This window comes from Furipterus horrens, unplaced genomic scaffold, assembly GCF_987537825.1.
Source record: "Furipterus horrens unplaced genomic scaffold, mFurHor1.1.pri manual_scaffold_8, whole genome shotgun sequence".
Classification (NCBI taxonomy): domain Eukaryota; kingdom Metazoa; phylum Chordata; class Mammalia; order Chiroptera; family Furipteridae; genus Furipterus; species Furipterus horrens.
Genome location: NW_028327178.1, coordinates 41,529,912 through 41,674,090, shown reverse-complemented (window position 1 = coordinate 41,674,090; position 144,179 = coordinate 41,529,912). Strand labels below are relative to the sequence as shown.

Genomic DNA, 144,179 nt, shown 5'->3' with positions numbered 1-144,179 from the left:
AGCTCCTTCTTCATACACTGCACAAATCTTTTTTTGTGTTTTAGTTGCACTTTTACCTTTCCTGAAATAATAAAGCATAATATGCTGAAAATGTGTATTTTTTCCATCTTCAATATTAAAATGGCTACACAAAAATTCATCAGTTTTGATGTGTTTTCTTTAATGCACACTGATATGTTTCAACTGAAGTTAAAGACAATTAAGCAGTACTAAAGCCATCGTATGGGCTGGAGAAGTATGATGAAGAAGAAGCACTGTAACAGCAGAAGAGCTTGACCTCTAAAGACAGATGACCCTGGGTGTGAATCTGCTACTCAGATTGTTATTAGCCTTTCTGAGTTTTAAGTTCCTCATGTAAAATGAGGATTAAAAACACCTACCTTACAAGGTTGTTCTAAGGATTAAATGAGATAATGTGTACAAACTATTACAATGTCTGGCACTTTGAAGGTACTCAGTTGATTTCAAACACACACACACACATATCCCTAAAAAGGAAACTGAAAAGAAATTTCTAGAGTGGAAAAAGAATTCTAGGAGAGTTGTGTCACCAAAGCCAGTTGAGGAGACAGTTAGAAGAAGAAGGTACCCAGACTAGTGTGGCTCAGTTGGTTGAGCATCATTCACAAAGCTGATGGTTGCCACTTTAATTCTTGGTCAGGGCACAAGTCTGGGTTGTGGGTTAGGTCCCAAGTCAGAGTGCATTTGAGAGGTAACCAATCAATGTTTCCCTCACATCGATGTTTCTATCCCTCTCTTTCTTCCTCCCTTCCTGTCTCTCTAAAATCAATGAACATTTCCTGGGGGGAGGATAAAAATAAATAAATAAAAGATGAAGGTAGTCAGTGTTATTAAATGCCACAAAGAGGTTTCTGGGTTGTTGTTTTGTCTTTTTTAGCTAAATTTAAAATTTTGACATCTAGCACAGTAATTAACATTTGACTTTCTGACCTTCATTAATGTGATGTCATTAGAGATATCAGGTTAGCCCTTTGAGATATGTAATTAGTAAAGAATGACCTCGGTACTGTTCAGGAAAGGAAATCCCAACATGAGGGGCTGGTTGTTCTGGCATCATTTTATTCAATAAGTAAGAGGGCCCTGAAAGGCATCCATTAAATCTGGTATCAGTAACTTTGAGGAGTACTTTCAGTAGCATGGTTGATATGCAAGCCTTACTGCTATCATTTGAGAAAGTATGAGATTTGGGAATGGAGATACAGAACATACCTACTCTGTTAGAGGATTGGCTCAGACCAGAAAAGGACAGACAAAATAGTAACTAAAGTGGAGAATAGGATCAAGTTTGCTTTTTTTGTTTAAAGATGCAAAACACACATGATTATATGCTTAGGAGGAAAGGTGGAAATACAGAAGAGAATGATAGTAGGTATATCAGGTAAAATGTTGTAAGATCCAGAACACAAGTGGAAGATGCACACTTGTTGCTGTGAAATGAGAAGGAAATACGAATGAGTATAAATGTCATAAACTATTAAGAATGGTAGTAGAAACTTAACCAAGAAGGTAAAAGATCTGTACTTAGAAAACTACAGAACACTGAAGAAAGAAATTAAGGAAGATACAAATAAATGGAGCATATACTGTGTTCATGGATGGGAAGAATTAACATCATTAAAATGTCCATACTACCCAAAGCAATTTACAGATTCAAAGCAATCCCTATTAAAATACCAATGGCATACTTCACAGACCTAAAACAAATACTTCAAAAATTAATATGGGAGACTTCCGGCCAAGATGGAGGCTTAGACGGACACGCTAGGTCTCCCTCTACAACTAGAGAGGAATACAACTACTTCAAAACAAAGGATAACTAGAAATTCCAGAAAATAAAACTACACGGAAGCCCAACATATTAAGTTATAAACCAGCGGTGCCATTTGGGCAGGTAAGAGTTAAAGAGGGCAGTGCTGTTTGCGGTCGCACCCGGAGCGGCGGGCGGCGAGGAATCCCGGCTGCCATCAAGCCCCTGGCGGTGCGCGACTCCAGCACTGGGGAGAGCGGCCGCCGCATCGTCTTGAACAGTGAGGCCCAGGGGGGCGGGAGGACGGATCCCGGTCTCCTAGCTGAATAACTGTGTGAATCCATCTTGGACCCCCGCCCCCAAAGAAAGCACCACAGGGCTGTGAAATAGGTCGCGGACAGGCAGGCGCCGGTCGCTGATTTATGACGCGTACAGAGGCACTGCCCCCGACAGCCGGCCCAAGAAAACAAAACGCATCTGTCAAAATGAGGCAGACAACTATAGAAATCCCGGTGACACAACTCACCAGGCAGCAGATAGAGAACCTGACAGATGAACAGATAAGAAACCTGTCAGAGGCTCAGTTCTGGGCCATTGTTATCAGGTGGCTTACAGAATTCACAAAAGAGCAGGAAAAAGATAAGAAAGAAGCGAAAAACTTTCATAACGAAAGGAACAAAACCGCATACGAGATAGATGGTGAGAAAAAAAAATCCAGAGTTCATTTCAACAAACTGGAATATGGAGAAGGAACAAGCAGTCAACCAATGCAGCGAGAGGAAATGGGAAGCAACAATGAGAGGATCAGAAACCTCTGGGACAGCTATAAAAGGCCCAACATAAGAATCATTGGTTTGCCAGAGAATGAGGAAGATGAACTAGAACTTGAAAAATTGAGTGAAAATATAATAAAGGAGAACTTCCCAGACTTGGGGAAGGGAATAGACTTGCAGGTCCAGGAAGCAAGGAGAGTTCCCAAGAGACTGGACCCAGGGAGAACCACTCCAAGACACATTATAATCAAAATGTCAAAAACTAAAGATAAAGAGAGAATCTTAAAAGCAGCAAGAGAGAAGAAAAGAATTATGTACAAAGGGGTCCCAATTAGACTATCAGCTGACTTCTCAAGGGAAACCCTACAGGCAAGAAGAGACTGGCAAGAAATATTCAAAGTAATGAAAATCCAAAACCTACAACCACGAATACTCTATCCAGCGAAATTGTCATTCAGAATAGAAGGACAGAGAAAGTGTTTCCAGGACAAAATAAAACTGAAAGAGTTCATTAGATCCAAACCACTGTTATATGAGATGTTAAAGGGACTAGTTTAAAAAAACAGAAGCTAGGGAGATGAAACAAAGGCAAACTAAATAGGCAACGAGAGTGGAAAAGGAACTGTGGGTACGGGAAGCATATTGGGGGGAGGTCAACAGGGAGGGGGAATGGGGAAAGGGAGGGAGATGATATAGGAATTGGGGATCAAGGTAGGAGGGAATGGAATAGACGGAGAGAGGTTGGGAGGAACTGTATGCACAACTAATGGACATAATCTAAAAGGGGGGACAACTGGAGGGAGGGGGGCCACCGGGTGGAGGGGAGCAGAGGGAAGGGAAATTGGCACAAATGTAATATTTTAATCAATAAAACACATTAAATCTGAAAATAAAAAAAAAGAAAAAAAAATTAATATGGAATCAAAAATGACCCCAAATAGGCTCAGCAATCTTGAGAAAGAAGAGCAAACTAGGAGGGATCACAATACCTGATATCAAACTATATCACAAGACTACTGTAATAAAAACAGTCTGGTACTGGTATAAGAACTCACATATAGATCAATGGAACAGAATAGAGAGCCCAGAAATAAACCCAGGTCTCTATGATCAATTAATATTTGACAAAGGAGGCAAGAATACACTGGAGCAAAAATAGCCTCTTCAAAAAGTGGTGTTGGGAGAACTGGAACGGTACATGCAAAAAAATGAAACTAGACCAACAACTTACACCACATATCAGAATAAACTTAAGATGGATAAAAGATTTAATTGTAAGCTGTGACACCATAAAAGTCTTAGAGAAAAACATAGGCAATAAAATTTCAGATATCCCATGCAGCAATATTTTTGCCGATACATTCTCTAGGGCAAGGGAAATAGAGGAAAGAATAAACAAATGGGACTATATCAAATTAAAAAGCTCCTTCTCAGTGAAAGAAAACACCATTAAGATAAAAAGGGAACCAACAGTATGGGGAAACATATTTGCCAATGATACATCAAATAAGAGTTTGATATCCAAAATATATAAAGAAGGATTTGATCTCCAAAATACATAAAGAACTCATATGACTCAACACCAGGAAGACAAACAATCCAATTAAAAAGTGGGCAAAAAGATTTCTCGCTAAGATGGAGGTGTAGACAGACACTCTACGTACGTCTCCCTCCACAACTGAGAAGGAATACAACTATCTCAAACTAGAAACAACCAGAAGTTCCAGAAAATCAAGCTGCATAGAAGTCCAAAAACAAAGATATAAAGAAGAAATACTCATCTAGACAGGTAGGAGGGGCGGAGCTGGGGTGGAGAACACGCGGTGTGGTGGTGACAGCAGTGGCAACAGCACTGGCGGTGGCAGCAGGCCGGCAGAAAGTGCAGTCACACATTTTAAAAAGTTGGGAGAGATACCGGAGGAGCATTCCCAGCTCCACACTGAACCTTGCAGCCCACAGTCCCAGCACCAGAGAAAATCAAGCCTCATTGCTTCTGACTGTGCAGACCAGTGGAGTTGGGGTGGAGACAGAAACTGCTGGTCTCAGCACAGTCCGCTTGTTTAAAGGGCCCCCATGGTCCTAGAACATCTGCAGACCCACCCACTCTGGAAACGATGGCCAGGGAAGCAGCTAAAGAGGCGCCAGTCTGGTGTGAAAGTGGGAGAGGTGCCTGGAAAAGGGGAGAGTGCTGGGCAGGTGGCATTGTTCCCTCTCAGACCCCTCCCCCACATACAGCGCCACAACATGGTGAAACAGGTCGCCTGTTACTGATGAATCCCTAAGGCTCCACTTCTTACAATGTAACAGGAGCGACATCTCTACCTGGGACGCAGAGGCAAACAAACACAGGAGCCTGTCAGAATGAGAAGACAGAGGAGTATGGCCCAAAAGGGGAAATGGATCAAGGTTCCAGTGGGAGAACTAAGCAACGAGGAGGTAGCCAACCTAACAGATGAAGAGATAGACAACCTAACAGATGCAGAATTCAAAGCACTGGTGATAAATATGCTCACAGGCTTGACATATATGCTTGAGTATGGTAAACGTGTAACAAGTATAGGCTATGCTGAGTGAAATGAAGGGAAATCCACACAAAACCAGTGGTGAAGGGAAGAAAACTGGGATTCAAATCAATGATTCGGAACATAAGGAAGAAAAATACAGTCAACCAGTGCAGAATGAGGAAGCAAGAATTGAAAAAAGTGAGAAAAATTTACCTAATTTTGTGAAGGAGATGGACTTACAGGTCTGGGAAGCACGAAGGGTCCCAGGTGAGCTGGACCCAGACAGGACCACACCAGGATGCATCATGATTGAGATGCCAAAGGTGAAAGATAGACAGAGTCCTGGGGGCAGCAAGAGAGAGGCAGAGAGTTGCCTACAAGGGGGTGCTATAGGACTATCAGCTGAATTCTCAGAGGACACTTTGCAGGCAGGAAGGGACTGGCAAGCAGTATTCAATGTGATGAAAAGCAGCCTACAACCAAGATTACTCTAACCAGCAAAGCTATCATTTGGAATGGAAGGGCAGATGAGGTGCTTTCCAGACAAGGTGAAGCTAAAGGAGCTCATCATCACCAAGCCATTATTATATGAAATGTCAAAGGGACTTACTTAAGAAAAAGAAGATCAAAACTATGAACACTAAAATGTCAACAAAATCACAACTATCAACAACTGAATCTAAAAAATAAAAACAAAATCCAACTAAGCAAAGCAGAATAGGAACAGAATCATAGGTATGGGGATCATTTGGAGAGTTATCAGCTGGGAGGGGAGAGGGGGAGAAATGGGGAAATGGTGCAGGGATTAAGAAGCATAATTGTTTGGTACAAAATAGACAGGGGGATGTTAAGAATAATATAGGAAAGGATGAAGCCAAAGAACTTATATGTACGACCCATGGACATGAAATAAGGGGGGTGGAATTGCTGGAGGGAAGGGACATACTGGGCAGAAGGGAGCAAAGGGGAAAGTAATGGAACTACTGTAACAACATAATCAATAAAATATACATACTTAAAAAAGAAAAAGCGGGCAAAGGACCTGGACAGACACTTTCCCAAGGAAGACACACAGAGGGCTCATAGACATATGAAAGGATGCTCAACATCACTAGCCACCAGAGAGACACAAATTAAAACCACAATGAGATACCACCTCACACCTGTCAGCATGGCCATTATTAACAAATCAAGAAACAAGTGTTGGTGAGGATGTGGAAGAAAGAGAACCCTAGTGCGCTATTGGTGGGAACACATATTGGTATGACCACTGTGGAAAACAGTATAGAATTTCCTCAAAAAGCTAAAATGGAACTTCCTTTTGATCCAGCAATTCCTACTGCTGGGATTATACCCTAAGAATCCTGAAACACCAATTCGAAACAACCTATGCGCCCCTATGTTCATAGCAGCATTATTTACAATAGCCAAGTGCTGGAAACAGACAATGTGCCCATCAGTAAATGAGTGGATAAAAAAACTGTGGTACATTTACATGATGCAATACTACAAAGCAGAAAGAAAGAAGCAACTCTTACCTTTTGCAACAGCATGAATAGAACTGGAGAGTTTTATGCTTAGTGAAATAACCTAGACAGCAAAAGACAAATGCCATATGGTCTCACCTATAAGAGGAACCTAGTGAACAAAACAAATAAGCAAAATAGAACCAGAGGCATGTAAACAAGGATCAGACTGAGAGTGACCAGAAGGGAAGAGGAAGGGGGCAGGGGGATAAGGAAGGAAAGAAGAGGAAGGGTCTAGTCAAGGAACATGTACAAATTACAAACTACCCAGGGACACGGACAACAGCGTGGGGATTGACTGTGGGAGTGGGGATTGGCAGGACAGGCGAGAGCAATGGGGCAAGGGGGATTGGAACAACTGTAAAAGAACAACAATTTAAAAAGGCAAGAAAAAAAAAGAATGAAAATAGTTTAAATTTCTCATGATGTACTGTATTATATATGCTCTGAGAAGTTACAGGTGAGATTGAGGGACAAGTTCAACAGAAGGAGTATAAGATTGACCTATAGCATTAGAAAAGCGGGTGATTGGTTTGATATCAGCTTATAATAAATTTCAGATACTATAGGTTTAAATCCACAAATCTCTTCATAGAGTAAATAAAATGACTAAATATGAAGAAGGAGCTCTTCTAAGCAATTTTTGACACTAGCTCTTTGTAGGGTAAAATTTTAGTCTGAAGCTTTGCTGGGGAAAAAAAAGGACAAGGGAATTTAACCTAGGGGAAGGGTATGTACAGGGAGGGGACAAAAAAATAAAATGATCTTCTGGAGGGCAGGACCCTTGTAGTGCAGGCCTTCCCCTGCTAGGTGAGTGTTCGAGGAACCCATCTGTATCAGTGTACCAGCTGGCCTTGTTGTGAGAGGCTATGTTTGGCTTCAGTGAATTTTTTGTTGAAGACACTTTCATCGTATTTGCCCATTTCATGTTGAGTGCCTATTTACAAGTGCACCTGCCCACACCGCGCTGAGTGTTGAGCAGTTTTTGACCAAAAATGCATGACCCCCATGCCCCACCCTCCCTATTCACTTGATCTTGCACTGAGTGACATTTTTTTGTTTTCCTGGATGAAAAAGGTCCTCAAAGGGAAACTTTTTGCCAACGTGGAAGCAGTGAAACAAACAAAAAAAAGGCAGAAGCACTAAAAGGCATCAAAATCGATGAGTTCAAAAACTGTTTTGGGCAGTGGAAAAAATGTTTCCATTGGTGTATTACACCAAATGGAGAGGACTTTGAAAGTGACTGAAGTTTAAAAATGTAAGAATAAATACACAATTTTTATATTTAAATAAATTCCATTTTTTGAAGAAAGTCCCTCCTTTTATAGTCCAAAACTGAAGTCATGGGTCTCATTCCTCAAGGGTTCAAGGATTAGCACAATGACAGAAAGACTCCCTCTGACTTCTGCTCTATTATCATTCTACAGTATTTATTTCCCAACAGCTTTGTTGCAGACTCCCTCTCTGCCCATGGGTAGGAAATTCATAATGCAAGGCCATCCCTGGAAGCTTTTATTCCAATAACCTTCTGAATTTACCTGGACCTCCAGTGTTACTAATCAGTCATTTAAAAAATACTTTAGGGACAAAGAAGCTGTTGTGTCTCATTGTAGAGTGACCCTGACTTAATTTTAGCTCAAGTACAGTGACATAAATAGCACACACACACAACAGTTTTACCACTGTGCTGGGAAACTCGTGAGATAGGCCTAAATATGAAGATGGAGTCATTTTCAAGGTCACTGTTTCAATAAATAAAAATTAAACTGAAGTAAGCAGATTCCAAGTAAGTTTTGGCTAATGTTATTGGCCTTCTCACTCCAACAGGCAGAGCATATCATGAAGTATTCATGTGTTGATGAGTTATTCTGGTTGCTGTTATGAGATGCTGGCTACTGCTCCATGTCTAGCTCATCCTCAATTTATTTTAACGAAAGAGCACTCTTACCCTGAATAGGGCTCCCTGTCCCTGGAGAGAGATTTTTCTGTATGTAAATTAAAGCCCACTTCAAAAATTGCCTGACTCCCTGGGTTTTCAGTATCCTGGAGCCTGTTGAGAGCATTATCCGTTTTTACCACAAGGTGGCGCATGGAACCCTCCAAAGACCCACCTCGGCTGTGCTACTGAATCCCAGAGAGCCGGAAGGAGGGGGGGCCGTTGGCGCAGAAATGATCATCTAGTGCTGCCCACTCCTTTCACAAATGAGAAAACTGAGACCCAAAGAAAGTAAGCGACCCAGCCCAAACCACACGGCTGCCTTGGCTACAACAGGATCAAAGTCCGTGTCTCTACATTGTCAATCCCAGATTCATTCCTCCAAAAGGCAGTGGTTTTCAAACCAAAGCAAATAAGCAGGCAAACGACAGAAACGCCCTTTTATTCCAATGAAATTTTACAAAGAACACATACTTCTTCAACCTCTCCAGAACCTTTTCCCCCAATCCTTCCTTGTGTGGACATATGAAAATGGAGTCTCTCTGATGGAAAGAATTGTCCATGAGGGATCTTTGAGGAACCACCAGGCTCCTCAGCAGTTTGAAAATGATTGATGGGGTGGAATCAACTTTGAAGCAGGAAGCCTAAAACATGATTGCCCTGTTGAATTTCTGTATTAACCCATAACTTTCTCTCCAGCTACATATCCACCTCCTTTATTGTAAGTAAACCTCTGGGACCTTCACTTTGCTGATTCCCTGCCTTTGCCTCTTCCTGCTGCTGAATTTCGCCAAGGAACTCAGTGACTGATCAGCAAGCACCTTTTCAGCTCCAGGTGGCTGGCATCTTTTCCCATTCTCCTCAGAGGCTCCCAGCCATGGAGCCCCATTCTTGCCTCTGTGGCTGTTAGCAAACCTGAGTCCTTACTGTGTGCCAGGTGCTGGCTGAAGAACATTACTGTACTAACTCCTTTTAACTGTCACAACAGCCCTACAGAGCAGAAAACAGTATTTAAAGACCCCCATTGACAGATGAGAAAACTGAAACATAAAGATTACAGAGCCAGGTAATGACAGAGTCAGAATCTAAGCCTCCCAATCTGGCCCCAGAGTTTATGTTCTTAATCCCCAAAGCTGTGGCCTCCCATGAGTGTGCTAGCAATTTTGCTCGGAAAATTGCAAATAGCAGGCATCTACCCTCTCCATTTGCATCCCTTCTATTTAATAATTTATCTGCATGTCCACTCATCCTTAAATCCTTCCCCTTTCTATCCATAATTTTGATCCCAATATCTCCAGTGTCCCAGAGGAATTACTCCACCAATTATTCTTCCTTATTCTTCTACTGAAACTGCTCCACCAAAGCCTCTGATGAAAACTTGTTTGGCAAACCTAGTGGCTGCTCTGCAGTCCTGTATCTCCTAACCTTCTCGAGAGGCACTTTTCCCAGTTGGCCATTCCCCTGGCCCTCAGCCTCGCCGCCATTGTCTTGGGACACGATCCTCCTCTGGTCTTCTCCTTCCACAGCACATGTCGCTCTTGGTATTTTAAATGCAGAAGTTTGACCCCCTATCAGACCACATGAGTCAGAATCTCTCATTCTGGGGCTCAGACATTTGGACTTTTTCAAAGCTCCTCTGGTGATTTGACTGCACAACCAGGATAAAAACCACTGCTCTTAATAAGCCAGACACGGTAGGTAAATATGCACAATCCACTCAGGTGAGGTATCCAAACAGTCAAATTCAGGGAGACAATAAGTAGAACAGAGGTTACCAGGGACCATGCAGGCTCCACGCCATCACTATTTCCTCCATCTGAACTGTCTTTTCCTGCCTTCCTGCCTTCCTGCCTGATGAATCCCTACTCCTACCTCGAGCTTAGCTCCAGGCTGGTGCTGGGCTAAGTGGGCATTGCATTCTCTCTCTCCCTTGGTAGTCTCATTCATTCCACAGCTGCAGCTCTTTCAGACATATTATTCATTCCCAATCCACCTCCAGCCCTGGCAGTGCTCCTGACTTCTGACTCCTGACTCAAATTCACATTTCCCACTGGCTGTCTTCCATGAGACACTGTCTCCACTGGCACCTCAAACCCAACATATTCAAAACTTGAGTTACCTTTTTCCTTCTTTTTACCCTGTTTTTTTCCTGTATTTTCTATTTCAAAAACTAGCATCATCATGTATTATGTGTATCAAATACTTAGAATGGTTCCTAGTAGTTATTGTTATTATGTGAAGGTTCATAACATTATTAGTGATAGAATTATAATAGAAAAATGAAAAATCTTTTAGAAACATGGTAAAACTGGTGATGATGTGCCTACCACTTCACAGCATCTCCATATTTAAAATAACTGATTAAAAAATCAGTCTTTTAGGATATCAAGGTAGAAAAGGGAAATCTTAGTAATGTAACTGGAGGTCCAAAACTAACTGATTATTCCCAGAGCATCACTAGGTACAGTGAAGAAAACTTCCTTTGAAAAGTGAAGCTTTGCTAAAAAGTGTAATGCAAAGTAGGAATAGGAAGATATATGAGGTATATAGACTAAGAGGACACAGACAATATGGGTTGAACACTTGATGTCTCTCAATAAAGATGTGCCATAGATTACAGAGGAATGGGAGTTAGTATTTGATGAATACAGAGTTTTAGTTCAGGATAAAAAAGTTTCAGACATGGACAATGGTGATGATTGTACAACAATGTGAATGTATTTAATGCCACTGAACTACATGCTTAAATATGGTTAAGGTGGGCCCTGGCTGGGTGGCTCAGTTGGCTGGAGCATCATCCCATACACCCGTTGTGGGTTTGTCCCCCGGTCACAGCACATACCTAGGATGCGGGTTTGATCCCCAGTCGGGGTGCATACAGGAGACAACCAATTGATGCTTCTCCCTTACATCAATGTTTGTCTCTCTCACTTCCTCTCTCTAAAATCAGTAAACATATCCTCAGGTTAGGATTTTTAAGAACTAATTAAAGTGATAAGTTTTATGTTATGTATATTTTACCACAATAAAAAAAAATCAAAATAAGATTCATTAAGCTTAATAATTAATGGACAACTATAAAGTTTCCTTAAGTATATACAGGGTGGGGCAGAACTAGGTTTACAGTTGTAAAAGATAGTCTATTATTGTATTATTATTTATTAATTATTGTATTGTTTTCCATAGGAACAATTGTAAACCTACTTTTGGCTCACCTGTATTTCCCTATTAATATATGTAATTTATAAATTTTCATTGAATATATGTAATATACTTCTCAAGGATGGAATGTCAGTAAGGAGAACAGTTTGGGTAACAGCTATCAAATATATCCAAATTAAAGTTAGAAAGCAATAATTAAAAATAAAACTATAACACATCTAAGGAATAGATACAGGGGAGGGAGATAGTTTTCTTAAACAACAGAGAAATAAGAGACGCTTTAATACAGAAGTCAATCAGAACAGAAATTCTGATATAAATATATGTCTCTACACTTCTGCCATTATACAAACGGGATATTTAATTTTTAGTGTCATACAGAAAAATGAAGAATTGTGAATATTAAAGTTCCTACCCTATTCTCTTTTTGATTGACCACCTTCTTACTGGAAAACTTTAAATCAAAAATATTTCCCAAAATAATTAAGCTAGAATGTCCAATATGGTCTTCCCCAGTCGTTCTCATAGAAGCTTTAGTAGAGGCAGCTTGTGTTCCCAGAACATCCATGTGCTTCTCTATGTTCTCAGGCACCCTTGCTTTTGGGGTGGAGCCGCATGACTAGTTCTGGCCAGTAGGAAACAGCAGGGTGACATGTGTTACTTCCTGGCTGAAACAGTTAAAAGTCAGTGTGCCTTATCTGTCTCTCTGTTTCCCTGTCCTGGTGACTTTGGCAGGTGAGAAGGTGATAGATAGAGATCACAAGATTGAGGAAGTCTAGATTCCCAAGAGGTTGCTTGTACAAAGACCCAGCCAGCCTGTACTGGACCCTCTGAGAAACAGTTTTGTTTTTTAATCCACTGGGATTGGGGGTTTATTTGTTACCATAACAGCCACACATACATACAACAGTTAGCCTTCAGATGATAAAGTGAGTATCATTATGAGTTTCCCTACTCATTGAAAGTCAGTTTTTCACTCCAAAGTAGCCTTCATTAAATAATAAAAACACTAAAGGGTACAATTGTGCTGTGAAAAGCCTTGGCCTATATTGTAAATGAAGCAAGGTATGGAATCTGTAAATCTATTAATGGAGTTTTGCCATGTGAAATCATTAAATTAAAAGAGAATTTACAATAGTTTAATTTTAACACAAAGCCAGTGAATTCCAAAAACACATCAAGCATGTATATACGTTTATAAATATGTAAAAACATAAGAAAACCAACAGGAATGTTTTCGATGCAAAAGTTTGTTTTCCATCTGTTTTTTTTTCTTTCTTTCTTTCTTTCTTCAGATAGGCCTGTCTACTGGCAATGACTGTTAGACCATGCAATCCACACATTTTCTAATCTGATCACTTGAGAAAGCTGAAGTTTCTAAGGTCTCATTATACAAGGTGACCAGATGTTTCAAACATCAAGCTGTGACAGGAAGCTCCCCACCCACTGCAAATGTCATGCTGAGTTTTGAGCAGACTTCCTTTTCCCGTTTCCTTTTTCCCCCCTCTCTAATTTTTTTCTTCAAAGTCTATTCAAAAGCTGCTGCCAAAACTGTCTTCCTCTATTGTTGTTCTGATGACATCATTCCCTTCCCCAGTTTGCCCTTGTCTCATGGTCAAAGTTTGCCTTCATTTCCTTGGACTGTCTCTGTGCCTGCCTGTCATTTTCTTCTTATGCCTGCTTCTTTTCACTGATTGCTACACAGAATTGCCATTTTTGATGTCTCAGTGTTGAGCTATCTGTTCATATGTACTTTGAACATAGAGAGTATTCCGGTTCCTCTATCCCAGACTTTCCCAGGTCTCTTTCAAACCAACTTCATGTGCAATTAATTCATTGCTCTAGAATGTATTAAGCACTATCTACAGGCATGGCATTGTTCTGAGTAGTGTAAGAGGAGGTATAAAAGAAGTGAAAGACATGGTCCTTGGACTCAAAATTACCAGGAAGCCATTCAGTTTGGGGCTTTGGGAAACCTACTGGAATTTACTTTTCTTTAGAGACTGAAGAAATAGGAAAAAATTATTCAATGATACCACCTTCCGAGTGGTAGACTTGGGGGTAATTCTAATTATTTCATCATCTTATCAAGATTATAACTTCAATAAAAACAACCTGAGTCAAATTGGTATGAACGATATAAATCCTACACCATCTTACAAAACCTGTTGTCTCCACTGCATACCACACTCCTTTAAAAATATTTTTTTTAGTGAATTTAAGACAATACAGTAAATAGTATCATATCAGTAAGATACCATAGAAAAATGCAGTTGTATCAAACCCAAGACTCTAACTTTAATTTGAGAAAAGCTGTCATCTAGAGTATATGATATTACTTAGTGAACCAAATTCAAGAGTATAAAATTAGTTACTGTGAGTATAATCTCTCAGTATTAATATGATATATACATGGTCTATTTTGCATTCTTATTAATGTAAAATCTAGAGATTTTTAACATGGGATAAATACTGCTTAATCATTACATTATTGAAAGAAAATCACTTCTTAATGAAAACCTGCTGATATTTTTTACTTAGGAGTTTGGAATTTAGTCTAATTAGATTTGGTGTATTAGAAAGTATACTAAGTTAAAAGTTTCTAGCTTAGTCATTAATTTGATGCTTGGTACTTGGCATACTAGTCTGAATCTCTCATTCCTCAGTTTGTTCACCTGTAAAATGGGGATAGTGACATCTATTTATACCCACTCTTTAAGATCATTGTGAGAATCATATGTGATAGTATAGTCAAGTAACTTGAAAAGTATAAAGTGTTATTCAATGTAAGGCATTATATCATTATATTTATGCCACTGCAATTTAAAGATGTGATGCAAAAAATTAATAATGATTGGATCAACTAAAAGTTCATGTCATCTTTAATTGTTTATGGAAACTGTTTTAGGTTTACAGACTTACAAGGCAACATAACTAACAAATATTAAGTTAATGAAATTATCTGTCTCTGCTATTATTACTTCTCCAAGTGTCTCATTTCAAATCAAGTTAATATTTGTACATAAGAAAAAAAGTTATTCTCAAAATTTATATATTGCTAGGGATACAGAATTCAAATACCCTAAGTTATATTTTTTCCTGACACAATAATTAAGTATTCTTAAAAGTCTTATTATGTGCTTACTATGTATCAGGCATTAAACTAGGAATTAAAAGGCAGAAATATAAATAAAATAAAAGACACCTGCTTTGCAAGAGTATTATTATTTTACTTGAGTGTTTAAAATTAAAAACATGACTTGATGTTTTAAATGAATACTTGTTTGACAGAAACAAAGAAATAGTATGGTATGCACATTTATTAAATTTTATTATTATGTATTATTAGATACAATAACCTAAAAATAACTGACAGTAAGAAGCAACAGAAATTTATTTGAGATCAAAAAATACAATGAAGAAAAAGAAGAAGAAAAGAGGAGTGGGGGCGGGGAGTAGAAGAAGAAAAGCTATTCAAAAAGCAGATTTAGGCAGAAACCCAAAAGTGTTTTGATTAGGAAACCAAGGCAAGGGGTGTTTATGGGAAAGGGAAGGGGAACAATTACATCAATAGAAGGAAGGCATTTCTATTGGTGCAGATAAGCAAACATAGTGACATTAATTGTAAACAGTGTTTTTAATCTTTAGTCCCATGTCATCAGTCCAGTAGTCATAATATCTGTTTTCCTGTTATCCTTGCAAGCAGTTCTTTGGGACATAACGTTGCTTTAGGCCCAGTCCAAAGTTTATTTTGGTCCAATTTAACATTCCAGAGGTTTGAGGCATAAGATGTGCATATCAGTTCTTCTAGAAGGCAGCTCGGGACTCCATTTTAAAGTGGCTCGATTTATTTATTTATTTACAAATAGTAGCCAATTTTTATTCCCAATATATAGATTAAAAAAACTGATACTAAAAGAAGTAACTTGTCAGGTTCATACAACTGGTGACTGGAATTTGAATCCAAGTAGAGGTGTTCTTCACCACCATGCTGCACTATCTCAACAAAAGAAATTTATATAAATACTTGCTTAGAATTATACAAGCTGTGATGTTTTCATGGAATAAATTTGGTCACATTAGTTGTGAATGGTAAAGCTTCGTAGTGGTTAATTTTATGTCAATTTACCTGGGCCATGGGTGAGTCTGTGAGGATGTTTCTGGGTGAGATTAACATTTAAATGAGTAGACTGAATAAAGCAGATTACCACCTTAATGTGGGTGGGCCTCATCCAGGCAGTTGAAGACCTGAATAGAGCACAAAACTTTACCCTCCCCCAAGTAAAAAAGAATCCCTCCTTCCTGATTGCTTTCAAACTGGGATATTGGCTTTCTTTGAACTAGAACTGAAACATCAGCTCTCCCTGGTTTTCAGGCCTCTGAACCCAGACAGCAACTACACCATTGGCTCTTCCTTCTCCAGTTCACTGACTCACCCTGCAGATCTTGTCAGCTTCCATAATTGCATGAGCCCATTCCTTATAATTCTCTCTCTCTCCTCCTCCTCCTCCTCTCTCTTCACACACACGCACATGCACACACATACATTCTGTTTCTCTGGAGAATCCTAATACAAACTTCTTAAGTTCCATCCAAAAAATAAGGAGAATGGAGAAATAATGATTCTGTAACATTTTAGAATTCATATCTGAATAGGGTAAAAATAATCATTTATTCCAGTCATAACTCTAATACTTACTAGCTGTTTGATCTTGAATAATTCACTTAATGAATGAATGAGACTCATTAATTCAATCATTCAACAAATATTTACAGTTGCCTTTTCTGTGCTAAGCCTGACAGTACTGATGTAGGTATTCCAGAGGTCTGGAAACCTGAAGGTCTGTGACCCACAGTGGTTCTTAGCTTTGCCCAGGAAATAATTTAAAATCTAGCCAGCATAGAGTTTCAAGTGAAAGGGAGTTTATTAATGAAGCAGTGAAACAGAGTGTAGCTACTACACAGACAGAGCAGCCTCTCCCTAGTGGGATTTACTCCTTTTACTGAGTTTCATTTAATTGAGGAGTAAAGCATTCAATAAAGGGGAGAAATATTCAGGATTTTTCCAAGAGACGGGTGGAGACCTCTCAGAAGAGCCCTGTTCGCCATGTTGCATCCTTATATGGGCTTTCTGTTTCCAATCATAGCAGCCTGTGGTATGTGGTTTACTATGTTACTGTATAGTAATGAGTGTATGATGAAGCTAGGGATTACCACAAGGTGAAATTAGATCGAGCTGGTCTTCCAAAAATTCTAAGCCATAAATGTGCTTAGGGTTGGTCTTACTATCTCCTTGATGATCTCTGTAACCCTTATTGATTACAGCCATTTGGGAACATACCCTATCTCAGTACTGTGTGAGGCACTGAAAATATCAGAGTAGATAAGACAAAGGTCCCACTCATAAAAGTTCAGCAGAATGAGAGCTGGCGGCATTTGATAGAAAAATTTATGTTTTTAAAAGTTGTAAATGTTAAACTATCAAGCACCTTTATCTCCTACTCTACCCCAGCACAAACCTTTTACTTCTGGCCTCATTTAGCACTCTATCTTTGGGGACATTTTGGGCTCTGAAATTGCCTAAGCCATCACTTTCCCTTTGGACAATGTTTTTATGAAATTGTCTTTCTTAATTATGTCCCACAAACTGTAACTGAGCAGCATGGGGTCTGGCTGCTTGTTGCTGTGTATACACATAACACTAAGATTTGTGTGGAAGGAAATAGGTTTTTATTAACAGGGTTTCCAATTTCTGGGGTGTGGGGAGCTGGGAGCATTCCTGTTCTGAACCTTCTCTTCTGCAAGACATAGAACTTCCTTTGCTCCCAAAAAGATTACAAAACAAAGCCACACATCAGAAGTTCCCAATATTTGTCCTTTTGGAGCTTAAGCTGGCTATGCAATATAGTCTCCATCTTCTCTAGGGTGTGTACCTGTGGGGTTTCAGAATCGCCATTATCTTAAAGTCTCTCTCTCTCTCCTCTCTCTCTCTCTCTCTCTCTCTCTCTCTCTCTCTCTCTCTCTCTCTCTCTCTCTCTCTCTCTCTCTCTCTCTCTCTCTCTCTCTCTTTCTCTCGTGTGCACTGCCAGATCACTCCACACACTTGTGCAGGGGAAGCTCTAGGAACTTTCCAGCTCATACCTTCTTGTGCTGCTGTCAGTCTCTATGAGCTGCTCTCAGGGTGAGGGAGAGGAAACACTCCAGGACCCATGTGCTATATAGCATCCCAAAGTCTGGAGCGTGGCATGAATCCCAGGGTGGGACTCTGCCTTCAGAGAGCTGGCTTCCAATCATGCAGGGCCTAAGTACCAGGTGGACCTGGCATCTGTCAGTCCCACAAGTGCTCCTGTTCATGGGGAGCTAAGCAAGAGCCCAAGAAACCAAGAAGCCAAGAGACCCAGAGCCCCCAAGCCAAGAGAGCGGCCTTCTCTCTGCCTTCTGTTTAGAAGTCTTCTCTCAGAATTCTGCATGTCTGGGAAGCCAGTAGGAGTGTGTCCAGCTTTTCAACCTATGAGGGCCAATGTCAACCATGTTTGCCTTGGCCCCTCTTCTGGATGCCATGTTGCATAAAGAGACAAAGTCTCCAGTCACACATGCTCTGTACAGGTGCCCTTTTGCCTAGTCAAGAGCTGTCCGGCTGCCTCAGGCAATTTCCCTGTCCTACGGGCCCCTTCTTTTGCAAGCTTCTAATCTTCAATTCTGCCTCAGGGTTTTCTCCCTGCCCCCTGCATTCTCCAGTGATTTTGCCTGACCACTCCATTACATAACTTTTCAACTGTTTAAACCTACTAAGATCTCCCACTAATCTAAATTCTCAAAGATTTTATTTTCTATGCTCTTTATTGGCATGTACCAAATATGAGCTCTTATTTATCTTTAAGTATAATATTCTATCTGTTAAGTTTTTAAAAGTAGGATATATTCTTACATTTATTTGTTTCACTCAGTACAGTAAGCATTACTTGAGTAACAGTATGATTTACTACAGTTAACTCAGTAAGAGAAACTGGGAAACCACTTCATTTTGCTGACTAAGAGTAAATGAATCAAGAGGCTTCCCTAGAATTAAATAATCAAGTTTTATTCAAGGTCTTAAGATTTGCAAATCTATTAACACTGCCAGGTAACACCCAGAGTGTTCAGAAGAAAAAAAATAGAGATTTCTTATAGTGAAAAATACATTCTTGGGAAAAATCAGTCCTGTATTCTTAGCTTCTAGAATGGTCTGAGATGGTGTTCTGCATATGTGAACTTTTTTTTTTCTAAGTTCTTCAGAGGGCTATCTGTAGGATTTATAAATATATCCAAGCATTAATGCACAATGGAAAAGTTCAAAATTTATGTCTTCAGGCTACTTAAAATAAAATAAAATCTATTCTTCACGTTTCAGGCCATTCTGATTTAAGTAATTTTGTTAGCTTGGCTATTGCACTTCCACTTTATTTCTTGTCTTTCCTCAACTCATTGTTCTGATTTTTTATAGCTTACACAATGAAGAAAATACTTCATAACAGAAATTTTGTGTAAAATATTTTTGGTTTCCAACTAGTAAACTAAGATGAAATAAGTTACAAATATATTGTTTATAATGTTATTATGAGGGAGATTGATATTATTTGTTTATAAGGCCTTTATTAAAAAATTAATCAACATCTATTATGAGATTAAATATTTTCTGTTCATGGGAAGTATGCAGCACTGGGCCACGTGGTTTGAAAGACTACGGTGGGACCCCACCAGTCCGCCATGATGTCTGATGGGAAGAAGGGCTCCCATCCACCATGAGAAGAAGTACCATTGTTAGGAATAAAGAAGCAATCCAGTGACTCTCAAACCAGTAAGAGATCATTAACAGATGAATCATGGAAAGAGGGCAAGGAAATGACATTTCACAGCTCCTCACACATATCTCTGGGATCAAAAGGAGGAAGATTGTTATCACCAAATACAGAGAAATGGGAAGATGTACCTAAATAACTTTGCAAACAAGTTAGAGATAGACCTATAACTAGATTACCCTTAGTTAATCACAACCTGAGTTAAGTAGTTAATTGCATTAGATTGTGAACCCGAATTAACCAGTAATGGGGAAATGGGGGAGAAGGAGAAGGGAGGGGAAGCTAATCGCATTAGGGAGGGGGAGCTAATTGTATTAGTATAAAACCAGTTTTCTTTGTCTACTTCATGTGCACATGCTCCTGGCTGGCAGTGCGCCTGACTCTGCAAACTTGCGAATAAACGCCTCACTTTGCTGCTCAAGTCCTGTGTCCTGGTGATTTATTGTGAGCGTTTCTCACACCATGAGAAGAAGCACAATGGAAGGAACAGGTTGGAGGAGCATGTTGTAGCAGCCATGTGAGAAGAAGTAACTATGCAGTTTGCAGTCGGGATCTGGCCATGCGGCCTAGGCTAGTAAGAAAGCAGGCGTACTGCTGCTTTGATTGTGCTCACTCCAGCTGACTCAAAGCCACTGAAGACTTTGCCTTACAGACCTGGACTCTATCTGGACTCTTGGAACTCAGGACATGCGAAGAAGACACTTTCTTAGGACTTGCGCCTTTCCTGGACTTCACCATGATCCAGTGTAATATGGCACATGTTTTTCTGTACTATTATACAGAGGCTGATGACATCATACCCCAGATCCTTAAGGAGAGAGCTGACAGATAAGGAGTGGGGAACTATTAGATTTGGGGTTGGCTTATGGCCTTTTGGGGAGCAAGGGAAGTGCTGGGTCTTAGGAGAAAACAGGACTCTTAGCCGAAGTGCTCACAACTCCCCCACCCCTCAGGTTGGAATATTGTAAATAAAGACCTGTTTTTCTAAAATTAAAAAAAAAAAAGAAAAGAGAAAAAGAAAAGTATGCAAAAGGATTCAATTATGCAATGTGGATGAAGAAGGGGCCACACACTAAATCTGACAAATTCAAAAAAGTCCTGCTTGATGAGCCTTACAAACTCAGAGACTGAAAGTAACCACCTAAGATGATCTAAGCAATAATTCCTAATTAAAAGTGAGCTGGGGCAGATGGTCATATCCCAGGCCTGTAGCTTCCTTGACAAAGCTAATCTTTACCAGAAGTGAGACTATTATCTTTTTGCATCTAAGATAACACACCTTTGAAATGTCAGAGTAATTGTCTTTCCCAGACACCTCAGGACACAATCAGAGCAAAAAACCACAGAACCCCTCATTGCTGTCTTCCCCATTCCCAGCACCATTCTATTTGCTGTTAATGTTAATTAGTAACTATCTTGTACCTACCAAGGTAAAAGAAGTATGTGTGACTCCATCTTACTTTTATCTAATCCCCAAAATTTATCTGCTTTGCTTTTTCCTGCCCCCTTAAATCTACCACCAATGGATTTCATGTAACCCTCTTTATGCCTCCTCCTTTGATTGTACTGTATAAAATAAACTGCAAAACTATTATTCTCCAGAGCATTTTCTCAATCCATTGAGATTTTGCTTCTCAGCAATTATCATCAGTTTGGCTCAAATAAAATTATAAAAATTCCTCTACAAGTTTAGAAGTTTCTTATGTCAGCAGGGAGGATTCTAATCTATAGTCAATAAATAAATTCTAACTTTGGAGATACACCTAAGCCATATACAATTTGCAGTTGAAATTTATTTCTATATGGTTGTGGAACTGAGCTATCTAAGAGCAGGGCTAGTTTCCAAACAGCAGCCAGAGGTCCAGCTGCTGCCATGGAACTCCAGCCTGCGTGTGGTCTTTACATCCTGACTGCCTGTCCTGTGGGTTTCAAGCTTGCTTAGTCTACCCTCACAATTGAGCAACTAATTTTTTGTTTAAAAAATCCATATATATATATATATATATATATATATATATATGTGTATATATATATATATTAAACTCAAACTTTTTTCTTTTACATATAGGTAGCCACCTAATATAATTATGCCTTGTGTGCTAGGCTTTCTTCTTATCTACCCTTGGAGGTAATAAAAATGGCCATAAAACAAACTACAATATATACGGTAACTTATTTAACTTTTATTACATGGTACTTATTATGTGACAGATACATAACACTGAGGAATCAAAAGGTAGATACCACATTGTCCCTGTCCCTTAGGGACTTGCTATCCAGCAGGAAGGATAAACACATATGTGTGATTGTTTTCCACAGTGTTACCTGTCAAAATCTAAGTAAGCCCAGGTACTACACTAGGGTGGCTTCTAAAAAAACAAAGATTAAAAGAAAAGAGCAGGGCTGGGAGAACCTTTTTAATTTGTGGAGGCAGAGGAGGAAAGTGATTATGAATGGGACTCAGATTAAAATCATCATGCCACCTTCTATAACTGCACAAACTTGGATACATTAGCCTTGCAAAGTCTCAATTTTCTTATCCTGAAAATTTATTAGAATTTTATTCTTTATCTTTTTATTTGGTATAAACCGAAAAGGATACTCATCACAAAAGACTATTTCTGACTTTCAGGAGATTCTAACTTCGTTAATACCTAAATTTATAGGCTTGTTGTGAGAGATTAAATGGGTTATGATGCTGTAAAATACTTAGTAATTGTGAAATAAATAGTACCTTAGAAATTAAATGTCCAGAAAGCTTGTAGGTGGCTAGTCACACTAAGTTCATCACACTGATTCTGCATTATTTCTACTTGGCTAAAGTTTCTGTTAAATGTACTTTTCATAAGCCTTTAAGGAGTTTATAATCTGATTTTCCAAAATAGATTTTATAGTTCAGAAATTTCATCTTTTACTTTTTGCTTCATACAAATGCTTTTTCTTGCCATCACTTATATTCTTAATGGAGTTCATTATCTCAAGCATTGCTCCAAGAATAGGATTATAGTTGTTAAAAAAGAAAAAAACAAAAAACCCAACCATGAGTCTATATTCTTATTTAAGTTCCATGATGAATTTGCAAAATTCTAGCTAAATAGCTACATTGTTCTTGACCCATTAGGCATTATCAGCAGAATTTAAATTCAACAATATATAGCACAGGGTTTGGAACATGGCAGACAATCTGGACCAAGAACAAACTGCCAACCATAGAAGAGTCCCTGGATCTCATCAAGATCAGCCTGGATGAGCAAATCTATGTGAAAACAAGAAATGACAAAGAGCTTCAAGGTAAATTGCATATTTAAATATGATATTTGGAGATATGGAAGAAATTGTGACTGTTATAAAAAAATTTTAAGAAACACATGAAAAGATATGTAAATCAACAAAGCAGAATATTCTGACGCTCTGTCTTTGAGGAGATGATATTTACTAGTTGCCCCTCCGCTGCGAGTTGGCCAAAATAAACAATTGATCTCTGTTAGGATACTGTCTGGTTGCGTCTATATATACAGAAGATATTTAAAAGAGAACCCTGTGTAAATTCTGATATTAAGAAATGACTAAGTATTCTTCCATTCCTGGAATGAGCTGATTTGGAGATAGCTCACAAATTCTGAAGTTGTGGCATTTTTATTTTCCTCCAACCCTTCCAATAAATGTGCTCACCAAGAAAAATAAAATAAATTTAATAATTCATAGTAAAGCATTAAAAATAAAATGTGAAATATTTATATGTGACTGTTAAATATAGAGAAAATAGTCAAGATTTGAAGTGAATCAAAGGTAAAAGGACAGTCCCCATAGTTAAACTACATCTTCTAAATGTTGTGTAATGGTGGAGAAACAAGATGGCGGAGGAGTAAGTGGAAGCTACACTAACTTCCTCCCAGAACTAGTCTGGATTTACAATGTAATTTTGGAGAAATCATCTGGAATAACCAACTGAACACCATCTGGAGAGAAGTCTAATAACCACGGAGAGACAGAAAAGGCTGCTACATCACAACGTGACCCGTAGGCAGTGTGGAGACGCGGAAGGGGCTGGCTGGCATCACACGGGTAGCAACTGAAGGGACTGAGAAACAGCTCAGCAGCCAGGGATTCCCCCTGAGAAGGTCAGGGTCTAAACCCCCAGCTGAGCTTCCCAGCCTACAGCAACAGAGTGGAAAGTAAAATAGTATCCAGCTGAGAAAAGCGAAAAGCCACAGGGTTTCTTGCTAGCCGGAGAGAAACAGCTGGAGAAAAAGAGCTCTTAAGCGGATCACATATGAAAATATTATGCCCCCACTTACCCTGGGCACAAGCAGAGGGAAGACAGAGAGGACTGGAAATGCTTGGGGAGAGTTTGGTGTGGTGGCTTTGAGGGGAGAGCTGGGGAAGCGGCCGGCCAGGTCCCAGTGCTGACTCATCCCCAGTGCTGCAGGCAGACCATTCCCGGCCAAGTGGCATCAGCCTGAGGGGAAGCAAAGGCCCTGCCTACAGGAATTAAGCGGCCACACCCATGGTCCTTAAGCCTGATGGCTACTCACAGATTGAATAGATTAACAACTAAAGAAGTCAGACAAAGGCAGTAGATCCCTGGAAGTCTCCAACAGGCTGCCTAGGCCCAGACTGGTACAGGATCTGACGCCACCAGGGGCAGATCCAGGAAGTGCAGATCATTCTAAGAAGCACCAACAAACAATAGGAGTCACAAAAATGGGGAGACAGAGAAACAACCCCCCATTGAAAGGAAAAGTAGAGTCCCCAGAAAGAGTGCTAAATGAAAGAGAGGGGAACAAACTATCAGATATGGAATTGAAAGCATGTATTATGGAGAAGCTCAATGAGCTCAGCGGAAACTACAAAGAACTCCAGAGAAACTACAGTGAACTCCAGAAGAACTATAAGGAACTTACTGAGAATTATACCAGCATCAAAAAGGACATGGAAGCTATCAATAAGAGCCAGGAGGAAATGAAGAATACGATCTCTGAATTGAAGAACACAGTAGAAGGAATTAAAAACAGGCTAGAGTAAGCAGAAGATTGGATCAGTGAGCTGGAGGACAATGTAGACAAAAATTCACAGACAGTGCAACGAAACGAAAAAAGACTGAACAAGACTGAAGAGGCTCTAAGACAGCTGCAGGACAACATGAAACGTAATAATATCCGTATCATAGGAATTGCAGAAGGAGAAGAAGAAGAGCAAGGAATAGAAAACCTCTTTGAAAAACTAATGACAGAAAACTTCCCTAACATGAAGAGAGAAAGAATCATGCAAGTCCAGGAAGTACAGAGAGTCCCAATGAAGATGAACCCCAACAGGCCCACTTCAAGACACATCATAATGAAAATGGCTACATTCAAAGACAAAGAGAGGATCCTAAAAGCAGCAAGAGAGAAACAACTAATAACATACAAGGGAGCTCCAATAAGGCTATCATCAGATTTCTCAGCAGAAACACTACAAACCAGAAGGGAATGGCAAAATATACTCCAAGTAATGAAAAACAAAGGCCTACAACCAAGAATACTCTACCCAGCAAGGCTCTCATTCAAAATGGAAGGTGAAATAAGGAGTTTCCAAGACAAAAGAAGGCTAAAAGAATACACCTCCACCACCAGCATTGCAAGAGATGCTAAACGGTCTGCTTTAAGAAGATGAAGAAACAGAGAGAGACAGAGAGGAACACGAGTACAAAGGGGGAAAATGACAATGAATAAGTACTGAAAGAAAGAAGGAACTGCTACCATTTGCAACAACATGATTGGAACTAGAGAGAATTATGCTTAGCGAAATAAGCCAGGCAACAAAAGAAAATTACCTTATGCTATCACCTGTTACAGGAAACTAATGAACAACACAAACAAATGAGCAAAATTGAACCAGAGGTATGTAAACAAGGAATAAACTAACAGTAACAAAGGGGGAGATGGGAGGGAGCGAAGTGGTAAGAAGGGGAAGGGTCTAGTCAAAGAACATGTATAAATGACCCATGGACATGGACAACTGGGTGGAGACTGAATGTGGAAGAAGTGGGGGCAGGGGGCAGGGAAGCAAGAGGGGGAAAAAAGTGAGACAACTGTAATGGAAAAACAAACAAACAGAAAAATTTTTAGTGGGGGGAAAAATAAAAATATAAAGAATAGAAATGCAAGTTCAGTGAATATTAGAAGGACAAGGATTTTCCTTCACACTGTATATATTTTCTCCCTATCTGATCCCGCCAGAATTTGGCATTCTAAAGAAGTAAGTAATGACCTAAGTTTCTTTGCATAAAACTAATAAGACCAGTTGTTAATGACGATTTTTTTGACTAAGACTTTGACTGGAATGTCATGCCTAAAGGAGACATGCTTGGGCTTTGGTTGTTACCAAAAAGCCCTGAGCAACTGGGACTGACTTTAAAAGGTAATAAAAGTCCACGAGATAAAAGGCCTGGTACCTTGGATGGATGAGCGGTCCATAGCAATCTTTCCAGGGAAGGAATGAAGGTTGTTTTCCTGAAAGATGGCTAGAAGGGACCTTAAGGCACAATGGAAAACCAGGAGGACCTGGAAAAGACAGGTGTTTACAGGCAAGGCTGAATGCCAGGCATGTGGCTCAGCTTCTGTGCCCTGAAGGGCAGACTGAAGGTCACCCTAAATGTTCCTTGCATAAGTTCCAGCAAAGCAGAACTAAAGATCATAAGTGATCATTTGCTGCTCTTGTTGTGTTTATGCAAATGAACAGGATAAATTAAAAATGAACTTAATGCAGTCCCTTTAATGACAAGGAGGGTAATCTTAGGGAGAAAAATCACGATTCAAGGAAGATCACAATACCCAGTGGTAGACTATAAAGTAGTGCAGCTAACCATCTTTAAAGTTTCTTTTCATTTAAAATTTGTTTTCACTTGAAAGTTAAACTATGTCTGTGGCATTATCAAAGATGTTTAATTTACAGGCAAGAAGAATGTCAAATGCCTTGCAACTGGATGTCTTTCCGATAAGACAGTCCTACAGACTTAGAGACTTGTATGTGGGTTATGTTACATAAATTAACATGTGTTTTCTGTTTTCAAAGGGCATAAGCCTACGATCTCATTACCTGAGTGATTGTCTGTATGTATAGGCCTCACTTAATCCTGTCTGCATTGCTGCCTCCTGAGACTCAATGGGTTGGCTGAACTAAGTGGCTGGGTTGGTGAAGAATGGGGTGGTCTGTGGGCTTCACTTTAAAACTGGTTTCTCTTTTCTATCCTAATGGCTTGGACAGAAAGAGCCCAGAGGCCTGAGATGGGGGAAACCTAAAATATTTCCCTCAGTCCGAACTAAGTATAATGGACAAAAGGGTTTTGGACAGGTAAGATGTACCTGGCATACCTTCCTCCAAAGAAGCCCTTCTTTTCCCTAATGTGGGACATTGAAAAATTAATACCTGTCTTTTGTCATCTAGTGGTTACGGATTGAATGATGTCCTTTAACCCTGTTGCCCCCAGAATACAACAAGGATGCCAGCCTGTTAAATCAAGCATGCCGTTGTCCGGGGACAGCCAACCAACCTGGAGTCTGCACGATCCTTCCCCTTGTGGGAAGGCCACCCTCCCCTCCACACCCCCCACTCTTATTAGGGATTTCTTGACCCAAGGGTAGGTAGGACAACGACCATGTCCAGCTTGAAGCAGCTAGAGGAGCTCGAGACCTTCGTCCATTGTCCTTTATAAGATTGTAAAGGGTCTTAAGTCTGAGAGGGAGGGATTGTTATTTTTTATTGTTAAAATATTTAACTAATTAATTAATTATTTTTTAAAAAAGAAGAATATATGAAAGGGTGAGGCAGGAGAGCTTGTGTGTACGACCCATGGGCATAGACTTGGGGAGGGGATTATTGGGGAAGTGGGGGTGCTGGGCGGAGGGGAGCAAAGGGGAAAAAATTGGAACTATTGTAACAATATAATCAATAAAATATACTTAAAAAAAATAAATGTTGTGTAATGGTAAAATATAGAAACCAGAACAGAAGGAGTTAAAGAATGGAAATGTATGGGTAGATATATTTTATTTATTTTAAATAATCGCAACACTGGAAAACAAACTAAATACATGTATATTGTGTATGGGGGTACTTTGGGGGAAAAACCAACACTTCACAGTTCTACAGTGAGAAAAACTACACTCGGTGCAGAGAAACTGGGGTTCAATTCAAGCTGGATCTTTTTTTTTTTAAATATATATTATTTTATTTTATTATTGTTCAATTACAGTTATCCCAATTTTCCCCCATTGCCCTTCCCTGTGCCACCCCCCACCCCAAAGCATTCCCACAATCCCCACCATGCTGTCCGTGTCTGTGGATCATTTATACACGTTCCTTGACTAGACCCGTCCCTTCTTTCCGCCCTTATCCTCCTCCCTCCTCCCCTCTGGTGGATGTCAGTTTGTTCCATATTTCCATGTCTCTGGTTCTATTTTGCTGGTTTATTTGTTTTGTTCATTAGTTTCCACTTATAAGTGAGATCATATGGTATTTGTCTTTCTCTGACTGGCTTATTTCACTTAGCATAACACTCTCCATTTCTCGATCTCTTAATACCGAATTATTTTAATTGAGTTTTAGTGTACTGACAGTAAAAAAGAAGAGGAGGCATAACCTCACAGATTGTGGTGAAAACTAATTTAAATTAATTAGCATATAAACCAGGGAAAGTACTCAGTAAAGAACAAAGACTCAAAAAAATGTTTGTTTGTTTTTTACTGTCAAGATATTGGAAGCTCCATGAGAAGCAGTGACCATGTCAAAATAATTTTTGTGTTTGTTGAATTAGTAGAATACTGGGTGTGTGTGTGCCATAGAATACAGCTATTATCAAAAGAAAAAAAGATAGGAATACAGAGATTTTGGCATTTTTGTTATACTTTCAATTGCATTGATTTTAGCCATTCATCTAAATTCTGTTTCTCATTATCTCATGCATCTTATCATTTGTCTTCACTGGAAACTAATTAAAACTATTCTGATATGATGAAAAACAATAGACATTTCTGTAGCCAAATTCAAATGAACTAAAGTTGAAGAAATCTTTACATTAATAGAATGGAACAAAGGAATTATAGGAGTTTAATTTTTTGTAAGGTAAGATTCTTTATTGCAAACTTTATTTATTTATTTATTATTTTTTAATGAACAGCTTCTGCTACTGGGCCAAAACCTTGAGATCTACAGAGGGCACTGGGAAGAAAGTTAATGGTCTGAGCTGATGTGTTGACTATCTCTCCCCCATTCTTTTGAATGCTTTCTCAAATGTGGTTTATTTACTATCAAGGAAATTCTTATTTTTTGAACCAGTATTCACCATCAAATACATGATTTTATGGTATTATAACTAGAGAAGGGCTATAAGATTGTAGGTTGATTTGAAACTTTTTAAAATGTATTGCCAGAAATCTAGAAAGAATGAAATAGTGGTTAAGAGTCATGGCTCTATCACTGGCTGGGTGGCTAGGTTGATTACAGTGTTGTCACATGCATGAAAAAGTTGCAAGTTTGATTCCTAGTCAGGGCTGTATGGGGAGAAAACTGATTCATGTTTCTCTCTCACATTGATGTCCTCTCTCTCTCTCTTCCTCTCCCTTCCTCTCTAAAATCAATGAATATATCCTCGGGTGAGAATATAAAAAAAAAAGGAAAAGAGTGATGGCTTTAAAATTAAACTACTTGAGTTCATTTTTCAGCTCCACCACATCTGGCTATATGTTTTGTCTTCGTTATTAACTTCTCTTTCCCTCATTTCCTTTGCCTATAAAATGGGGAGGATTATAATAGTTGTACTACTTCAGAGTTTGTGGTGAGGAATAAGTTAATACATAAAGAGTTCAGCCAAAATGAATAGTGTAAATTGACAAAATTTTATACAAGGAGGGACATTACAGATCAAGTAATGCAGTGGGTTTCAAACTTTTTTATTGTAACAAATAGTAAAAAAAAAGTTTTCCATCATGACTCAGACATACACATATATAAGGGAAACAAGAATTTGGCAAAATGATACTTATTATATGCAGTATGCTTTACTATTTCTTTGTTCCATTTCCTTAAAACTGTTGATTGACATCCATTACATTGATTTTGCCACTCACTAAGGAATTGCAACCCACAGTGTAAAAACACTAATCTAATAAAATCCCTTCACTTTAGAGCCGAAAACACTGAAGTTTTGAGAACTGGGAAACTACTTAAAATTACATAGCAAAAAAATGTGGTACATCGCTTTAATAGAATGAAGGATAAAGATTATATAATCCTCTCAATAGATGTACAAAAGCATTTGTCAAAATTCAATACCCTTTCATGATAAAAGTTATCAACAAGTTGAGTATATAAGTAACATACCTTAAAATAATAAAGACTATGTATGACCAACTCACAGCTAACATTATATTCAATGGTGTAAAATGGAAAGCTTTTCCTCTAAAACCAGGAACAAGAAAAGAGTGCCTTTCAAAATTCCTGTTCACATAGTACTGAAAGTCCCAGTCAGAGTAATTAGGGGAAAAAAAGGAAATAAAAGGCATCCAAGTCAGAAAAAAAGTAAAATTGTCTCTGTTTGCAGATGACACAATCTTTTACATAGAAGACCATCAAGACTGTATGAAAAAAACTGTTAAAACTTATAAATAAATTCAATAAAGCTGCAGAATACGAAAATCAACATAAAATTTACTTGCATTTCTATACACTCACAACAAAATATCTGAAAGAAATATAAAGAAAACAATACCATTTACAATAGAATAAAAAAACATAAAATATTTAGGAATAAATTTAACCAAGGAGGTAAAACTTCTATACATTGAAACTGATAAGGCATTGATGAAAGAAACTTAAGATACAAATAAATGAAAAAATATTTTATGTTCATAGATAAGAAGAATTAATATTGTTAGAAGGTTTACACTATTCAATGCCCTTTATAGATACAATGCAATCACTATCAAAATTTCAATGACAAATACCTAGGAATCATTCTAAGAAGCACCAACAAACAATAGGAGTCACAAAAATGGGGAGACAGAGAAACAACCTCCCATCAAAAAGAAAGGTAGAATCCTCAGAAAGAGTGCTATATGAAATAGAGGGGAGCGAACTATCAGATATGGAATTCAAAACATGGATTATGGAGAAGCTGAATGAGCTCAGCGGAAACTACAAAGAACTCCAGGAAAACTACAAGGAACTCCAGAAAAACTACAACGAACTCACTGAGAATTACGCGAGCATGAAAAAGGACATAGAAGCTATCAATAAGAGCCAGGAGGAAATGAAGAATACGATCTCTGAATTGAAGAACACAGTAGAAGGAATTAAAAGCAGGCTAGAGGAAGCAGAAGATCGGATCAGCGAGCTGGAGGACAACGTACACAAAAACTCCCAGACAATGCAACAAAATGAAGAAAGACTGAACAAGACTGAAGAGGTTCTAAGACAGCTGCAGGACAACATGAAACGTAATAATATCCATATCATAGGAATTCCAGAAGGAGAAGAAGAAGAGCAAGGGATAGAAAACCTCTTTGAAAAACTAATGACAGAAAACTTCCCTAACATGATGAGAGAAAGAGTCACGCAAGTCCAGGAAGCACAGAGGGTCCCAATGAAGATGAACCCCAACAGGCCCACTTCAAGACACATCATAATGAAAATGGCTACATTCAAAGACAAAGAGAGGATCCTAAAAGCAGCAAGAGAGAAACAACTAATAACATACAAGGGAGCTCCAATAAGGCTATCATCAGATTTCTCAGCAGAAACACTACAAGCCAGAAGGGAATGGCAAAAAATATTCCAAGCAATGAAAAACAAAGGCCTACAACCTAGAATACTATACCCAGCAAAGCTCTCATTCAAAATGGAGGGTGAAATAAGGAACTTCCAAGACAAAAGAAGGCTAAAAGAATACATTTCCACCAAACCAGCAATGCAAGAGATGCTAAAGGGTCTGCTCTAAGAAGATAAAGAATCAGAGAGAGACAGAGAAGAATACAAGTACAAAGGGGAAAAATGACAATGAATAAGTACTTAACGGTAATAACCTTAAATGTAAATGGATTAAACACTCCAATTAAAAGACATAGGGTAGCTGAATGGATTAGAAAGAATGACCCACATATATGCTGTCTACAAGAGACCCACCTTAGAACAAAAGATCTACACAGACTGAAAGTGAAGGGATGGAAAAAAGTATTTCAAGCAAATGGACATGAAAAAAAAGCCGGGGTAGCAATACTTATATCAGACAAAACAGATTTCACAGCAAAGTCCATAAAAAGAGACAAAGAAGGGCATTTCATAATACTTAAGGGAAAAATCCATCAAGAAGATATAACCCTTATAAATATATATGCACCCAACTTAGGAGCACCCAAATATATAAGGAAAATTTTGAAAGATTCCAAGAAAGATATAGACAGCAACACACTCATAGTAGGAGACTTGAACGCCCCATTGTCAACAATGGACAGATCTTCGAAGCAAAGAAACACCAAAGATATTGAGGCACTGAACAACACTCTAGATCAAATGGACTTAGTCAATATATATAGAACTTTTCACCCCAAAGAAGCTAAATATACATACTTCTCAAGTGCACATGGAACATTTTCAAAGATAGACCACATGATAGGACACAAAACAAGCCTTAACAAATTCAAGAAAATTGAAATTATATCAAGCATCTTCTCAGATCACAATGGCTTAAAATTGGAAATCAACCTCAAGGAAAAAACTCAAAAACATTCAAACTCATGGAGAATGAATAACATGCTATTAAATAATGAATGGGTTAACAATGACATCAAGGAAGAAATCAGAAAGTTTCCGGAAACTAATGATAATGAACACACAACAACCCCAAACCTATGGGATACAGCGAAAGCAGTCCTAAGAGGAAAGTTCATAGCAACACAGGCCTACCTAAAAAAGCCAGAAGAATATCTGATAAAAAATTTAACCCTACAGCTACAAGATCTAGAGGAAGAACAACAAGCAAAGCCCAGATCAAGTAGAAGGAAGGAAATCATCAAGATCAGAGCACAATTAAATGACATAGAGTCTAAACTAACAATTCAAAAGATCAACAAAAGTAGGAGCTGGTTCTTTGAAAAGATAAACAAAATTGACAAGTCTTTAACCAGGCTCATCAAGAAAAAAAGAGAGAGGACCCAAATAAATAAAATCAGAAACGAAAGAGGAGAAATCACAACTGATACCACAGAAATACAAAGGATTATAAGAAATTATTACGAACAACTGCTAGAAATTTGACAACCTAGAGGAAATGGACAAATTCCTGGAAACTTATAGTCTTCCCAAACTGAATCAAGAAGAAGCAGAAAGTCTGAATAGACCAATAACAGCTAGTGAAATTGAAGCAGTAATCAAAAAACTCCCAGCACACAAAAGCCCTGGACCGGATGGCTTCACAAGTGAATTCTACAAAACATTTAGGAAAGAACTAACTCCTATCCTCCTCAGACTATTCCAAAAGATACAAGAAGAGGGAAGACTGCCAAACTCATCCTATGAAGCCAGTATAACCCTAATTCCAAAACGAGGTCAAGACGCAACAAAGAAAGAAAACTACAGGCCAATATCGCTGATGAACATAGATGCTAAAATCCTCAACAAAATATTTGCAAACCGGATCCAGCAACACATTAGAAAGATCATACACCACGATCAAGTAGGATTCATCCCAGGGATGCAAGAATGGTTTAATATTCGCAAATCAATAAATGTAATACACCACATAAACAAAATGAAAGACTAAAACCACATGATCATAGCAATAGATGCAGAAAAAGCATTTGATAAAGTACAACACCCATTTATGATAAAAACTCTCAGCAAAATGGGAATAGAGGGAGCATACCTCAACATAATAAAGGCCATATATGAGAAACCTGAAGCCAACATCATACTCAATGGGCAAAAACTGAGAGCATTCCCCCTGAGATCAGGAACAAGACAAGGATGTCCGCTCTCTGCACTCCTATTCAACATAGTCTTGGAAGTTCTAGCCACCGCAATCAGACAAGAAAGAGAAATAAAAGACATCCAAATTGGAAAAGAGGAAGTAAAACTGTCATTATTTGCAGATGACATGATAGTGTACATAGAAAACCCTATAGACTCCACAAAAAAACTACTCAACCTAATAAGTAAATTTGGCAAAATAGCAGGATACAAAGTCAATATTAAGAAATCAAAGGCATTTTTATACACCAACAATGAAAACTCAGAGATAGAAACTGAAAGAAAAATTCAATTTACCATAGCAACAAGAAAAATAAAATACCTAGGAATAAACTTAACCAAGGAGGTAAAAGACCTGTACACAGAAAACTACATAACACTGAAGAAAGAAATTAAAGAAGATACAAATAAATGGAAGCATATACCATGCTCATGGATGGGAAGAATCAACATCATTAAAATGTCCATACTACCCAAAGCAATTTATAGATTCAATGCAATCCCTATTAAAATACCAGCAACATATTTACAGACCTAGAACAAATACTTCAAAAATTTATATGGAACCAAAAAAGAGCCCAAATAGCCACAGCAATTTTGAGGAAGAACACAGTAGGAGGAATCACAATACCTGATATCAAACTATACTACAAGGCCACGGTAATCAAAACAGTCTGGTACTGGCATAAAAACAGACATATAGATCAATGGAACAGAATAGAGAGCACAGAAATAAACCCAGGTTCATATGGTCAACTAATATTTGACAAAGGGGGAAAGAACATCAAATGGAGTGAAAAGAGCCTCTTCAACAAATGGTGTTGGGAGAACTGGACAGGGACATGCAAAAAAATGAAACTAGACCACAAACTTACACCATACACCAGAATAAACACAAAATGGATCAAAGACTTAAATGTAAGCCGTGATACCATAAAAGTCCTAGAGGAAAAAATAGTCAGGAAAATTTCAGATATCCCACATAGCAACATTTTCACTGATATATTTCCTAAGGCAAGGGAAATAAAGGAAAGAATAAACAAATGGGACTACATCAAACTAAAAAGTTTCTGCTCAGCTAAAGAAAACATCAGCAAGATGAAAAGGAAACCAACCATATGGGAAAATATATTCGCCAATGACATCTCAGACAAGGAATTGATCTCCAAAATATATAAAGAACTCATACGACTCAACACCAAGAAGACAGACAACCCAATTAAAAAATGGGCAAAGGACCTGAACAAACACTTCTCCAAAGAAGACATACAGAGGGCCCATAGACATATGAAAGTATACTCAACATCACTAGCCATCAGAGAGATGCAAATAAAAACCACAATGAGATACCACCTCAAAAAAAAAAAAAAAGAATTAATATTGTTAGAATGTTTACACTATTCAATGCCCTTTATAGATACAATGCAATCACTATCAAAATTTCAATGACAAATACCTAGGAATAAATTTAACCAAGGACATAAAAGACCTGTATGTACTCGGAAAACTATAGAACACTGAAGAAAGAAATTAAGGAAGATACAAATAAATGGAAGCATATACTGTGCTCATGAATGGGAAGAATTAACATCATTAAAATGTCCATACTATCCAAAGCAATCTGTAGATTCAATGCAATCCCTATTAAAATACCAATGACATATTTCACAGATCTAGAACAAATATTTAAAATTTTTTGAATCAAATAGGGAACCAAAAATGACCCCGAATAGCCTCAGCAATCTTGAGAAAGAAAAACAAAGTAGCAGGGAACACAATACCTGATATCAAACTATATTACAAGGCCACTGTAATCAAAAGAGTCTGGTACTGGAATAAGAGCAGAAACATACATCAATGGAAAAGAATAGAGAGCCCAGAAATAAACCCAGGTCTCCATGGTCAATTAACATTTGACAAAGGGGGCATGAGCATACCATGGAGTAAAAAGAGCCTCTTTAACAAATGGTGTTGGGAGAACTTGAATGGTACATGCAAAAAAATGAAACTAGACCATCAACTTACACCATACACCAGAATAAACTCAAAATGGATAAAAAGACTTAAAATAAGCTGTGACACTATAGAAGTCCTAGAGGAAAACATAAGCAGTAAAATTTCAGATATCCCACGTAGCAATATTTTTGCCGATATATCTTTCAGGGCAAGGGAAATAAAGAAAAGAACAAACAAATGTGACTACATCAAATTAAAAAGCTTCTGCATGGTTAAAGAAAACATCATCAAAATGAAAAGGGAACCAAACAGTATGGGAAAACATTTTTGCCAATGATACCTCAGACAAGAGTTTGATCTCTAAAATATATAAAGAACTCATATGACTCAACATCAGGAAGACAATTCCATTAAAAAGTGGGCAAAGGACCGGAAAAATCACTACTCCAAGCAGGACATACAGAGAGCCCATAGAAATATGAAAGGATGCTCAGCATCACTAGCCATCAGAGAGACACAAATTAAAACCACAATGAGATATTACTTCACATACGTCAGAATGGTCATCATTAACAAATAAACGAACCTCAAGTGCTGGCAAGGATGTGGAGAAAAGGGAACCCTAGTGCACCATTGGTGGGAATGCAGACTGGTACAGCCACTGTGGAACATAGTATAGCATTTCCTCAAAAACTAAAAATGGAACTGCCTTTTGATCCAGTGATTCTACTGCTGGGATTAAACCTGAAGAATCCTGAAACACCAATTCAAAAGAACCTATGAACCCCTATGTTCACAGCAGCATTATTTACAATAGCCAAGTGCCAGAAGCAGCCTAAGTGCCCGTCAGTGAATGAGTGCATCAAAAAACTGTGATACATTTACACAATAGAATACTACAAAAAGAAGAAGAAACTCCTACCTTTTGCAACAGCATGGTTGGAACTGGAGAGTATTATGCTAAGTGAAATAAGCCAGGCAGTGAAAGACAAATACCGTGATTGCACTTGTAAGAGAAATCTAATGAACAAAATAAACAAATGAGCAAAATAGAACCAGAGGCATGGAAACAAGGTACAGAACTGTCAGTGACCAGAGGGGAGGAGCAGGGGATTAGGGTGGAAAGAAAGAGAACAGTCTAGTTAAGGAGCATGTATAAATGACCCATAGACATAGACAACAGGGTGGGGATTGACTGTGGGATTGGGATGGGGGGAGGGGTTGGTGGAGCAGGGGAGAGCTACAAGGGAAAAATTGGGACAAGTGTAAAATACAACAATTAAAAAAGGCAAAAAATTTTGATGTTATTTTTCATAGAAATAGAAAAAAAATGCTAAAATTTGTATGGACCCATATAGCCAAAGCAATCTTGAGAAAGCACAAAGCTGAGGCATCATACTTCCTGATTTCAAATTATACTACAAAGTTACAATAATTTTAAAAGTATGTTATTGGCATAAAAACAGACACATAGATCAATGGATAGAATACAGATCTCAGAAATAAACTCATGCAAATAGTCTACTAACATTTAGGCCAAGAATACTCTATGGGGAAAGGAGAGTCTTTTCAATAAACGGTGTTGGGAATGCTGTTATTTACATGCAAAAGAATAAAATTGGACTCCTATCTTACACCACTCAAAAGTTAACTTGTAATGAATTAGAGACTTAAATGTAAGAGCTAAAACCATAAAACTCCTAGAAAAAACATAGGGAAATATCTCCTCCACACTAGTCTTGGCAATGATTTCCAAATATGACACCAAAATAAAGGCAACAAAAGCAAAAATAAACAAATGGGACTAAATCAAACTAAAAAGATTTGCACAACAAAACAAACAAATGAACCTAGGGGCTAGAAGAAAATATTTGCAAACCATATATCGTATAAGGGGTTAATATCCAAAATGTAAAAAGGACTCATAGAACTCAATAACAAAATAATAACTGTAACTATAATAATTTGATTTTAAAATGGGCAAAGGAAATGAAAATGTTTATTTCTGAAGAAGACATACAGGTACCTGATAAGATGCACAACCTCACTAATCATCAGATATGAAAATCAAAACTCCAATGAGATAATACCTCACATCTGTTAGAATAACTATCATCAGGAAGACAAGAGACACTGTTGGCAAGGATGTGAAGTAAAGGGAACACTTCTGCACTGTTACAGGAATGTAAATTTTTATAGCCGTTATGGAAAACAGTATGGAGGGTCCTCAAAAAATTAAAAATAGAGCTATTAGGCCCTAGCTGCATATCTCAGTTGGTTGGAGTGTCATCCTGATATGCTAAGGTTGATGATTTGATTCCCAGTCAAGGCACATACAAAAATCAACCAAGGAACACATAAATAAGTAGAACAACAAATCTCCTCTCTTCCTCTCTCTCTCTCCCCCGTCTTTCTCTTACTCTTTAAAAATAAATCATTAAGTAAAACATAGAGTTATCATATAATCCAGCAATATCACTGGATATATACCTGAAGGAAATGAAATCACTCTCTCAGAGAGGTATCTGTACCTTCATATTCATTGCATCATTATTCACAATAGCCAAAACATTGAAACAACCTAAGTGTTCATTGATGGATGGATGGGTTTTTTTTTTTTTAATGTGATGTGCATATATCTATATAAAATTATTCATCCACAACAATAAGGAAATCCTGTCATTTGTGACAATATGGATGGGACTTGAGAGCATTATGCTAAGTGAAATAAGTCAGGCAGAGAAATACAAATACTCTATGATCTCACTTATTATATGGAATCTAAAAAAAGAAAGAAAAAAGCTGAACTCAGAAACAGAGAATAGAATAGTGGTTGCCAGGGCCTGGAGAGTGGAAAAAAATAAGGAGATGTTGGTTGAAGGGTACAAAGTTCCATTTACAGGATGAATATGTTCTGAGGATCTAATATTTAGCATAGTTAATGATACTGTACTATATGCTTGAAAGTAGCCAAGAGAGATCTTAAATGTTCTCACTATACACACACACAAAATTATAATTATGTGAGGTAATGGGTAGGCTAACTAACTTTATTGTGGTAATCATTTCACAATATATGCATGTATCAAATCATCACTTTTAACTTCCACAATGTTACATGTCAATGATATCTCAATGAAGCTAGAAAGAAAAAGATTACATAGCTACATAAGGGCATAATATTGTGGGACCAGAATTTTCCTTTAATGGAGATATAATTTACATACCAAAAAATTCAACCTTTAACATGTACAATTCTGTGGTTTTTAGTATACTTACAAAATTATGCAACCATACCACTAATTAGAGAATCCTTTCACCACCCCAAAAAGAAATCCAATACCCATTAGCAGTAGGATCAGAACTAATACTATTAAGCCAAAGATCTTTCCCCTGTCATAATTTTATATGGATTTTCAATCTGACTATATCAAAGTAAATTAAGTTTACTAAGTGTTTATATGTCTAAATGATCAAATTTATCAAGTACTTGGTAGAACTTTGCAAGAACTTATACAAATATCTGTACTCTTTATTTTTGTTTTTTAACGTCTGCCAGAATCTTAAGGGTACATGGATGGTAAACACCCAGGAACAGACCTTAAGTTCTCGGGACAGACTCAGGAAATACTTTGTTCTTTGGCTGTATAGTTCATCATCTCAAAGGAAATGAGACTGGCAATTTTTACAGAGAATATGTGAGACTTTAGAGAAAAGTTTTAAAAGTTATTTATTTTGGAGACTTTACAAAAGGATTTTTTTTTCTATTTTGGGGTTTTCAAATAAAATTCACAACTAGACAATAGGTCCTTAAGACATGTAAGGAGAGACTAAATATTTTCCTGAAAATAAATTTTAAAAGTTCATCACCATAACATAAACCAAATTTTCCAGTCTGTGATTTTCAACATATCCATACCTTGGTCTCTAGCTTTGTTTTGATTTTAACTTGCTGCAATTAATTTTACATAAAATGAACATTTTTTATTTTATGCCAAAGTTACCAGGTCTCCAAAAGAAAAATCTCTAAGGTCAGTCACATTTGGATTACTTAAATAGAATCCTCTAAAATGTGAGTCATGTATACACTAGATTCTTCAATAAATGATTGTTGAAACATGGTTTCAAGTACTCATAAGAATATAAGTCTATGCAAATTAATGACCAGAACTCAGGGTTCAAATGGTTTAAAATGGTTATAGTCTAGCTAACCAATGAAATAAATGAAAATGATGGTAATGACAATAAAGCTGAAAGATAAGGTTTTGTTTTGTTTTGTTTTTTTAAGATTTTATTTATTTTTAGAGAAAGGGGAAAGGAGAGAGAAAGAGTGGGAGAGAAACATCAATCAGTGGTTGCCTCTGTGCAATCCCAACTGGGGACCTGGTCCACAATCCAGGCATGCTCCCTGACTGGGAATTGAATTGGCAACCCTTTGGCCCACATGATGGCACTCAACCCACTGAGCCACATCAGCCAGGGCTTTGCTTTTGTTTTTGTTTTTGTTTTTTAAGTGGCTAGTACTGAGCCCTGGCAAGGTGCTCAGCTGGTTGGAGCATTTCCCATACACCAAAATGTTGAGAGTCTGATTCCCGGTCAGGTACATATCTAGGTTGCAGGTTTGATCCTGGGTCAGGTGTGTACTGGAGGTAACCAATTGATGTTTTTCTCTCACATAGATATATCTCCCACTCTCTCTCTAAAACCAATGACGATATCCTTGAGTGAGGGTTGGGGGAAAAAGTGGCTACTTCTGTTAAGCAAAATAAAACAACAAAAACTAAATTAGGTATAAACTGTAAAAATTGATTATATTACTCTTTAATTAAAACATCCAAAAGAAAACTATATGAAGGTGGGACAAAAGTAGGTTTACAGTTGTTCATATGGAAAATAATACCATAATTAATACATAATAATACAAGAATAAACTCTGTGTTTCGCATACACTGTCAACCTGTGTTAGTCCACCTCTGCATTTTAATATTAATTTGGTAGGATATTAATTCCTTTACCACTGAAAAAAATCACAACATAACCTTTAAAAATCTACTAATATTTACATTCTTTAGATTTCAATACAGTGTCCCGCCATTAATTTCCAGTTCTTTAGTTAATAAAGTCATAAGATCTCTTTTAATACAATATAAACTAATATATACAGAATTTATCAGGAGATAGTCTACAAATGTTTTGTGAATGAATAAACAAGCTGATTTTTAAAATATTTAACAACTATCAGATGAACCCAGTGTGGCTAGCCAGTCACACAGTAGCTCAGTCTTTGGTCTAGGATTACCCACTTTGAAGTTTAATCTTCTTGAGGAGCTCATGGTCTTTTAACCATCCATCGCTATCAACACAGGAGTTAAAGAATTGAATCCTAGAAGCTGAGTCTCGGAGAAATATTGCTAAAAATGGATTTTGACCTCAGAACCTCATTACTATCTGAAACATGCAGGAATGACTGTGGGTCAGTAAAATGTGGACTTTAAACCTAGCCAAAAACCTGCTCTTGGAAAAAAAAGGGAGTGTCTCTGGGTTCCAGAACACTCAGCTCAGCTTATTTCAAAACAGCGATAACTCGTGGGCAGGTAGGACTGCAAAGACTATATAAGTCATTTTACTTGTGCCTGCAGCCAGAAAAACACAGCAAGAATGGAATTATTTTTCAAGTGGTCCTGGAAGAGTTTATGATCAATAGGCACTGCAGTGACAGGTCCCTATTGAGGGAGCAATGGGAATAAAGTGGCAGAAACCTGGAGACATTCATGGAGGACTTGAGTGATAATTGCATGAAGTCCCCTGGTTTAGTCCACACCCACATGCAGGGACAGAAAACCCTCTTCTATTTTCTCTCTTGGTATCTATTATTATTTTAAATTCTATTTTATTGATTATACTATTATAGCTATCCCAATTTTTCCCCCTTTGCTTCCCAGCACCACCCAGCACCACCCACTCTCTCAGGCAATCCCCACACCATTGTTCATGTCCATGGGTCGTTCATATAAGTTCTTTGGCTATTCCAGTTCCTGTACTGTATTTTACATCTCCATGATGTTCTATAACTACCTATATGTACTTCTTAATCCTCTCACCTCTTTACTCATTTCCCATCTGGTACACCCCTCCCATCTGGCAACCATCAAAACACTATCCATATCCTTGATTCTGTCTGTTCTTGTTTGCTTAGTTGTTTGTTTTTTATATTAAATTGTTGATAGATGTGTACTTACTGCCATTTTATTGCTCATAGTTTTGATCTTCTTTTTCTTAAATAAGTCCCTTTAACATTTCATATAATAATAGTTTGGTGATGATGAACTTCTTTGGCTTTTTCTTCCCTGGGAAGCTCTTTATCTGCCCTTAGATTCTAAATGATAGTTTTGCTGGATAGAGCAATCTTGGCTGTAGGTCCCTGCTTTTCATGACTTGAAATATTTCTCGCCGATCATTTTTAGCCTGCAAAGTTTTTTTTGAGAAATCAGCTGATAGTCTTATGGGAATTCCCCAATAGGTAACTAACTTATTTTCTCCTGCTGCTTTTAAGATTCTCTCTTTATCTTTAACCTTTGCACTTTAATTATGATGTGTCTTGGAGTAGGCCTCTTTGCATTCATCTTGTTTGGGACTCTGTGCTTTCTGGACTTGCATGTCTATTTCCTTCACCAAATTAGAGAAGGCTTCTTATATTATTTTTTCAAATAGATTTCCAATTTCTTGCTCTTTCTCTTCTCTTTCTAGGACCCCTGTGATGTGAATGTTGGAACACTTGAAGTTGTCCCAGAGGCTGATAACACTATCCTTGTTTTTTGATGATTCTTTTTTCTTCTTGTTATTCTGATTGTTTTGTGCTTCCTTATGTTCCAAATCAGTGATTTGATTCTTGGCTTTATTCAATCTACTGTTGTTTTCCTGTAAATTGATCTTAATTTTAATTAGTGTATCCTTTATTTCTGACTGAATCCTTTTTATGCTGCTGAAGTCCTCACTATTATAACCAGTGTTTTGAGCTCTGCATATGACAGATTGCTTATCTCCATTTAGTTTACTTTTTCTGTGTTTTTTCCTGGAGTTTTGATCCTTTCTTTCATTTGGGCCATGTTTCTTTATCTCCTCATTTTAGTTTGTTTCTATTTATTAGGTAGAGTTCTCTGACTCCCTGTCTTGGTAGTATGTCCTAATATAGTAGGTGTCCTGTAGGGTCCATTAGCAGAGCCTCCCCTATCACCCAAGCTGGGTACTTGAGGTGCACATTTTGTGTGGGCTGAGTACACCCTCCTCTTGCAGTTGAGTCTTTTTGTTTTTTTCTTTTTTTAATGTGTTTCATTGATTACAGTGTTACATTTGTTCCAATTTCCCTTCCCTCTGCTCCCCTCTACCTGGTGGCCCCCCTCCCTCCCCTTGTCCCCCCCTTTTAGTCCATGTCCATTGGTTGTGCATATAGTTCTTCTCAACCTCTCTGTCTATTCCATTCCCTCCTACAATGTTTCTTAATTCCTATACCATCTCCCTCCCTCTCCCCCTTACCCTTCCCTGCTGACCTCCCCCCAATATGCTCCCCATACCTATGGTTCTTTTTCCACTCTCATTGCCTATTTAGTTTGCCTTTGTTTCAATTCCCTAGCTTCTGTTGTTGTTTCTTGTGATGCAGTTTTCATTTTAGTGTTCATAGTTTTGATCCTCCTTTTCCTAAACCAGTCCTTTTAACATCTCATATAACAGTGGTTTGGATCTAATGAACTCTTTCAGTTTTATTTTGTCCTGGAAACACTTTCTCTGCCCTTCTATTCTGAATGACAACTTCGCTGGATAAAGTATTCATGGTTGTAGGTTTTGGATTTTCATTACTTTGAATATTTCTTGCCAGTTCCTTCTTGCCTGCAGGGTCTCCCTTGAGAAGTCAGCTGATAGTCTAATTGGGACCCCTTTGTACATGATTCTTTTCTTCTCTCTTGCTGCTTTTAAGATTCTCTCTTTATCTTTAACTTTTGACAATTTAATTATAATGTGTCTTGGAGTGGTTCTCCCTGGGTCCAGTTGTTTTGGAACTCTCTGTGCTTCCTGGACCTGTAAGTCTATTTCCTTCCCCAAGTTTGGGAAGTTCTGCTTTATTATATTTTCACTTAATTTTTCAATTTCTAGTTCTTTTTCTTCACCCTCTGGCAATCCGATCATCCATATATTGGATCTCTTATAGCTGTCCCAGAGGTTTCTGATCCTCTCATCATTTTCCTTGCTTCCCGTTTCCTCTCTCTGCACTGGTTGACTGTTTGTTCCTTCTCTATGTTCTGGTTTGTTGATTTGAACTCTGGATTTTATTTCCTCACCATCTGTCTCATATGTGGTTTTGTTCCTTTCAGTGTGTTTTTCAATTCTTTCTCATCTTTTTCCAGATCTTTTGTTAATTCTGTAAGCCACCTGATACCAAAGGATGAACTGAGCCTCTGACGGGTTTCTTATTTGTTCATTTGTCAGGTTCTTCATCTGTTGCCTGGTGAGCTGCACCACCGGGATTTCTATAGTTGTCTGCCTCATTTTGACAGATGGGTTTTGTTTCTGCAGTTGAGTCTTGATTGCTTTTGGCAGGTCAATGGGAAGGATTTACCTAGGCTAATTATCTACAAAGACTGGCCATAACCACTGACAACCAACCTCCAACCTCCAACCTCCACGGTGTGTCAGCTGTGTGGGGCAGGGTGGTGGTGCTCCAATGTAGTCTGTAGCTGTCCAAAGGGTTCATATGCTTTGGGGTTTCCTGAGTCGTGCATGCCAAGGTCAGCCCCTACCTGTGTTCTTCCCCGGGGCCATCCTGCTTGAGCTATACAGCAATCTGAGATGGCTGCTACTTGTGCTGGGCTTAGAGACTCCCAGGCAAAGCCAAGCTGTGAATCTAGGCTGACTGGTGCTAGCATCAGGCCTTGGGCCACTTAGGTTCAGGGGCTGGAGGCTCACGGAGGCTGGATTTTGCTTGCTTGCTTCACAACTTTAAGAAGTTGTGAAGCATGAGCCAAGACCAGCCATTCATATGGAAAAGCCATTGTTAACAGTTTGTGGGGGAGTTCATAACTGTGGTGGGACAGAGTCTCAGAGAATATTCAGGGCAGGGCATACAGTGTTAGCTGGACTGATGGAATCTCAGATATAGCACCTGCCTGCTGGCTCTGTGGCCCTGTGAAGGGAGGGCTCAGAAAAGGAACAATGGCCTCTGCTCACCTTTCTTTCTGGGAGAAAGCTATCACCCAGCCTCTGCCTTGATGCCAGACACTTTAGTTCCTCCCTGTATGCCACTGGTGCCTTTCAAGATGCTACTCTGGTACTGGAGCCTCAGAAGGAGTGAGTCTGAGTAAGTCCATGTGTAGGTTCTTTAAGGGGAACTGCTTAGGACTCCAGAGGTTTCTTTCATTGACTAATTCTTGCTGGTTTTTGCAGCCAGAGGTTATGGGGACTTATCTTTCTGGCACTGGAACCCTGGGTTGTAGGGTCTGGTGTGAGGCCTGGGCTCCTCATTCCTGAGATACCTCTCCCAAATTTTTATCTACAACAGGTGGATGTGGGACCAGCCCAATCGACATCTCCACCCCTCCTACCAGTCTCAATGGATGTGGTTTCTTTAATTCCATAGTTGTCAGACTTCCATTCAACACAATTTCTGACAGTTTTGAGTGATAGTTTTCTATATTTTAGTTATAATACTGATGTCTTATGCAAGGAGGCATGCTGTGTTTACCTGTGCCGCCATCTTGAATGGAAATCCATGAAGCCCTCTTTTCTGAGGATGTTCCCTTAAGAGAAGTCACTGTTCATCTAACAAAACAGTTGTCTGTAGGATCCCCAACAGAGGCAAATGTGGGGGTACACTCCTTCACTCCCCAAGATACTTCTCTGCAAAGAAGACAAGGAGATGAACATAAAGAAAATGGTGGCAACATTTCTTTGAAGACCACTGACATAAATGACAGTATTACTAGTCAAGGCAATCAAATACCTTCCCTACTAATTACCCAGGGAAAGAACTGTACTGGGCCTGAAGAGGGGATGTTTCTTTAAAGAATCCACTCAGCTCCAGAAGAGCAAGTCTAGGTACCTCCAGGTCCCAGGAAGTGTCCCTGAAAGGACCCTCTTGATAAGATCTGTTCATGGAGGTAGAACAAGTGTTTTCTCTCCAGGCTGGCCCAGGTTGCTCCTGAGTCTATTCCTACCCACCAGAGCAATGAGGGAAACTCCACACATGGTGGACACCAAGAAACAGTCCACAGAACCCAAAAGTTACATTGATTGAGAAGTGTCCCAAGATCTTTAGGTACTTCTCTCAGTTAAAAGTCCATCAGAGAAGGGACTTCTGGCCAAGATGGAGGCATAGACAGATGCGCTGCATCTCCCTCCACAACTAAGAAGGAATACAACTACCTCAAAACTAGAAACAACCAGAAGTTCCAGAAAATCAAACTGCATGGAAATCCAACAAACAAAGATATAAAGAAGAAATACTCATCCAGACAAAGTAGGAGGGGCAGAGCCAGGGTGGAGAGGATGCAGTGTGGTGGTGGCAGCAGCAGCGGCAGCAGCAGGCTGGTGGAAAGCACAGTTACCCATTTTAAAAAGTCAGGAGGGACACCTGAGGAGCTTTCCCAGTTCCTCACCAGACTGCGTAGCTCATGGTTCCAGCACTGGGGAAAATCAAGCCTCATTGCTTCTGACTGTGCAAACGAGTGGAAGCTGGGGCAGAGACAGAAACTGCCAGTCTCTCAGAAGAGTCTGCTTGTTTAAAGAGCCCCCATGGTCCTAGAACATCTGCAAACCAATTCACCCTGGGAACGACAGCCAGGGCAATAGCTAGAGAGGTGCCAGTCCAATAGGGAAGTGGGAGAAGTGCCTGGAAAAGGAGTGAGTGTTGGACAAGTGGCATTGTTCCCTCTCAGACCTCCACCCCACATACAATGCCACAACATGGTGAAACAGGTCGCCCTGTACTGATGAATCCTAAGGCTTCGCCCCTCACAATGTAACAGGAGCGACAGCTCTATCTGGGGCGCGGAGGCAAACAAACACAGGAGCCTGTCAGAATGAGGAGACAGAGGAGTACTGTCCAAAAGGGGAAACGGATCAAGGTTCCAGTGGGAGAACTAAGCGATGAGGAGATAGCCAACTTAACAGATGAGGAAATAGACAACCTAACAGACACAGAATTCAAAACATTGGTGATAAAGATGTTCACAGACTTGACAGATATGCTTGAGTACAGCAAACACAGAAGAGAAGAAGTGAAGACTATGGTAAATAAAATGAAGGAAAATCCACACGAAACCAATGGTGAACGGAAGAAAACTAGGGTTCAAATCAATGATTTGGAACATAAGGAAGAAAAAAAACAATCATCTAGTACAGAATGAGGAAACAAGGATTGAAAAAAATGAGGAGAGGCTTGGGAACCTCTGGAATAACTTTAAACGTGCCAACATTCAAATCATAGGGGTGCAAGAAGGAGAACAGGAAGAGCAAGAACTTGAAAACTTATGTGAAAAAATAATGGAGGAAAACTTCTCAAATTTTGCGAAGGAAATAGACATACAAGTCCAAGAAGCACAGAGAGTCCCGGGCAAGCTGGACCCAGAGGGGACCACACCAAGACACATCATGATTAAAAAGCCAAAGGTGAAAGATAAAGAGGGAATCCTAAAAGCAGCAAGAGAGAAGCGGAGAGTTGCCTACAAAGGGGTGCCTATAAGACTATCAGCTGATTTTTCAAAAGACTCTTTGTAGGCAAGGAGGGACCGGCAAGCAGTATTCAATGTGATGAAAAGCAAGGACATACAACCAAGATTACTCTTTCTGGTAAAGCTATCATTTAGAATGGAAGGGCAGATGAAGTACTACTCAGACAAGCCATTATTTTATCAAATGTCAAAACTATGAACACTAAAATGACAACAAACTCACAACTACCAACAACTAAATCTAAAAAAATAAAAACAAAATCCAAGTAAGCAAACCAGAATAGGAGCAGAATCATAGGTATGGGGATCATTTGGAGGGTTATCAGCTGTGAGGGAGAAGGGGGAGAAATGGGGAAATGGTGCAGGGATTAAGAAGCATAATTGGTTGGAACAAAATAGATAGGGGTAAGTTAAGAATAATATAGGAAAGCGTGAAGCCAAAGAACTTATATGCACGACCCACAGACATGAACTAAGGGGGGTGAGATTGCTGGAGGGAAGGCGGGTACTGGGCAAAGGGGAAAAAAATTGGAACTACTGTACAACATAATAAATAAAATATACTTTTTAAAAAAAAAAGTCCATCAGAGAAGACACAGTGAGAGTATATTTATTTGTACCACATGTGACAAAGGCTTCTTTCAGGCCTCAGACCTGCACATGCATCAGACGATTCATGCAGGAGAAAAACGTTTTAAATAAAGCACGTGTGCCAAGTCCTTTAGCCACAGAACCAACCTTCTGGCTCATGAGAGAATGCACATGGGAGGGAAACTCTATGTGTGTTCCGTGTGCCAGAGACATTGCCAACAGTCATCCATCTACCAGTCCCAACTGAGGATGCACCAGAAAACTGCCTTCAAAGGTGTCTTCTCCATACTTGAAGCTTCCTCAATGTGATGCATATAAATATGTCTATGAGTATGTATACATCTATAATACCTGTTTATTTAGAACATATTTTTAGTTTAGTCTTACACATCTTTTTAAGTTTGCTTCAATTTTTTTAGGAATACAGATTATAAAATAAAGAATTTTATATAAATATTTAGAATTTCACATTTCTTATTTATATATATCTTATTATAAAGGCAATGTATTAATTTTAATTACTCCAGAATTTGGACAGATAAATGCTGTTCCACATGGCCATTGAAACTACATTTAAAAATCATTTCTTTTCTGTAATCACAATGACTTACAGTACTTAACCTCTCTAAGCCTTGAGGAATCCAATCTGTCAATGGGGATAGTACTACTGACCCTGGGATTATTACGAGGATTAACTGAATGATGTAGGTAAAATACCTGGTATATAGCGAGGGCTCAAGAAAAAGTAGCCATCATTGTTGTTATTAACCCTAGTTCTATATTGCCAATCTCAATAATTCATTCAGATACTTCATCAAGGCATGGATCTTATGTTAAATATTTGTTGCTACGTTATTCCCTTAGAATAAAGAAAAATTAGGCAGCTTTTTCAAGTAATCAAAAGACCTGTTCATATATAAGTCAAAGAAACAAATACATACTGCTAAAATAATGCATTATGGTTTACACTACATAAGATCCGGTCAGATTTTAATTTGCTTAGACACAAATGTGATTTATACCACTGAATAATAATAATTAACTATATAAAAATAATAACCTATACCATTGAAAGTACAAAAAGAATTAACTTGAGAAAGGGTTTTTAAAAGGATAGATTTATTCTAAACACATTTCTTTGAACCCCAGCCACAATGTTAGCTTACAAAATATCTAATAAAGTTCTTTATGTCAATTGTTTATATTTCATGATCTGATGTCAGTTAACTTAAAAGATAAGAGCACGACTGATTTATAGTGTCTTTTCTAAACATCATGTAGGCAAACATTCTAACTTTAACTTCTTGCCTTCAAGCAAAGTTATGTTCTACTTTTCATAACCCAGTTATAAAGATTTCCAGGAAGTAGCAATCTGGTAACAATTTTAGTGGTGTTTAAAATTAGTGTCAGAGATACTCATGTATTATGACCATATATGTTTAATATACCAGAGAAGTAAAGGCTCAAAACTTGATAATGGCTACAGGAATTGCAAATGTGTCTCTTGGGTGAAAATTATTGTACAAAGTTATAGCGCAGAGATATCAAATGGGTTTCAACATATAAGACCAATTTTAGGTATTTGCTGCCTGAATTATTGTACTGAGAATTTTGAGTATTAAGTTAGCACTATGTGAGGAAGAGTGTGTGTTATGCTGTGACCTAAAAGCAATGACTACCTGGGAAGGCAGGAGGTGTTAAGATAGGACAATGGTCTCCAGGTCAGGGCAGTTCTTACTAAATGCTACTCTTGTTAAATGTTAAAACATGATACAGTGTTTTGCAGATGAGGTTGTAAACAGAATGAGCTTGACAGGAACTCAACCAACTAAGTGCAGCCAATTGCAAAGAAGAAATCAAAGTGTAATTAACCAAGTAGCATATATAAGCAATGGCTAAACCTCCATTCTGAAAGAGTTTTAGATGTGAATCTCTAGTCTCCATTTACTGCAAGTTAAAAAACAAAAACAAAAAAACGACCTTGTGCCAGTTCTTGAACAGAACGCCTCAAGCAGCAAAGCCCTTGAATTTAGTAACACAGGGACTGATTTGGCAACTCTGTTCTAGGTTTAGAATCTTACATGTAGTTCAAGGCAACTAGAGTCTTAGCATTGGTGTCCTGCCATTTCATATCTTTGCTTCTTGATGTGCATCTGTTTCATCCTCTCTGTGAAAATCAGTTCCCCCGACCCCACACTTACCCCAACTCTGTACACAAGGCAGGAGATGCTGCCCTCATATCACCTGAGTTTACTTTTAGCAGTACAAGGAGAAACTATACATTGGTTCTCACTTGCAGAGAAAAGAGTCTCTACTGAAACCAAACTGAAAAAGAATTTAATGGAAGAAGTTCAGAGATTTGAGAGGGAGATTCGGTGGGACAGACTCAGGCAGGAACCAGGCTGGACTCCCCTACCCTGGACACTTACCTTCTGCCACTGGCTTCTCAACTGTACCCTGGCCACCATGAATAATCAGAGTCACCTTTGTGTCACTCCCTGAAAATTCAAAATTCCTAGGAGTAGCAGTACTCAGATCATAGGGCTACAATCCAGCTATTGGTAGAGGGTCAACTCTCAGAGAAGAGGAACTTGGGTAAAACAGGTACCCTCAAAGCTGTTCATTCCATGCTATGTTCTGCAAGGTGGAGGGCATATGAGAAGATGCCAGATACCATCCAGCTTAGAAACTTGTCCCAGAACAGAGTGAGGAACCAAGTTTAGTATATGAAAGTTTGAATTTATGGGTAAGGTTACCTAGGAATAGGCAAATAGGAACCAGGAGAAGCTAGAACTGAAATCAAGGACTGGCTGGTGACACTCAGTGGATTGAGCGCTGGCCTGTGAACCAAAGGACTACTGCTTTGATTCCAGTAGGGGCACATGCCTAAGTTGCAGACCGGGCCCTTAGTTGGAGGCGCACGAGAGGCAACCACACATTGATGTTTCTCTTCTTCTTTTTCTCCCTCCCTTCCCCTTGCTAAAGATGAATAAATAAAATCTTTAAAAAAAACTAAAAGAACACCTATTATTTTAAAAGGACTTTGTTAGGTAAAACAGGCCTGGGACTAAATTGCAGAATTATAAAGAACTGAACAGATGACCCCAAAGTAGATCCCAACAGCAGAGACTAGACTTCCAAAAACTAGTTAGGGAGGCACATCAGGCAAGGTGAAGTCCTAAGATTGTAGACCAGAAAGCCATGAAGTTAGAAGCTACAGAGTGGAGCAAAAAAGAACAGAGATGGGCAGGAATCACTAAAGCTCATTTAAGATTGCCATATGTTGCATGTATTCATTGCAGGATGTGTTCTTATACATCCAATGAAATGGTTCTGTTAGACAGCCCTTGCAGAGACAATAGGGAAGTAAAAACTGTAATACACAGCACCAGGCCTTGAGACAATGAAAGCATCAGGAACATTCAGAAATGGATGGGTTACTGCGCCTCTCCACTAAGCTTGGCATAATGAATCTAACATACAAGAATGAATCCTTTCCTTTTGCCTGATCCTCCAAATCTTTGCTTAGAGTGTTCCTCATATTCTTCCTAACAGGCCTACCAGCAGTTCTGGTCAGGTGGAAGAGGCAAGGCCACTGTAGTGCAGATAACTTTAGGCACTTAGTGAAGTGAGGAGATCCAGGCTTTGAGTGGGTACAAATCCAGTGGAGGGCATGTTGGGGGTGTGGTGTGGTAGTGGAATAGTTATTAAGAGACCAGAGACCAGTGCATACACCTATGTTAACAGGCTTTCTAGTTAACAGGAAGAGAAAATCATCACAGCCTCAGTGATGAAAGCAGCAGCAGAAGATTACTGACAGCAGGTAGGAGAGGTTTATCCTAAACACAAACATTTCCTGGCAAAATCACATGTTCCAGGATTAGAGCAAGTATGCCCCAGCTAAATTCCAAATTTTTTAAACTTTAAAAAAATTGTAAGCATTAAAATGATGTATTTCGCTTTTGTAGACACAACATATTTCATTCATTTTTGTTTGTTTCAAGCTTTCCCGGGGCTTTTTCATCCAGCTGATTTTCCCAGGGATTCCAAGACTTAGGTCCCTTATCACTCTTTAACACATACATCTCAGACTTCTACACTGTGGGACAGACATGGATGTGCTTCTTTTGTCCATTTTATGAATGAACAGATTTTCAATTAAAAACAATTTCTATTTTACCAAACTCGGCAAGACTTTAAAGGATTCTTTCTCTAGTTTGTGTGTGTTTTGTTTTTTGGTGTTTTAAGTATCCCTGGAAATAAGTGAGCCATTGAGCCTAAGAGTGACAAGTCTCCAGGTTATTTACATACTTAGCCTTGGAATTGCAGTGACTTTTTCAAAAGATAAAAGAAAACAGAGAATGAGGTGGTAAAAAGAATCAAAATGAGGGTGGAGAGAAGAAATCTTGATGAGTTAATCTAACCTATAACATGTAGGAGAGATTTTGACACCTCCCACTTTTAAAACTACATACAGAACATCTTCAAAGCTTCTTCACTCCTTAAACTGGGGTAAACTAGGGTTAACTAGTATTTTAGAGTTGATTTTGAGGCTGAGTTTAGAACAAAAACATTATCTCTATTTTATTAGTTTAGAAAAGAAACAGCCCAAGGAACTTGTCTTCTAGTTAAAAAACAAAACAAAACTAAATATAAATCTACATGAAAAAATATTCTTTTACTTAACTTTTATTTTCCTCATCTACATAATGAGCATAATTACATGAAAATTTTAATGCCCAAGACAGTCAATGGCAAATGAAGTTTTAGGAGCTAAACCAAATAAAGCATCTTTCCACATTATGTGTACCTTTTTTATTAATGTGAAAGCTTGTGCCTACCTTTTGTTCATTTGGTGAGCTGAAGAAAAAAAATTTCAAACCTTTATATGCACTTCCTGAGTTGCTAGAACCCCACAATACTGACACATATGATTATACTATTTCTTATCTGTGGAAGATGGTTGAATTTCACTAAAAACCGCAGAAAAGGAAACCAACAGTCCCACATAAATAGTTCTGATAACCCCACCAAAGAGGAAATACAAAGAGGAAGTTAATCTAAGACTGTGACAGAGCAGACGTGATTTCAGCAAAAATGTCTCAATATTCAGCTCGTTCCCATCTTGAAAAATCCTCATCTTTATTCCATTTCTTTCTGGATCCTCTCCCTTAACAGCGACTGGAAACAAGACAAAAAAAAAAAAAAAAAAAAAAAAAAAAGTCTTTGATTCAGATGAGGATTCTAGTTCTGCCTGCCGCACTTTCAGGGTCGCAGCCTCAGTTTCCATAGCTGTTAAATAGGGTAGTAATACCTGTCCCAGTTCTCTCCCTTGTATGTTGCCAGGACGGTGTAAAAATACGCTGTCCCAAGGTGAGCCAAAACTTCCGCCATTGGGACAGTCGTCAAAAAAACTCGGCTTCGGTTCCCTCTCCGGACAAGGCTGGTTCGACCTACAGTCAACAGGAAGCTTCTGGGGCTGGGACTGACTTGGAAAGAGACCAGACGCGAGTGTTCCTGGACTGCGATCAGGGTTGTGATGGTGTTACTAACGGGGCCCCCCGCCCTCCCGGCCGAACTGAGATTTTACTATCAACTACAGTGGGTGCGGAAGCATAGTACTGAGAAGCAAACTGCCAACCAAAAAAAACCTCAACCCCGTCCTCCTCCACAAAAACAAACAAAACCCCAAGGTCCTAGGCACTACTGAGAGCGGGGAGAAGGGAAAGGAGAAAGGAGAGGGTGCGGAAACCGCGGCCGAGCTGCATGTCCCGACGCAGCGGAGTCGGCACCCGCAAAGTCCGCGGGTGGGGCGGGCGTTGTGGGTCGGATCTCCGCCCGCAGAAGGGCCTCTTTTTCACGCCCCCTCAGCCCGCGCCGCCTCGGGAACCCGCCCCAGACCCCGCCGCCATGTTAGATCAGGATGAGTTATTCGGACTCGCCACCTAGGAGGACCGCAGCAAAGGAGATTCGGAGCCCGCGGCGGCGCGCACTAGCGCCGGAAGGCTCGGAGCGCTCGTGCCGGAGTGGGCGCAGCACGAGTTCCGGTGAGCGGGCCGACCGCGCGTGCAGGTAGCTGCGGCCCTCGCCCCGCCCCCGCGTGGAGGGGCGGAGTCAGGAGTGGGGGCAGGCGCCGCGCGTAGAGGTGGAGAGTGAGGACTTGGGGTGGGGGAAACCCGGGAATTCTCTCCTCCTAAAGTAACGAGTCGGAGAGGCTGTGCGGTCGTCGCTGCCGCCGAGCGCCCGGGACGAGGAGGTGGAAGGAGGGAGAGGGCTCCGCGGGCCTCGCCTCCGCCCGCCGCCCCCTCCCCACCACCGGAGCCGCAGTAGCGGCGACCCATGAGAGCGGGACTGGAGGGCAGGTAAGGACCCAGTGAGGCCCCGCAGGCGGAGGCGGTCGATCCCGGTGGGCAGCGCTAGGCCCCGGCGCCCGCCGGCGCCCGGAGGCGCTACCGCTCCCTGCCCCAGCTGGCTCCGAGTCGGGAAGTTGAAGAGAAACTTCTCCCCTCCCCCGAGCCGGCTTGCCCGGCGGGCGTGTCTCCTTCCCAGCTCTACCTGCTTGTCCCCAGACTCGGTCTTCGCCCTGTCCAATCCTACCCTGTCCCGCCCGAGTCCGACTTAAGGTCCTGGGAGCGTTGGGACACCCCACCACCCGCGTCCTTAAGGTCGCGTGGGCCAAGGGGCGAGGCGGGGCTGAGGTTTACTTTGGCTCGCATTCCCAAGCAATCGGCGAGGGCAGCGGCCCCGTTCTGTCCCAGAGGTTGGGGGTCTTAAGTGTTGACTCACGCCGGGTGGCAGCTGTGCCGGGAGAGCGGCGGAGGGTGTGTGTAAGGGGCGAGGGGGTGAGCCTCTCGCTTCACTTGGTTTGATTGAAAACCACAACATGTTCAAGTTTTCCTTTGTTTTGTGTTGGGGGTTGGGAAATATGCTACTCAGCATCCACTTCTACAGTTTTTGCCACTTCGCCTCCCACTTGGTTGGGTTCTCCACGTGTGTTACAGAAGAATTAGTTTTAAAGTGTATTTTTCTTCTTGGTAATTGCTTCCAGCTTTTGCTTTATTGGGCACGAGGCAGCGTTGTTTTAAGGAAGCTCTTTGAAAATCAAGTCTCATGTAGGGACTGCTTTAATTTTGTTTTGTAATGAGGGGGACACACATAGTTTGGATTTGGTTGGGTTATTTCCTGCGTAATTAATTGAAATAGGCTCGGAATAGTCATTAAAGGAATGAAAACTTTATGTTCATAATGTTTATTAGGTATATATGTTCCACCGGTGTGTGTTTCCACATAGATGCTTTCACATATACATATATATGATTGTAGCATATTTGTGCATTGTAACTAACTGTAGGAGTACAGTGCTAAAGGTATCTTGATAAGTCTAAGTGTATTTAAACTGTCTTGTTAAATTTCCAGTGTTAAATTACACATTAAGGAAAATACTACTAAATGTGTACACTTGACTATGCATTGAAAGCGAAGTACGTAGTAAATATAGTATCTTAACTAGCATAGGGCTAGGCACACAGTGGACAGGAAACATTTTGAGTGGACAGGTAATAAAGGAGCACCTTGTTTTAGAAATCAAGGGTCTTGTATACATCATATATGATTTTTATGAATTGTTCTGTAAGAAAGGTGTTTTTCACTAAATCATACATTTGTTTTACTAATATATGAAACCCCTGCCATAGTTGACATTTAAGAGAAGAAAGTTTAATTACATTTTAACTTTTGGACGTTATCTAAACTTCAGTGGAGATTTTGAATGCTGGTTGACAATTCATAGGGTTCTAAATTTGAAAATAAAACAAAAACAGTTGCCTTTTATCTGAATACACGACATTTTATATCCATGTTTCCAGAATAAAAGATAAAAAGGCTCTTAAAATATGTACTTTGCGATAACCACTATAATGTTACATTAGCTTTAATTTTGCAGTGTTTTTGCTGACTTCATAAACCACAAAATTGACTCCTTCCTGTTCAGTCGAAAGTGAAGTTACCGCTTTGACCTATCTTCCTGGGATAGGTGGAATTTGTCTTATCATTGAAGTATAATAATAATACATGGTTTTTTTTTTTTTTTTTTTTTTTCTGAAGTCAGGAAATTCTCAAGCCATGGAATCAATGTCCATACAAATAAAATACCTTCATGGTGTGTAATAGTAGAATAAATATTCTAAAAGAATAATAATGACTCAGTATAAGAGAAATATTACCAACCCATGGTGTAAGACTTGTTTATATAAAGTTTAACTTTGCATCTTTTTAGGCAGTAAGTAAATGATTTATGTGAGTAATTTTTCTTTATAAATATATTTAATTCTCAATCTTGTGTTCAGTGTAGACATCATTTATTACTTCCTCATAGCATTATACTAAAAAGAAGCCTAATATAAAAATTTTTAAAGCAATATTAAACTCTGTCTAGGAATCCAAACTTGGGTGATAAAACTGTGTCTATTTTTAAAATCCTATAAGGAAGTGATTTCTACAAAAGTAAAGATATGGGAAAATGGAGGAAGTTGTGATTCGGACCTAGCTTCTTAAGTTGTGGTAGAGCTCTTTTAACCTGGTGGTGGTTGCAAGGGTGTTGGCTTTAGTGTAAATCATTAAGCCATATGTTTGTTCTGTGTGCTGTTCTTTATCTGTGTTGTAGTTTACATAAAACTACTTTTCTTTGTTAAAGAAGCCTATATATAATGTACTGTATAAGATACTTAAAAAATTCAATATTTGGTAACTGACTTTAGAGTACTGCTTGGATTGCCCTTTGCAAACAGGGTTAGACTTATTAAATAATAATTATTATAAACCAGCTAATGCATGTAACTACTTTGATATATAAATAACATGTGGATATTTTGAGGGAAGACACCAGGTTTTTACCATCTTTAAATTCTCTTCAGCTTGTATGTGACAAGTAGTAGGTAATCAAAATATGTTTATTAAACTAATGGGAACTCTTTGGTTGTTAAGTATAAAATATAATCTGTTTTACAGGAAATTATGTAACATGACAGTTAAAACTCAAAACTAACTATGGCATCAAGGTAAAATCTTGACTTTTATCCATTTTTAGTTTTCTGCAACAGTAATTCTTTAGGTCAGTAATTTCAGCCTTAGTTTTCATATTCTTAAGGATCTCATGAAATTCTGAGCATTAAGATGTTTTTGTTCATGTAAGCTTTGTTAAGATATGTCGTATGTCGTATGTTTTGTTTCGAAAGTAAGCAGATGACAGTATGGCACTGGAGTTTCAAAAATGCTGAAAATCATTGCATTATGCTACTTTTCTTGATTTAAGTAATAATGACTTACTGTTTTAGTTGTTGGTTGCTTTGCATCTTATAATGTAGAGTTGAAGAGATCACATCTGTGCCAAATTCTAATATCACAGAATTTTCAGTTGTGTTCTAAAGGTGATGTTTATGGTGCTGGATTTGTTGCATGAATATTTACAGGAAGTTTTAGTTAAGATCTTCCATTGTTCAAAACTACATGGCTTAGGTCACCTTCAGTTCACATTTAAATAAGTCTATAATTCAAATACAAGTTTCTTTATCGAGGTATAATTGCCCTTCTTTAAAGGAAATAATCTGTTTCTATTAAAGGATCTTGACATTTTATTGGTGGTGTGTACAGCAGTTTGTGTGTGGCTATGGCAGGGTATGTATTATCTTTTTTCTTCCTCTCAGCTGCTTCAATGCCACAATTAGCCTGAGTATTGCTCAGCTGCAGCTGCTGGGTGGCTATGAACCATCCAGCTTCTGTCTAAACTCAGAGGCAGATTTAGCAAAAGGAACTATCGAAACAGCACAGGGAGAGAGAGAAGAGCTGGTGCTACTGCCAGTATAATTTTAACATGTATGCTAAGGAATCGTCGGCTGCACAGCACTACTGTTGTCTTGAAACTAGCAGACTTGATGGCAACATATCCTGGTATGGATTGGGTTTACCTGGTGTTCCTCTTCAAGATCTGGAAGCTCACTCCAGGAAAGAGTAATTTCAAAGTATAGGATGGTGTACCAGTGAGGTACTGCTTCACTGAATTATAAGCCTCTGTGTCCAGGATAGCAGTGTCCTTCAGTTTCCCTTGTTTGAGTGTATATATGAAGCATATACCATATACTACATGATGCTTTAAGCTGTGTCTTTAAAAAGCTGCTGCTGTTACTGTTGTTTGGGGGTGGCAGGAGAGCTTATAAAGCAAGTTCTTTGGACTTTCCACATTCTCCCAGAAAATGGATGGAAGATCTAGAATTAGCTGCACAAGGCATATGCCCTGTGGCTGTCTGAATTTTGCCTGTAGCAACCCTAGATTCTTTCTCCTGTCATTCTTCCTTTATTCCTGGGATGAGAAAATGGACATAATAAACACAGATATAGTATCATCTAAATATGGCAAGCCCTAGGCTGGAAGATGCCATAGGCAATTTTCCTGTTTCTGACATTGCTAAGTTTATAAACATGTCAAGCAAAGAGTCTCAGCATCTTTTCTTCTCTTTTACCACGACTGTTGGAAAATCTACAAAGATAATTCCTTATACTAATTCTGGCTTTGAAACTTGGTGGTTTGGGGTTTGGCTAATTTTGGATGGGGGATAGAGAGTATTGGGAGAAGCAGCACTCAAACTTACATAATCAGAAGGAAGGAAGGAAGAGGTATAGAAGACTGTACTCTTGAACATTAACAGGTACACATTGTCATAATGGCACATAGTTAGCAAGACATTTGGTGTATTGACTCCCTTCTTTGTGCTCCCGCAAAACTCCTATGTAAAAGCACATTTCTCCTTGCATTATTATTTTTTCTTTCCGTGACTGATATACTTGCTCACTGTGGCAAGGGACTCTTTTATACGAATCTTTTAAAATAGCCCCTCATAGGATAAATACATAATACATTTTTAATTGCATTCAGGGATATGGTTCTGCATATATTTATATGACTTTGTATATACAGACTTCTTCCAAACACAACATCTCTACTAAATTTTTCTAAACTAGCTAGTGTTTTTTAATAAGCAGAGAAGGAAAACTCTGACTCCAAAAAACCTCCGCTGCCTTGCGGCATACCTCTTCAGGGGAAAGGCTAAGGGAGTAAACCCCGACAGAAAATCCGGAGCCGGAGTCCCTAAGGCGGTTTGACGTTGTAGTCAACACCGGCAACTCCTGCGGCGCACCTGAAGCCAAGCTGTATTGACTCCGTCTTTCCCTTGGACCCTTCAGCTGCGAAGAGAGGGGGGGTCTGCTGCATGGGCAACAGCAGACCCTCCATATCACCCTGCCCAGGCTCTGTAGCTTCAGCTTCACTGGAGAGGACACTCCAGCGTCATCGCAAGATGTCGATTCAACACGGGAGGAGACAGATACTGTGTCACTCCCGAGTCGGACTGCACAGCCATTCTCGGCGGTGCAGATAGACTCTTAAGAAGCTACACCATCGTCTCTCGAGACGGACGGCTGCCGACGATGACGACGACGACGAATGTTAAAACAGTTCTTTACAATTTTTACCCTCAAAGTTTAGTTCTAGAAAATGATTTTACAGAACTGTTTAAAAACTTGCACATGTGAAGTTAAAGGCCATTTTGATAAAGTTTTTTTTTTAATGTTTTCACTGTTTTAGTGAATATTGAAAGCCCAAGCTATGCAGGCAGGTGGGAAGAAATCATCCTAAATTAAAAAAAAAAAAATACATTTAGCATCCTGTCATGTTACTAGTGACAACCAATATTATAATTATAACTTTTATTTTCACACCTTCCAAGGACAAAATAAAAAGAAATTCTGATTTTCTGGATAGTTCATAGAATACGTCTGCTGGGAATAGAGACAGAAAAGGCCTGACCACTGAAACTTAAAGATTGTCTGGTTTCAGCCTCTGTTCCTAGCAGTGTAAACTCTAGGTTTTCTTAAACTAATTATGGAGGCTAGTCACTTAATTTTTTAATGCAACTTTCTGTTTTTTAGCATTAAGTAGAAATTGGGGTGGTTTAGAGAAAGTTGGTGGCTTTTGCTGCATAAATTAATATTTGTAATTGTTCCATGGCATGTTTATTATTTCTAACTTTTATTCTGATTCAGTTAGTATTTAATGGATAAGGATACTTTAAAAATAATAGGCAGTTGAAAAGGAGTAGAGAAGGCAACTGCAGTGTATTAAGGAAAAGACTAAAAGGTAGAAGATCATCTGTATTTTAATTCAACCTTTTTTTAAAATCCTCACCCAAAGACATTTTTTCATTACTTTTAGAGAGAGAGCGAGAGGAAGAGAGACATCAGTATGAGAGAGAAGCATTGATCGGTTGCCTTCTCATACCTGACCAGGAATCAAACCTGCAGCCTGCATATGTGCCCTGACCAGAAATTGAACCTACACCTTTCAGTCTGTGGGACAGCACTCCAACCGACTGAGCTACCAGTCAGAGCTTAATTCCACTTCTGACAATGAAGAGCTATGTGGCCTTCATCAATTCAGTAAACTCCCTAGGCCCTAGTTTCACCATTTGAAACAGGAGGTAGTTGGGCTGGATGGTTTCTAATATCTTTTAAGCCTTATATAAATGCATGGTTCTACTACAGTTGTAGTTTTTGTATTGATTAAAATGTAAGGAAATGTTTTAGAATCTAGAATCTGAAATAAAATTAGGTGACAAGTAAGTAAAGGTTATAATAAGAAACTGTCACATAGACTTTGTTTTGGACTTTCTCAGGCAAATGGCAGTGTTAAACATGTGGTATGACAGATACTGTGCTAGCCTTGATGTTATGAAAATGATTGCAGCACTCTGGCTGGTGTGGCTCAGTTGGTTGAGCATCATTCAGCAAACCAAAAGATCTCTCTCAGGTTTGATTCCCAGTCAGGGCACATACCTATATTGCAGGTTTGGTCCCAGGTCTGGGCTCACACATAAAGCAACTGATCGATGTTTCTCTCCCTCTCTTCCCCTCTCTGTAAAATCAATAAACATGTCCTCAGGTGAGGATAAAAGAAAACTATTGCAGTTATGACTGCTCTCTTTTAGGAATTCACAGTTGGGCAAAACTGGCTATGAATATGAGGCTGTTATAAATTTTGTAAATTGGTAGATCTTTTTAGTGTGATGGTCCTTCTGTGGTTTTTGATATTAGTTGGTGATACCTCTGAAATTTTACTAAGTCTCTTTGTACTAGGTGGGTTTAGCCTCAAATAAACTGATTTAATTCTCTAGGCAGAAGACTTGATCTGATGTTTTTCTAAATATTAGTTCATTACTGGTATTTGTGGCTCACATTCACAGGCTCAACAACACTTACATAGAACTTTTACTATAAAGCAAGGTTTTAAAAAAACATTTCAAATTGATTTTGCAGTAATATTAGAAAACTAAGGACTTAATTACTTATTGAAGCAGATAGTTGTGATGTCATTTAATAGTAATCATGACTGTTTGGATGACAGCTTTGCCACACTGTATCGGAAAAATAGCTACATTAAAACATTTGTTTTGGGGGAAAAAATTGAGACTACTGTAATAACATAATCAATAAAATATACTTTAAAAAAACATTTGTTTTAATCAACAAAAGTGTAGAGTAATTGTTCTGGATATTTTTCCTTAACATATGTAGTTAATTAGAACAAAATAAGCATGGACACTTGAAAATGTTTAGCTTTTTTAAGGTTTGCAAGATAATTGTGTGAAAACAAACTAAAATTATAGGTAGATTGTATTCCCAAAGTTTGTCAGTCATTTGAAAATCAAAATCTTTTCCTAGAGGAAGTATTTTCTTCAAGGGTAGCATTTTGAGTTAGATTTCTAGGCAGCCCATTGCAGTTTACCTATAAAAACATAATAGGTATAATAATAGTGTTGCATTGGTAAAGGTGTTCTAACTGATTTTTCAGGTTTTGTTTTGTTTGTTTTTTAAAGTCTGCTGAACTCTTATACAGGTGAAATATTTGGCCTACTAGATAGATGCTCTGATTACACAGTGGATGAATCCATTGCCTTTTCAGTCACCATACCTCACCATCTTCCTAGCTCCTCTAAAATAACTGTTATGAGTTCCATATTCAGATGCTAGGACTTTCCCAATGAGGCCTTGCTGTTAAGCTGAATTTAAGTACAGAAGTTTCCCTAGTTTCTCTCACCTGCTTGCTGGACACTGTGAAGCCACCTTCCTACTCTAACCCTGTAGGAGAGTGTGAGGAATGCGAAAGCTTCAAAGGATTAGGAATGAGAAGTAAAAATTAGGACAGTAGAGAAGGACTTGAGAAAAACGGGAGTGGACATAATGTGGAGTTTCTAATTTTTTCTTTTGTGTTCTTTTTTCTATTTCTCACCCAGTTCATTTCTTCTCTCAGGCATGACAAGGAAAAAAGCCTCTTCTGTGACAGGTGCTATGGTACACATTCATATGCATTATAAGGTTAACGTATATATTTGAAATGCCTTTCCAAAATACACAGAAAAATTATGGATGAGGTAGATATTGATTGTACATGAAGAGACTGAGGATGACTAAGTGATTGAGTAGAGCTGAATTTGAACCTAAGGCTAACTGACAGCAAGCCTGATCCCTTTAAACTTAACTTTCTTAGGAATAAGGAGCAATGATGGAAAGGGGGATTTCTTATATTTTTCCTTCTTCCTTGAACTGTACATTTGTATTGGGACTGAGAATTTTCAGCCACTTAAACCTTTCTTTTTAATGGAAGTAGCTTTCTGGTTAGGAGTCAAGGTCAGATATTATATGAACTGAAAAAGATGGGTTATTATACTAACTAAACTTTAGGAAATGCTTTCCTTTTGTAGGTTTATAATGGAAAATTGGTATACTAATTCCAAAGCATTCTTTACATTTTTATAAAATAAAATGTTAATCCCAGATTCATAGAGACAGTGTTCGAATGTTTTTCCAGTCAGGTTTCTTTTTTTCTGTCCAAATTTAATTAATCAAAAGAGCACAGGAGCACACAAAAGATGGATTATTATACTAACTGAAGCAAATGCTGTCCTTTTGTAAGTTTGGGTTTGTAAATGTGCATATAGTCTGTATGTATATAGTCAGCCCCCCAAACCCCATGCTCGAATCTGAGTTCTGACTCAAAGGCTAGCTCAAACTTGTGTACAATATTGTTTTCTTTTTTATTAATTACATTATTTATTCCAAAATGAGTTAGTAGAAGTAGATGAAAGATTAGCACTTGCTAAATGGTCCTCTGTCACATTTCAGACACATGCTGCTGAAAGAGAGCACACTTTCTAATTTGCCCTGTCAGTAGGATGGAATTGCCTAAAGCTTGGTAGAGACACACCACCCATTCAAAGCTTCTCTTCCTTCTGGATGAAACAGTAAGATTCTTCCATACTGGCATGTTCCTATAAATGTTATAGTTAATGAAATTCTGACTCCATGAAGAGCCTCATCTAAAGCTCCAAATGGAAATTTTGTTTGCTGCGCTTCTCACTGTGTAACATTTCATTAACAATGATTTCCTTTGCCACCTTAGAAGCTTTTTCTTTTTGGCTTCCATTCATTCATTCATTCATTTATTTATTTCAGTTGTTCTAAGAATGTACTCTTTGTCATGTCTAATGAGCTGGATCATTGTTTTCTAGTGGGAATATTAGCTTGATTTTATAGCATTATTATCCCACATAGAATATCTGTAGTACAACAAATCCTTCACACATCACTCCAATAGTTCTGTCGTTGCTTATGTTTATTGAGTCTACAAAAAGGGTTGGCAGACACCTTTAAAACTGTTGGTGTCAAGTCTGGATGATGGGAGTGGCTGCTGTTTGAATGTAAGCTCCATGAGGACAGGGATCTTTGTTTTGGTTACAGAAGTTATTCCAAGCATCTAGAATATTAGCATGTAGTCAGCACTTGAATGTAGGGAAGTGCAACAGTTTGTTGGTAATGTTCGCCTACCATGGGCATGAAAGAAAGGAATGTCAACAAATAAATAGCTAGCTCCTCACTAAAAACTCGTGCAGTAAACACAAATGCTTTTTCTTCAAGACTCTGTGGAGAGGCAGACCTAGTTCTAAACTAGTGGCGTTAACATTCAGGATGAATTTACATAAATGTTCTACTTTAATAAGGTAGAGATACTGAGATTTGATTTGGCAGTGACTTGTAAATGTTAAAGAACAGTAAGAAAAGTACATACTTGCAGTAAGAGGGTTCCTTTTCTTTATATATTATTCTCTATATCTCTAGCAACCATGTTTCTTAAAAACTCGGGCACGCATCATTTCTCCTTACATTACATTGATGTAAACAAGTCACATGAATGTATCTGACTGTAAGTAGAGCTGGGAAAATAGTCCTTGTCAGGGCAGCTGCCTTCCAGTGACAACCATAGAAGGGGAGGATGACTTTTTCGTGGAAAGGTAGCTGTCTCTGCTACAGGAGGGGAGAGGAAGTAACCTAATAGTTAAAGAAGTTAGACATCTATTATATGTGGAAATACACTATTTGATTGTATAAACACGGTTAGACTATTTATTTGAACTGCGTGGACATAGGTGGTATCTTCTTAATTTAAGGAAATAATATCTGTCCATAAGCAAACTCTAGTTATAATGGAAAATGTCACATATCCCACCACATTCTGGAAGTTTGCTTTTTATAAACAAAGTATCTGGAAAATTTAATTTCATGTTTTAAACAGTAAAGGAAGCTATAGAGATATTTGCCATAAATAGACATTTTTTCAAAGAAGACATACAAATGGCCAAGAGACACATGAAAAGATGGTCAACATCATTAATCATCAGGGAACTGCAAATCAAAACCACAATGAGAAAATACACTGGTCAGAATGGCTATTATCAAAAAGACAAGAAATAAGTGTTGGTGAGGATGTGGAGTAAAGGGAACCCTCATACACCATCAGTAAGATTATAAATTGGTACAGCCACTATGAAAACCAGTGTAGAGGTTCCTAAAAAATTTCAAAATAGAATTCCCATGCGACCCAGCAATTCCACTTATTGGTGTTTATCCATAGAAATAACAAAAGCTAATCCAAAAAGATATGTGCACACAGTGTTGACTGCAACATTATTTACAATAACCAAGATAAGGAAGCAACCTAGGTGTCCATCAGCAGATGAATGAATTAAGATATGGTATATGTACTTATATATACAATGGAATATTACTCAGCCATAAAAAGAATGAAACTTAGCCATTTGCGACAACATGAATGCAACTAGAGGGTATTATGCTAAGTGAAATAACTCAGGCAGAGAAAGATGCATATTGTATGATTTCACATATATGTGGAATCTGAAGGACAAAGCAAACAAGCAAAACAAAACAATCAGATTTATAGAAACAGAACAAACTGATGGTTGCCAGAATGGATGGGGTCGAAGGGATTGGGCAAAAAAGGTAAAGAGAGTTAAGAGGTTCAAATTTCCAGTTATAAAATAAGTCACAGGGGTGTAATTACATTATAGGGAATATAGTCAATAATATTGTAATAATTCTGTATGGTGACAGAATATGTATCATTAGATTTGTGCTGATCACTCTTAAGGAATATACGAGGTCTGGAAAAAGTTCAGCCCTTGTTAATATAATGAGAACGGTTTGTGTGACATTGATGTAACCTGGCAGCCAAGGAGAGTGTACTGGAATGCACGTGTGTGAACAATGACGACTTCACTGTACTAGTCACTGGGGGTGGTAGATGCCGTTGAGTGAGCATGTGTACTGTGTGGCCATAGCATTCAAAATGAGCAAGTAGAGCAACGAATCTGCATCAAGTTTTCCATTAAGTTTGAACATTCTTCGAAAACTATTCAAATGATTCAGGAGGCCCCAGCTATGGACAACTGGTGATTGGCAGCTTCGTCATGACAACCCACCTGCTTATACATCACATCTCATGCAGAGTTTTCTGGCCAAACATTAAATCACCCAGGTGACTCAGCCCCACTACAGCCCATAGTTGGCACCCTGTGACTTCTGGCTTTTCCCAAAACTAAAATCACCTTTGGCAGGGAAGAGATTTCAGACCGTCAATGAGATTCAGGAAAATACGGCAGGGCAGCTGATGACAATTTGAAGAACTGTGTGATGTCCTAAGGTACCTACTTTGAAGGGAACTGAGGTGTCATTGTTCTCTGTACAATGTTTCCTGTATCTTGTGTTTTCTTTAGTAAATGTCTCTATTTTTCATACTACGTGGCTTAATACCTTCTGAACAGACCTTGTAGATGTCAAAGGACTCTGCTGTACACTTGAAACTAATGTAATATTGTATGTTAAGTATAATAAAAAAAGAGGAAACCACTACCACCAGCAACAAAATATTTGCTATTTTGAACTTAATTAGGATGAATAGAAAGAAAAGATAGTGATATGTAAATTCTAGAAAGAACCTTTGAAGATAGGAACCATGTTGTCTTGGGTTTATATTAAAAGTAACAAGAAAGGTAATTTTGAACTTAAAGGAGATGTATGTCCTAGACTTTAGGAAACATATTAGAAAACCAGTAAGAGTCTGTGGTTTAAGGTTCTAATGGAAAATATGCTACCTAAAGAAATAATATGTCAAAAAATGCCTCAATATTTTTGTTGTAAAAAGCTTTGGGAGCACTCTTTAGGGGAGGGTGTTGGGGTAAAATTGGCATCATACCTGTATTTACATAGCACTTTTAATGATTGAGAAAAGATAGTAATTAACTGTATGAAAGAATTTGCTGGGGATAGTGGCAGGTAGAAATTATGATGGCACTAAAGGCCCTCCCCCTTCCATCTCATTTCACCTCCCTCTCCCCATACCCTCTTAGCCTCTTCTACTGGGGCTTAGTTTTTGTTTTTTACTTTTTTGTTGTTAATGAATAGAACTTAAAAGGAGTAGAAGAGAGCATAAAGAATCTCCTCGGATATTGTCAGAGGATGAATAGGATTTTTTAAATGATGCTTAGAAGTAGAAAAAACTAATTATATCATAGATAATTTCTAGAGATAAGTTGACATCTGGAAGTAAGAAGGATGCCACATATCATCCACAGCTTAGGAAAGTTGGAATAATAGATAACAGGGAATGTGTAGAATGTTTTTTATCTCCTAATTGCTATACAAGAGGATGCTCTTTTAAGTTAGAAAACTTACAAAAAGGAGTAAGAAAGATAATAAATAGTAAGAGGGTATCTAGCTTGCACTGATTTTAAACATCTTGGTCTACAAGAATTCTATATGAAGGTTCTGCAAGACATTTTTGATACTCCTGGGCTCCCCCAGTAATCATGGAGACAGGTAGACATCTCAAAAAAAGAAAACTGATTAAAAGAAGACCTTAGAATAATGATTTTCAACCAGTGTGCTGCAAGAATTTTTTAAAACATGCAATTTCTGACTGTTTAGTCAGGGGCACTGACCATTTTTTTCCTTAGATTATTAAATTAAAAAATGACAGCAGTCAACACAATAGCTGTCCGGTGTGAATGAATTAATGTTATACCTATTTTTTTTTTGTCAGACCAGCAAAAAATGTATTTTTGATGTGCCAGAGAGTTTTAGTAATTAGTTGATGTGTGTGTGCCAAGAGATGAAAAAGGTTGAAAATCGCTGCCTTAGAAGATGAATTTTAATAAATGCTAAAACTGAAAGTTGTCTTTGATTCCGGACAAAATCTTGTAACAGTTTATTAATCAGTTACCATTTATAAATAATTGAAGGTTATAAAGAAGCAATTTTTAATAGTCCAGCAGTGCTTTATTGAATCATTCAACAACCCCCCACCCCACCCCTCCCACCCGCCAGTCTGTGGTGTTTTGAGTAAATGCTGGATTTAGATGATCTGTCAGTGTTACCTTCCTGTGGTTGAGTGGTCAGACCTGATAAGCTTCGTTTTCTACCCACAGTAAGGGGTAAGTGATTCCTTTCCTACCTTTTTTTGGGGGGTTTTTTTGTTTGTTTGTTTTATTTTCCCCTTTCTCTAAGTCTTTTAATGGCATGATAGACAGTGCTTTCTTTTTTATGGTATTTAGAGCCAGGATTTTAACAGGTTCTAAGCTCTCCTTATGTATTTTCAGATTTTTTTAAAAAGGAAGATTGAACTGGAATATATATAAACATGCCTGTTTATCCCATAATATCTGAGAGCATTGTTTTATTTTTGTTAGTTATATGTATAGGTGAATAAAGATACATTAAAGTTATTTCAGTTTGCTTTTTGATTGAAGGCTACTGTGCCTTTTTCCATGTGGTGAAGTGCTTATTCATAACCTTTGCCTATTTGCTATTAGGTTGTCTTTTTTTATAGAATTGTAGGGATCCTTCATATGGTATCAATATTACTCCTTGTTTTTGTTACAGATATTTTCTCCATATCTCTGCTTGTCTCTATTTTGTCTAATATTTTTATTTTAATCTTAAAGTATTCAAATAATTTTCCTTTTATAACTGCTGTGTAGTATTCAGTTGTGTAAATGTACCACAGTTTTTAATCCACTCATCCACTGATGGGCACTTAGGCTGTTTCCAGTGTGTGGCTATTGTAAATAGTCGTCGGCAGCTGTCCGTCTCGAGAGACGATGGTGTAGCTTCTTAAGAGTCTATCTGCACCGCCGAGAATAGCTGTGCAGTCCGACTCGGGAGTGACATCGTATCTGTCTCCTCCCGTGTTGAATCGACATCTTGCGATGACGCTGAAGCTACAGAGCCTGGGCAGGGTGATATGGAGGGTCTGCTGTTGCCCATGCAGCAGACCCCCCCTCTCTTCGCAGCTGAAGGGTCCAAGGGAAAGACGGAGTCAATACAGCTTGGCTTCAGGTGCGCCGCAGGAGTTGCCGGTGTTGACTACAACGTCAAACCGCCTTAGGGACTCCGGCTCCGGATTTTCTGTCAGGGTTTACTCCTTTAGCCTTTCCCCTGAAGAGGTATGCCGCAAGGCAGCGGAGGTTTTTTGGAGTCAGAGTTTTCCTTCTCTGATGTGCCCTGACTGGAAGATCGAACCAGCGACACTTAGCTCGCAGGCCGACGCTCAATCCACTGAGCTAAACCAGCCAGGGCCTACATACTACTTAAAATTAATTGGATTAAAAATACCTTTTATGGACACAAAACATGTAATCTTCAAGGTTCCTACTTATTTAATGTTTCCTGTACTTGGATAGTAATGACGTTATGCCCCCGAGTCTACGGCTAAAAAACCGGTTAAATACATGAACACACACACACTGAGAAAAGGTATCAAGTTTGAAGCACAGGGAATAGCTTAAGTTTTAAATACCTTCATTTTAAAAGGACAACTTAATAGGACCCAGACAAAATAAAGTTTGCTGCAAATGGCAGCTCAGTGGAATGACATGAAGCTTATGTCTTCCTACAGCATCGCTGATAAAGAACTCGACAGAATTATTTATTAAAAATGGTTACTTGAGCCCTGGCAGGTGTGGCTCAGTGGACTGAGCGCCGGCCTGCGAACCAAAGGGTCGCCGGTTCGATTCCCAGTCAGGGCACGTGGGGGCGCACAAGAGCAACCACGCATGGATGTTTCCCTCTTAAATAGTGCTGCTATGAAAATAGAGGTTCATAAGTTCTTTTTGAATTGGTGTTTTGGGATTTTTAGGGTATATTCCTAGCAGTGGATATGCGCTGTCAAAAGGCAGTTCCATTTTTAACTTTTTGAGGAGATTCCATACTGTCTTCCATAGTGGTTGCACCAGTCTGCATTCCCACCAACAATGCAGTAGGGTTGTCTTTTCTCCACATCCTCGCAGCACTTGTTGTTCGTTGATTTATTGTGGCCATTCTGATTGTTGTGAGGTGGTATCTTATTATGAATGTCATAACTACTTGTCAGTTTGCTCACATTATTACTATTATTATTTTTTCACTGCCACAGGCCACTCAGTTTGCTCACACTATTGATTTTTGTTTTAGTAATTGATAACTAAATATATGGTTAGAAAATTCAGTACTTTTCTACTTTGAGCAAAACAATATATAACAATTTATTTGAATGAATTTTAATTTACTTTAAAATGCAAAAGTGGTATAAGAAGATTGTCAGGGACTTTATTTATTTAAAGACAATTTTAAAATAGGATGAAATACTTTTGAAAATATTTAAGAAGTACATTTTAGATTTTTTAAAAAATTATTATTAGAGGGAAATATGACAGTATATCACAATTTTTAAGAAATGAATTTTGACTCGATTATAGAAATCTTTTATATCAAAACATTCTTATATAACTAATTCTTATTATTTGTGATAGTTATGTTAGCAAGCCACTGTGAACATTGAATTAGTGAATATTGAGCCATTACGCCTAGAGAAAATACAAGGTCAGTTTCCTGCAAGCCTCTGGTAACAATATTTTCGTCATTTGATACCAATACCTAATCTTGTTTTATTTGTGCTTGTTTAAAGGCACCTTATTTAATATATAGTATTGCTGATTCATTAACACTGAACTCACAAATAGCACTATAATTCATGTTTGAATGAAGCTTATCTAACTTCTTTTCTCTGTAAAGCACCCCGTAGCCTTGGTTTAGGAATATTGAACAGCATTACAGTACTAACACCTGGGGACCATTTTAAACAGTAACATCACCAACAAAAAGCACAAAAATGCAAAAGAAAAAATAAAAGTGGTACTATTGGGTTGGCCAAAAGGTCTGTTTAGTTTTTTCCGTAAAATAAAACACATTTTTTATTTTCACTAATAACTATTGATTTGGATATTTTGAGTATGCCAGCATCTCCTGCTATTGGCTTCTACTGGGTAGAAGTCGGGGTGCTGCTAAACATCCTGTAATGCATAAGAGAACCCCACAGCAAAGAATTGTTCTGCCAAAATGTCAATAGGGCCAAGAAACTTCACAAACCACTTTTGACACGTTTGATCAGTCACAGCACCTTCCCCAAATCTTTTTTTGTGTTTTTACCTTTCTTGAAATAATAAAACATAATATGCTGAAGATGTGTATTTTCTTTCATCTTCAGTATTAAAATATCTGGACAAAAATTCACCAGTTTTGATAAGTTTGTTTTTTTAATGCACACTGATATGACAGCTGTCACAATACAGTCTTAACACAAAATTGTTTCAAATGAAGTTAAACACAAATAAGCACTATGAGAGCCTTTGTACAGAAAAAAAATAAACCAACTTTTTGGCCAACCCAATAGATTGATTGTAGGAAGGACAGTTGTTTGCAGTATGAGAACCTTGTTTGACCTGAGCTGGGGATTTGTGGATGTAGTGACTCAAATTTTTCAGAGCCTTGTGCAAATGACCATAAAAGTGCCATGTGCATTAATTTGGGAGTGGGAAGAGGGATTTATTAATCTTAACAAGCAGGCTAATTTTCAAATATGGAATCATATAATGAAGATTCATTAATCATATTCTTGTATATGAATGTTGCAGAATGTCTTCTGAGCTAGCTATGTAAAGAAGATTGTGCATGTGAGCAGGGGTCCTCAACCTCCAGGCCCAGGATCAGCACTGGTCTGGACCTATTAGGAAGGGGGCCCCGCGCAGCAGGAGGTGAGCTTGAATGTAAATGTACTTGAATCATCCTGAAACCATCCCACACCCCCTGGCCATGGAAGAGTTGTCTTCCACCAAACAGGTCCATGGTGCCAAAAAGGTTGGGGACCACTGCAGAGGATCTCAAAGTAATTCCGTATGCAGGGAGCATAGAATGCAAGAAGATGAATGGCAAGAGATGAGCCAAGAGAATGAAATAAAGTTAAGTCATGCAGGGCCTTCTATTTCATATTAAAGAGTTTGGACTACATATTGGGAGAAGGAGGCAGCTGGGACATTGAAGGCTCCTAATCAGATTTTCTTTTTAGAAAACACAAACATTCTTCACACTACAGCCAGAAAAGACTAGAGAACTGTAACACTAGGGCCATAGAGATCTGTTAAGAAAGCCTTTTCAATAATTCAGACAATAAATGATTAGTAGTCAAGGGAAGTAGTAATTAGTTGACAGAGAAGTGGAAGAATTTTGGAAATAACAGGGTAGCATGATCTAGATATATGGGGCATGGAAGGGTTTGAGTTAAGAATGATCTCAGGTTTCTAAGGCAGCAAGGGGAATGGGAGCACTGTACTTACCATTCACTGAGACATGGGTGACAAAGAAGGAAGAATGGATTTTGATGGTGGGTCTATATTTTAGTTGTAATTTTGATGTGGCTGTGAAGAGGTGAGCCATGTTTACCTATGCCGCCATCTTAAAGTTATTTTAACATACATTGTATTTACACGTTACAATTAAATTCTTGGATACCAATTATAACTTACTTAAACTATTTTTTTTCTTATTCCTCTTACTAGAGGATATAACTTCTGTTAATTCCTAAGAAAAGGCTGGTGTTTAGTAGAATACAATACCTGCACCAAAAGGTGTCAAAAATCAGAAAGGTTCCTAGTCTCTTAGAGCTGTAACAGATTAAACTGATTTACTTCTTGCCTTGCATCCCTAAACTCATCTCCAGCCATGCTCCCAATCATGTGATTTATTTGAGTTTCTGAAACACACCTAATTATTTCTTGCTTGTTGCATCCTCTCCCAAGATGCTCTGCATTAATTTCATGTTTAGTTTTGTATTTGATTTATATAACAGTTAAATTTTTAAGTTTTGAATCTACTGACTAAATCATATATTGAAACTCAAGATATTTTTACAGCAAAAGTATGGTGGAAATGAAGTGTTTATCACAGGAATTTGGGAAAAATCAAAGAACTTTGGGTAAATTTATAAACTGATATTTCTAAAAATGTGTGTATTTTATTTCTTCTGCTCTTTAGTCTTAAAGAGATTAAAAAATAGAAGGGATATATACATTATTATAGAAATAGTTGCATGGTATATTTTTAAGGTTTAAAACTCAGTTAACTAAAGAAGAACCCATACAGTGTCAGGAGCATTTAATAGGCATAAGGACTTGAAAGTATCTAATTGTTTACTGTAATTTGCAAGTCAAAAATCTTGATAAAGAGAAGTAGGTAAGGTGTGAAGATCTGAGAGGATAAAAATTCTTGATAGGTATGAAATCAGTTTATATTTTTCAGACATTGAATTTGTAGAGGAAATGATGCTTAGTAAGTATTTTACTAGTGCCTTTCTACAAACAGTTTTTAATAATTGCCTGTAGTGGCCAAAGGTAATTAATTTTACCTGGATCTTCATAATTAAGATCTGTTCTATGTTGAACTTAATAAGTATTTTTTTTAATTTTGGAGGGTTTTTTTTTTTTTTTTTTTTTTTTGCTCTGGGGTATGGCTTAGTTGGTTGAACATCATCCCACAAACTGAAAGGTCTCCTGGTCAGGGCACGTGCTTAAGTTACAAGTTCAGTCCCTGGTCTCCGGGCATGTCCCAAATGCAACTGATTGATGTTTCTCTCCCTTTCTTTCTCCCTCCTTTTACCTCTCTTTTTTATAAAAAGGTGGAGGGTGTTGTTAATTTTGTGTTTATTTTTTTTATAATTCCTAACACAACAAATTTTAAGTATTCTTTACAATTCCTTACAGATTTACATTAGGTATTGTATGGCTGATCCTGTGCCATATTTCATTGAATAAACTATGAGGAACCCCCAGGAATTTAGAATAAGTTGGCTTACCTTTTCTCTAGGATCAATTGTTTGTATATCTAAAATGAAAAGAAAGAAAGAAAGAAAGAAAATAGTGGTAGAAAATCACTATCAGTGAGCCCTGCAAGCTCAGTTTTCCATTGCTCAAATTTTCTGTACTCCTTTGACTCTTGGAAAATTAAGTTCTTTGTTTGCTTTTACAAGACAAAGTGCACACCACCCTTTATTACTCTGCTGTTACCTCCTCTTTGCTCTATGTTTTCTATCCTTTCATGGTTCTGCCTGTCCTTTGTGCTTTATGTTAAAGAGATTTAAAAATGAAAGTGAGAGAAAAATCATTGGCTATGTTTATGGCCTGTAGCATTGTGACCTATGGAGAGTGATGATTTTGTATCTTATGGAATTGTCTGTAAATTCATTTCTCTAGAATTTCTTAAAGAATTAAAACTTATGGTTGTAAATTGGAACCATCTGGGCAAAAGGCCTAACTAGGGCCTTTTCTGCCCTGTTGAATACAACATATAAAGTCACAGTTAGTTTGCTTACTGGAGTTAAGTTTATAGAAATAATGTACATTTAATGCATTTTTTCAGAGTTCAAAAGTATATCAGATCATCTGATAATTTTTGACCACTATTACTGCTTATAAGGCAACATGGTCAGGATGGAGAGGGGCGGGATGATGTTTTCAGTTAGATTTATGTTGTGTCAGTATTGTTATGTTGTAACATTTTCTGAAGGGCTAATGTTTAATAGCTTATCAAAGAACAGAAAATGTTACATGCAAGGCTTCCCTAAAGGCTCTGTGGGAATAATGCAGCATAGAACTCAGAAAACCCAGTTCCTCAGTTATGCTCACTTTTTAACCTCCCTCAGGCTTTAGGTTCTTTATTAAATATAATGTAATATGTAAAGATTACCTCTCTTTTTCTGCTAACAAATTAAGATTATTATGGGATCAAATTAAATATTAAAGTACTTTGGAAACAAAGCACTGTCAAAGTGTAAAGTATTTTTAAGATAAATTGCAGTACCTTTAACACACCATACAGTATAGAATAGCAGCTAATGATTGAGCCAGATGCATTTCAAAAATTATTTCAAATTTGTTTCAGCTCTATTAAATATACTGTTACAAAGTATCCAATACTGATACAGTAAGAAATTCTGATATGACCATTGATATAAAGTTGAAAAACTTTTACTTACGGAATTGATAATTTAGGAAATGGTTGGAAAACCTACAAGTATTTTGAGAAATCTTGTTATACTTGGCCCTTTCTGGGAGAAACAAACACTAGGCAGGTTTTTGGAAAGAATTAGAATCAAATTACAATTCAGTGATTATTATTTCAACAAAAATTAAACAAATGCCCATATATCTGAAGGAGAAAGAAATATGAGGTCTTTGTGGCTGGCATACGCTCTGTTCCCTGTAGGCTTTATGTGTTCTGGCCTCATCTTGCCCTTCTTAAACTTTCATGTTGTACTTGAACACTGAACTACTTACGGTTTAAAAGCCTACATTATTTTCTCTTGTCTATGGGTTTTTGAAGATCCTGTTATCTGTGCTTAAAAGACAGTTTCTGTCCCCCTTTTTTCATTTGCTTTTTGTCATCCTAACCCCAAATTTGTTTTGAAAGATTAGCAGATGATAGAAGAAACATGTTGGGAAAGTAAATTGGGGAAGTTAACCTGAAACTTACCAAGTTAAGGTAGTTGGAAGCTGTTGAAAGATTTATCTTGAGAGTGTTACAGAGTTCTACTTTATAAAGATTGTTAGGCAGTCAACACATCGGAACCTCCTTGGATTGGATTAGAGGTTGAGAATGACCATATATTGTCAGATTATGAGGCAGAGTTATAGAAACGGGGATGATTAGGATCTGAAGAAAAATAGATCGAGCATTCATTTATTTTAAAAATATTTCTTGGAGACTTCCGGCCAAGATGGAGGCTTAGACGGACACGCTAGGTCTCCCTCTACAACTAGAGAGGAATACAACTACTTCAAAACAAAGGATAACTAGAAATTCCAGAAAATAAAACTACACGGAAGTCCAACATATGAAGTTATAAACCAGCGGTGCCATTTGGGCAGGTAAGAGTTAAAGAGGGCAGTGCTGTTTGCGGTCGCACCTGGACAGCGGCGGGGCGGCGAGGAATCCCGGCTGTGGTCAAGCCCCTGGCAGTGTGCAACCCCGGCGAGGAATCCCGGCTGCGGTCAAGCCCCTGGCGGTGCGCGACTCTGGCCCTGGGGAGAGCGGCCGCCGCATCGCCTTGAACAGTGAGGCCCAGGGGGGCGGGAGGACGGATCCCAGTCTCCTGGCTGAATAACTGTGTGAATCCATCTTGGACCCCCGCCCCCAAAGAAAGCACCACAGGGCTGCGAAATAGGTCGCGGACAGGCAGGCGCCGGTTGCTGATTTGTGACGCGTACACAGGCACTGCCCCGGACAGCCGGCCCAAGAAAACAAAACGCATCTGTCAAAATGAGGCAGACAACTATAGAAATCCCGGTGACACAACTCACCAGGCAGCAGATAGAGAACCTGACAGATGAACAGATAAGAAACCTGTCAGAGGCTCAGTTCTGGGCCATTGTTATCAGGTGGCTTACAGAATTCACGAAAGAGCAGGAAAAAGATAAGAAAGAAGCGAAAAAATTTCATAACGAAAGGAACAAAACCGCATACGAGATAGATGGTGAGAAAAAAAAATCCAGAGTTCATTTCAACAAACTGGAATATGGAGAAGGAACAAGCAGTCAACCAATGCAGCGAGAGGAAATGGGAAGCAACAATGAGAGGATCAGAAACCTCTGGGACAGCTATAAAAGGCCCAACATAAGAATCATTGGTTTGCCAGAGAATGAGGAAGATGAACTAGAACTTGAAAAATTGAGTGAAAATATAATAAAGGAGAACTTCCCAGACTTGGGGAAGGGAATAGACTTGCAGGTCCAGGAAGCAAGGAGAGTTCCCAAGAGACTGGACCCAGGGAGAACCACTCCAAGACACATTATAATCAAAATGTCAAAAACTAAAGATAAAGAGAGAATCTTAAAAGCAGCAAGAGAGAAGAAAAGAATTATGTACAAAGGGGTCCCAATTAGACTATCAGCTGACTTCTCAAGGGAAACCCTACAGGCAAGAAGAGACTGGCAAGAAATATTCAAAGTAATGAAAATCCAAAACCTACAACCACGAATACTCTATCCAGCGAAATTGTCATTCAGAATAGAAGGACAGAGAAAGTGTTTCCAGGACAAAATAAAACTGAAAGAGTTCATTAGATCCAAACCACTGTTATATGAGATGTTAAAGGGACTGGTTTAAAAAAACAGAAGCTAGGGAGATGAAACAAAGGCAAACTAAATAGGCAACAAGAGTGGAAAAGGAACTGTGGGTACGGGAAGCATATTGGGGGGAGGTCAACAGGGAGGGGGAATGGGGAAAGGGAGGGAGATGATATAGGAATTGGGGATCAAGGTAGGAGGGAATGGAATAGACGGCTAGAGGTTGGGAGGAACTGTATGCACAACTAATGGACATAATCTAAAAGGGGGGGACAACTGGAGGGAGGGGGGCCACCGGGTGGAGGGGAGCAGAGGGAAGGGAAATTGGCACAAATGTAATATTTTAATCAATAAAACACATTAAATCTGAAAAAAAAAATAAAATTTAAAGTATATTAAAAAAATATATATATTTCTTGATGCTTATTATGTTCCAAGCTCTGTTCTAGGTCCTGGACAAAGAGGAGTGAAGAGGATAAAAATTCTACTCCTTTGAGATTTGTAAAGTATATAGAGTGCCTTATAAGATCAGTAAGAAAAAGACAACCTTATGAAAACTTAATGTGTCTTCAACATTTTACAAAAGTGTCAATAATCATGTAAAAGCACTCACTTTCATTTGTAATTATGAACATAAAATTAAAATCACAATGAGAAACAACCACATGTTCACTGGAATAGACAGATTTTAAAAGATTAAAAATGCCACATATTGGTGAAAATGTGAAACAATGGGAACTCTCATACTTTGCTGATGGGAATATAAACTGACACAGCCTCCCTGGAAAACCGTTTAGTGGTACATACTGTATGAGCCAGCAACCTACTGCAAGGTATATTTCTAGTAGAATGGTTGCTGGCAGTAGTATGTTTCTTGATCTGAATGGTGAGTAGTAAAATGGTGTTCATTTTGTGCTAATTCATTGAGCTATACATTTGTTTGGTTTACTTTTCTACTTACACATTATATTACAATAGAATAAAAAAATGAAGTTGCCTGTCCTTAATATTTTGCAAAGGAGAGTCATTATCATTAAAGGCACCACCATAGTTGCAAACATTAGTGATTGATATATGCTCGGTGCTGTGTTATAGGGGGATTACAAATATTAGCTCATTTAATCTTCGCAACTCTTGAATCTTTTATTACCATTTTACAGATGAGGAAACAGGTACAAAAGGTTGAGTAACTGGAGCAAGCTCACACAGGTCAGATTTTGAACCCAGACATTATCTCTTAAGTCTGTGTTCTTAACCACCATGCTGGGGTACATCTAATAAACTAGTAACAAAAAGTCTATGCTCTCAACCCTTATGTTGCATATAGTGATGAATGTAGCAAGAACAATAAAGCAGATTAAAGGGGAATAGGCAGTGCTCTAGGAAGGTTGTATGCTGCCTTATATGGAGTGGTCAGAGAAGGTCTCATTGAGGAGGCGATAATAGCGCAAAGACCTAAAGAAGCTGTGGGGATGGGCCATGCAGATAACTGGCAGAAGAGCCTTTTAGGCAGAGAGAAGAAAGTGCAGTGGTCTGAGATGGGAGTATATTGGGTCTGTCTGAAGGGTAGTAAGAAGGCCATGTGGCAGAAGTGGTGCAAGTAAGGGCACAGTAGAGGAGATGAGTTTATAGAGAAGTAATGGGTGCTACATAGTAGGATCTTGAAGGCCATTGTAAGAACTGTGGCTTTTACTGTTAGCATAGTGGGGAGTCTTTGGGAAGATTATGGCAGAGGAGTGATATGAAATGGTTTATGTTTTAAAAGGATAACTGATACTTTGAGAACATATAAGGGGTGCAAAGACAGGAACAGGGAGACCTTTTAGGCTAATTGCAGTAATTCAGAATTGTTGAATCAGTGAGAGATGATGTGACTTAGACCAGGATAGCAGTGGAGGTGTAGTTTTCAGATTCTGGATATATAATATTTTGAAAAGAGAGCCAAGGTATTTGCTGAGAAATTGGATGTAGGATGTGAATTAAGCAAATAATAAAGATGACTTCAGTGTTTTTGGTCTGAACAACTGGAAGAATGGTATTAACATTTACTGAGATGGGGAAGGTTGCGGGAGCTGGTTTGGGGAGGAAGATCAGTAGTCTTGGAAATATTAAATCTAGGATGCAATTAGACATCCAGGTGGGGATATTGAGTAGAAATTAAAAAAACTAATCTGGAGTTTAAGTGAGAAGACCAGAAACCCATAAAAATATAAGTTTGGTAATCATCAATGTATAAATGGTAATTAAAGATATAAGAATGGGTGATAAAGGAATGACTATAGATACAGAAGTCCTTTCTACAACATTCTGTGTTGAGATGTCAGGGAGGTAAGGAGGAACCAGCAAAAGAGACTAAAAGGGGGAAAACTAAGAGTGTATGTCTTAGAAACCAAGTAGAGAAAGCATTTTAAGGAAAAGAGAGTGCTGATCCCTGTGTTGAATGGCTGACAGGGCAAGTAAAATGGGGGCTGAAAATGTACTATTAGATTTAGCAATGTGGAATTAATTGAGGATCATATGGGCACTTTTAATGTAGTGGAAGCCCAGAAGCAAGATGAGATATCAAGAATTTTCAGATTATATTTTAAGTGAGTTTGAGAAACAAAAAAAATTGGAATACATTTTTCTAATGTAAGTGGGATATGTGGAAAGAAAAGAAATGGGGCCCTGACTGGTGTGGCTCAGTGGGTTGAGCGTCATCATGCAAGCTGAAAGGTCGCTAGTTGGATTCCTGGTCAGGGCACATGCTTGGGTTGCAGGCCAGGTCCTCAGTTGGGGGTATTTGGGAGGTAATCAATCAGTGTTTTTTTTCCTCTCTTTCTTCCTCTCTTCCCTGCTCTCTAAAAATAAATAAATAAAATCTTAAAAGAAAAAAAGAAAGTGGGAAAGTTGAAATGGAGTGGATTATAAAAAGGCCAGAGGTTTGAAAAAAGAATGCCTATCTTAAATACCTGGTAGCGTTTCTACCTTATTAATCCTTTATCTCCTATAGGGTTTTGAAAAGTATGTAAATGTAATAGTTTAAGTTTTCTTTATTTTTAATTTTATTTCTCAATTACAGTTTACGTTCAGTATTATTTTTGTGTTAGTTTCAGGTGTACAGCATAGTGGTTAGACAATCATGTACTTTGCAAGTGTTCCCCAAGATATTTTCAGTACCCCCCCAGCATCACACATAGTTATTAACAATATTATTGACCGTGATGGTCTAGTTTTTCAAGTATAAAAATTTACACTCTCTCCGGGGGTGACAAGACAGCCATATAAGAAATAAGAAAGGGTCCATTTTATTTCTTTTTCCTGAGAACTTTTCCCATCAGCAAACTCCGTTGATATTTTTAGTTCCACTCTACCTTCTGTTGCCCATTAACCAGGGAAGATGAGAAAGTAGTTCAGATGTGTTTAGGGAGCAAGGGTAAAACTTTGCTTGTATTAACATGACTTTTACCTTCTGGTAATGGCAGGTGACTTAGATCAGCATTAATCATTAATCTTCCAGATCTCTGACTTCTCCATTGAAGAAAAAAGTCTAATACAGAAATTTGTTTCAATTAGAAATATCTTTGCTTTTAGTACATTTTGCTAAAATGTGTATCTATACTAGCAAGTAAAACAAGAGCTTATGCTAAATAGGCCAATCACTATGGTACCGTCTTGAAGAGACCATGGGGTGGTACCTGATGGCAAACCATAACTGATCAATAGGTTAGGGCAATTATAATTGATAGCATTTTATATTCTGTTGCTTTTACTTTTTTCATGCCAGTGCAAACTGAGAAAAAGGCAAATCAGACAGTAGCTGTGGGAGATTGAGGGAATCTGGACTAGAACCACAAGTAAATCAAAATGATAAGAAAAAGTGGAAGTTAGGAGGATGGGAAGTAGTTGGTTAAAGCATCAGGATCATAGAAGTAGAGATACTAAATCCACATTATGTTAGGAAAGTAGTAAACTGAACAGTTAAGCAACACCTTCTTACAAACTTAAACACCAGCCTTTTGGGATTAGTCTGTTTGATCAGATTGTTCTTTGGTTCCAATTTTTATGATATTTTTGCTTTTTTTGCTATTACCATTTTTATCAAGAATAAAACTTCTTGAGACCAAAAGAACTGATATTAAGCTGAGTATAAATTTTAGACATACCAAGCAAGTACATAGAAAATGATACTTAATTTATGTTTTCATTTATTTTTATTCCTACCCTCCCCACCGCTTTGGCAGTCATCAGCCTGTTCTTTATATCTATTGATCTGTTGTTTCGTTTTTTATTTTTATTTGTCAATTGCAGTTGACATTCAGTATTATTTTACATTAGTTTCAGATGTACAGCACAATGGTTAGACATTTATATAATTATGACATGATTCCCCCAATAAGTCTAGTACCCAGCTGGCACCATACATAGTTATTACAATGTTATTGACTGTATTCCCTATTCTGTACTTGACATCCCCATGACTACTTTGTAACTACCAATTTGTACTTCTTAATACCTTCACCTTTTTTACCCAGCCCCCCCATTCCTCCTCCCATCTGGCAACCATCAGTCTGTTTTCTGTATTTATGACTGTTTCTGTTTTTTTTATTGTTGTTTATTTTGCTCTTTAGATTACACATATAAGTGAAATTATATGGTATTTGTCTTTCTCTGACTTATTTCAAGTAGCCTAATACCCTCTAGGTCCATCCATGTTGTTGCATATAGTAAGATTTTTTTGTTTTTTAATGGCTGAGTGATAGTCCATTGTGTATATATACTAAATTATCTGGGAACTTAGGTTGCTTCTGTATTTTGGCTAATATAAATAACACTGCAGTGAACATAGGGGTACATATATTTTTCTGAATTAGTGTTTTGGATTTCTTTGGAATAATACATAGGACTGGAATTGCTGGGTCATAAGGTAGTTCTGTTTTTAACTTTTTTGAGGAACCTCCATACTATTTTCCATAGTTTCTGCACCAATTTGCAATCTTACTGACAGTGCACAAGGGCTCTCTTTTATCTACATCCTCACCAACACATGATTTTTGTTCATTTATTGGTGGTAGCCATTTTGACAGGTGTGAGATGATATCTCATTGTGGTTTTTAATTTACGTTTGTCTCTTGATTAGTGGTATTGAGCATCTTTTCATAGTCTATTGGCCATCTGTATAAGTTGGCAAAAAATATCTATTTAGGTTCTCTGCCCATTTTTTTTATTGGGTGGTTTGTTTTTTTTTAGTATTGTTTTTTTTTTAGTATTAAGTTTATGCGCTCTTCATAAATTTTGGATATTAACTCCTTAGCCAGATGTATCAATGGCAACTATCTTCTCCCATTCAGTAGGTTGTCTCTTCCTTTTGTTGATAGTTTCCTCTGTTATGATAAACCTTCTTACTTTGATGTAGTCCCATTTGTTTGTTTTTTTGTTTGTTTCCCTTGTCCAAGGAAATATATCAGAAAAATTATTACTAACATCAGTGTCAGAGAGTTTACTGCTAATGTTTTCTTCTAGGATTTTTATGGTTTCTGGTCTGATATTTAACTCTAATCCATTTTGAATTTATTCTTGTATATGATGTAAGAAGGTAGCCTTGTTTTATATTTTTGCATGTATCTGTACAGTGTTCCAACACCATTTATTGAATAAACTGTCTTTACCTCATTGTGTGTTTTTTCATTGTGTATTCTTGCCTCTTTTGTCATAGATTGACTATGCCTGCATGGGTTTATTTCTGGGCTCTATTTTGTTCCACTAATCTATGTTTTTGTTTTTTTCCTCTATCATGATGATTTGACTATTATAGCCTTGTAATATACTTTGATATTGGGTAGCGTGATACCTCCAACTCGCCCCCCCCCCAAGGTTGCTGTGGTTATTCAGGGTCTTTTTTGGATTACTTGTTCTATTTCTGTGAAATATGTCATTGGTATTTTGATAGGAATTGTATTGAATCTGTAGATTGCTTTGGGTACTTGGAAACTTTAATTATGTTAATTCTTCCTATCCATGAACATGGTCGTCGTCGTCGGCAGCCGTCCGTCTCGAGAGACGATGGTGTAGCTTCTTAAGAGTCTATCTGCACCGCCGAGAATGGCTGTGCAGTCCGACTCGGGAGTGACATCGTATCTGTCTCCTCCCGTGTTGAATCGACATCTTGCGATGACGCTGAAGCTACAGAGCCTGGGCAGGGTAATATGGAGGGTCTGCTGTTGCCCATGCAGCAGACCCCCCCCTCTCTTCGCAGCTGAAGGATCCAAGGGAAAGACGGAGTCAATACAGCTTGGCTTCAGGTGCGCCGCAGGAGTTGCCGGTGTTGACTACAATGTCAAACCGCCTTAGGGACTCCGGCTCCGGATTTTCTGTCGGGGTTTACTCCCTTAGCCTTTCCCCTGAAGAGGTATGCCGCAAGGCAGCGGAGGTTTTTTGGAGTCAGAGTTTTCCTTCTCTGATGTGCCCTGACTGGAAGATCGAACCAGCGACACTTAGCTCGCAGGCCGACGCTCAATCCACTGAGCTAAACCAGCCAGGGCATATGAACATGGTATAGGCTTACATTTATTAGTATCTTCTTCAGTTTCTTTCTTCCTTGTCTTATAATTTTCTAAGCACAGGTCTTTTGCCTCCATAACTAAATTTATTTCAAGTATTTTATTGATGCAGTTGTGAATGGGATTGTTTTCTTAGCTTCTCTTTCTGATTGTTCATTATTGGTATACAAAATGCAACTAATTTCTGAATATTTATTTTGTATTCTACTACTTTACTGAATTCATTTATCAGTTCTAGTAGTTTTCTGGTAGAATCTAGGGTTCTCTACATAGCATTATGTCATCTGTAAAGAATGACTGTTTTACATCTTTTTCTCCAATTTAGATGCTTTTTATTTCTTATTTGATTGCTATGCATAGGACTTCAAACACCATGTGGAATAAAGGTGGTAAAAGTGGACATCATTAATCTAGTTTCTGCTCTTAAGGAAAATTCTTTTAGCATTTCTCTGTTTAGTATAATGTCAGCTTGTGGGTTTGTCATGTATGGCCTTTATTATGTTGAGGTGTGTTTCTCCTCTTCCGACTCTGCTGAGAGTTTTTATCATAAGTGGATGCTGAATTTTGTCAGATGCTTTTTCTGCATCTAATGATACATGATATGATTTTATTTATGTGGTGTATCACACTAACTGATTTTCAGATATTGACCAACCTTGCATTCCAGGAATAAATCCCACTTGATCATGGTGTATGATATTTTTAATATTTTCCTGAATGTGGTTTGCTAATATTTTGCTTTTTTAAATCTTTTTTAAAGTATATTTTATTGATTATATTATTACAGTAGTTCCAATTTTTTCCTCCTTTGCTCCCCTCTGCCCAGTACCCCCCTACCCTCCAACAACCCCCCCCACGTTCATGTCCATGGGTCATGCATGTAAGTTCTTTGGTTTTGCCCTTTTCTATATTATTCTTAACTTCCCCCTATTTTGTACCAACCGATTATGCTTCTTAATCCCAGCACCATTTCCTCATTGCTCCCCCTGCCCCCTCCCAGTTGATAACCCTCCAAATGTTCCCCATACCTATGATTCTGCTCCTATTCTGGTTTGCTTAGTTTGATTTTGTTTTTATTTTTTAAATTCAGTTGTTGATTGTGAGTTTGTTGTCATTTTAGTGTTTATAGTTTTGATCTTCTTTTTCTTAAGTAAGTCCCTTTAACATTTCATATAATAATGGCTTGGTGATGATGAACTTTTTTAGCTTTACCTTGTCTGGGAAGCACGTCATCTGCCCTTCCATTCTAAATGATAGCTTTGCTGGATAGAGTAATCTTGGTTGTAGATCCTTGCTTTTCAGTCCCTTCTTGACTGCAAAGTTTCTTTTGAGAAATCAGCTGATAGTCTTATAGGCACCCCTTTATAGGTAACTCTGCTTTTCTCTTGCTGCTTTTAAGATTCTCTCTTTCTTTTGAACATTTGGTGTTTTAATCATGATGTGTCTTGGTGTGGTCCTCTTTGGGTCTAGCTTGTTTGGGACTCTCTGTGCTTTCTGGACTTGTATTTCTATTTCCTTTGCCAAATTTGAGAAGTTTTCCTCCATTATTTTTTCACATAAGTTTTTAATTCCTTGCTCTTCCTCTTCTCCTTCTGGCACCCCTATGATTCAGATGTTGGCACATTTAAAGTTGTCCCAGAGTTTCCTAAGCCTCTCCTCCTTTTTTTCAATTCTTTCCTTATTCTGTACTGGTTAACTGTTTATTTCTTCCTTATGTTCCAAATCATTGATTTGAACCCCGGTTTCCTTCCCTTCACCATTGGTTTTGTGTGGATTTTCCTTTGTTTCACTTAGCATAGACTTCACTTCTTCACTTAGCGTTTGCCTACTGAAGCATATCTGTCCAGTTTGTGAGCATCTTTATCACCAGTGTTTTGAACTCTGCATCTGTTAGGTTGTCTATCTCCTCGTTGCTTAGTTCTCCCACTGGAATGTTTTTCCAGTCCCTCTTTTAGGCCATACTTCTCTGTCTCCTCATCTTGACAGGCTCCTGTGTTTGTTTGCCTCTGTGTCTTAGGTATAGCTGTCACTTCTGTTACATTGTAAGGGGTGGAGCCTCAGTAGAGGACAACCCGTTTCACCAAGTTGTGGCGCTGTGTGTGGGGGAGGGGTCCGAGAAGGAACAATGCTGCTTGTTCAGCACTCGCCGCTTTTCCAGTCACTTCTCTCACTTTCATATAAAACTGGCACCTCTCTAGCTGTTGCCCTGGCTGTCTTTCCCAGAGTGGGTGTGTCTGCGGACATTCTAGGACCGTGGAGTCCCTTTAAACAAGCAGATTCTGCTGAGACCGGCAGTTTTTGCCTCCACCCCAACCCCCACTGTTTTGCAGTCAGAAGCAATGAGGCTTGTTCTGGTGCTGGGACAGTGAGCTGCGCAGTCGGGTGAGGAGCTGGGAGCGCTCCCCAGGTGTCCCTTCCGACTTTTTAAAACGTGTAACTGCACTTTCTGCCAGCCTGCCACTGTTTCCACCACCACACCACGTCCTCTTGCCCCGGCTCCGCCCCTCCTACCTGTCTGGATGAGTATTTCTTCTTTATATCTTTCTTTGTTGGACTTCATGCAGCTTGATTTTTCTGGAACTTCTGGTTGTCTCTGGTTTTGAATTAGTTGTATTCCTTCTTAGTTGTGGAGGGAGACCCAGCATGTCTGTTTAGGCCTCCATCTTGGCCAGAAGTCCCTAATGCTGGTATAGTTTGAAGGTAGTTCATTGTAGCTTCCCTGCAGTTCTTTGTAGTTTCCTTGGAGTTCTTTGTAGTTACCCTAGAGTTCTTTGTAGTTTTCTCTGAGTTTGTCAAGTTCATTGAACTTCCTTATGACCATTATTTGAATTCCATATCTGATAGTTTGCTTGCCTCTATTTCATCTAGCACTCTTTCATCTAACCCTCCTTTCCTTTTATTGGGGGGTTGTTCCTTTGTCTTCCCATTTTAGGTGACTGTTCTTGTTCGTTTCTATTTCTTAGATTGTTCTGCTTTGACTTCCTGTCTTCATGGTGTGACCTTTTGTGATAGGAGACCTGTGGGATTCAGCTGTGCAGTCTCTGAGCTCTTGAGCTTGATGCTCTTGAGATGCCCTTTACGCCATTTATTTGGGTTGTCTGGTTGTACTCAGGTTTTGATTGTTGTTGTGTTGCTCTTTAGTGGGTCCTTTCCTCTGGCTAGCTGATTGAGAGTCACTCTGCCCACCACGTCTTGTATACTTTTCTGGAGGTGCTGTCAGACAAAACCAAACAACCTAGGCAAGAAACTCACACCCACAAAAATAACCCCCATCTACAGTCACACTGTCAACAGCAAATTAGCCAGTATTAATATAGATGTAAAGAGATTAAGGATGTTATATTAAAGGAAAAACAGATAAGAAGTGAGTAACGGAAAGAAAATGATTTTTTGGGGGGGTGAGGAGGAGCAATAAGAGTAGCAAGTAGGGACAAGGCAGTGGGAGAAAGAAAGTAAAATTTACATTGTATATAAAAAAGGGATGGAAGAAGGCAGAATGAAGTAAGAGAGGGGAAGCATATAGTATTAGATTTAAAAAGAAGTTATAAAATATAGTGCAAGAGAGAACAAAGAAAAAAAATAATGAAGAAGAGGAAGAAAATATAGGAACCAAATTAGAGAAGAAGTTTCTCCCCAGTACTATCGACAACCAATGAGCTAAGATTAATATAGGTGGGATCGGAATAAGAGGGAAAAAAGAAAGAAAAGCTTAAGAGATGTCTAGAGGAAAGGGAAGTGATTTTGAGATGATAGGGAGGGAGAAAGGAATACTAAGAGTGAAGAATGAAAACCAGGCTAAAAGAGAGAAAAATATCAAATTTAAGATGAAAGAAAGGGCTGGAGGAAGGTACTAATGGAGTAGGAGAGGGGGACTATATATAGGATTTGAGATTTGAAATATCAAAACAGTGAAGATCTGTGAATAAAATTGCAATAATGCTATATCTACCACCATATCCACAACCAATGAGCAAAGCTTGATCAAGGTGGAGAGAGAATAAGTGTATTTTATTAATAAGAAAAAGAATGTGAGGTGACTAATGACAAGAAAAATGGTTTTGAGAGCCTGGAGAAGGGAGAAATAGAGTGCAGAATGGCTACGAGTGATAGAGAGAAGATAGAATTTAAAACAAAAGGAGGAAGAGGAGATCGGATGGTAAAGTAGAGTAATAGAAGGGAGGAGCGAAGTATGAGATTTGAAATAGACTATAATATAAAAACTGGTGACTTAAAGTGCATGAACTGGGAGGACAAGAAAATAACTCATGAAGAAGACCATGATGTAATTCATCTCAGTAGTATCTGGTTTTCACCACTTTCTTCTCTTTCTGGATCCACCCCTGGGCAAAGTTCCATTGATTTAAAAATTTCCTTTCTGACTGGCTGTGAGATCTACCTGGATGCTGAGGCTGCTGTTCTCTCACTTGTGGGTCTGCCGACCTCTTCTCTTACAGCAGCTCTCGGTTGTGAGCTGCACTGTGTTGGGTCCCTCACACTGGTCCTGTGGTGCAGTTTAGTCCTCTGCATTTTTTTTTTTTTTTTTTTTTTAGCAGAGCCGCTGAGCCCAGGGGCCCTGCCAAGTCTCAGGTCTTGCCTCAGCTCTCCTTCCAGGAGTCTCTGTGTGGCCCCATGCTGCAGGACCAGTCCCTGGTGGCCCCGTTCTCTGTGCTCTCCCCCTTTCTGAAAATCAGTCTCTCACAGTCAGTTTTGGCCTCTGCCTTTCCACACCTCCAACAGTTTCATCCAAACTTTCTCATGGAATCCTTCCCAGATGTCGCTGGGAAAGGTACCTACAGTGGGAGTGCAGTTTTCAGGGGCTGCATTGCCCTGGCTTTCTCTCTTCAGCCCAGTAGATCCTGACTAATGAGCTGATCCGCACCTGCCCCTACATGGTGCAGTCAGAAGCGCTGGGCTGGGCAGCCCTGGTGACTTTGCTTAGAAGAGGTGGGCCGTGGTTTTTGCTCTCTCCCACATGGTCCCTGCACTCCTGTTCCTGTTTGCACTAACTCACAGCAGCTCTCACTCTATCCTTTTACTCCCAAGTCCATTCCTTGATGGGAGCAAGTAGGCAGGGCAGCTAGCTACTGTGCTGTCATCTTTTTCCCTGGATAATTTTTTATTTTCTGTTTCATTTCTCCTTTGACCTGTTGGTTGTTTAGTACCATGGTTAGTTTCCATGTATTTCTGTTTTATCCTATAGTTGATTTATTACTATTTTTTATTTTAAAACATTTTACTATTTATTTTTAGAGAGAGGGGAAGGAGAGGGAGAGGAACATCGATGTGTGAGAGATACATTGATCAGTTGCCTTTTGCGTGTGTCTCAGCTGGGGACGGGGCCCACAACCCAGGCATGTGCCTTGGCCAGGAATTAAACTGGCAACCTTTTGCTTTGCAGATGACACCCAACCAACTGAGACACACCAGTCAGGGCTGTAGTTGATTTCTTATTTTATGTATTGTTGTCATAAAAGATGCCTTGATATAATTTCAATCTTCTTAAATTTATTGAGCCTTGTTTTGTAACCTGATATGTGATCTATCATGGATGTTCCAAGTGCTCTTGAAAAAAAAGCTGTATTCTGCAGTTCTGGCCAGCAAAGTTGATGCTGAGAAATTAGCAGATAGCCTTATAGGGTTCTTTTGTATGTAATTTGTTGTTTTCTCCTTGCTTCCTTAAAGATTACTTATTTAACTTTTGCCATTTTAATTACAGTTATGTTTTGATATGTGTCTCTTTGGGTTCATCTTGTTTGGGATTCTCTGTGCTTTCTGGATGTTCATTTCCTTCCCTTGGTTAGGGAACTTTTCAGCCATTATTTTTTTAACTAAAGTTTCTGTTTTTTTATTTTCCTTATAAGATCCCTATACTGTGAGTGTTTGAGTGCCTGATGTTATCTCAGAGGTCCCTTAATTGATTATTTTATTTTTTTTAAATATTTTTCTTTTTTCTGTTCTGACTGGTTGATTTCCATTAGTGTGTCTTACAGTTCATTGATCCATTCTTCTATATTAGTTACTCTGTTGTTGATTTTTTAAAATATAATTTTCATTTAGTTATTGTATTCTTCAGGTATACTTTGTTCTTTATTATACTTTCTAGCTCTTTCTTGAAACTCCCTAAGTTCTTGTATTCCACTCTCAAGTTTGGTGAGCATCCTTATCCATTTCTTTGAATTATTCATTTGGCAAATTACTTAATCTCTGTTTCCTTAAGTATTTTTTTCCCTCCTGGTGATTTTTCTTCTTTATTTGAGAAATATTCTTCTGTCTTTTCATTTTGTTTGATTTCTATGTTTATTATATTAACCAGACAAAATAGGTATCTCTCCTAAGTCTTTTAAAAGTGGCCTTATGTACAGGTCACCTCTGTATAGGTTGTGTATGCCAGGTGTTTCTGTCAGGCCAGTAGGAGCCAAGCAGGTCCCTAAGGATTCCTAAGACTTCCAGGGCATTAACCTAACCAGCCAAGAGGCTTCAGGTGGAGAGGCCAGGTACATGTAGTAATGCCCTGTTGATGCTGCTTATTCCCTTTGTTCAGAGCTGAAATGGGCTTAGGCGATGTTTCCAGGAACAAAGCTGAAACGGGCTCAGACTGTGTTTCCAGGAATATGCTACAACAACTTGCAAGTAGGCTAGAGAACCAGAAGAGAGCCCCTGCCCAACCTACGGAGGTGGAAGGGGGTGTAAACGATGGTACTCACCAGCACCCTTGTCCCCAGAGCATACTCATGGTCCCTGGAGAGCTCCTGAACCTCCCCAACCTTTTTTATACAGTCTCTCTCTTGTGTACTGTACAGAAAGTGATATTGTGTAGAGGCAACCTCTGAATAGGCTTTATGCGTTGGGTAGTTTTGGAAAGCCAGTTTGGGCAGGGCAGGTGCATATGGTATCTGCGGCACTGGCCTGCGGGGCCGGAGTGACCCCTGACAGGGAGGCTAGGTCTAGCCTGTGGTGACACCCTGTTGTTCTGCTTTCTTTATTAGGAGACAAAAATCTCCAGGCAGTCTAGCAGAGATGCTGAGGTGATCTTAACAGGTATGCCTAAGCAGTATAACAGAATTCCTGTCTGCCTTGTGGAGGTGGAGGGGATTATAAACAATGGCGCTTACCTGTTTCTCTAGCCCAGCAAGTTCCTGCAGCTCCAGAGAACTTCCTGGGTTTTCCAGCCTTCTTTGTTTGGTCTCTTTCTCTTGTTTGTTATTCAGCCCTTAGTTGTCTTGCAGGAGTAAGTGCTCTTCATACACATGTGTATTCAAGTTTGCTTGTGGGAGGGGGCAAGTTCAGCATCCTCCTATGCTGTAGCCATCATGGACCTTCTGGAAATGATACTTTAAAAATTATTTTTCTTTCTTGGAATTAAAAGAAAAATGCCACAGATTTCTTTAACTGGTTACAGTAAAAACACTTAAAATGTTAATTAGTTTAAAAGTGATCATTATTAAGGAATAAATCCTTTACCTTCATATAAACTGAAGTACAAATTTATGTAGAGATTAATACTTTCTGTACTATAATGTTATTAAGACCAAGGACTTAAATGTTTTTTCTAGGGATTAACTTTTAAGAACATTTTTAAATGGCCATGATGGATTGACCGCCTTTCACTCTCCCCCTCCAAAAAGAAACACAGAATGCTGAAAATCTGGACAAAATATATAAAGCACCTGCCCTCAGACACTGAACAACAGAAATTCAGAACTGTGATCCCTGAAAGATGAGAAACAAACAAGCTCACTTAATCACTCCAGCTTTCTGTGTAGAGGCATAGTCAGAATTGCAGAGCAGGGACAGGGATCTTGGGCAGAGGACAATGGCCTCAACATGTTGAGGAGACAGCAGTCAGAATTCATGGAGTCTGAGGCAACTGGAAGCTGAAGGGCAAAGTTTCAGCAGAAAGACACTATGTTTAAAGAAAAATGCTAAAAGTCTGCATAGGAGTCCCTCTGATCTATTTATTTTTTTCTGAATTCCAGAATGTAAATGTGTAGAGTGAGACTATAAAGCCAGGCAAAGAATGACCAGGTTAATGTGAGCTGATGGCTCTAAGAGGTCACAGGGGGTTGGGAGGCATTTGAATTTTTACTAGCTAAAGGAAAAAAATCCTTGTTGATCACTCAGGACTTTAAATAAGACACTTGCCCCCAAGAATCACAGTGCTAAACTAGATTTATAAAGGAATATTATGAACAATGTTAATATAAATTTAACAATTTGGGTGAATTAGACAAATCTTGAAAGATTCAAGGTACCAAAATTACACAAGAAAAAATGAGACTGTGAATATCCCTGTATGTTAAAAATGTTAAATTTGTAATTGAAAACTCCAGGCCCAAATACCTTAACTGGTGAAATTTTTCGAAGTTTAAAGAAGTAATACGAATCTTAAACTTTCTAAAACAATAGAGGAGGAAGGGAACATTTTTCAACTCATTTCATGAGGCCAACATTACCCTGGTACCAAAATCAGACAAAGAAACTACAAGAAAACTAAAGAGCAGTATGCCTGACAATAGACATAAAAATATTGAACAAAATATTAGCTTTTGGGAGTATATAAAAAGGATAGTATACCATGATCAAATGGGTTTTATTCCAGGGAAGCAAAGGTACCAAGGTGGGGCTAATAAAAATTAATAAGTATATTCACTGTACCAATTGAATGAAGGAAAACATCCATTTGATCATCTAAGTAGATATAGAAAAGTATTTGACTAAACTTAACACCCATTCATGCTTGGAAAACTGTCAGCAAAGAAATAAGAGAACATTTTTCAGCCTGATTAAGTCAGTTACAAAAAATTATAAAGCTAATATAATTAATGGTGATAGACTGATTTCTTCCTTAAGATCAGGAACAAAGCAAAGATGTTCTCTCTTATCACTTCTATTCAACATTGTGCTAGAGGTGCTACCCAATACAGTAGGGCAGGGGGGAAAAGGCATTCACTTCAAAAAGAAAAAATAAAACAGTATTTGTACACATGATTTTGAATGTAGAAAATCTTACAGAACCTACAAAAAAAAAAAAAGCTACCAGAACTAATGTGAGTTTAGCAGGGTCACAAGATACCAGTTATAAGTACCAAGAATATATATATTACTTTTAATATATATAATTTTTATAAGTGATGAAAAATTAGAAATAAAGTAATACCAACTTCAAAAAATATGAAATGCCTAGAGATAAAGTTAACAAAACTTGGACAAGACCTATACACTGAAAACTACAAAACATTGCTAAAATTTTTATAGTCATGAATAAATGGAGTACTATATTCATGAATCAGGAGACCCATATTTTTAAGATTCTTCCCAGATTGATGGATTGATTCAGTATCAATCAAGTCAAAATCCCAGCAGACTTTTCTTTGTAGAGATTGACAAACTGATTATAAAATATGTGTGGAAATGCAAATATCGTAGTGCATGGTTTTGCAAACTGCAATTCACAGGTCAAATCTGGCCCATTGCCTGTTTTTGGAAATCCTTTTATTGCAACACTGCCAAACTTAACACATTTATATATTGTCTGTGGCTGCTTTTGCACTAAAATGGTGGAGTGGAGTAGTTGTGGTAGAGACTATAACCCAAAGCAATTTTGAAAAAGATAAAAGATTAGAGGAGTTATCCTATCTAATTACAAGATTTACTGTGAAGCCATGGTAGTGACATTATGGTAATTCACAACAGCATAGACAGCAGCGCTAATAGTATTGAAATAGATGATGTATATGATTAATTGATGTTTGACAAAGGTACCATGATAATTCAGTGGGAAATGATTAATCTTTTCAACAAATAGTAGTTGAAGAACTGTATCCAGTTTTAAAATATTGAACATCAGACTTCCCAACATACACAAAAATTCACTTAAAATGGTTCAGTAGGCCTCATGTAATGAGCTAAAACTTCTAGATGAAAGCATAGGAGAAACTTTTTGGTGAAGAATTCTCAAATAGGGCACATAGAGCACAAACCATAAAATTCTCACTTGAACATCATCAAATTTAAAAATCATGTCCAAGGATAGTACAGTATTATAAAAATGCAGAGGCAACCCATAGACTGGAAGAAAGTATTACAATACATATACTTGACAAATAGCTTCATTTCAGAAGATATAAAGAGTATAATAGTATTATAGTAGTAAATATTCTTGTTTTCAAAATATAATAGAAAACAACCCAATTAAAAAATTGATTTGAATAAATACTTCACCAAGGTAGACATGAGTAGCAAATAAGTACATGAAAAGATGCATAATATCAGGTGCTCAGTCATTAGGGAAATGTAAATTAAAACCCAGCGATAGTGCTACACACCTAGAAAAAATGACAACAGTATTGATGAGGGTGTGGAGCAACTGAAATTCTTATTTTGATGGTGAGAACGTAGAAATGTTAAAGCTGCTTACGAAAAGTTCTGCAGTTTCTTTTAAAGTTATACTTCCCATACAACCCAGAAATTTCACTCTTAAGTATTTACTCAAGTTAAATTAAATCTTATGTTTACAGAAAAAACTTTGTGAGTTCATAGTGGCTGTTTTTTCAATTTTCAAAAACTGGAAATAACTTAGATGCCCCTATCTGGGGCATGAGTATACGAATGGCAGCATATGCATACCGTGGGATACAGTATTCCATCACTTATCACAGGTATTACATTCTAGGACCCGCCCCCCAACCCCCGCAATAGGTGAAAACCTGCTAAGTAGGAACATTACATTTATTTTAGTATTTATATATATTTTAAGGCTTTATAAACCCTTCTCACACACTTACAAACCATTCCCAGTCCCTTATTAACCTTTCCCGCTCCTTTATTAACCTTTTCCACACTTTTATAAACACTACTTATGTTCTTAAACATATTTTACACTCTTAAACCTATGTAACTATAACAATTACGCATATAGTACTGCAAAATCCCGCGATATAGTGAAAAATCCACCATAAATAATTAAATACAATATTTCAAAAAATCCTGTGATACAGTGAGGCCGCCATAAATGAACCACGATATAGAGAGGGACTCGTCGGCAGCCGTCCGTCTCGAGAGACGATGGTGTAGCTTCTTAAGAGTCCATCTGCACCGCCGAGAATGGTTGTGCAGTCCGACTCGGGAGTGACACGGTATCTGTCTCCTCCCGTGTTGAATCGACATCTTGCGATGACGCTGGAGTGTCCTCTCCAGTGAAGCTGAAGCTACAGAGCCTGGGCAGAGTGATATGGAGGGTCTGCTGTTGCCCATGCAGCAGACCCCCCCTCTCTTCGCAGCTGAAGGATCCAAGGGAAAGACAGAGTCAATACAGCTTGGCTTCAGGTGCGCCGCAGGAGTTGCCGGTGTTGACTACAACGTCAAACCGCCTTAGGGACTCCGGCTCCGGATTTTCTGTCGGGGTTTACTCCCTTAGCCTTTCCCCTGAAGAGGTATGCTGCAAGGCAGCGGAGGTTTTTTGGAATCAGAGTTTTCCTTCTCTGATGTGCCCTGACTGGAAGATTGAACCAGCGACACTTGGCTCGCAGGCCGACGCTCAATCCACAGAGCCAAACCAGCCAGAGAGAGGGACTACTACTCAGTAATAAAAAGGAATGGACCGATACCTGCAAAACCATGTCTGGACTTCAGATGCATTATGCTTAGTGAAAAAAGCCAGACTCAAAAAAACTACATACTGTATGGTATCTGGTGAAGCTATATAAGAACATGAAATAGGTCAGTGGTTGCCTGGGGTTGGTGTGAGGGATTGATTACAAAACCATATGGGGGTTGATGGAACTGTTCTTTATTTTCATTGAGGTGGTGGTTACACAGCTGTATGCATTTGTCAGAATTTGCAGATATGTATACTAATAAGACTGAATTTTGCATATTTAGCCTAAATTTATAAATGAGATTTTAAAAGAATGAGAAACTGACTCATTGAAGCATTGCAGGCATTAAAGAATCATCATGATGTCTTAATAACTATGCAGTCTTACTTAGATTGCCATTGAATCTAACCTAAGTGTGGAAATAATTTTGGACTGGAGAGGACAAACTTGTTGAAATGCTCTTGATAACTTCTGCAAATTAAATGATGATAAAGATGTTTGGCAGTTACCTAGATTTTAACCATTATTTCAATCAGTACATTGTTTATCAGTAGTTAGTTTGCATTCTAATGATTTTGATAATATTCATGTTATAAATGTGTGTAACATCAACTTAGCCATATCCTTTTATATTGTGAACTACCTTTTGATATCAATAGATTGCAGTTGTCAAAGCTTTTTAGGTAGAATAAAACATAAGAAGAGTTGTGTAGAATATTTGGATTACGTACATCCAAGCACAAGTGAACATATGATGGGTTTCTGTGAAGGGAAATGAACGACCTAGAAGTGTTGTGGAGAATGTGGAGCAGCAGGAATTTACATTCATTGCTGGTGGAATTGCAAAATGATACAGCCACTGTGAATAACAATTTGTAGCTTCTTATTGTAAGGTATGCTTAACTTCATATGATCAAGCAGTTTCATTCCTGGGTATTTGGGGGGAGACACACATCTACCCACCCAAAGACTTGTGCAGGAATGTTTATAGCTGCTTTATTTGTAATAGCCCAAAACTGGAGCAGTTCAAATGCTCATCAATAAGTGAATGGGTAAACAAATTATAGTATATCATATGACTGAATTCTACTTAGCAATTAAAACTAATGAACTACCTCTGTATGTAACAACATGGAAGTGTCTCATATACACAGCTTAGCAAAAAATAAAAAAGAGATATGTAGTATGATTCTATTTACATGAAATTCTAGAAAATATAAATTTTTAGTTATAGAAAACAAATCATGGTTGCATAGATCTGAAGTTGGGGATTGATTGAGAAAAGGGTATAACATTACCTTTTAGGGGTGACCAACATTCTGTATTATAATTATAGTATTGGTTGCACAGTTATAAATATTTGCAAAAATTCATTACATGGTTACACTTTGCTATATGTAGATTATACCTCAAAATTTATTTTTTTTAAAAAAGAACATTTTAGGAAAGTATTTCTGAAAGTGTTTTAGAAAATAAGTTTTCTTAATTTTAATTTTAAACAAGTTCATATTTCTCAAAACATCTTAAAGTAGCAGTAATGTTGAAATTAAGAGTTAAAGCTCTTGTTTTATCAGCAAATGTTCAGGCACATTATGCTCCATCAAATATTAGTATGAAATAATTATTCATAGGCCATAAATTCTACAGGCTTAAGGATACCTCAGATTTTTGTGTATACTTTGAGGGAAATTTGGTATGCATAGTTATATGCCACTTAATGGCAGGGTTATGTTCTGAGAAATTTATCGTTAGGCCATTTCCTAGTTGTGTGGACATAACGTCATAGAGTGACTTATACAAACCTGAATGGTATAGCCTACTGCGCACCTAGGCCATATGGTACAGTCCTTTGCTCCTAGGCTACAGGCCTATATATGTTACTGTACAAAAAAACAAGATTAAATCAGGCACAAGAGAAAATGACACAAATCAAGAGATACAGTAAGCACCAGGTATATGAGGCTGCTGCTGTTGTAACATGGTATATTGTTTTACAGCAAACTTTTTGTAAGTAGAAAGAGTACACTCTAAAATAACTATTAAAAGTATAGTATAGTAAATGCATAAGCCAGTAACATAGTCCTTTATCATTACTATCAAGTATTGTGTACAGTACGTAATTGTATGTGCTATACTTTTATATGACTGGCAGATTTGTTTATACCAGCATCACACAAACAAACACATGTGTAAATGCATTGTGCTACAACATTACGACATCACTAGAATTTTTTTAGCTCCACTAGAATCTTATGGGACCATTGTATTATATGCAGTCCATTGTTGATTAAAACATTATGTAGTACGTGACTGTATTTTTGTCAGACTATTGAATCCTGCTGTGTTGAAAAGGGTTTTAATATAACCATTGTCATGTGATTTAAGTAGTTTATTATTTAAGATCCTTTCAGCTGCAAGTAACAGAACCAAACTAAAACTGGCTAGTGTATAGTAGGTATTTGTTATCTCACATAATAAGATTTCTGGAGCAAAGTGTTTTTAGGGTTATTTTAGGATTATATAATTTAATACCTGAGTAACATCATCATGGATCCAAATTCCTTTCATGTTTCTGCCCTTCCATTCTCAGAATGTCGATATTCTCCCTTCAGGTGGGTGCTTTGTAGTCTCTAGATGTCTGCCTCAGATTTAGGCATCTTAGATGGATAATATCTAGGGAAAGAAAATGGAATATTCCTGTCTTGGCTTCCTTTTTACAAGTGAGGAAAACTTCCTAGAAGCCCATGCTCATAGCTTACACAGTTAATTGGCAAAAGGAATAAGACAACATGAGAATCTTAAATCAATCATTATTTACTACCTAGAGCTGAACAGATGAAGGATGTAGCAAATGAAAGGAGGGTATACAAAATCGGGGTTCTTTTATCAAAGCAGGGGGAGAATGGTGATTGAGCAAACCAAGTGTGTGCTGTATTAGATTACACTAAGACTGTGAAGGTGAGGATCAGTGAACTAGATAAATCGTAGAAAAGCTCTTGGTAAAAAGCTGTATGTTTCCAACTTAGAAGGTGTTGCATTCTAAAAATTCTCCATATTTTCATGGACTAGTCACTAATTTATTCAATTTAATATGACCTAGCTTTTATCTTCAGGATGCTAAGAAATACTCTTGCCACAGTCGCCAGTGTGCTCCTGATTACTGTTCAGCTGGCTTTTAAAAATCAGTTTAAATGCCACTTGACTTTGTTCGGTATCAGTATTATTTTCCTCACAAAAGTCTGTCTCTATTCCCACTCTACTATTCTAAAAATGTATTAAGTTATAAAATACTTAAAACAAAAAAATTAGATCATTACCCACATTTAACACATTAATATTTTTTCTATTTGTTTTATGTTTCTTATAAGAAAAAATGATGCCACAGATATAGTTGGAACTCTTCCCCAACCCATTCTGCTGTCTTTAAATTGATGATTATCTTTTCCAACCATGTTTTTATATTTACAAAAGTACTCCCAACTCGAATGGCTACTTCCTAATTTCTCCGCCTGTCTATTCCTTATATATAGATGTCCTAAACCCTTCTGAATCTGTACCTTGGGTGAGTTTTATTATCTCCAAAAGGTGTGGTTAAACTGTGAAAATATTTTTGTTTAATCTTTCTCTGGTTTGTGCTTTTTTCTGAGCTTTAGACTTATTATCAATCTCTTACTAGACTTCTCAACAATATGCCCCACAGGCGCCTAAAACTACCATCTGAAACTGAACTCATTGGTCCAGAAAAACCTGTTTCTCTCTTCTCATTCTCAGTTATGGTATTTCTTCCCTCTCGTTAAAACTAGGAACTTTCAGGTTATCCAGCTCTTAACACAATAGTAACCTACTTTTAAAGTTTTCATATGACTCCTTTTTTTTCATTTCTCCTCTATCCATATTTAATTGATCATCTAAACTTGATTATTCTACTTACTATGTCTCCTTCATTTCCCCCTCATCTTTGTCCCCACAGTGTTTCTAACTTGTCTTTTCTCACGTGGGTCATTGCAGTGGTTTTATAATTTTTCTGCTACCATTATTTCTTTCTTTTCAGTCTATAATTTATACTTCTGCCATAGTTATTCTGAAACTCATATCTTTTACTATTCAGCTTTTAAAAAATTTTAACTTTCCATTGCTGTCTGGATGAGATCTAAAAGTTATTGTACAGCACATAATCCTCTTTATTGTCCTCTGCCTCTAGCTATCTGTCCCACCATTCTCAAAAACACCCCCTGTCACAGAGAAGTTTTCTGTTCCCCCAGTGCATCATCCTTTTTGAAGCATCTGAGCCATTCTGCATATTTTTCATTCTTCCTGAAATATCCTATTTCCTCTTCCCTAAATCTCCATGTTTTTAAGATCGAACTAATATGCCACTGTATTTGCAAAAATTTGTTTCCCAAGCACTCAAGGCAGAGCCAGTGACTTCTATTGTATTCCCAAGGTGTTCTGTACATACCTCCACTCTGGCTTTTTCTTTAACTCTAGCATTTTCCACATTTTAAAAGACTGTGTTTGTTTTCTACACTTATTTGAAACCTTATTTAAAGAAAAGGGACCATTTCTTGCAATTGATCCTCAGCTCCCTTTATAGTGTCTCATAAATATATAACACACACACACATACACACACTCTCTCTCTCTCGGAACTTTCCCATATAAATGTTTTAAATGACACTACATTTCTATGACAATTCATAAAAATTTGTTTAACTCATTGCACCTTAAGTTTACTTTAAAATGTGAGTCACGTCCTACATTTATAATAACATTTCTAAAGGAAATGAGCAACAGTGGTGGCTTGATACTGGGGTGCTAGTGGAAGTGAACTGAAAATGATGGTCTATCCTGGAGTTATTAGAAAGGGTAAGTGGGTGGATGTGAAAAGTTGGACTAAAATCAAGAAACTGGAGAGGGGAGGGTTAAGAGTAGTAATGGAAAACAGGTAGGGTGAGGGGAGAAAAAAGGTGTGACTTTTAAAGTCAGGAGTGAGGAGAAGTTAAGAATGATGTCTTGCAAAGAGAAAGACCTAAGCAAAGATCTTGAGTGGACAAAAAGTTGACAAGGAGTGATTATGGAAGCTGGGAATGGATATGGGGGTTGGGTAAATAATTATAGTAATCTCTGTAATGAATTGATGTATTTCAATCAACCAGTTATCAAATTTAAAATAATTAGCACAATCGCTGGTTTTCATATTTTTTTTCCCATACAACTGCTGTTCTTTCAAAGACTAATACATACAGTTGTTAATAATGTTCTATTAATATTTAGACTTTGGATATAGGTAATTTTGAACATTCTTTGTATGAATTTTAAAATATTTTTGCATTTAACGTATTTTGTAGATATATACTGATTGTTAGTTAAAATTCACCCTTCGATCTTCAGTATTGAGTCAAAAGTTCCCGATCTGGTACCTTTTAAAGTCTGTATTTTTTTGAAGACTAAAAGTGGGACATATCTTCATATACTAGTTGGCCTTTTGTATTTCATTTGTGAGTTGCCTCTTAATAGTCTTTATGGTTTTTCTGAGGAGTTATGTTTTTTTTCATGTTTAAGAAGAGTTGTCTGTTAAGAATGTCAATCAGGGTTCATATATATACATTTATGTATGTGTTAGAGCAAGTAAGAGCATGAGCAAGTACAAAGATACTTTTCCTATTTCTCATATCTTTAGCTTCACTTAAGAGTGTTTCTCCCTACCTCTGCTTCCCACCTGGAAGTTAAATAATCATATGTCTGCTAGTCTTTTCTTTGAAGGTTTCTACTTACATTATGCTTTAATAGACTTTTCCATCAATAGGTTATTAGGTTATTAAATGACTTAGCTTTTGTTTCTTCTAACACTTTTAAAAGCAATTGCCTATTATGTGTTTAACTTATAATTTCTTCATAGTGTTTTCAGTAGATATTTAGATTTCCAATCCAAGTCATGTTTCAATGCTGTGCTTAACTGTCATGTCCTCAGAATATACCATTTAAGATAGTGAGCTGAAATCCTTCCAGTTCTTGAGATTCTGAGACTGTTTCTATTTTAATATTTATAGCTACATTTTAAATTAATTTTATATAGCCGAGGTTGTTTTTGAGAGTTTAGGAGGCAGTCATCTTATCACTCATGTATTTCCTTTTGAATGCCATGTAAGAAGGGAAAAATTGTAAAATAAGAATGACTTTTAGAAGTAAGTGAATTAATGAAATCTCCATTAGTGTCTTTTCAGGAAGTGAAAAAAAATAAATGCGGATTTTGTAATGTTAGTAAACCTACTATATGCATGTGATGTTGGTGCTCTGTATAGTGTGTAAGAGATGAGTAACTTTTAAAATATGTATTGCCAGTAATTTGGGGGTAGGGTGGGAATAGGCCAGTAAGCAAAAAAAAGAAAAGGATACTGTGAGAATTCATACAGAAATCTTCCCAACCGTGCATTGGAAGTTTTAAGGAAAAACATATTTTACCAATTATGGGGAGAGCCTAAATGGAAAAGTAACATTTTGATACTTATCAGAGAATGGATAAATTTTAGCAGGCAAAGGAGACTTATGAACAGAGGCACTTTTAGGAGGGAAAACCCCACAAAAATGGGAAAACACAGGGCGTAGGTATTGGGGAAATAGGATTTTTTTTTTTTTCATGCATGCAGGCAGGCATAAAACAAGTATGAGGAAAAAATAGAAGATGAAGTTAAAAGGCTAAATTGGAGTCAAATTTGGTAAGCATTGGGGGAGTGTCTATTGATAAAAAAGGGAAAGATGTGGAGCTACATACATTATCCTACATGGTAGCCACTGGCTACATGCAGCTATTGAGCACTTGAAATGTGCTGGTACAAATTAAGATGTACTCTGAGTTTAAAATACAGGCCACATGTCTAAGATATAGTATAAAAAAGAACATAAAACATCTCATTAAAAGCTGTATATTTGATATGTTGAAATAATTATATTTTAGGTGTATTGAGTTAAAATATATTACTAAAATTAATTTTACCTGTTTCTTTTTTATTTTTTAATGTGACTCCTAGAACATTTAAAATTATATTGTGGCTCAGATTATATTTCTATTACACAGTGCTGGTATAGAAAGAAAGAGTATAACCAGTTTTTGCTTGTATCTACTATGTGCCAGCTGTTATCTAGCACATGTCATAAACTTGAATTCTCATAGAAAACCTTATGAAGTGGATGTTATTATTATTCTTTTTCAAGAGGTGCAGAGAGGTTAGGCAACATATTTAAATCACTTCACTAGTAAGTAGAAAGCCAGGATTCAAAGGTCTCTCTGGCTTCAGATCCCATGATTTTTCCTATGCACTGTAGCCTGTTGTAATTGGACCATTAAAAGTGCTTGAGCTGGAGAAGACATCATTGGAATGATGCTTTAGCACTTAATGAGAGGAAGAGACTTCATTTTCATCTGTCTAGTTTTTATTTTAGTTCGTTTTGTTAATATTAGGTTTTACAGGAGAAAAATGCCTTGTTTAAATTTAACTTTTGAATTGCATCTTTTGGAAGTATCCTTTATGTTAACTGCTTCACAAAGTATTTACCTTACTACTTTTGTAGGTTTGATAATGGGCTGCATTAAAAGTAAAGAAAACAAAAGTCCAGCAATTAAATATAGAACAGAAAACTCTCCAGAACCTATCAGTACAAGTGTCAGCCATTATGGAGCAGAACACACTGCAGCGACACCATCCTCTTCAGCAAAGGGAACATCTGTTAATTTTAGCATTCTTTCCATGACGCCATTTGGAGGATCCTCAGGGGTGACACCTTTTGGAGGAGCATCTTCTGCATTCTCAGTGGTGCCAAGTTCATATCCTGCTGGTTTAACAGGTAAGATTTAAATGGACAATTCTGTTGTAAGTTTGGGAACGTGACCTTGGGCAATACATACATACAATTTGCCTGCTGTAAGAAAAATAACTTACTAGGGGACTTTTAAAATAAGTTGGTGTGAAAATTAAAGCCTCTAACATAAATATCAAAGTCTTGTTGTATACATGGATATTTTTCTGAAAAATCTGGTGATAATTTGATGGTGATTATATACTAGGTTGTACCATTAAGTATTTCATTAATTCATTTTTCAAATAATTTTTGAGTGCCTACTGTGTGGCTGGCACTGAGGATATAAAGATTTAAAACATAATGTAAGGTACAGCATACGGGATATAGTCTTAATAATGTATGGTGTCAAATGGATACTAGAGTTCCTGGGATGATCACTTTGTGAGGTATATAAATGTCTGATCACTGTTGTACACCTGAAACTAATGCGATATTATATATCATCTGTAATTTAAAAACATACTTCTCTCTCAAGAATGTTATAATTTCTCAAGATTGTAAAATGCTGCCCACTATTGAAGTATTATAGTAATTACTTAGTAAATGTTAATTAAATGACAAAGTAGTGATGATAATACAATTTTCATCTAGGTGCTAATGATTTAAAAGATAATAATTCTGAGGCTCTGAGTTTAAATGATTTTTTTTCAGTCACAGATAATAAGCCAGAGAGCCCAAATTTAGTGTCCTATCCCAGAACTCATTTATTATTTATATCATAATATCCTTTCAGAGAACAGCAAGAAGTGAGAACCGACAACTTTTAATGGAGCCAGATATGCTCTAAAAAACGTAGTCAGGAACTTTAAAAAGGGAGGGAGTTCTTTTATGAAGCATCTCATATCAGGATGCTTTTTTCTTGAGTAACAAAACACAGCTGGCTTAAAAGGTAGAATGAGCTCCAGGATTCCTTGATTTAGCAGTTCTTGGTGCGAGCAACAACTCAGATTTCTTTTCTCTCTTTCCTACAGCCCTTGGAGTGTCCACTTTATCTTTAGACTTGACAAAACAGTTGCCAGCATCAAATTGAGCAACATGTATCCTTAATAACAACCAATGGGGACAAAAGAGGAGTCAGTAGTTGAGAGTACTCATTAATGCTTTTTCTGCTAAAGAAGTGATTTGAACATTGACTGTATGTCAAGCCAGAGATGTTGCTACTAGGAATCAAAATTAAATTTGTTTCTCTGGGTCTTTAGAAGGTCTGTAGAATTTTAGAATTTGTAGAGTATAGTACTTTCATAGAAGGTCATAAGAGAGCATCTTCTTAACTTGAAAATGCCAGCTTCCCAAATCACAAAGTTTAAAAATAGATTCTGGAGACCAGGGAATAAACTGCTTAAGCTTTTTTGCTGGCAGTGGGTTTTTTTGTTTGTTTGTTTTTCTCTTTTGTTAATTTATATAATTTACCTTGGTCTTTTTTCCTCCAATAGGTGGTGTTACTATATTTGTGGCCTTATATGATTATGAAGCTAGAACTACAGAAGACCTTTCATTTAAGAAGGGTGAAAGATTTCAAATAATTAACAATACGTAAGTGTTGTGAATGAGAAATACTGCGTGGGTCTCTGTCCATTGGGTTGGACATTGCATTTGTTTTCTTTAGACACATGGCAGAATACTGCTGACGTAGCCAGAAGTTATTACTTTTACAAATTGTGCTGCTGTGGTTCTGCTGTAAATAATAGAGATTTAAGAATGAAGAGTGAGGGAGTATATGTAAGTACTGAGATGATTTAAAGATCTTATCTGTTTCTCTTTTTTTTTTCACAATTTTTTATTTTTATTTTTATTTTTTTCAGATTTAATGTGTTTTATTGATTAAAATATTACATTTGTGCCAATTTCCCTTCCCTCTGCTCCCCTCCACCCGGTGGCCCCCCTCCCTCCAGTTGTCCCCCCCTTTTAGATTATGTCCATTAGTTGTGCATACAGTTCGTCCCAACCTCTCTCCGTCTATTCCATTCCCTCCTACCATGATCCCCAATTCCTATATCATCTCCCTCCCTCTCCCCACTCCCCCTCCCTGTTGACCTCCCCCCAATATGCTTCCCGTACCCACAGTTCCTTTTCCACTCTCGTTGCCTGTTTAGTTTGCCTTTGTTTCATCTCCCTAGCTTCTGTTTTTTAAACCAGTCCCTTTAACATCTCATATAACAGTGGTTTGGATCTAATGAACTCTTTCAGTTTTATTTTGTCCTGGAAACACTTTCTCTGTCCTTCTATTCTGAATGACAGTTTCGCTGGATAGAGTATTCGTGGTTGTAGGTTTTGGATTTTCATTACTTTGAATATTTCTTGCCAGTCCCTTCTTGCCTGTAGGGTCTCTCTTGAGAAGTCAGCTGATAGTCTAATTGGGACCCCTTTGTACATAATTCTTTTCTTCTCTCTTGCTGCTTTTAAGATTCTCTCTTTATCTTTAATTTTTGACATTTTGATTATAATGTGTCTTGGAGTGGTTCTCCCTGGGTCCAGTCTCTTGGGAACTCTCCTTGCTTCCTGGACCTGCAAGTCTATTCCCTTCCCCAAGTCTGGGAAGTTCTCCTTTATTATATTTTCACTCAATTTTTCAAGTTCTAGTTCATCTTCCTCACTCTCTGGCAAACCAATGATTCTTATGTTGGGCCTTTTATAGCTGTCCCAGAGGTTTCTGATCCTCTCATTGTTGCTTCCCATTTCCTCTCTCTGCATTGGTTGACTGCTTGTTCCTTCTCCATATTCCAGTTTGTTGAAATGAACTCTGGATTTTTTTTCCTCACCATCTGTCTCGTATGTGGTTTTGTTCCTTTCGTTATGAATGTTTTTCGCTTCTTTCTTATCTTTTTCCTGCTCTTTTGTGAATTCTGTAAGCCACCTGATAACAATGGCCCAGAACTGAGCCTCTGACAGGTTTCTTATCTGTTCATCTGTCAGGTTCTCTATCTGTTGCCTGGTGAGCTGTGCCACTGGGATTTCTATAGTTGTCTGCCTCATTTTGACAGATGCGTTTTGTTTTCTTGGGCCGGCTGTAGGGGGCAGTGTCTGTGTACGCGTCACAATTCAGCGACTGGCGTCTGTCCGCGACCTATTTCACAGCCCTGTGTTGCTTTCTTTGGGGGCGGGGGTCCAAGATGGATTCACACAGTTATTCAGCTAGGAGACCGGGATCTGTCCTCCCGCCCCCCTGGGCCTCACTGTTCAAGGCTATGCGGCCGCTGCTCTCCCCAGCGCTGGGGTCGCGCACCGCCAGGGGCTTGACCGCAGCCGGGATTCCTCGCCGCCCCGCCCTGTCCCAGGTGCGACCGCAAACAGCACTGCCCTCTTTAACTCTTACCTGCCCAAATGGCACCGCTGGTTTATAACTTAATATGTTGGGCTTCCGTGTAGTTTTATTTTCTGGAATTTCTAGTTATCCTTTGTTTTGAAGTAGTTGTATTCCTCTCTAGTTGTAGAGGGAGACCTAGCGTGTCCGTCTAAGCCTCCATCTTGGCCGGAAGTCCTGTTTCTCTTTTTTAAAAAAAGAAGGAAAGCCCTGGCTGGTGTGGCTCAGTGGATTGAGTGCCAATCTGCAAACCAAAGGATCGCCTGTTCAATTCCCATTCGGGGGACATGTCTAGGTTGCGGGCTAAGTCCCTGGTTGTGGGTGTGTGAGAGGCAACCACATGTTGATATTTCTCTTCCTCTCTTTCTCCTTCCCTTCCCTTCTCTCTAAAAATAAATAAAATATTTTTAAAATAATAAAAAAAATTAAAAAAGGAAATAAAGAAAAAGAGGCTAGGTAAGAAACCATTGTAATCCCAAACTAACTAAATTAAGTTGCTTTTACCTTATATGACTCTTAGATTTTCAGCATTTATTGGCATACTGTAGAAAATCCAATGATAGTTACTGAAAATCGATTCCATAATTGCTTATTTATGGTCTTTTTGCTTCCAGTCAAGTTTCCTTCCATTCTTATTCCCATTTGCTACCAGTTACTATTCCAGAACATAAATTATGTTCATGTCTCCCTGCTTTAAAATCTTTCAATAGCTACCAGTTGCCATCAAGATAAAAGAAAAATAACTAATAATAGGCATTATTCATTGAGCTTCTTCTTCCACTCCATTGCCTAACCATGTTAGATTACTTGCAATTTTCTGAATATACTGTGGTTTCTTCCAGTCCGGGTACATCAGAGAAGGAAAACTCTGACTCCAAAAAACCTCCGCTGCCTTGCGGCATACCTCTTCAGGGGAAAGGCTAAGGGAGTAAACCCCGACAGAAAATCCGGAGCTGGAGTCCCTAAGGCGGTTTGACGTTGTAGTCAACACCGGCAACTCCTGCGGCGCACCTGAAGCCAAGCTGTATCGACTCCGTCTTTCCCTTGGACCCTTCAGCTGCGAAGAGAGGGGGGGTCTGCTGCATGGGCAACAGCAGACCCTCCATATCACCCTGCCCAGGCTCTGTAGCTTCAGCGTCATCGCAAGATGTCGATTCAACACGGGAGGAGACAGATACCATGTCACTCCCGAGTCGGACTGCACAGCCATCCTCGGCGGTGCAGATAGACTCTTGAGAAGCTACACCATCGTCTCTCGAGACGGACGGCTGCCGACGACGATGACTGTGGTTTCTCACCTTCTCCATGCCTTCACATATAAATTTCTTTTTTCTGAAATGTAACTTCTGTTTCTCCATTTTTTTCCTTTAGCTAGCCATCCCAACTCATCATTCAAAATGTGTCTCTCTATGTTCTTTCTCAAGGAAGCCTATTTTGGCATTCTTTCCTGCCTGGCCAAGTTCCTACCTTTTGCTGGATTAAGTGTCTTTCTTACATGTTCACATAGCATCCTATGCAAACCTCAATCATAGCTGCCATTGAAATTTTGAATTATAATTTATCACTTGCTTATCATTCTTTTAGACCAGTGGTTCTCAACCTGGGACATAATCACCCAGGGGACATTTGACAATGTCAGGAGATATTTTTGGTAGTTATAGTCAGGTTGCTGCTACTGTCATCTAGTGAGTAGAGGTCAGGGATATTGCTCAACATCTTGCAATGCACAGGATGTGCCCCCACAGCAAAGAGTTATCTAGCCCACAGTGTCATTAGTGCTGAGGTTGAAAATTTTTACTCTAGATTGTGAGTTTCTTGAGGGTAAGGACTATTGTCTTTTTGTTTGGTTTTGTTTTGTTTTAACTTTTTTATTGAATTTATTGGGGTGACATTGGCTAATAAAATTAGTGTGTACAGTTATATAATACATCATCTGTATATTGTATTGTGTTCACTACCCCTTGTCAGGTCTCTTCATCTGTCACCATTTATCCCTTCTTTACCCTCTTCTACCTCCCCCTACCCCCCTTAGGACTATGTTTTACTCCTGTTTTTAGCATACCCTATCATAGTCTGTCACTTAAAAGTTACTCAATAAATGCTTGAATGCATCAATGAATGATTCACTGGATCAAATGCAAAGTTTTCAGTTTATATATTTGAAAGTACAATACTTAATATATACTAGGAAACTATAAACCAAGTATATGAATTTATACATATTTGAATTAACCAAAGGATTTTCCGTTTCATTTACTAGGAAGCAAATGCACATCAAACATTTATAATATTTCAATTTAGATAAAACATTTTTAGTACTTCTCTCTGGTAAAGCAGAACATGCATTTAATCTTTAGTAGTGGAACCCATATATGAGGTCTGTCTGAAAAAAGTCCAACCATTGTTAACCCTTTGAGTGCCATGTGTAATTGCTAAAATTCATGTGAGAAATGCCAGGCTATTTTGCTGAGAAATGCAGAGTTTTTGAAAAATGTCTGTAAAAACATTATTATTCATAATAATTTGCTGAAAATTTCACGACATAAGTAAATACACTCTTGTAAGCAGTGTTCTTTGATGCAATTGAACAAAAAATTTATTGCATTAAAATTATTTTATTATAACAATTATTTTAGAAAACATCTTTCCTTCAGTATGGCTTTCGAAGTATAATATATTGCATAATGTAAAACCTATGATTATAATTTGGAAAAACACATAGCAGCATGAATAACAAGCAAGAAATATGCCAAATATTGCATAAATTTTTGAAAAAAACAACTTCATAACATACAAAAAAAATGAACACAAACAGCATTCACACTAGAGACATATATCAATAGATGTCAACAGTGAAAAACAGTTTATAAATAAAAATGAAATGCAAAAACAATACAATAATAGTAAAATGTTTTTATATTAACATTTGTAGCTATTGACGCATCTTGGGTGCAGCCATTTGTCACATCTCATGCATACTGTTCTTGACCTGATTTTTCTTTTGTGTTGAGCATTCCTTACACAATCTTAGCTTTCTTTCTGGAAGCATCTTTACACCATATATGTGAGAGGGAGCTGTTTGATTTTCTTCATTGCTGGATTGGTTAACTGTGTCTCTAACCTCATGCCGTTTTCTGGCAAGCTCTTCTATTGTGAAGGTGTTGAGATTCAATTGAGACATTGGTTTGTTCCCTCCTAAAAATTTTTCCTTATAAAGAATGTATACATTAAGCAGCATTCTTGATAATTATTGAACACAATCTTCTTCCCATACTCTAGAGTTCTTCTCTCATCCAAATATACATAAAGCATCATATCAGACGTGTCTATGTCTCCCATGTATTGGCTGTATTCCAAATATGATATCTGGCTTGGAAATTAGTGTCATATTTCTTTTTGATGCTATGTTCGATACTGTTGGACCTGAATAAGAGCTAAGGAGCAATACCTGCCTTCTTTGAGATTTCTTTTCCCTAAACCCACACAGTAACATGAAGGCATTTCTGAAAAACCTTAACTCTCCCACATTGAACTTTTGTAGAATCTGGTGAGGGAGAAATTTTCAATTGCTATGAAGTGTTCCTGCAATGTATGTGCCTGCTGAGTAGAGGTGCCTAGTGAGGGGAATCGAACTAAAAAAATTGTTGCCAAAGATGTGATAACCTTTATTTGTATAATTTCCTATTGTAAGCAATTTAGTTACTACAGTATAGGCCAAATCATGTTTTTTCACATCATCTTTACCTGTATTACTTTTTGCTCCAAGGTAAGCATAGAATACAAGACAGTAATTTGAGACTGCATCACACATTGTCCAAAATTTTACTCCCCAGCAATGATGGTGTTTATTTGGCAACTACTGCAGTAATCTTTTGTGACTTTTGGTACCAACCAAACTCTCATCAGTGCTCAGTTGTTAGTGGGGAGTATAGTAATGCCAAAACATACGATTGGCATGATCAACTATTGGCTGAAATTTAGCACATGGGTCATAAGATGCGTCATCAGGAGTGAGCATTTTGGAATTGTCTACAAGATGAAAAAACCTCAGCAATAACTGAAATTGGTTATGAGAGAACATGTGCTGGAACCCAGGAGTTGACAAAGATTTATTTTTCGACCATTAGTTGTACATGCTTGGTTTAGTAATTGTGCCCATGTTCAGTATACAAGCTATAAACGCTTTTATTTCTGCAACTGTTGTTGGTTTCCAAGAGCTTACTCTAGATTTAGGGGACAAATTTTTGTGTGACTTAAGGTAGTGTTGTGCATATCTGTTGGTTTTGGTGACCATCAGCTTTAGCAGCACTTCAGTAAAGAAGAGATGAAAATAAGCACTTGGCTTAGAATCAGTCAGTGGGGCATGCTTCAAACCTGGAAACTCTGCAAACTTATGTTGCAGTTGTGTTTTGTCCTGCCCATCTGCATCCCTCTCAACCCAACAGCTTTCACTAGCATCACTTTCAGAAGAAGATGGTTCAGTTTCATCTTCACTTCATCTTCAGATGCACTGCTTTCAAGATCACTTATCACAAAATCGCTGTCACTCGATTCATCGCTGATCAATTTAGAAACTTCTTCACACAGTTTCCTTTGTCTTCATTAGGGCACTCATTTTCAGTTTTTCTATAAATGTCTTTCCAATATATAAAAGCCCGGGCACAAAATGAATGAATACTGGTCGTAAGAATCGTATAAGATCACTCCCTGGCTAAAGTTCAACTAAATCCTTTTCTTCATCTATGACTCTTGAAAGTAGTCTTGCTCTTGCAGCACAACAGAATGATCCACTCTAGTATGATAAGAATATCGCTTCACCCAGAGGATACCAACTCTTGATACTTTTTATTCAAAGCAGAAGAAAGTGGGTGTTTACCGCAAACACCATCGGGCAGTGGTGACATCCAAATCTGCTCCAACACAGAGAGAGACTAACCTCCATTGTGTTTACAGCCTACTAGAGGGATACCTTGAGAGCCAATGCAGTACTTTGCATTTCCACAGTAAACAATGTTCCCCTCATTAGGAAAGGCTGACTCATTGTCAGAGGATATCAGGTCCTTCTCTCTCCAGATGAGGGGGTCAGATGTTTCAAGGACGCTCCGTGATTCCGTCACTGGTGAAATGGACCTAAGATGTAGCACTTTGCATTTCCTCAGTAAACAATGTCCCCTCATCGGAAAAACTTGACTCATTGTAAGATGGTATAAGGTCTCCCACTCTATATCATATCCATATTCAGGTTCCTATCTCTCCATATGAGGTGGTCAAATGTGTCAAGGACTCTCTGCGTTTCCATCGCGAGAGCAATAAACCTGCTCTGCTGAGACACCAGAAAAAATACTAATGCTATACTGTGAAGCAATGAAAATGTCCATTAGCAAAAGCTTCCTTATCATGCACACTGTATAGAGTTTCGACGATTATTGCAAAGATAATTAAATTAAAAGGACCATCTAAAATGTAAGTACAATTATAACAGAATTAATATGTCAGTACTCGAACAAGCATAAAAATTCAAAGTTTGGGACTTCAGGCCAAGATGGAGGCGTAGACAGACACGCTGCGTCTCCCTCCACAACTAAGAAGGAATACAATTACCTCAAAACTAGAAACAACCAGAAGTTCCAGAAAATCAAACTGCATGGAAGTCCAGCAAACAAAGATATAAAGAAGAAATACTCATCCAGACAGGTAAGAGGGGCTAAGCCGGGGCGGAGAGGACATGGTGTGGTGGCGGCAGCAGCAGCAGGCCAACAGAAAGTGCAGTCATACGTTTTAAAAAGTTGAGAGGGACACCTGGGGAGCATTCCCAGCTCCTCACCGAATCGCGCAGCCCACGGTCCCAGCACTGGGGAAAATCAAGCCTCATTGTTTCTGACTGTGCAGACCAGTAGGGGTTGGGGTGGAGGCAGAAACTGCCGGTCTCAGCAGAGTCTGCTTGTTTAAAGGGCCCCCATGGTCCTAGAACATCTGCAGACCCACCCACTCTGGGAACGATGGCCAGGGCAGCAGCTAAAGGGGCACCAGTCTGGCACGGAAGTAGGAGAGTGCTGGGCAGGCGGCATTGTTCCCTTTTGGACCCCTCCCCAACATACAGCACCACAACATGGTGAAACAGGTCTCCCTGTCCTGACGAATCCCTAAGGCTCCGCCCCTTACAACGTAACAGGAGTGACAGCTCCACCTGGGATGCAGAGGCAAACAAACACCCGAGCCTGTCAGAATGAGGAGACAAAGAAGTATGGCCCAAAAGGGGGAACTGATCAAGGTTCCAGTGGGAGAAGATAGCCAACCTAACAGATGAGGAGATAGCCAACCTAACAGATGCAGAATTCAGAACACTGGTGATAAAGATGCTCACAGGTTTGACAGATATGCTTCAGTACGGCAAATGCATAAGAGAAGAAGTGAAGGCTATGCTAAGTGAAACGGAAAATCCACACAAAACCAGTGAAGGGAAGGAAACCAGGGTTCAAATCATTGATTTGGAACATAATGAAGAAAAAAACAGCCTGTGCAGAATGAGGAAGCAAGAATTGAAAAAATCGAGGAAAACTTCCCAAATTTTGCGAAGGAGGTAGACATACAGGTCCAGGAAGCACGGAGGGTCCCGGGTGAGCTGGACCCAGAGGGGAGCACACTAGGATGCATCACGACTGAGATGCCAAAGGTTAAAGATATAGACAGAGTCCTGGGGGCAGCAAGAGAGAGGTGAAGAGTTGCCTACAGGGGGATGCCTATAGCACTACCAGCTGATATCTCAGAGGACACTTTGCAGTCAGGGAGGGACTGGCAAGCAGTATTCAATGTGTTGAAAAGCAACCTACAACCAAGATTATCCAGCAAAGCTATCATTTAGAATGGAAGGGCAGATGAAGTGCTTCCCAGACAAGGTGAAGCTAAAGGAGTTCATCATCACCAAGCCATTATTATATGAAATGTCAAAGGGACTTAAGAAAAAGATCAAAACTATGAACACTAAAATAACAACAAACACAACTATCAACTTCTAAATATTAAAATTAAAAACAAAATCAAACTAAGCAAACCAGAATAGGAATGGAATCATAGGTATGGGGATCATTGGGAGGGTTATCAGCTGGGAGGGGAGAGGGGGAGAAATGGGGGAATGGTGCAGGGAATAAGAAGCATAATTGGCTGGTACAAAATAGAAAGGGGGAAGTTAATAATATAGGAAAGAGTGAAGCCAAAGAACTTATATGTACGACCTATGGACGTGAACTAAGGGGGGTGCGATTGCTGGAGGGAAGGGGAGTATTGGGCAGAGGGGAGCAAAGGGGAAAAAAATTGGAACTACTATAACAACATGATCAACAAAATATACTTTTAAAAAAATTTGAAATTTGGATCGACATGAGAAAAAGTGAAATCAGTATATAACCTGAGGTACAAAAAAAGAGAACAAAATGTAAAATACGAATTATTTCATTGTTATTTACATTTATAGCCATTGAAAAAAGTCGCTGGGAGCAACGCTGGCATTGTGAAAATTTTTCAGTGTCAGTCACAGCGACATTGGTACTGAAAGGGTTAATATAACTAGAATGTTTTGCATGACATCAATATAACCTGGAAGCCAAGGAGAGTGGACTGGAGTGCGCATGCATGAACAATGACAACTTCACTGTACTAGTCAGTGAGGGTGGTAGATGCTGCTGAGTGATCATGTGTACTGTGTGGCTGTCACAGTCAAAATGAGCAAGTAGAGCAATGAATCTGCATCAAATTTTGTCTTAAGGTTGAACATTTCTCCATGGAAACTATTCGGATGATTCAGAAGGTTTTCAGAGATGATGCAATGAGTGCAGCTCATATAAAAGTGTGGCACAAACTCTTCAAAGGTGGTTGAGAATCTGTTGAAAATGGTCTGTGTTCTAGAAGGACTGCAACAAGAGAACACCTGAGAATGTTGAACATGTACAGGCTGCAGTCAACAAAGATTGGTAACAGACAGTGCGAGAACTAGAGGCTCATCTGGGGAAGATGAGCAGAAGGAACGGCATGCTGCGGTTGCTAATGACTTGATTCAAATCACTAACAACGAACTGGATTTCTTTAAGAAAGTCATAACCGGAGATAAATTGTAGGTCTATGGCTATGAGTATGATATAGAGACAAAGGCCCAGTCATCCCAGTGGAAGTTACCTGGTTCTCCATGTCTGAAGAAAGCATGGCAAAGTCGCAGCAAGATCAAAACCATGTAACTGTGCTCTTTGACTGGGAAGGTGTTGTCTATCATGAGTATGCCCCTCCAGGCCAAACAATTAATAAGGAGTACTACCTCAATGTTCTTCATCAGTTGAGAGCTGCAATACAATGTAAACAGCCACAGCTGTGGGCAACTGGTGTTGGCAGCATCACGATAAAGCATCTGCTCTTGCATCACATTTCATGCAGTTTTTCTGCAAAACATCACATCACCCAGGTGACTCAGCCCCTCTAAAGCCCAGATTTGTCTCCCTGTGACTTTTGACTTTTCATAAAACTAAAATCACCTTTGAAAGGGAAGTGATTTCAGACCATTGTTGAGATTTGGTAAAATACGACTGAGCAGTTGATGGTGATTCCAACAAAGGATTTTGCAGAGTATTTTGAACAATGGAAGGAATACTGGGAGAACTGTATGAGGTCTCAAGGTTCCTACTTTGAAGGGGACTGAGGTGTCCTAATCTTGTGTGCAGTGTTTATTGTATCTTCTTCAATAAATGTCTTATTTTTTGTATGTTACGGCTGGGTACTTACTGGACAGACCTCCTATGTATCTTCCTCATTAGAGACTGATAATATTCGCTCCTTTCACATTATTCTTGGAAAAGTCAAGGTGTATGCATTACAAATTACATATAGTTTTTGTGTTCTGAATTTCCTTTAGTCTTATTTGAATATTTATAGATGGCATTTTTGTGTATATCCTAAGAATTAAATTTTTTATTGTTATTGCTCATTGATAATTTTGGCTAAAGTTCTAACACATCCTGATTTTCTTCCTAAAGTGAATAAAAAGAATGATTATAATTTATGCACTGTTAAAAAGAAAGAAAAAAGAATGATACATGCTATAACATAGATGAACTTCGAAAAAATTATGCTACGTGAAAGAATCCAGTCTAAAAGATCTACATATTGAATGACTGCATTTATATGAAATGCCCACAATAAATATATCCATAGAAACAGAAAGCAGATTATTGGTTGGCATTGTTGAGGATGGGAGAGGAGGGTGATGGGGAGTGATTCAATGGGTATAGGGTTTCTTTTAAAGGTAATGAAAATGTTCTAAAATTGATTGTGGTGTAGTTGTACAACTCTGTGAACGTACTAAAATCTATATTTTACATTTTAAATGGGGGAATTTTATGGTATGAAAATTATATCTCAGTAAAGCTTTTTAAACTGAGTAATTTGAAAGGTTTACCTCCCAAGTTGTTCTTCTCAGTATAGCTTATTGTCTTAGGTTGAAAGAGTTATGTAAAAAGGTGATCTTTTAATTAAATTGTAAGTTTTTTGTTTTTGTTTGGAGCAGAAATGCGGTTGTGCTTTTGCCTAGCTTTATTCCCTTAAATCATATAACCTATTTTTAAATATTATTCTTTGAGTTGATTCTTGGTCAAATGAATGCATAAATAAAAAGTGGAACCACTATCTCTTGTCTACTTCAGATACAAGACAACACTGCAGTAGATCTGTCTTGAGCAGTGGTCTGCCTTGTGGTAACTGTTGTTTTATATGTTGCAGGGAAGGAGACTGGTGGGAAGCAAGATCAATCGCTACAGGAAAGAATGGCTATATCCCTAGCAATTATGTAGCCCCTGCAGATTCCATTCAGGCAGAAGAGTATGGTGTTACTTCATATTTTTTTAATTGTTTTGATTTTAAAATGTCTTAATGCACATTCTACTTAGCCACAACTTTACACACACAATTACACATCAGTCAATATAGCTAATGTATCATATTAATAGAGGATGTTACTTGAAAATTAATAATTAATGCCATTATATTTGCTTACAGTAGGCTCATAAATGAGTCCACATCAATAATACTGTATTGTTATGCCTTTATCTTTTCACTTAAAAATTATATTAACCTTCTTTTTGTATTCTGAGCACTTTCTCACTTCAAAAATTTACTCTCAGTTGGTAGTATTATCTCAGTGTTAATTTGTTGACTTAAGTGCTTGCTCCTATGTAGGTGAGTATCCTTGTCTTTTAGGAAGTACACACTGAAGGATTTAAGGGTAATGATTCAGCATGTTTGCAACTTACTCTCACTCAGTTCAGGAAAACATGCACACACACACAAAGAGAGAATATAACAAAGCAAAATGTTGAGTTTGGAAACCTGGTGGAGGGTATATGGGAATACTGTCTACTATTCTTGCAACTTTTAAAAAGTTCACCTTCACTGACATTACTTTTAGGTCAGACTAAGTTTACCTGGGGTCCGTAAATGATACTTCAGTTTTATATCACAACACTTAACACAGTGCCTTGTATATAGTAGGTATTTTATCAGTGTTTGTTTTTATTTATAATATGTCATTTGTCTCCGTAACTCCATTCTGCTTTGGCACTTGTTCTGCTTCTTTTGTTCTTTTGTCTCTTTCTCCACTATTCTGAGATCTTCCATGGCAGAGACTTATCATTTTTATTCACAAAACTGCATTAAATCAAGCCTACACTAATTTAGAGTTCCTAATTTGGATATGGTTTACTTGCATTTTACTGAATACAGATGATCACGCTTTTGCCAGAGAAACACTTTTATTCTTTCTACTATAGTCTTAGTATTTCCATATGTCACTGATTGAAAGGCTCTGTTACTGTTGTTTTTCCTTCTCCATTTTACTGCTCCTGTGACTGCCATGTGGAGTGTAAGAGACATGTTGAACAGTCAATACATAGAAATACTATGACAGATTATATTCTGAGAGTTATATTTGTGTAACAGCCCTATTTAATAAAGGTCTTTTATTGTGTTTTACTATATTTTAAGCTGTGTTCTATAGCTGTTTTTATGTCATCCTCCCTATCCACTTCATTCTTATTAATACTTATGTATAATTTTTCTTATACCCTACACCTTTCTAACTCAGAACACTATTTTTTTTCCAGATGGTATTTTGGCAAAATGGGAAGAAAAGATGCTGAAAGATTGCTTCTGAATCCTGGGAATCAACGAGGTATTTTCTTAGTAAGAGAGAGTGAAACTACTAAAGGTATGAATTTTATAATGTTAAATATAAATATAAAAATCTTCTTAGGCAGTATTTTGAGAAAGATACAGTAGTAAAAGGTTTCATTTCTCCCTGCCTCTCCCCCCAAATAGGTGCTTATTCCCTCTCTATTCGTGATTGGGATGAAGTAAGGGGTGACAATGTGAAACACTACAAAATTAGGAAACTTGACAATGGTGGATACTATATCACAACTAGAGCGCAATTTGATACTCTACAGAAATTGGTAAAACACTACACAGGTATGTGAATATTTCAGAGGTGAAAATTTCTTCATGTTGTATTTTATGAGGGCAGAATCCATGTCTTTATGTCCCTGAAGGTCTAGTTTTAAAATGAGAAACAGGTAATACTTATTACATAAGTAGAGTTTTTGGATGATGTGCTAAAACCAGATTATCATCATTTGAGTCTTTATATCTTACTTGTATAGTGTTTACATTGGAGTTCCATTTCACGACAGCTAAAATACAAAGATAGATTGTGACAGTAAAGAAAAAGGCAAAACAAATATTTACTTAGGGACATTTATTAAGAAGGTAAAGCTAAACATTTAAAAGTTATATCAGATGTCCTTTGGTGTACCTTCCTCTTCATGGGCTGGATTACATAAGACTTCCTGAAAGTATAAATGCAGTGAGATTTATTTATTAAGATAAATCCAATGAAGATGCTTTTTTTATTTCATGGAAAATTAACCGATAGCAACTATGGACATTCTTCAGTTTTTCAAGGCCTTTGAAAGGTATTTAATATTAGAGTCTCTGTCTCAAAAATTTATATTGCCAATTTGATACTTAAATGCATCTGAAAGTCTTTAGTTGATGAATGCTAGGGGAAGGGAAGTTTCCATGGCAATTTATTCAGTGACGTTAGCTGCAAACTGAATATCCAGTCAGCCTCCAGTATTAACATTGATTAAACATGTTGCCAAGCAGTGGCATCAGTTGTAATTCCACTTGTTAGCAGTGATTTGCATGGTTGGTTACTTGTTGAGAATGGGAGGGAACATGTCTTACTTACAATAAGAAAGATTGTATAAGCAGGATTCACAAGTCAAGCCATTATGAATTTGGGATTTCCTGTTTTTGTGTCTCCTTTATTTAAAAATTAGTTCCCTAAAAGAAGTTTTTCCTTGATTTTGATGTGCCTTTTATATTAGTGGTTATTAGACATGACAATTAATGATACCATTCTTGTTGGAAACAAATGAAGCAGAGTAGTCAAAAGCAGAACTTTGGAGGCAGCCAGACCTAAGGTTTGAATCCCATCTTCATCACTTAGTAACTAGGTGACCTTGAGAAAATTTAATTTTCCAAGATTCATTTATATGAGATACCTGTAAAGTGCTATAGTAGTGCAATAGCTGGGACATAAGTATTCAGTAAGTAATAACTTCTAAATGTTATTAACAAAATGTTTCATTTCTTATGTGTTTTGCTTCTTACATTCAACTCCCTTTTCATGTTTGCTTTTATAAAAAAACTTGATAGAATGTTTTTATTTAATATAATTTAAACTTTTTAAAATATTGATACACTACATGTACCTTAATTTTTTGTAAGTAATTCTTTTTACAGTATAGTTTATTCATTTATCTAGAACATGCTGATGGTTTATGCCATAAGTTAACAACTGTATGTCCAACTGTGAAACCCCAGACTCAAGGTCTAGCAAAAGATGCTTGGGAAATCCCTCGAGAATCTTTGCGACTAGAAGTTAAATTAGGACAAGGATGTTTTGGTGAAGTATGGATGGGTAAGAGGCCTGATATTTTTTTGTGTGTGTGTGCCATTTTTTAGCCATAGATCAAAATGCCACAAACTATAAGATATGTTGAAATATTTGAGGTAACTGCTGCTCATTGAAATTTGGTGTGAATTTTTAAAAATATAGATTAAAATAGTAAAAGTATTGTTTCTCTAGGAACGTGGAATGGAACCACAAAAGTGGCAATCAAAACACTAAAACCAGGTACAATGATGCCAGAAGCTTTTCTTCAAGAGGCTCAGATAATGAAAAAATTAAGACATGATAAACTTGTTCCACTCTATGCTGTTGTTTCTGAAGAGCCAATTTACATTGTCACTGAATTTATGTCAAAAGGTATGTGTAAATTAGTAGCTCTTATGGTGTCCATTTTAATAAGTTCTTTAGCATACAGATTTCTATTGTGTAGTGTTTCTTAATTTAAGATTTCTATGTATATATTTGAAAAGAGAAAAATTTAACATTTTGTTTAATAGAATAGTTGGTGATTAGCTCCAGTTATTCCAAAGGCTAGTACAAAGTTTAAAAGGAAAATAAGCAAGCTGAATTTATTTAGAAAGTAAATAGTTCTTTATTCCATTAGACTAAAGGAAATGGAGTAGAGTAGCTAGAAAGTGAAAGAGAAAGTATTTGTAAAATTGAATTATAATAATGCAATCAGAAAGATACTTATATCTTTGGTACTAAAGCAAAGAAAGGTAAAGTTAAATTAACTTTATTTTATTTAATAAAATAATCTTTATACTCAGGACTCCTAGAAATTTTTTTTTTCATTACTGTCAACTGAAATGTCTTTTCCCAAACCCCAGACTCCAAAGTGAGATCTTTAGTTACAGAGTTGGTTAGAGCCAGGATAAAGAGAAGACAAAGTTGTTGCCCTTCCCTCTTTTTCCCCTTTGCTGATGTACTTTAGAAGAGGAATCAGTCATAAAATATTTCAGTAGGCTCACTTTTTACCCTTTTAAATTTTACCTACATTATTTTACTTTTAATGAGTCACTCATCTATAGTTAACACTGATCATGTCTTCCTTCTCTAGTAGTCCATCTTGTCCAACAAACGTTGTTCCATCTAGTGGTTGATCAGGTCAACTACAAGCTACACATTTGCTATAGGAAATGTTCTCCCTAATAGGGACAGAGGAACCAGAAGTTTAAAGGAACTGACATAGGCAAAACATACCTAAAACCCGAAAACACATGGCACTTTTTGGAAGGAAACTGCCCTACAAACCACTGCCAAATACCCCATTTCAGAGTGCATTAGATAAACTAGAAAGGGAAGGAAGAAAAGACAACAAAGAGGGCATTTAAATCAAAATATTGATAGCATAAGAATATAATGGAGGTAAAGTTAATGGCCCATTAGCTTTGTATATTGATTTCACGAATCATTTTATTGGAGGAAGTATGGAAGAAGTCTGTTTTATCGGGTTGCTGGGTTAGGATTATTTCTAGATGTTAGATTTAGGATGTAAGATCATAAATGTCCCTTCTAGTTATTCAGGTGCTTAGCAGATGGCCCTCTATAATCCATTCAAACTCATTGCCTCAAGTGCTTCCACATAAATCCATTTTCCTGGCCAGATGCGTCTTCTTGTTGCTTCTTGTTTCCATGAGTTTGTTCATGTTATTTTCTTCGCGTGGAGTTTGGTTCCCTCTCTCTTGATCAGTCCATCAACAATACTTTCTTTGGGTTGTACTTAAGTCAGGTGTTAGAAGCCTTTCACTAATATTTCAATGTGTGGTGATCATTATATCCTCTGAAATCTTTGTAGTCATACTACTGTAGAAATTACTAACAACCAAAATGTGTTGAATGCTTCATATATATACAACACTTTTTTATTATAAGGTATCAAAGAAATAAAAATACCCAAATAACTAGATTAAATTTGAAGGACAAAGATCTAAACTTCTGAAGAGTTAATTTTTAGTATAAAAGTAAATAACAGTTCTATAAACAAACAAAGCTACGGGCCAAAGCATAATAAATTTCATTAAGTATAATAGAAATTAAGGAAGAGGTCACATATGCTGGAATAAATCGAGAAAAAATAGTAGAGAAGACAAGTCTTGAACTGCCCTTTAAGGTTATGATGGATATGGATGTGTAAAGAGAAGAGCTAAGAGGACTGAGGAGGTGGGAAACAGAACCATGGCTAGTGGAAAGACAAGTAGTAGAAGAAACTAGTTGGGAATAAGGCTTAGAGGGTTATATGGGACAAGCTTAAGGCTTACTTTGAGTTGATTTCATTATTATTTATTGACTCATTGCCAGGATCCTGAATGAGTTTCAGAGGGTACACAAACTTCCTCTGAGGTTATGTGTTATTAATTTTTGCATACTTATATCTGTTTTCTGGAAATAGAGTTCATACTTTTCATCAAATTCTCAAGTAACTTACGAACCAAAAATAGTTAAGGACTACTGATAAGCTCTAAAATGTTCTATGATAAATGGATATAAGAAACATCTGAAGAGGGGTGGATTTTTTTGTGATCCAGTAAAGCTCAGAGAGGAATTGTCAAAATGATACAATTTCCAATCCTGGATTTCTGTTCTGTAGCTTTTGCTCTATTTTAGCATGTATCTATTGTTACACTGAATAATGTTCTACTTAGTGTTGTATTGATCAAAGAACTGCATTTTCTGCTTCTTTCTACATACTCTTCATTGTCGTGTATTTATATGACATCAGTTTGTCCTGCAGGTTAGGAAAAAGAAGTACCCCTTCCTCTGTTTAAGGACAGTTCCTTTACTGCATCCTTGATGCTTCTTGAGCTTTACTTACATTAAAAAAGAAAACCCTCCGTTGTCCCCAGCATCTACTTTTCACCTACTGCTCTACTTTTTTGCTTCCCTTCACAGCCAAGATTTTTTATAGAACAGACAATACTCCCAGTCTCCACTTCCTCACCAACATTTGCTCTTTTTAAAGCTGTTCTAGTTTAATGTCAACAGTTTTCACAGTTTTTTTAAAAATTATTTAGTGTTTCAAATATAGAAAGAATACTATAACACCCATGTCCATGTCCTACCATCCATATTTAAGGAATATTTACATTTTTTCATATTTGCTTCAGATCTTTCTACTAAGGAAAAAGCACATTCATGATCTAATTGAATTCTTGTTTTTACCCCTCCTTGAGACCCATTCTCCTTTTAGCCCTTCTTTTTAGCTCTTTTGGACCCACTTCCCTTCAGACATAACCTCCTTTTTAAAGTTGGTACTTACCTTTCCCATCAGTGTTTTTCATGTTGATATATTGGGTGGGCCAAAAAGTCCATGTGGTTTTTTTCCATAAAATAAAATACAAATTTTTCATTTTCACCAAAAACTTTTATTAATTTGGATATTTTGAGTATGTGGGCTGTTTCCTGTGTAGTATAATGTTGATTGTCTTCCATTAATGTCTCAATTTGATCACTATTAACTTCAACTGGTCTGCCTGACTATGAAGCATCGTCCAGTGAGAAATGTCCAGCATGAAACTTCACAAACTACTTTCGATGTATTCGATCAGTCACAGCACCTTCTCCATAAACTGCACAAATCTTTTTTTACATTCCAACTGCATTTTTATCTTTCTTAAAATAATAAAGCATAATATGCTGAAAATTGTTGTGTATTTTCTTCCATCTTTAATATTAAAATGGCTACACAAAAATTCACCAATTTTTTTAAAATTTAATTAATTTATTTTTAGAGAGGGGAAGGAGGGAGAAAGAAAGGGAGAGAAACATCAATGTGTGGTTGCCTTTTGTGCACCCCCAACTGGGGACCTGGCCTGCAGCCCAGGCACATGCCCTGACTGGGAATTGAACCAACGCTTTGATTCCCAGGCCGGTACTCAATCCACTGAGCCACGCCAGCCAGGGCAAAAAAATTCACCAATTTTGATGTTATTTTTTAAATGCACGCTGATATGACAGCTGTCACTGTACAGTCTTAACAAAATTGTTCAGAATGAAGTAAAGGCAACTAAGCCCTACTAAAGTCATTTTATGGGGAAAAAAACTTTTTGGCCAACTCAGTACTTTCAATAATATATTTACCTACTAACAGTTTTTTAATGTTTTTAACTTACATAAATCTAACTAGCTTTATTTTTATTCAACATATGTTCTTGAGATTTATTCACGTGGATAAGGGAAAATCCAATTCCTATACTTGTAATTGTTGTATAAGATTCTATATGAATATACCATTGTTTATTCATTCCTTTCCCAGTGAACATTAAATAAGGCTGCTTTTAGTTTGTCACTGGTATAAACAATGCTGCAGGGACTGTCCTTGTACTTGGCCTTCTTTTGCACATATGCAAGTCTGTAGTGCATTGAATGGCACAGCATTAATAGCACCTGGAAACTTGTTAGAAACACAATCTTCACTTTCCCACCCCCTTATGTACATAAACAGTCCATTGACTGCTGTTGATCCCGTTTATTAAATCTCTGATAATTTTCCCCTTCTTGCCATTTTCACCCTCATTGTTAGATTTTAACGTAATAGTCTCTCTTTGCTAGACTATTGCAGGAAATTTAAACTTACTCCTTTTATGCTCTTTGGTCCAATTTCATTCTTTATATTGTTATTGGAGTTAACTGCTTTTTCAACATAAATTTGGCCTTATTGGGTCTCAGCATAAAATTTCATATAAAAAGAATAAAATTTGTTCATGTATTGCTTTCCGTTTTCGATTCCTCATCTTTGGGCCCTCTGTTCTTGCATAAGTAGGACTGTTTTCAGTTTCCTGAACTTTGCTGTTTTATGCATTACAGACTTTGTATTTGTTATTCCATCTTGGAATTCCCTCTTTACTCCCATTCTTCCTTTAAGATGTATCTTGTTTGTGAAACCTTTTCTGACTTGTACGTAGAATAAACTATATCCATTGTGTTTCCACTATAGTATTTACAGTAACTTTTATAATGCCTACTGTACAGTATTTATTTGTTTGCATATATTTATAGATGTATATACTATACTTTCATACTAGATCAAATCTTTTCAAGGGCAGGGAACATGACTTATCTCTATATACTCTATACCCTTTTACAGTGCTTGACATATATAGACCCTCAGTAAATATTTGAATGGGCAGATAAATGGACAAACACAGTAACATGTTCCCCTTGCAGTAAGTCGACAGACCAGAAGAAATACACTGTCTTTGATTCTTTATAAATGAGGACTTTCTTTGCCTTGTTTTATTTTACTTTCATTTTGAAATACTTTCAAATTTACAGAAAAATTCCAAAAATAATAAAAAGAATTCCTGTATATATTTCAGCCAGATTTGTCAATTGTTAACTAGCTATATTATCAATATATAAAATATAAGGGCTTTCTTCTGAACCATTTAAGGGTACATTGCAGACATTAAGTTCCCTTTACATCTAAATATGTCAGTATTTGTTCCCTACAGACAAGAATACCATCTTACATAGCCACAGTATAATGACCAAATTCGGAAACCATAGCATGGATACAATTCTGTTATCTAATACCAGTTCATTTTCAGATTTCACTAGTCATCCCAATGATGTGCCTAATTATAGCAATTTTTTCCTGATCCAGTATCTACTCTATAGTCAGGAATTTTAGTTGTAATTTTTCTTTGGTCTCCTTGAAACTGAAGCAGTTCTTCGACCTTTCTTGTCTTTCATAACATTGTTATTTTTTAAGATAATGGTATCATTGTTTTATAAAATGTGTCTTAATTTGGGTTTATCTCATATTTCTCCTGATTTAAGTGAGGTACATGATAAATTTGTAACCAGTAATAGAAGAGTAGCAGCTATACTTTTACTTTCTAGCCTTTCTTTCTGCTGTATTCATAGTGCTTTGCTATTCCATGAAATCTAAAATTGAGTGGCGTTAGCTAGACTAACACCGTCAGCTCAGTCACCTGGATTTAGTTTTAAGCAATCCAAGATATTTACAGTTGTCTGAGTTCTTGATTCTGATTGACTTCAAAATATATAAGTATCTAATACTACTTTTTGAATCAAAATTGGAGCTGTTGATCTTGATCAAAGCTATCAAGAGAAGTTCATAAAATTTCAGTTTAGGGACTCTTTTAGAATTTTAAAGATAGTTATTCAGAAATTCCAAAGCTACAAAAAAATATTAAAAAATGAAAAGCTGAAGTTTTGTATCATGATGTGATTTGTTTGCTTATTTTCCATGAATGTTTTGCTCTCTCTTACAGGGAGCTTATTAGATTTCCTGAAGGAGGGAGATGGAAAATATTTGAAGCTCCCACAGTTGGTTGATATGGCTGCTCAGGTACTTGTATATACATATATCATCAATTTGAATTGAAAGTGTGCATTAAAAATGTAAAATAATTTCAGTTGACTACTATTGTTTATATAATGAAATCATAGAATTTTCAAGTTGGGAGAAACAGAGATAATCCAGTCTGTGATCTCCTTGTTATAGATAATGTAGTATCTGAAGACCAGAGGTATCTAAAATTCAGGTAACATTAATATTAGAACCAGGTATGTAACTACCACTACACTTCTGTCCTGAATCATATGGCCTTTCAGAAACATAATGCATCCACAAACATAAAATATATATGTATTTATATGTTAACAGATAAATTTTAAGATAGTGAATGATTGCTATTTCAAAGGAAATAGTACTTTTGCAAATCTAAAGTATATGATGAAATTTAGAGAAACTTTATACTAAGAAACTGCATGTGTAAGACTTTAGCATGTGCCAAGCCTAGTCCGCATTCCTGAGTTCAAGGCTCATACACACTATAGGAGAGGTTGGCAAACTGTTTTTGTAAAAGGCCAGATAAATGTTTTAGGCTTTGTGGGTCACATAGCCTGTTGTTTCTCCTCTCTGTCTTTCTTCTCTCCTGTCCTTCTGCCCTCTTCCTCCTCTTCTTCCCCCTCCCTCTCACTCACCTTCCCTACACTCTTCCTCAATTATAGTGTTTTCTATTTTTCCTATTATCTGCTAGGTTAGGCCCTATTACCAACATCTCCTTTCAAGATATGTAATTTTTCAGTGATCTGGCTTAACATTAACCAAACTTGCTTTATCCCCCCTTCCCTTTATATCATATGTCTTTTTTTTTCCCCAAAGATTGCTGATGGTATGGCATATATTGAAAGAATGAACTATATTCACCGAGATCTTCGAGCTGCTAATATTCTTGTAGGAGAAAATCTTGTGTGCAAAATAGCAGATTTTGGTTTAGCAAGGTTAATTGAAGACAATGAATATACGGCAAGACAAGGTAAAATTATTATATTTTTAATTGAATTGATTAGGGTTGATATTGGTTAATAAAATTATAGGTATCAGGGATACAATTCTATAATACATCATCTGTATATTGTACTGTGTGTTCACCACACCAAGTCAAGTTTCCTAAAATTACTATTTAAAAAAAATTTTTTTCCCTCTGACCCCCTGGTAGCAGCTGCCCTGGCTTCCCTTCCATGTATAGGAACACTCGAGCCTGAGGCATCCAATAATAATTTTTAGACCCAAAGGAAAACATGGAGTTCTTCAGCCTCGCGCTTCATTTTCTGAATATTTGGGGGAACATTTTTGGGATGGCAAACTTCTGCCAGCCACCATGTTCCCATGTTTAACTAAAATAATGTCTTGGTAATGCAGCTTTTTCCCAGCCCTGCAATCGCTTCTGAACCAGCTGCCATCAAGCATCACAATGTTCAGGCAGTCGCGGGGGAAGGCTGCCAGGCAGGCTAAAATTATTTTTCAATAAATGCTTGTAACCTAATGTTCAACAGATTTTCTTAGTTAACATTCTTTTGAATATACAGGGTTTTACAGAATAAGAATAGCTCTAGATTCTCTCAGAAGCATCAAAGAAACATTGATTTTAATTGTAAAATTATATATAATACATGATACCATGGCTCTCTGGTAGTTATTTCTCTGAGGAAGAACTTGACTTGGTATTCTTTGCATTGTAAATATAGCTCCGTTTACACTCTCTTTATACTTCTTTTTATACTTCTTTTGGCACGGCAACAAATTTTTAAAATTCCTTTTGTAACAACTTCAGACCCACCCAGATTTTACTACACCAAGAACTAGAAGAGGTATATTTGAAGCTAATATATTAAATAACATATAATTTTATAAAGGCTTTGGAAACCATTTCTATGCCAGATTTACAGTAAATAAAAAATAGAAAATTGACACTAAAGAGTGAGGGAAGGAAGCTTGTGAAAATTAACATAGGCTGATTCTTCTGTTTGGCATCTGCCTCTATAAACTCTTCATTCAGTAGAGATTTTAATGAACACACATATAATATATACGTATGGAAAGAGTATGGGTTTTTTAATTACAGTTCCATCTCTCACTAGCCCAGATATTTCAAACAAGTTATCCGACCTTTTTGACTGAACCTCAGTCTCCTCACTTATAACGATTAGGTGGTAATGTTTACATTTCAAGATTGTTGTGAAGCTTTAATGAAGTGATAGATGTATAGTGCCTGGCATCATCTCACATAGCAGATGCTCAATAACTATTAGAGCTTACATTTTAATGAGCAAGGTAGACCTATATATAAATAACTATAAAGCAAATATTCTGTAATTTAATGTCAAAAGAGTATGGAAAACACTTGGGGAAAGCAGAGAGAATAGGAAAGACTTCACAGAGGCGACGGCTTGAGATCAGGGCCTTGCAGGGTGTAAGTCCAGCAGAGATTAAGTAAGGTACAGTACCCATAACCACAGAGGTTGTCCATCCTGCATGAAACCTTCAGTGATGCTTTATACCTACAGTAAAAGATGCCTTGTCACTCACCATAATCTCAGAATAAGGGACATACTATAAATTAACAATTTTAGCTTTGTGAATTGATATACAGTCCTCTTTTTTTCATCAGACTGTGTGACCCTTTTGTCAGTGACTGCACTGATACACAAACTATAGGGAACTGTCGCCTTAAACCATAGGTTCTCAACCAGCAATGATTTTTGCTCCTAGGGAACATTTGGCAGTGTCACTATCTTGAGACAGTTTTGGGTTGTAACAACTGGGAGGCTGCTACTGACATACTCCTAAACATCCTACAGAGTAGAAGCTAGGCCCCACCAAAGAATTATCCGTCCCAAAATGCCAGTAGTGCCAGGTTGAGAAACTGCCGTCAGCACAATGCTTTCTTTTCAACCTCCATACCTCTGTGTAGGTCCCTCCAGCTAGAGTACCTTCCTATTCCTCTATACTCTTTGCCTATTAAAATTCTAATCATTCTTTAAAGCTTAACTTAGTTGCCCCCTTTCTAATTAAACCTTTTGTGATTATGCTAGTGAAAATTGATCTTCTGTTTGACATCTAAAGAACTGTTTTACAACCCTATATATGTACATATAGAAATAACCTGAAGTATGTAAGACTCCTAATGTCGCCACTGTAAGTGTATAAGCTGTACAAATTATATGTTTTTCTTTCCCGTAACAATTATTGTAATGTCCTGTGCATAAAAAGCATATAATAAGTATTTGAGTAAATTAATATAGGCTTTTTAAAATGGTAGTACAATGAAGTTTCCAGAGAGATAACATAAAATGAAAAAAAGATTATGGTTAAAAACCAATAGATATTAGAACCCAACAGAACATGCCCTCTTCAACCAATGGTTAGGTATAGCTCTACTAGGTGATAGACTTACCTAAAAGTTACAGGTCCTATAATACACGTTTTTGATTGTTTCTTATTGGACTTTTTACCTCTGTTTTCTAGAATGGTATTATTCTGTACCCACCACCAATACTCCTTTTATGTCATTGAATATCTTATCAGGAAGAAATATGATTTATTTTTATACCAATTTTAAGTATTAAAAAATGTTTCCATGTATCTTGTACTTTGGAAGAATTTAACACTAACACATACAGTAAGAATATTGGCAGAAAACTAGCCCACCTTATGCCTTATTTATACAAATAGATTTTTTAAAACAATTTACTTAAGCAAAATTGTCAATACTGTTTTAGGTGCAAAATTTCCAATCAAATGGACAGCTCCTGAGGCTGCACTTTATGGTCGATTTACAATAAAATCTGATGTATGGTCATTTGGAATTCTACAGACAGAACTGGTAACAAAGGGCAGAGTGCCATATCCAGGTAAGCTTGCATTTTATTAGCTCTCAGTTATCCCATTAGCGGCTTTAACTGGAATTTATTAGGATTGGAAATGTAAGAGGGAAGGCCTTTTATCCCCTCTTTGTCTCTCTCTCTGCTTCTCTGCCTTCCTCTGTTTTGGCATTGGATGGACAGCAGATTGATCGGTCAAGCACAGGAGGTCTGCCCACATTCACCTAAGCTTTCTTCCTTAGGGCATTTTCCAAAAGGGCCATTTATCTCTACTGTTCTCTCAGATAATAAACATATCTTAAATATCCTGGGTCACCTTTCCCACAACCACAACCCCCCTCTCCCAGGCCCTCTCTTAAAAGTTGTGATAACGTAGGGTGACCTATAAATGAGGGTAGGGAGGTTACAAAGGAATGTAAGAAAGGATCTTTGTAGTAACTTGAAGAAGGTCAAACAGGTGATATTAGATAAGGAAAGTGTTTCAGGTAAGTGACTTGCTATAAAGTCACAGTAAGTATATTTGACAAAACCAGGACTAGAACTCTTTTCTTCTGAATTCCTGTCTGAAAGTTCTTTCAGAACTATCTTAGCACTGTTCCTCATTAGTCCAAGTTTGGTAATTAGTAACTGTTAGTATCAGAACCTCAAAGTAGCACCCTAAATTTTCATTAACCAATTGGGATTGGCTTTTGAAGGCCTCAGTGTTGAAAGTAAGGTTTTAAGTGGAATGAAAAAATCAGATATTCTGAAAGTAGTCTAGCATTTTCTAAGCTTTTCTTGATATACTTTCACATTGAAATTTTATTTCTTTGTTAAAATAATCATTTCACTAAGTAAACGTACAATACTTCGAATCAGTTTGTAACTAGAGGATTTGTTCTGTTCTTTTTTTTTTCTCCTAGTTTTATTGAAAAATGATGACATACATCGCTGTATAAATTCAATGCATGCAGCGTGATAGTTTGATCTACATATATTATGAAATGATTACCACAATGGGTTCATTGTATGCTAGTGGTGTTTGGCTTGTTTTTTAATGTTTGAATCTTGTGTGTTAGGTATGGTAAACCGTGAAGTGCTGGAACAGGTGGAACGAGGATATAGGATGCCTTGTCCTCAGGGCTGCCCAGAATCCCTACATGAATTGATGAATCTTTGTTGGAAGAAGGAACCTGATGAAAGACCAACATTTGAATATATCCAGTCCTTCTTGGAAGACTACTTCACTGCTACAGAGCCACAGTACCAGCCAGGAGAAAATTTATAATCCAATAACCTAATATTTTATATGCACAGACTGCCAAAATGTAAAGAACTCATGTAGACTTCCTCACTTACGTACTGGAATCAGAAGAAGAAACTCTTCTTCACTCTGCATGTTTTTAATGGTAAACTGGAATTCCAGATATACTTGCACAAAACCACTTCTTTTTTTGTTCCAAGCGTTAAACTCTAAAGTACCAATGATAAATTTTCCAACTTACTTCAGGGTCCAAAAAATGTATAGCTGAGATATCAGTGACAGTGTGAGCGATAGCATGACAATGAAGAGCAACAAGGCTACTGTTCATAAGTCACTTCCTTCCTTTTATTCCCCAAACTCAGAATTGTTAAGAGAAAATTATCATTATATACAAAACTTGGGAGGTATGAACAGTTACACCATAATGAAATCTAAAATCAAGGAACTTCATGGGACCAAACAATTCCATTCCATTTTAAAATTTTTCTTGCATTCATTATTCTCAAAAGTTTTTTCTAAGTTGAAGTTAATATGCAGTTTTAATATATCATTGCATGGAAATGAGCAAGGTTTTTAGAAGCAAAAAGGAATATAAACAACACCTAAAACTTGATTAAAGTTTAGCCAATAGCAGTGGGATTTGAAAGTATAATGCACTATGTTAATACTCAAACTCATGGAACTGGAAAGTAGAACTTTTACACTCTTAATCATTTTCTGAAAAGCTCAGTTTAGAATAATGAAGGTAACTAGACAGTGAGTTAATCTTTTATAAGTGTGCATTGATTTTTTTTTTGAGACAGTCTATAATTGAAATTATACTATCCAATCCAAGGGGAAATTTTTAATCTTAGAATGGCATGAAAAAAAATAAGTCCCAGCATTTAAATAAGGTATTGTGAGATATTGCTAAATATGTATTTATGGTAATGGGTGCCACAAATGTAAAAATATCACTAGATCAGGGACTTGAATGCACTTTTGCTCTTATTGCATATAGACTAACAGAAAGGAAAATGTATTTAAAAGAAATATGAGAAAAGTAAACTGTGAAAGTTTTACAGATAGAGGGGATGGAATGTTATGTTTAATGTTGATTTATAGAGTGACAAAATGGCTTTGCTGGCACTCAAAGCTTCTCACTTATCTATTTTTTGAGAATTTTAAGAATTATAAGATATGACTATAAGACTAACCATAAACAGTAAATGACTGGTATAGCCTTAAAATAACAGTGATATAGTTTTTATGCAAAACATTTTTAAAAATCCAGTTTTCAAATTTATGTTTGAATCAGCATTCACTTTTTAAATATACTTAATGGTGATACATTTTTTCCCTTTTAGAATTTAGTTGATTAGAGAGGAAAACTTATTCAGAATAATAACAGTGGTGAAAAGAGGGGACAGTTTTTTCCTATTTAAGGCACAGAAGTGAGACATACAAAATAAGACTGATTTTTATGACTAACACTGAAATTCCAAAATATGAATTTGAATAGCAAGATTACTAGCTTAAGGATCTAGCAAAGGAACTGAATCTGACAAGTAAAATGAAAGTCTGGTATTTATGTTTTAAAATATTCTTTTATAGTCACACTGTAACTAAAGCAGTACATCCAGTCCCCATATTTTAGGAATATAATTTTTAACTACCATCACTTACCTGATCATTAAATTTAATATTCTGTGCCATGATATCTGTGTTGAAATTCAAACTATTTTAAAATGTGACAAATGAACTTCATGCAAGTTGGCAACAGTTCTGGTACTAACAATTGTGGTGGTTTCTTATGTTTACGTAGCCTACTTAGTATTGAATCCCTCTCCAAGAGGATCATCCTGTGAAAACTGCCATCTTTTACCCTTAATGTCTGCAACCTGTGACATCAGATTTTTAAAGGGCTTAGTGTTTACTACGGTATAATTTTTCTAGCATTTAAAAAAGGATAACAAAATTATGTGTTTATGTAGTAATTCTGTTCAGAAAAATAAGCCAGGAAAAGTTGATGGTATTCATTAGGTTGTATAGTAAAGAGATTAACACTAACTCAATGTGTATTCAGTTTAAATGGTTATTATTTTTAAATTGCCAAGAAAAATAAACATTTTTGTACATTTGAAGGTTTTTTCAACACCTTTTCACCTTCAGTATCATACTGTGGAACTTAACCCTTACAAAAAACAAAAAAAAGTTGGTAAAAACAATCTTCTAGCACAAACACTTTTTTAAAATGAATAATGGTAGCCTAAAACTTAATATTTTTATAAAGTATTATAATACTGTTTTGTGGATAATTAAAATAAAAGTTCTCATTGAATGTACCCATTTATCTGTCTTGCCACTATTCATACTTTCTCATGAGGTTTTTTAAAATTCATATTTAAAGCAAAGTATATTCTCAGTTTTTCCATTAGAAAAAGAAGTGTTCAGTTATAACTCTTGTGCAGAGTTCATTCTTTATTAAGTTTAAAACATCATTGAACTCATTCTGTGGGGTTAGGTTTTCCATGTCAGATGAGTGACATTATTTTTTTAATTTTTTAAAAGTTATACCAGCAACTACAGGTAATGTATTATACAGAGAAACTTAAGTGATTTAAGCTATTCATAGGGAATCTGTGTTGAAGGATATAAATTAGAAAAACATCTTTTAATCATAGGGATTTCATTTTTTCTAAAGGAAAAAATCACATGAGCCTTATTTCTGTGTGTGTTTTAATTTCTATATAATGAAAATAAAGTTATACTCAATTATAAGGGACCATCAAAAGTGTTTGTTATTTTCAATAAGGTGTTAATTAGTATTACCTTTTACTATATATTATCTAGAATTATTAATTTTATTTTTCCCTAAAGAGTTCAGAAGACTAACATTTAATTAAAGAAAATTTAATAAACATTTATTAAAATTGTTTTTACAGTATAGTAATAGCACCTCAATATTTTCCTAGTTTACTAGTTGCCTTTTAATTTTGCAAGTAATTTTTTGACATTTCAGTTGTACAGTTGTATGTTGTATTTTTTTTTAATGCTTAGAAAGTCCTTTGCATCCCAAGATTAAGTATTCATTGTGTGTTAAATTTTATGCTTTTTCTGTTTACATTTTTCTTTAATTCATTTGGAAGTTATGGATATAAAATGTGACTTAAGGGTCTAGCATGATTTTTTCTCCCATATAGTTAATTTTCCCAGCACCATTTATTGATTAATTCATTCCTGCCCATTGGGTTGGGTTCTTCCATTTTTTTTTTTTTTATGCCTATATCTCTATACATCAATTTTGTCCAAGTAATTTGCCATTCTTCCAACAATATAACACTTTTAATTACTAATCACTTGATAATGCATTTTAAATAATTAAGAGACATATTGCCTTTGATATTCCTTCCTTTTTTTAAAATCTTGGTATTCCTGTAAATTCTTGAAGTTTAGGCTTTATTTTTCATATTCCCAAAAATTTCAGGTGAGATTTTGGTTAGGGTTGCATTATGCTTATGAATTAATTTGGTAAGAATTAACATTTTTCACATCAGTCTCCCCACCCAATTTATGCAAATACTTATTTACATCTCTTAGTAAATATCTTCAAGGCTTTTCTCTGTGGAGTTAGAAGATGAGCCTCATTTCTTATCTGATGAAAACTGCTCTAAAGATGCTCCAGTGCTGCTGGAGACCAGGTCCCCACTTTGTTACAAAAGAAACCAACACACAGATAAAGAACAGTATTTGCCCCAATAAATAGCATTTATTTCCTTAAAATCAGCTCCTGCCCTGCCCTTTCTCCAGTTTTTCCTTTTTTTTTTTTTAAATGACCATCTAGTTGAGCTTCTGTCACCATAACCAGAGTTCTGATTAATACTAACTGTCAATACCAAAAGAATACTTTTAATTAAAATAGGCAGCATGTGCTGTTATCCTTTCACCCTTCTACATCCACACACTGCTAGAAGGCCGACCATCTACTTGTCTGTGAGTTCCCCTCACACTCTGGATTCCTGTTGGGTTAAGCCCATGAGGAGCTCTACTAGAACAGAGAAACCTGAATCACCCTAGTTCTTCTCCCTTTGTGGTTGGGCTAATTGTCCTTTACTCAAAGGTTCCTTTCCATATGGCTTCCTCTTGTCTTTTAGAGACTGATAACAGCTCTCATCCCTTATCTTTTCTGCCTTAGGGATGCTTCTACTAACTGGTTACTGCATTAATTCTTGTGGCTCCCCTATCCTGCCTGCCTCTTTGTAAATATCCTTGGTTTATTTTATTTTATTTTAAGTTATTTTATTTTTTAAGACTTTATAGAGAAGGGAAGGAAGAGAGAAAGGAGAGAAAGATTGATGTGTGAGAGACACATCGATCAGTTGCCTCTCGCATGCCCTGAACTGGGGACCTGGCCCACAACCCAGGCATGGGCCCTGACTGGGAATGAACCTGTGACCTTTGGGTTTGTAGGCCAGCACTCATTTTACTGAGCCACACCAGCCAAGGCTATCTTTGGTTTATTTTAAATTGAATTTGCCATCTGTTTCCAGTTGGGACCCTGACTGACATTTCTCATACTACCAATATCTTTATCAGTAGAAAATAGGAAACTTACATAATTATGTCAAAGTGACAGTTTATACAGCACAGTAAACATTTTGGTATAATATCAACATACAATAGAATATTAAATGTAAAATTACCATAAAAGCTTACTCACTGTGGAGAGAACATAGCAAATTTTAAGAATATTCAAAACTCCGATCTCAAAACTGGAATCTTAAAAAACTTTTCAATTAAATTTATATTTTTCAAAAATTGGTTAACCATATGTGGTAAAACTTTAAAACAGAATGATTATTTGTAACACCCCAATTCAAAAACTCAATGAATCATTCAATTAATGAATTGGATTTAAAAAGGAATAGCAATGAGGGGATGGGAATGCTGAGCTAAGAAAAAGGAAATAGAAGAAAATTGATTAACCCAGAAAATTAGAAAAACAATGGCATCTGAGTTAAAAGAGACAATTATGAAAATTTCCCTAGTAGCAGAACAGCCCACAGACCTTTAGGAAACATGTCTTAATACTCATTTGTAAGGGGTTTGCCCAGTTCTCTGTGACCACCAGCCTTCAAAGCTGCTACACACATGCTTGGGTCAGTGGCATTTAGGGAAGTAAAGGGATTAGGGTAATAGGGATGATGAAATAAAAAGCAGAACTTGACAGTTGACCAAAAGGATTGACAGTGATTCTAATGGAAAACCGAATTATTAAGGTGGTGTGTCCCTTCAGTGTTATCAAATTGCTATTCACTTTTCCCAGGAATAACACCTATTCACCTCTGCTCACTCAGAAAAGATCTTGTTGATTTGGGATTATGAGGGAAATTGTTGGGGCCCCAGTTGTTGCTGGCTCTGCACAGTGTTGTGGCCAAAGCACCTGCTTGCAGATAAGGACTAAGGTTTCAGGGCCAGTTTAGGAGAAAACCCCAACCCAGCAGTGCAGCCGAAAAGAAGGGGAGAATGTCACCTGCAGGGTTTTCACAAATAGCATTTTTATCCTCTAATGACAGCTCCAATCTCTAAACCCAGCCTGTATTATAGCGGGCAAGTTGCCTTTATATTTAATTATGTTTGGTGGTGTGTACTCAATCACCTCTCCATATGATTTGCATTGAAATATAAATATGACTTGGTCAGTATTACTATTAAAATATCAGGGCTAAAAAAAAATGCACTATTTTCAAGGAAAAACCTTTGCCTCCTAAAACATTGAGGGACTATACTGTGGAATTAGCAAGCTAAATGCATGCTTTTATGTCTCTTCTATCCCAGTGCCCCTGAAAGGATCAAAAGATCTGGATTGTTGGTTTGTCTTTTTTTGTAATTCTTCCATTGGTAGAAAATTAGAAAGGGTGGCATCAATTTACCAGAAATTCTTGGAACCTGAGGAAATCCAGCCCAAAACATATAAAGAAAATTTTATATGAGAGATTTTATAAGAAAAATTTATATGAGAGATTTTAGTGCAATTTCAGATAATTCAAACTCAAATACAAAGGAGGGAGACCCAAAGCCACATTTCTTTTTGTTTTATTTATTTACATATAATAAAGTTCATCATTAAGTGCACAATTACATGAGTTTTGACAGATGTATACAGCCATGAAGCTACTACCAAAATCATGATATAGAACTGACATAAAATTCTGAGATGTCCTAAATTTACTTTTGGTAGGCTGGAGGTTGGGAGTGTGGAGAGCAGGACCAATAAAACGACATTGGTCTGATTGAGATAGCATAAAGTATATAAAACAAAATGAAGTCACTCATGTCAACTAAAATGGCTTTCAGTCAGCCACGACACCGGTTCAAGAGAAAAACTACTTAAAGACACATCTGGCAAGGGGACACACTTACGATACCTGTCCATGTGATCAGAACGGCCATGTTTACAGAGAGGGACCACCCCTAGGGGTGGGAAATTCCAGTCTTGCTAACAGGGTTGTCAAGCAAAACAGCCTTGTAACACCCATAGGTGCTTGGACAAATTCCAAACTTGGCATCAGGGGTGCTAAGACATTTATCAAAAGGACCCAGAAGGGTGGAGTACACCACTTTTCAGGTATAACTGAGGCAGGCTCCAGACCACTGCCGAGACAGTGGAGCTCCACATACCAGAGTGCTGCTCCATGCCATGCTGATCTCCATTGGCATCAGCTGCCAGAGGCTCTGCCCTGCTGGACTGAGGACTTCACCTGCCCTGCTGCCCACCTGTCCAGAGATCCTTCCTTGCAAGGTGCTGACAACTCCTCTGCCCACCGTGTTGTCTCCCAGACCTGCAGACACTCTGGGACTTGGGTTCCTTATCCGCATTGATTGCTGTGTGTTTATGTGTTACAGTGCTCTTAGATTGTTAAAGTGTGAATAGGATATGTTGATGTTCTAGTTTGAGTGAAGCTGCATCAATAAAAGCTGCCTGGCTGACTTACAGGAAAGACTGTATCAAGAAGAGACAGGGAGCAAGAACAAGGGAAGTTAATCAGCAGCCATGGACTGAAACCAACAAAAGATTGCCCACATTTCTGAATGTTTGTTGAAATTAGAATTAGTTTGCAGGCAGCTCTTTCATCAATTATCTAGAAAGAACAGCTGACAATCAGATGCCACCTCATCCTTATGCATGAACTTTCCAAACTCTTGCCCACAACCACTCCAGCAGCAAGTACTTTTTTCTTATGGACTTCACATATTCCAGAACTTTCCCTAATTCACCTCTCCACCCCACTCCTCTTACCTAAAGCCAAATTCCTTCAAAAAAACATCTCCTCCAACCCACACCCCCCCAAAAAATAAAAACACTCATTGTATGAAAGAGCCCTGTTAACCCCAGGACCCTGGACAGTGGACATGTTTGTTTTCTTCTAGCACTGCTGCTGGTTCAGACCGCAGGGCCAAGGACCTGGTCCTGTCTCAGGCTATCATGTGGCTCAATAAACCCTTTCTTTCAGAGCATCTTTTGGTCTCAAAGGTTTTTGTTTAACAGAACTTTCCCATTATTCCAAAAAGTTCCCTCATGCCTCTTTACACTCAGTCCCCTCCATTTATTCCTGACCCTTGCAAACGCTGAGTATTTTCTGTCACTACAGTTTTACATTTCTAGAGTTTCACATAAACAGAATCATACAGTATGTAGCCACTTGTGTCTGGCATCTTTTACTAAGCACAGAGCTTTTCAGATTCATCTTTTTATGGCTCAGATACTCCATTGTATGGATGTACCACAATCTGGTTTTGTCCATTTACCACTTGGTGGACATTTGGGTTGTTTCCAGTTTGGGGCTATCGTGAATAAAGCTGCTATGAACATTCAAGTACAAGTTTACTGTGAGCACAGGCTTTAAATTTTCTTGGAAAGATAGGAGTAGGATTACTGAGTTCTGTGGTATATGAATATTTAACTCTCTAAGAAACTGACAACCTATGAAGCTGTATCGTTTCATACTCCCACCAGCTATGTATGAGAGCTCCAGTAGCTTCACATCCTTGCCAATACTTGTTATTGTTACTTATTTTATTTTTAGTCATTCTGGTGAGTGGTAGTATCTCATTGAGATTTTAGTGTGGTTTTCCTACTGACTAAAAGTATTTTCACAAACATTTCTAATTCATATATCTCCTCTCGTAGAATGTCTTTAAAATCTTTTACTCATAATTTGCATCAATTTGTTTTCTAATTATTGAGTTGTAATTCTTTCAATATCCTCAATACAACTACTTTATCTGATACATGTTTTGCAAATAGTTTTCTCCTAAGCTGCAGCTTTTTCATTTCCTTAATGGTGTCTGTCAAGGACAAAACTTTGCATCTTGAAGAATCAGATTTTTAATTCTCCTTTTATGATTCATGCTTTCTGTGTTTTAAGAAAAATTTGCCTTACCAAAGTTCACAAAGATTTTTCTCCTGTTTTCTCTAAATGTTTGATAATTTTAGCTCTTACATTTAGCTATGTGTTCCGTTTCAGGGTGGTTGTTTTGTTTGTTTTCTCTTATGAATATCCAATTGTTCCAGCACCATATGTTGAAAAAGACTTTTTACTCATTGATTTCCTTCTAACCTTTTTCAAAAAATCCCTTGAATATGTATGTGTGGGTCTATTTCAGAACTCTTCTGTTTCATTGCTCTGTCTGTCATTATGCCAGTATCACATTAACTTTATTAGAGTAGTTTTACAATAAGTCTTAATACCAGGCAGTTTAAGTTATTCATTCCTTTTCAGTATTTTTAAAGCTATTGTAGGTTTTTAAGTTTCCAGTATGAATTTTGAAATCCACTTAGAAATTTCTAAAAAATCTTGGAAATATGATTAGATTGCATCAAGTCCATAGTTCAATTTGGAAAGAACTGATGTCTTAATAACCTGCCAATCCAAGAATATGAAATATGCTACATTAGGTCTTCTTTCATTTTTTTGTTCACAATGATTTTTAGATTTCAATGTATATATTTTTATTTATATTAAATTTGTTCCTAAGTATTTCATACTTTTGATGCAATTTTAAGAGGTATTGTTTTCTACTTTCAGTTTCCAATTTTTAAATACTATTATATCAAGTGTAATTGGTTTTCAGTTGATCTTATATTCTGCAAACTTTGGCTAACCCCATTATTAGTTGTAGTAGCTTTTTGGTAAATTCTACAAAGACATTTTCTACAAAGAGCATCAATCATGTTACCCCAAAATAAAGAGCCTTACTTCTTCATTTCTGATGTGCCATTTATTTCTTTTTCTTGCCTTATTACACTAAGTTTCAGAACAATGTTGAACAGAAATGGTGAAGTGGACTACTTGCCTTGTTCCCAGTCTTAGGGGGAAAGCATTAATCTTTCACCATGAAATCAGATAGAAGTGGTAAGTTTTTAGTAAATGCCCTTTAACTGCTTGAGGAAGTTCTTATTTTTATTTTTTTATTGAATTTATTAGGGTGACAATGGTTAATATTACATAGGTTTCACGTTATAATTCTATAATACATCATCTATAATATATTGTGTTATATGTTCACAGTCCCAAGTCAAGTCTCCTTCCATGACCATTTATCTCCTCTTTTACCTCCTTCCACCCCCCTTTCCTTGTGGTAATCACCATACTAGTCTCTGTGTCTGAGTTTTGTGGTTTGTTTGTTTGTTTGTTTTTGTTTAATCCTTTCAACTTTTTCTTTTTCACCTAGCCCCCCACCCCCTTCTTTCTATCAGCTGTCAGTCTATTCTTTGTCTCTATGAATCTGTTTCTACTTTGTTAGTTTATTTTATTCATTAGGTTCCAAATATAAGTGAAATCATATGGTACTCATCTTTCTCAGAGTGGCTTATTTCCCTTAGCACAATACCCTCTGGGTCCATTCATGCTATTGCAAAAGGTAAATTTCCTTTTTTACAGCCACGTGGTATTCCACTGGGTAAATGTACTGCAGCATATTTATCCACTCATGTACTGATGGACACTTGGGCTGCTTTCAAATATTGGCTATTGTAAATAATACCATAATGAACATAGGGGTGCATATGTTCTTTCAAATTAATGTTTTGGTTTCTTCGGATATAGCCCCAGAAGTGAAATTTATGGGTCATAAGGCAGTTCCGTTTTAGATTTCTTGAGATAACTCCATACTGCTTTCCACAGTGGCTGCAACAATCTGCATTCCTACCAATAGTGCATGAGGGTTGCCGTTTCTCCACATCCTCACCAACACTTGTTGTTTGTTGATTTATTGATGATAACCATTCTGACAAGTGTCAGGCCTTTATTATGTTGAGGTATGTTCCCTCGATTCCCACTTTGCTGAGTTTTCTTTTTTAATCATAAATGAGTATTGGTGTTTAACAAATGTTTTTCTTCATCTATTGATATGATCGTGTGAATTTTATCCTTCATATAGTTTATATGGTTGTCACATTTCTTGATTTGCAGATATTGTACTAAACTTGCATTCCAGGAATTAATCACACGTGATCATTGTGTATGTTTTTTTTTAATGTATTACTGGATCCAGTTTGCTAATATTTTGTTAAGGATTTTATCATCTATGTTCATCAGGGACATTGGCCTATAATTTTCCTTCTTTGTAGTGCCTTTATCTGGTTTTGGAATTATTATAATTCTGTCCTCATAAAATGAGCTTAGGAGTCCTTCCTCTTGAATTTTTTGGAATAGTTTAAGAAAAATGGGTGTGAGTTCTTCTTTGAATGTCTGGCAAAATTCACCTGTTAAGCCATGTGGTCCAGGACTTTTGTTTGCTGGGAGTTTTTTTTTTATTACTGTCTCAATTTCATTAGTTCAACTCTAGATTTTCTGATTCTTCATTAATCAGTTTTGGAAGATTATATGATCTCTAGGAATTTACCCATTTCATCCAGATTGTCTGATTTGTTGCCATATAATTGTTTGTAATATTTTCTTACAATTCTTTGTATTTCTTTGGTGTCAGTTATTACTTCCCCTCTTTCATTTCTAATGTTACTTATTTGAGTCCTCTCTCTTTTTTTCTTGATGACTCTGGTTAAAAGTTTGTCTGTCTTGTTTATCTTTTTAAGAAACCAGCTTTTGGTTTCATTGATCTTTCGTATTATTTTTTAGACTTTATTTTGTTTATTTCTGTTCTGATCTTTATTACTTCCTTCTACTCACTTTGGTCTTTTTGTTTTTTGTTTTTTTTCCAGTTCCTTTAAGTGTAAAGTTAAATTGTTTATTTGAGATTTTTCTTGTTTCTTGAGGCAGGCCTGTAATGATGTAAATTTCCCTCTTAGGACTGCTTTCACTGTCAGGGTTGTGTGTTCTCTCCATTTGTTTCAAGGTGTCTTTTGATTTCTTCCTTGATGTTATTGTTAACCCATTTATTGTTTAGTAATGTGTTATTTAGCCATGTGTTTGTGTGTCTTTCAGTATGTTTCTTGTGATTGATTTCTCATTTTATAACCATTATGGTCAGAAAAGATGTTTGATATTTCAGTCTTAAATTTATTAAGACTTGTTTTGTGTCCTAACATGTGGTCTATCCTAAAAATGTTCCATGTGCTCTTGAAAAGAATGTATATTCTGTTGCTGTGGGGTTAAATGTTCTGAAGATATCAATTAAATCCATCTGATCTAGTGTGTCATTTAAGGCTGCTGTTTCCTTGTTGATCTTCTGTCTGAAAGACTTACTCATTGCCATAAATGGAGTATTAAAATCCATTACTATGACTCTATTGGTGTCATACTCTCCCTTTATGTCCATCAAAATTTCTTTTACATATTTAGGTGCTCCGCTGTTGGGTGCATAAGTGTTTACAAGGGTTGTCTCCTCCTGTTGGATTGCTCCCTTTATTATACTGTAGTGTCCTTTTTGCCTTTTACTATAGCCTTGGTTTTGAAGTCTATTTTGTCAGATATAAGTATTGCTACCCCAGCTTTTTTCATTTCTGTTTGCATAAAATATCTTTTTCTATCCCTTTACTTTTAGTCTGTGTGTATCTTTTGTTCTGAGGTGGGTCTCTTGTAGACAGCATATATCTGGGTCTTGTTTTCTATCCATTCAGCTACCTTATGTCTTTTAATTAGAGCATTTAAGGAATTTACATTTAAAGTGATTATTGATAGATACTTACTGATAGGTATGTATTTATTGCCATTTTATTCTCTGAACTACGTTCCTATGTTGTCATCTCCTTCTCCTCCTTCTTACTACTTTCTTTTTCTTCTTCTTGCTAGCCCTTTAACATAACTAGTTTGGTGGCAACAAACTCCTTTTGTTTTTTGTTACCCAGGAAGGTCTTTATTTCTCCTTCAATTTTAAATGATAACCTTGCTGGGTAAAGTAGTCTGTGTTCTAAGTCCTTGTTTTTTATCGCTTTGGATATTTCATGCCAATGCCTCTGGCATGAAATGTTTCTGTCAAGAAATCATCTTTCAGTTTTACAAGAGCTGCCTTGTAGGTAACTTTCTCTTGCTGCTTTTAAGATTCTCTGTCTTTAACCTGTGGCATTTTAATTATGATGTATATTGCTGTGGGCCTCTTTGGGTTCATCTTGTTTGCGACTCTGCACTTCCTGGACTTGTGTGTCCTTGTCCTTTAAGAAGCTGTTCATGTGTCTCTAGCAGACTCCTGTCTCTCCCTGATGGATAGAATCCCCGCTGATTTTCATAGCCAGATGTTATGTGTGTGCCTCTTCCAGCTCTGGTGCTCTGGGCTGGGGAGCCCAGCTTGGGGTTGAGACCTCATGCTTCTCAGGGGAAACCTTCCACAGCTCAGCTATTACTCCTGAACCTCAGCTTCCACTGATCAGAACAGGGCCAGCCTTCTTCGTGTCTCTGTCCTTCCAGTGTCGATGTGGCTTCTGTAAATCCTTGGTTATAAGACTTCTATTCAGCCAGTCTTCAGTTGGTTATTCAGGTTGATGACTGTTTCAGTTGTAATTCCAGTTTGGTCCTGGGAGGAGGTGAGTGTAACATTCACTTACTATGCCACCATCTTACATTCCTCTTCTCTTTGATCTGTACCTGCATCTTAAGCTTACTCCTTTCAGCTCTCTGGTGAAATCTTACCTCTTCCTAGTTTTGTTTTGTTTTGTTTTTGAAGTGTTTAAAGATTTTATGTATTTTTTAGCAGGGGGGGGAATGAAAGCAAATTAAATTAATAACTGATCCAGCAAATACTCCCCCCCCAAAAAAAAAAACACATGTAGGAAAGTGAACAAAAGAAAATGTAAAGTATGGAAATGCAATTTTAGTGAATATTAGAAGGACAAGGGTTTTCCTTCACACTGTATATTTTTCTTCCTACCTGATCCCTCCAGAATTTGGCATTCTGAAGAAGTAAGTAATGACATAAGGTTCTTTGCATAAAACTAATAATACCAGTTGTTAATAAAGGTATTGTTGACCAAAACTTTGACTGCAATGTCTTGACTAGAGGAGACATGCCTGGGCTCTTGCTGTTACCCAAAAGCCCTGAGGAACTAGAATTGACTTTTGAAGGTAATAAAAGCCCATGAGAAAAAAGGCCTGGTAACTTGGTTGGTTGTGCAGTCTGTGGTAATCTTTCCAGGGAAGGAATGAAGGTTGCTTTCCTGGAAGATGGCTAGAAGGAACCGTAAGGCACAATGGAAAACCTAAAGGACATGGAAAAGACAGGTGTTTACAGGCAAGGCTGAATGGCAGGTATGTGGCTCAGCTCCTGTGTCCTGAAGGGCAGACTGAAAGTCACCCTAAAGGTTCCTTGTGTAAGTTCCAGCAAAGCAGATGTAAAGATCATAAGTGATCATTTGCTGCTCTTGTTGTGTTTATGCAAATGAACAAGATAAATTAAAA

At 37.5% G+C, this 144,179-nt stretch overlaps 1 protein-coding gene and 2 pseudogenes across 1 annotated transcript; all 3 read left to right on the top strand.

Annotated features, from left to right (window-relative positions):
- Positions 1 to 22,679: 22,679 nt before the first annotated feature.
- On the top strand, positions 22,680 to 23,053 carry LOC150002797 (U6 snRNA-associated Sm-like protein LSm3 pseudogene; annotated as a pseudogene).
- An 18,107-nt stretch (positions 23,054 to 41,160) lies between these two features.
- On the top strand, positions 41,161 to 48,087 carry LOC150002796 (zinc finger and SCAN domain-containing protein 4-like; annotated as a pseudogene).
- Positions 48,088 to 53,890: 5,803 nt separating this feature from the next.
- YES1 (YES proto-oncogene 1, Src family tyrosine kinase) lies at positions 53,891 to 130,723 on the top strand. Its single transcript, XM_090285761.1, has 12 exons — positions 53,891 to 54,140; positions 102,370 to 102,642; positions 104,091 to 104,190; positions 115,718 to 115,816; positions 117,097 to 117,200; positions 117,311 to 117,460; positions 118,821 to 118,976; positions 119,145 to 119,324; positions 125,207 to 125,283; positions 126,103 to 126,256; positions 129,003 to 129,134; positions 130,163 to 130,723. The coding sequence occupies exons 2-12, from the start codon at positions 102,378 to 102,380 to the stop codon at positions 130,369 to 130,371; spliced, it is 1,626 nt and encodes a 541-aa protein (XP_090141887.1). The 5' UTR covers positions 53,891 to 54,140; positions 102,370 to 102,377; the 3' UTR covers positions 130,372 to 130,723.
- The last annotated feature ends 13,456 nt before the right edge of the window (positions 130,724 to 144,179 follow it).

Coding starts and splice junctions, on each gene's coding strand:
- YES1 (XM_090285761.1), top strand. CDS start 102,378: ATGGGCTGCATTAAAAGTAAAGAAAACAAAAGTCCAGCAATTAAATAT. Junction 115,817..117,096: donor GATTCCATTCAGGCAGAAGA/GTATGGTGTTAC, acceptor TTTTTTTTCCAG/ATGGTATTTTGGCAAAATGG. Junction 117,461..118,820: donor ATTGGTAAAACACTACACAG/GTATGTGAATAT, acceptor TCATTTATCTAG/AACATGCTGATGGTTTATGC.